This window comes from Crocodylus siamensis, chromosome 6 (genome assembly GCF_052110815.1).
Source record: "Crocodylus siamensis isolate JL-2025a chromosome 6, ASM5211081v1, whole genome shotgun sequence".
NCBI classification, from domain to species: Eukaryota; Metazoa; Chordata; order Crocodylia; family Crocodylidae; genus Crocodylus; species Crocodylus siamensis.
The window spans coordinates 74132589-74276767 of NC_143400.1; the positions used below are offsets into that span (position 1 = coordinate 74132589).

The 144179-nt window shown below is 43.4% G+C and overlaps 2 protein-coding genes across 2 annotated transcripts; one reads left to right on the forward strand and one right to left on the reverse strand.

The window, feature by feature from the left end:
- Positions 1-332: 332 nt before the first annotated feature.
- SLC33A1 (solute carrier family 33 member 1) lies at positions 333-15800 on the reverse strand. The gene is made up of 6 exons (XM_090053231.1): positions 14822-15800; positions 11045-11235; positions 10094-10278; positions 7390-7507; positions 6248-6463; positions 333-5146 (listed from the first exon to the last, which is right to left on the reverse strand). Exons 1-6 carry the CDS (start codon positions 15585-15587, stop codon positions 4979-4981), a joined length of 1644 nt encoding a protein of 547 aa, XP_089909357.1. The 5' UTR covers positions 15588-15800; the 3' UTR covers positions 333-4978.
- Positions 15801-31007: 15207 nt separating this feature from the next.
- On the forward strand, positions 31008-89092 carry GMPS (guanosine monophosphate synthase). The gene is made up of 16 exons (XM_090051999.1): positions 31008-31199; positions 38079-38260; positions 44140-44254; positions 47427-47524; positions 49231-49334; positions 52160-52353; positions 52727-52892; positions 56730-56881; positions 58600-58773; positions 69564-69669; positions 70731-70846; positions 71832-71957; positions 77844-77959; positions 83460-83590; positions 83982-84154; positions 85750-89092. Exons 1-16 carry the CDS (start codon positions 31173-31175, stop codon positions 85849-85851), a joined length of 2082 nt encoding a protein of 693 aa, XP_089908125.1. The 5' UTR covers positions 31008-31172; the 3' UTR covers positions 85852-89092.
- The last annotated feature ends 55087 nt before the right edge of the window (positions 89093-144179 follow it).

Here is a 144179-nt window from a genome sequence, read left to right on the forward strand (position 1 = left end):
TGCTCTAAGTATGTTGCTGAAGCATAGGTAGTAGGCTCTCCCTTTACTGAGGCACAAGAAAAAAACCCCCTTAAACCATAAGCTGTTTTTGGTTATACTATAAAAAAAAAGAAAATAATTGATTTCAGAATTCATACTGATCAGGAGTACTCAAATAAACAGCAACGTCCTTTAAAGTCTTCACTTATCCAAAATAATTAAGAAGAGAAAATAAGTATGAACTCAAAACTTCCACAGGAATCATTGGAAACCCTGGGAGACTGACGCACAGGATTTCTGCTGTCTAGAGGCATGGAGTTTCAAGTAAATAAGACACACTACAAGAAACTGTATTTGTTGTATTGGTTGATAGTATATTTACTTTGTACTAGCAAATTCTAAATCGGGCCTTATACAAACATCATTCATTAGTCATTATCTTTTATTTGAAAATGAAAGAACCTGAAGTGCTTTCACCACATAAGATACACAAATCCACAGAATAAAAATAAATAAATTGCATCGCCATGTTAGTCAGACCTCCCAAATGATACCATACACTCAGGATTTTAATAACTGGACAGCTAGTCAATCAGTGAATGCTACACTCTTACAACAGATATTTTAAAATAAAGTCCATGGGACAGGTACAAACACCCTGTAACAAAAAAGTATTTAAAATATTTTTAGAAATGAAAACTTCAAGTTTGATTATTTTAAAAAAAAAAACCCAGCCACTTACAATAGTCTAACTGACCATAAGTTACTGTTCCACCATGTTTTGTTCCCATTTAGCACAAATTAAAACTTTGAAGTAAATTACAGTATTTTAAAATAGCAAGCCGCTTTTTCAGCTCTTAAGCACACTATATAAAATAAATTCCCCAATTAACCTACATCTCCACAATACTTTATATAGCTGATTTTTTTATATTGCATGATTTATTGTCTCCTAAAGTGATTAAAAAGAACTGAAATCCCATAATAAATTAGTGATGCCCTAGAAAACAGCCAACTGCTGAAACCGTTTCATCCCAGGGATGAATTTTAAGTAGTCCATTTATGGGGTACATTCTACTGGCTCTCATTAACAAATGTGTAAACAATGCCAAAGTAACTTTATAACATGCTGATAGTTTAATCCACTTCAGTGTCTCCAGTTGTGACCTCTTAGGAATAAGTAGTACATTAAGGTACCAACAATATAATCATGACTTGACATTTCAGATACAGAACAAGAGTTCAGTCATGAACCTGTAAGCCAAAGCAAAAAGCACTCTTGCATCAAGAACATTTAAAAACGTTAGAAGTTCAAACAAATGATGTGCAATAAATCTCAGCCTTAAGTCAGTAAGATGAACTAGACATAATGGTATATTAATCACAGGATTTTTCAAATGGAAAATGTTCTATTGGAACATTTATTCTATTTCAGTATTAAAGTTTGAATATTTGATACCATTTCAGTTAACTTATACTGAAGATTATGATCAGTAATATACACCTAATTTTCACTGAAAGAATTAAGGTAGTGACTTATGTCAGAATAGTATTTAGAGTTTAGCACCCTCTTTCCCACAATTCGGGATGCAAAAGTGATAGCTTAGTTCACTAAACAAGGGTTTCCATCCTGCAAGATGCTGTATAATCTCAGCTCCCACAAGCTTGATGTGAATAGACTGTGAAACTACAGTGGAACTCAATAATACTTAGTTTTTCATAAGCTTGCAAAAATCAAAGGTGACTAGCTTGATCTGCTTGAGTGCTAATTAAAAAAATATTTTGAAGCAACAAGATACAAAAAGGTGCAACTTAACCTAAAAATGAAAAAAGTGCACGATGGGTCAAAACAAAACAAAACCTATAACAAATACTAAAATGTTCTCACGCTGCCCAGCTAGTAAGCCCATGTACCCTTTCGACTTCCTTCTAGAAAGGATGCACCAAAACAAATACATTTAGTTTATGTGGCCTTTTAAATGTTGAATTCTTGGCTAAAACTGCTACAAGTGCCAATTTTGTAAATGAAACAGCAGTACTTACCTACTAGTAGTCTCATTTGCTCTACAACTCATTTTGAAGATCATGGAGAAATATATTATGGATGGCAAAAGATAACAACTTCTGGTCTCTACCAGCTAAAATTAGATCCAGACTACAGACACAGATCTATCTACTGAAATATTCTGTTCCCTGGATATTATGGGAAGAAGCCTACCTATCTATCTGGTGCCATAAAAATATCTGCAACAATTGAGACACATAATAGTACCCAAATAAAATATGCTTCACTTCCCATATTTCCCATTTTCTATCATGCAACTTGAAATCTGGGCAGAACTGTAATCATAGTTTTTAGTGCTTTTGAGAATGTTAAATAGTCTTAATAGGACACTTTTTTCTATCTGCCACTTAATTGACATACTTGGAACATTTCCAACTTAAATATGTGACAACACAACAGCACTGGTAGATAACAACTAAAAGAACAAAACCTCCACTGAAGGAGGACAAGTTATTATTCTTTCTTACATAAGAAAAAATAAATACATTACATTTTTTTGCTATTGATTTTTGTTTTAATTTTTATTTTGAAAAATATTTAAAAAGCTGATCTGATGTACCAACTAATTCAAATGACATTTTTAATTGTCACCTTGGCACATGATAGAAAGTGTAATACAAAATTGCAAAATGAGTGTCAACCATTACATGTCTGTGTATTTAACATATATGAGCTTGTCCATACCCCAGCATTAGCCAAGAATATCTAGACCCAAGTACCGCTTATCTAACCACACCTATAGATGTACTTTAAACCTAGATGTATGCAGGTAGGCTGCTCCCAGCTCATTCTCAGCAGCTGCTTTCAAGCACACCAGAGACTGAGGACATTCACAATTTTTTCTAAAAGCAAGCAGAAAATTGTCTATGTATAGTTAATGCAACTATATTAAGTAAATGGGTCATAATGGTACATTGTTAGAGGTACTCAGAACTCAAATATGAAACACATAGTAATGCCAGTAGAAATCTTCTGTCCATAACTAACAACTGTATCCACATCTTACAAAAGCCCACAGTGTTCTATTCTCACTTGTTTAGTGGACAGGACTGAATTTAGTCAAATAACTAATTTTGGAAAAATTGGAATACTTTACATGAAACCTGTGCTTTTATATTCAAGTGGATTGGCTTGGTTTTCCTATTCTGATATCTTAAAAAAGCTTAAAAAGATACAGAAAATGTGCTACTACTACATTGGACCAATGCACTTCAGCAAGAAGCAACTGGAATTCAGAACTCTACCTATATCTCAGTTCTGGGTTACTATGTGCTCAGATGACAAATCTAATCCACTCATTGGCATCCAGTGCAACCTTTTTTTTTTTTTGAGGTGGGGGAGAGCTAGAAGAGCAATCTTTGGTACTAATGTGTCCTCTCAAAGTTTCTCTGCCAAACTTGTTCCCCAAATCTTTTTACTCCATAGACTATAAAAAAAAAAAATCTACATGTAATATAATCCAGATTCAATTAGAATCAATAATTTAACGTTAATAATTCAGCAAAAACGCTGTATCCTTTAAAAATATTTAGAGCACAAAACTTAAGGTGGAATATCTTTGATATTTTGTAGGCAAGTGGAATTATAAGGAATTCAATATTAACTTTTCATACCTTTTAAAGGTTTTATTTTTTAACCATCTTCATAAAAGTAGTCATGATGTATAGTATACATCCAACCAAAATATACAAGTGCCTTTTCAGCTAATATACAGCATGCCGTACATCACTAAGGCACTCAAGAGGTGAATTCATCTCATGATAAATACAGCAAGCACGTTTCAATGATAAAGAACCAGTTTATGAGTTTCTGTAGCAACTGTTGTAGTGAAATAACTAACTGTAGCAAACAAGGTACAACACAGTATATTAACATGCTCAGAACCAACACGAAATGTTGTCATCACCATCCACCCCTTCTTTCAAAGGCACTGAACATCTTTTAATCTCTTTGGAATACATAAACGTTTGCAACTTCTCGCTCATTTTAATCAATACGATCAAATGTATGTAACAAAAGAACTATATTACTAATTATTCCACTCCCTCCCAGATGCAAACTGAATACATAAAGGATTATGCACACTTTTTTGAAGCCCTGCTATCAATTCAACAACTGCTACACTACTCTATCTGATCCTTCAGCATTCAAGGCTTAGATTATTGTACAACTCAAAGATCCCACCTCATATCAAGTTTTCTGCAAAAAATTGTTTCAAGTAATAAAACAAAATACTTGAAATAAAGACAGAAATTAAAAAAAAAAAACCTCATCAATTATTTAAAACAACCCCCCCCCCAATATTTTATAAACCCTTAAAGCTTATAAAAAGCCAGGAAATGCATTTAAAAGAATCTTAAAATATTATACCCTTTGATGTGCTGTTATGGTCAGGAAAGCAAATGATAAACATTATAAAGATGTTCCATGTATCTCTTCCCTCAAATGAATTTCCATATTGTTAGGTTTTAGTTTTAAATACTTACTCAAATTTTAGATCAAATCGAGACTCCTTTAAATGACAATACTACCAAGTCAACCTGTTGATCATGCCAGATGGTGTCTGCTTAAAAACAACAAGAGAAGTCAGACCTGAGCTGACAATGCTGCTTTCAATATGGATGTGGCACAATTTGCTCTTCCATAGCTACTGCACTGTAGTTTAAGTGTTGCTTCTACCAGCAGCCAAGACTCTGAAGCTAGAGCACATATAGGTGAAGTATAAAGCTGCCTTTTTACAAACTACCTTTTTAGAACTTAACTAGATTTTCATAAAGAGAAGGCAAGTGATATCATCATCACTTTCTTAGCGGTCTTAGTTTCTCAGCCATTTGGCATGTTTAAATATATTTATAGTCCTGTTGATTATAGTATGTCTTTGAAGTAAAATTGAGCTATAACAACTTTACTAGTCCATCCAATAGTTGAATTACATCAATTATTCCTTTTGCATTTCCATGAAGATGGTCCTTCATCCTGCAGCTTTTTGAGCTTTGGTCCAAGCAGGAACCACCAGCCAAATCCTAGAACAACGCAGATAACGGATTCTACGTAGTAACCATCTAGAGTAGTCACGCAAGAGCCACCTTCTTTTACACAAAGCTGCAAAAAAATAAAATACAAATAAAATTTTAAAAAGACATATTTACCCATTAATTAATACCTGTATGCCTAAAGTGCTTTGTATATTGGTACTCCTTCCACATCCCAATACATAAAAGCATTCTAGGGACATGTTTGCGCCATAAGGATCAGGAAACAATGGGTCTGTCTTAAGAAAACAGCTGTAAATATCCCAGTCATGACAAGGAGTCAAATCTGAAGCCCTGCAGTCCTTCAGTTGTGCCTGTGCCATATTGTTTTATTATGTGTGTAGTTGTACAATTTGTTCTTTTCCAGAAATGCTATGAGCACATGAGACACTGGGAGGGTAGCCAGGTTCACTGATCTACTTTAAAAGCAGCAATAGCTCAGACAGAAAAGGTGCAGAGGGGGGTGGGAGGTCAAAAAGAGCAAGAAAGAAGAAAAAAAAAAATCATAAAAGAAGGAAAGTGAAAATAGGAAATCCTCAGAGTAGAAAAAAGGAAAAGCCTGCCAATAAAAGAGCACTTAAAATTACAAACTAAATCTGCAAGATTCTCCTCCTGTCAAGTTTGAGAGAGGTAACCACAGCCTTTATTCCTGCTAACATAGTGCCTTTCATGAGTAATGTGGTCACTTAAAATCATTCCCTTTTCCCCATCCCCAAATACAGAGAGGAAAAAATATCCTGCAGATGTAGTTTTATAGAAGAGGCTTATATGTGGCATTTAATAATGAAATCAGACAGATCTGTGTGGGACAGGGGTGGGGGCAGACTGCACACTGCAGGCTCCAGCTCCCACCCTGCTACCCTCCCCCGGGACTTCCGCAGACCACAGTATGCAACCTGGCGCTGCAGGGAACAGCAGAGCCCTGCAGGGATCTCCTTGGTGCTGTGAGCTCCAGTCTGCATTTTACTGTGGTAAGGGGGGAAAATCCATGTTTGGCTCCCTTTTTCCATGGGAAATGGAAAACCCAGATCGCTGCTCATCGGGGAAGTTTAATACATATTGGGTCTCAGTTTTTAATCAATAACTTGGAATGTGGAAGACTAAGAAAAATCAGCTATTACTGCATTTCAGTGAGCAATAGACTGGAGATTATCATAACTCTCAAACTTACTTCAGCACCAATTGCGGTTCTACAGTTCTGTTCCTGGGCTCCTACACACTCTTTCATTGTAAGTGGGTCCACAAGCCAAAGAGCTACTGTAGCAGGCCAGTTTCCTCCTAGATTCGATACAGTATTGAGGAGTGTCATATATGTTCCTCCAATCAGTGGATCACTAACTTTGGCATTGAAAGCCATAATAGCAACATACATGCTGTACAATGTAATCTAAGGGAAACAAACAGTAAGATATTTTTAATTACTTTTAAATCCGTTTTCACCCTCACCATCAAGTAAAACAAGTAACTTGAAATCTAGCAACATTTATCTTGAGTTGTTCTTCTAGAGTCTTGTGCTCCTAAATGCTAAAATAGTTCACTCTAGCAACAATGTTTCTCTACATTGGGGTGGGCAATTATTTCATATGGCGGGGCAGAGGCCACTTAACAAGTTTCAGTTAGCTGTCAAGCTGCACACAAAATCTTTTAGAAGATATCATTTTAACAAGTTACAGATAAAAAACAAATAATCTATTTTTAGTATAACAGCTAATGTAACACATTTTAATTTTATTTAAAAAAATATTTTTGTCCTGATTTTTCTTTTTTTGGAGTAGCATATATAGAAGCCATTACATAATAGCTCAAAATAAGTTTTTACTGCAGTATATTGTGGGGTGGGGTGTGGAGGGCGGGCATGGGTTGTGTGTGAGGAAGAGTAGGTTGTGTGGCCACTTCAAATGTCACCTGCAGGGCTGCCCATGGGTCAGGAAATTTGGTGGCAGAGGAACGGTAGTCCTTAATACTGTCACCTTCTTCACTGCCCAAACCCTCAAGCCTTGCATAGTGGCCACATCCCCTCGTCCCTCTCTACAGCCAGACCAAAGTCAGGCCATGCTTCCGCCTTCCCCTCCACATGGCTGGATCAGGGCTGGGCCACACACCCTCTTTCCCCCTCCATGTGGCCAGATCGGGGCTGCCACGCCCACTCCAGACTGGGACCACCAGCCAAATCTGGTGTGGAAAAGGACTTTTTTGGTCCATGGGACAAAAAAGCTGACCACCACTGTCTTAGATCAACAAAAGGAAGAGCTATAAAAATGGAAGTTTTTTTATGGGGATAGAAACAGACTATTTTGACAGCATGCTTGATACCTGATGTAAAGCATAGCTCAGCAATACCACAATGTAGTAGTAAGTTGGAAATCCCCCTTCGTTTTTCACTTTAGGAGTCCACCAAACTAAAAAAGCAAATTCCAAGCCAAGCAATAACCTGCAAAAAAGAGGAGACAGGATTTCTTAATTCAAAACACACAGACATGAATCTGCATATCCTGATGAACATTTGTATAAGCCTTACATTCAACAGACACCTTTTAAAACATTCAACAACATATGTATATTTTATTTTGCCTATTCAAGTTTAAGCTCCCTTAATATCTAAAAAGCAGTCAAATGGATATCAACTGTTTTAACTCACTTAAATACTTCCGTACAAGTAGCTAAAATTTTAAACGTTTCATACCAAAGCCAACTTTGTTTGGCAGCAAACAATAAAAAGGTAAGAGGAACAAGTCTCTGATAATAAGCTTCTTCATTTTCACATATCCATGACTTTCAGAACATTTTTAGGCTAAGAAAGAGAACACAGAATACAGCTAATTTTAGAAGAATTGTAGAAAAATATGATTTATTCAAATTGTCTTCACAAATGGAAAATCTATACAAATTTACTACACAGATAGTGCACAGAAACATCAAAACAATACTTAAGTGTGCAGCTGAAAACTACAATTACACTATTTATGGAATTAGTGAATAGTATAATGAGACAATATTGAGATTAGTCTTATAGGTAGGGACCTGCAAGTCACAATTTTGCAGAAACTGCAAATTTGGTAGGTCCCCTGTGAAAAATCCTGGTCCCTACAGAAAAGCAGGAAGGCAACAGCAAGGCAGCAGGGGGGGAAAAAAGGCAGCTGCAAACAGAAAAGGGCAGGAAGCCTTGGAGTCCTGGAGCATGGGGGTGGGCAGAAAGAGGGGAGAAGATTGGCTGAAAGGCCCTGGAAGTCCCACCCCTCCCCAGAGATTAGGAGGAGTGGGACTTCTGGAGCCCTTCAGCAAAATCACAGGTGTGGGGGGCCCTACCACCCGTCCCTGGAGACTGACACATGCTTATCTCACAGAGATTGACAAATAGCCACCTGTCAGTCTAGGGAGGGATGGGACATCTGTAAACCCTCAGTAAGAGGTGTGTGGGGAGGCCTGCCATGCTCTGTTGCGATAATTGTGCTTGATACTGCGTTGGGATCACAAACACGGAGGCAGCCTCCAGGAATTAGGTACGTCCCTACTTACACAGACTGTTTAGTACTGTATCCCTACAGCATTCCATAGTCGAAAGCCCCGATGAAACATATTGAATATTAGCCTGAGTAGGTTGAGCCACCTTTGCACTGAGAACTGCATTGCTGTGCACTTACAGTGATTGACTTCAGCAAGACTAACTGCAGAGTAAAAGGCTTCTCAAATTGAGTAAAAAATATTAATGGAAGAACACTGTCCCATTCTAATATTATAAAAACTTAAGTCTGTCTGTCCATCCGTAACACTTTATTTGCACTCTGATTGGCTGACAAACAGCCAATCAGAGTACAAACAAGTGTTCCAACAGGAGCTGGTGGCCGGTTAATGACAGTGGGGACACAGGACGGAAGTGGGGAGTGCCCCCCCAACCCTGCTCCCTGGAGGCAGGGGCAATGGAGTGGATGAAACAGGGGGGCAAGGCCAGCAACACTGGCCTCGCCCCCCTGCCCCCTGCAGGTGGCAAAGATGGAGCAGAGGCTGGGGCAAGGCCACCAGAGCTGCCCCCAACCCCTTACTTCTCGCAGGTGACGGCGGGAAGAGGCCACCAGCCTTGGCCTGCCCTCCCCCCTTCCGTTGTTGTCACCTGTAGGACCCGACAGGGCAGCGTTGAGGGGAGAAGCGGGCACGCCACAGCAGTGATGGCGGTGGTCAGGGGAGGGGAGGAATGGGCCCTAACCCAACGCATGGGAGGAGGAAGACTGAGCTCAAGCCAAGGGAGAAGCTGCCCGGCCATGGCAGGGGGAGCACCAGGCCTGGGCTGACTCAGCGTCAGTGGGGGAACAGGAGGAGCAGGCTCAGAGTCAATGGGGGGAGGAGGAAGAGGCTCACCCCTCCACTCCCCCAGCCGCTGCCAAAATCGGGCCAGGCGCACTTTTTCTTTCCACTGCCATGGCAGGCTGCCTTCTCCCCTGGCTCAGACCTCTTCCCGCCCTAGGGCCCAGGCCCACTCCTCCCCCAGAAATTGGCTCAGAGGATGCTCCTCCCATTCACCTGCGGGGGTCAGCCCAGGCCCACTGCTCCCCCTGCCGCAGCAAGCTGGCTTCTCCCCACCCTTGGGACTGGTCCTTCCCCTCCTTCCCTCTCCCTGCTGCTCTGGGAGAGGAGCGGCACAGGCCCAGACACCAAGCAGTGGGAAGTAAAGGGGGAGCAGGCCTGGATGGGGGGAGCACACAGGGCTCCGTCCTCACACACTCCTCTCCCACCATTCCTGATGGGCAATTGGCTAGTATACATTATAAAACACTAAAAGGCAAACAGCACAAATCTGCTCTCAGATATGCAGATCCAACATAAACTATTTTCTCTAGATATACTAGAGCCAAATTAGGCCCTGTAAATTAAATGAGGCAACTAAAATCTATTTTGAGCATCTTAATTTGTCCACTACCTTGTACCTTAGATTTAAATACTAAGATTAATATTGTATTTACACTAAACATAAAAATCAAACACAATTTATATAATGCAAAATAAAAAAGATTGCATCTTTTACCTGAAAGGCATAGCTTTGTAAAATGTGTTCAGTGGCTTCGGACCTGCTGTGTACCTGCTGATAATCAGAGGCAGTATTATCTGTAAAGGTACCATTGGAACTGCCAATAAAGCTAAGTGTTCTTTAGGTACTCCCTCTTCCACCAATTTTAGGCCTGTTACTGCATCTGCTGCTGAAAACCCCACCTGCAATAAATTACAAAGATAAAATTACAAACATAAAACCTGAACATCAATAACAGAAATTTAGCTAGAAAACAGATATCTGGATATGCTTAATGTTTATTAGCAAACTACCCCAGTAAGACTAACTACAATTTGCTTCCACTTCATTTTTTTAGTTCTAAATATATGCCAAGTCCTGCTCTGCATTTCATGGGACAGCTCCTGTGCTATACAATACATGTTTGCAGTACTTAGACCATAATGAAAGCGCCGGAAGTAATGGCAATTTTTGTTATTTTTAGGCCCAGATTTTCAGCAGTGTTTGCTGTCATCTCAGCAATCAGTATAAAACTATGGCAACCTGCTTAGCAAAATTCTGTCCACCACAGAAAGCAAACTTGGTTTGACAGAATTCCAAAGCCCCTGCTAATCCCTTAATGGTTTTCAAACTGCAAATCAGGTTGTAGAATTTGAGGAGACAAATATACAGGTGCACTGCTTCTACTAAAAACTTTTTAAAATGAAGGATTAAAACCCAAATTTCTTCCAAAATTTGCATGAATATTTAAGCATATCTAGTTCATTGCAAAACATGAATAGGTTAAAGATGCAAGTGATTTGTTGTACAACCTGCTTAAAAACAACACTATGTGCAATTAGGCAGATTTGCATCTTAGATTATACACTGCAAGTTTGCTGACAACCAGGAAAAAACAATCCCCCTGTTGCCATATAAAGGAATAGTTAATAAACATGGCCTACATATTGCCAGGTACTATATACTCACTTTTGCTGTCAGAATCAGGACGCAGAAAGTGAAAACTGCTGGCATTCTGACTATTGAAAAAAGCAGTTTATATGTATCAGTGATGCCTTCTGTTTCTTCTTTTGATGGCATTACTTCCTTGTTTTCCTTTTTCAAAAGGGCAACTAACGTAGTAGTTATTAAGAAGATGGCACCCCAGAAAAACAGGAAATCTGAAATTAAGAAGTAACTCATCGTAATCCAAAGCAATCACAATTTCTATTGTCAAGAGTCACTATATTAAGAACATAATAAAAACATAAGGATTGCCATTTACTGTGGCAGAGGGGGATGCGGAAAGGAAGAGTGAACTGGGTATGACCTGGGCTTTCTTCTGCCCCCACTGTTCCTCTCTCACTTGCAGCCTCCAAAATTTAAGATACAGGAAGTTCTGATTCACAAGCTGTATCCTTAAATCCCATACTCCAGGATCTATACTTTAATTAGAAAAACAAATTATATTGGTACATTCTAGGCTTGAAGGGAAGAAAAGAAAAAAGTCTGACAAAATAATTCAGGGGAACAATAGTATTCCTGCATTACATTACCACACATTAATTCACCTAGGTTAATGTTCTATACTGTGCCTCTATAAAGGCATAGGACAGAACTCAAAACCAGGAAGAGAGCAAAATTAATGTGGCTTTGTATCTTCCTGACCTTTAACAAGACAAGAGGCCAGAGAAGAGTCTGGTATGACTAGACAACACATAGCGTGAAGAGATTGGAACAGGAGCAGTGATCTCACCCATGTTTTGGTTCATTACCTTTCTGATACTCATTGGCATGTGACAAGAAAGTAAGCACACATCTCTGCACTGGACAATAAGTGAACACACACACATTATATACACTATTTACTGCTTCTATACCTCCTCCTTTCCTTAAAGATATTTAAGGGGGGGAAAAAAAAAATCACTAAGGCATATGTTACCTCTTTAATACTGCTCTCTCCAGAAAGGAACACTGGTAACTTGGATTTACTTTTTAGTACCAATTTCTTGTGTACTCCATGTAAAGGCTTACCAACTTACTACACAATTCATGTAACAGAGTGCCACTCTCACTTGGTTGCCTACTGCTAACATGGTAACACCAATTACATACACTTTGGCTAAGTGCATGCCATCTTTCAGCTCCATTGTCCAATTAAATGATTCCCAACCAGGGTGCTGTGAAACTGGCACCACCATCAACAAAGGTACATGGGGCAGTTCCACCTATTTCTGGGAGGTGTGCGTGGAGCCAGACTGGGAAGCAGCTGCAGCAGGAGCAGACTTACCTAATGCAGACAAGAGTGCCTGGCTCCTGCTGCAGCTGCTTCCCAGTCTAGCTCCATGCACCCCTCCAGAAAAAAAGAAGAGGTATGCAAGCTAGTGCCACTTGGCAACAGCAGCACAGCACCCTGGAGATAAAGTAGGTAAGCTGAGACTTTAGAAGAGTGGTTCTTAACTTTACTGAATATGGTGGGACCTTGGTTATGGAGGGGGACCTTGAATCTAAGACGGCTGTAAACCACTGGTCAGATCTGTAACTATTTGTACTCCATCCAACTTCCCAAGAAACCAACAGTGAAGGGAAAGAAGCTGTCAAAGGACTGGTATTAGAAGCTTCTGAAATGACATGCGAGTCAGTTTCACAGCTGCTCTCTACCCTCACTCCCAAGTTCTTAATAACTGTCCTGAAACCTCATTTTTAAGAGAAACTTCTAAAATGAGGGGACTTAGTCAGTTTTGCACCTGCCAACTTCAGCACTAACATAACAGCATTATCAGCAGTGTTTACTTAATTATCACTGTTAACATTAAAAAGTCACAAAAGTTAGCATTCCCAGTAAATAGTCTTGCAACTGAGTAAGGTTATGCACTTAAACAGAACTACACATGCACAGTAACCTGAAAGAATTTACCCAAAGCCCCGACCTGTCACCACAGTGCAAACATGTCAAGGCAAAGGTACTAGTGCATTAATAGATCATTTTACTGGGATTGTAGTAACACTGAAAATGATCCTAACAACATATATCATACTCCCTTTTTCTATACACAGGTTTCTAATCAGGTCAACACTGTATCTATACACTGATCAAAATGTGCAAGTGGGGAAAATAGGTGCTAAAATATTTTTTTAAAAATATTCATAAGTCAGAAAGCTTGCATGTGCTCTCACATGCTCATGAATTACAATTAAAGTATATTGGTATGATAAGTGTCTAGCAAAACACTGAACAGCATCATAAATAAGTTATTATAAATTCATTCTACAGGAATTAAATTAATAAAACTTAAATGTTTGCAACAAGCAACCTTAAAAGATAAGGAACACCTGGAAACAACATAATGAACATTATTCCTAAACCTGAATTATGACAAAGGATTTGTTTTGATAAGTGGTTTTATTTTTTTATGTTATTGTCTTAGCTGGAGCAGCTAAGTAAACTAAGAGTAACTTGCCTTGCCCTCCATCAGCCAGCTTTACGTTCAAGGACAAGTTTAGCAAGTTTTTTTTATTATTGTTATTACTGTTCTCAGTGAATGCCTATATAAGTCACAAATCACTTTTGCAAATACCAGTCATATGAATGGAAGTAACCTGAACACTGAGGTACGTGGAACAGAACTGATACTATCTCGGCAAAGCTGGAGTTGAATTTAAGGGAGCCAATTTCTAAACCATGGCAGAAGGATCTAAGAAAGTACAGATACTGGGGAATGAAGAAAGGAAGATGACAAACTACCAAACCAGAGCACTCTAGCACAAGGGTGTGAAACTCATCCCAAGCCCAGAGCCAAATCCAGACCACAAGGGCAACTCTCAGGCTGGATCGCCAGGGCCAGCAATCCCAGTGGGGCCATGCTTCGGTGACAGTACGAGTCACCTAAGGTCAGTGGCAGGTAGGCAGCAGCACAGAGCCACCTCTGGAGGCAGCACAGCACCCTAAATGGGTGAGAGTGTGAATCCATATTGAGTCAGTGGCAAAAGGCCACATTTGGGCAGCAGCACCAAGCTCTGGGTGACAAGCAGCACAGAGCTGGGGTGCACGGCAACATGAAGCCACACTGGGGCCAAATTCAGTGGCTTCCAACTTCCAACAGCCTGCCAAGCTATTGGTGGACCTTATGAAACAGTTCTGCAGGCCAGATTTGGCCCTTGAGCTGTATATTTGACACCCGCCACCCCTGCTCTAGTTGTCTGTTGCCATGTATGTAACACTGAGAACTACAGTGTCATTAAGAGAGTCAGGCAAAGATAATTTTTCCCACCTATAGTTTTTTAGTTCTCAAATGTTAATTTATGTAAATTTTAGTGACTGGGTAAAGGACCGGCTAAATACTCTGGGTAACTGAAGGCTTCCTTTTTTCTGCCAGATAGGCAAAGCTCTGGCTAAGGTAGAACAAGTCACCGTTACCTCTAATCACAGGCTGATTTAAAGGAAGAATCAGGCTTCTCAGTGTTTTTTACGAGACTGCTGCAAGTGGCAGAAATGCTGACCCTAAAGCCTAAATTCCTCTTGTATATTTGTGGCACAGCAAGGACAATGACAGTGCAGATTTCCTCCCTTCACTTTCGTTACCATTCTTTAACTGAGAGAGAAAACGCCTCTACATTTGCAAAGCAAGGTTCACTGCTCCTGAGCCTCTCTTCAGCATGACCCCGACTGCGTTCCAAGCCACAGAAGAGAGATGGAAAACCAAAGTCCACAACCACCATTAGCACATGAACACCAGCTAACACCATTAGCACGTGAACAAACAGTACCTGAAAGGGTCACAATTCCCCTGGGCTGAGGTTCAAAGCGCAAATATTTGTTACAGAAGGAGGGCGATTCAAGAGCCAGAAACAAGACGTTCCCCAGGAAGTAGCCCGCCGTCTGGCCCACAGAGTTGCACGTGGACGCGTAGCCCACGTTCTCCCGCGACAGCATTGTCAGGGCCCAGCCGTCCACAGCAATGTCCTGTGTGGCAGCCAGGAACTCAAACAAGAAGAAGGTGGCAGTGAGGGCCAGCACGTCAGGGCCACGGCCCTCCCCGTCCCCCAGAAGCGAGTCCACTTGTGTGGACAAGCCCAGCATGAAAAGCCCCAGGAAGTACTGTGTGGGCACGAGCCAGGACTTGCGGCGCCCGAACCGCCTGAAGTAGACGGCATCCACCAGCGGAGCCCACAGCAGCTTGAGGCTGAAGGGCCAGAAGACGAAGCTGAAGAAGGCCTGGTCCGTGTAGCTGACGCTCTTGCTCTGCAGGATGAGCGGGACGCTGCCCGCCAGGCCCAGCGGGATGCCCTGCAGCACGTACAGGAACAGCAGCAGCAGCACGTTGCCCAGCTCCCCCCGGCAGCCCCGAGGGGGGCCAAGCGGCGGCGGCAGCGGCGGGCCCAGCAGCAGCGCCTCCGTGTCTCCATGCCCGAGCCGGACCGCGGCGTCGTCCCCGTCCAGCGCCGGCGGCGCGGCGCCCAGCTCCAGCGCGCCGTGATAGCCGCCGGGCCGGCGCTGCCGGCTGTTGTCCTTGTGGGACACAGTGGGAGACATGGCGTGCGCGGCCTCAGCCGTCCATGCCGCGCCGGCTGCCACCTCGCACCGGTCTGCTCACAGTTCCCGTCCCGCTCGCCCAGCCAATCAGCGGGCTCCGCGCAGCGCTGTCCCGCCGGCTAGGTCCGCTAGTCTTAGCTGCCCCCCGGAAACACGCGCCGGCACAAAGCCCCCGCCCCCAGCCAGGAAAACCGAACTCCCCACTCACTGGCGCTGGGCAGGCGTGGTCCCGTCCCATTGGCGCGAAGGTGGGTGACGTCAGAAGGAAGCTGTCCTATCACAGCAGAGCGGGGAAGAGGAGGGTAGAAAAAGGAAATGGGTGGGTGGAGTGCAACAGAGTGGTCCCGGTGGGTCGCGGCTGCGCGGCAGCGCCTCGTGAGGCCGGCCCGGGCAATGCTACGCCTGCCCAGTCGCCTGCCCCGCTGCGGTAGCAGCGCAGCCTCCATCCCCCGCGCCCTGCGCTTCTCTCGTGCGCCTGCGCGACGCGGGGTGGAGCCGTCCCTGCTGGGAGCCCGAGGGGCCGGGCCCGCACGCTGATGGGCAGGGATGGGGCAGGCGGGGTGTGGCTCCCTGGCTGCCCTGCAGCCCAGGTACTTCGCGGCCTGTCACGCAGGTGGGGGTGTGCGACCTGCATGGGCAGTGACCCTGGGAAGTCCTCTAGCCTGCTTCTGAGCCTGTGTGGATACAAGGTGTAGGGACAGCCGTTACACATAAACTGGTTTAAGTGATCAGAAACTGGTTTAAACCTGTAGCAGAAGAGATGCTCAGTGCATATAAACCAGTCTGAGAATGGCTGAAACCGGTTTGAGATAAACTTGGTTGAAGGTAGTATCAGACTTACCTGATTTGGCTCAGACTAGTTTAGTTGTCCCAGTCTGAGGTGCCCCTGCTGGGTTAAGGGCAGCCCTCCTGAGACTCACCTGGTGCTTAGTTTTCATTCTTGTTGACTACAGGAAGATACCAGAGGGATTCTGCTGTGGGGGTGAGGCCAGGCCTTTGGATGTGTCATTGCAGAGCTCCAGGCAAAGCGCATAAACTGTAAGACCCCCTTGATGAGAGGAGCCTCTACGGACATGTCACTGAGCACTCAGAACAAATACAAGACAGAACAGGGATGGGAGTGAATGTCATTGGTTCATAATACACTGATGGGGGACACCAAACAGAGCACACCAGATCATGCTGGCTGGCTCTCAAATGAGTCCAGGGAGCCAGTGGATGCTGCCCAGTTAAACTGCCTGGAAACTTGGAAGGCCAGGGACAAAAGTTACACATAAACCAGTTTAAGTGATCAAAAACTGGCTTGAACCTGTAGAAACAGAAGTTCAGTGCGTAGAAACCAGTTTCCAAATGGCAGAAACTGGTTTAAAATAAACCTGGTTAAATGTAGCATCAGACTTAACTGATTTAGGTCAAACTGGTTTATGAAACTTCTGCCCAAGATCCCTTCCTGGTTCAAGTTAAATAACAGTCCCCCAGCATCCCAGCACGCTTTGCAGGGCTGGGCTGGGCTGGGCTGTCTGCTCTAGCAGACAAGGGTTGGGGAGGGGAGAGACAGGGACTGCCCCCACCCCAAGCAAAACCCATCGGGGGGGTGTTAAACTTTTTCCCCAGGACAGAGCTGCTCTGTCCTGCTAAACTTATTCCTGGCTGTGACTGAACTACAAATTCCAGAAGTCCCTGGAAGCAGGAAGAGGAAGTGATGAGCAACCCTGTGGAGTTCTGCTGTTGTGATTCTGGACCTTGGGGGCAGCAGGAAGAGAAAGCAAACACACTGCCCATGCTGGCTATGTGCCAGAGAGCCATGCTGCAGCACCTCCCAGCTTCTGGCCTGAGTCAGTACAGGTGTGTGGTTGCAAAAAGTAAAACTCTGTCCAGTTGTTTGTCAGTTTAATCTCTGCAGTTTAAACTACCCTGCAAAGACTGAATTGATTCAGCCTTGGGCTTTTTGACTGTCTATACTTATCTGAACAGACCAGGGACTCAGGAAGCTCCCCAGCAGGTCAGCATGTTATTAACACTGTAGGTTCCTATTTGACATCTCTGGTTTTATCTTGGGAGTCATGGTTATACACCTTACAGTGCTAATGTTGTGCAGCAGCCTTCAAAGGATCTCACCACACCCCAGAGTGCCATGGCTCCCTGGTTAAGAATCACCGACCTACAGAATCCTAAAGAGATTGTAGGTGGTACTGTGAGGGCCTTGCGTTTGCTTGGTGCCCAACCTAGAGGATTCTGAGGGAAGTGAGAGTCACAGATCCTGGCAGCCACTTATTGGAGGTGACCCCATCTGAGCACAATATGGGCCCAATCATTCTGACTGGTCCCATGCCACTTCCTTTTTCCCTTGGAACCATAACATCACAAAGAAAGAAAGGAGCCATTCAGAGCTAGGAGCCAACATAATTGCAATGTAAGTGGAGACAAACACAGTATTGGTGTAAAGAGAGTAGTGAGAGGAAGCTTGCAAGAGAAGAAGAAAAAGAGGTTGTATTTGTATATACACTATATATATATAGATAGATAGATAGATAGTCTATATATAGATATATATCACACACATGCTAACAGACCATTCATATGATATATTCCCTATGTCTCATTAATTGAATCAGGGAGTAAGGACTTTCTTTGGGCAATTATTGATCTGCCTATCGAACTAAATATATCTGATACTTGTCATTTCAATGATTCTACAAATATTACTAAAGCCTATATAAAGAGTATTGAAAATTGCTCACAGACTATGTATATATAGTGGGAGCATCTACACATTCATTAATGTGCAGTAGTTACTATGCATTTAGTTTAGTACTTGCTTATAGTTTCATAGTCTCTAGGGTCGGAAGGGACCTGCACAGATCATGTAGTCCGACCTCCTGCCATGGCAGGAAAGAGTACTGGGGTCAAACAACCCCAGCAAAGTGTTCATCTAACCTCCTCTTAAAAACCCCCAGGGTAGGAGCCTACACCACTTCTCTTGGAAGTTGGTTCCAGAACCTAGCCGCCCTGACCATGAAGTAGCGCCTCCTGATATCTAGCCTAAACTTGCCCTCTGCCAGCTTGTGACCATCACTCCTGGTCACTCCTGGCAGTGCTCGGGGGAACAGGGACTCCCCCAGTGCCTGCTGATCCCCCCTGACTAGTTTATAACAGGCCACAAGATCCCCCCTCAGCCTTCTCTTTTGGAGGCTGAACAGGTTCAGGTCCCATAGCCTCTCCTTATAGGGCGTGCCCTGCTGTCCCCTGATCATGCGAGTGGCCCTCCTCTGGACCCTCTCGATGCTGTCCACATCCCTCCTGAAGTGTGGCGCCCAGAACTGGATGCAATACTCCAGCTGTGGCCTGACCAGTGCCACATAGAGGGGGAGGCTCACCTTTTTGGACCTGCTCGAGATGTATCTGTGGATGCATGATAAGGTACGGTTGGCCTTCCTGACTGCCTCCCCACACTGCCAGCCCATGTTCATCTTGGAGTCAATGATGACCCCCAGATCCCTTTCCGCCTCCGTGCTGATAAGAGGGGAGTTCCCCAACCTGTAGGTATGGTGCCGGTTGTTCCTCCCCAGGTGCATCATTTTGCACTTGTCTGTGTTGAATCCCATCCTATTCTCATCCGCCCACCCTTGTAACCTGTCTAGGTCTGATTGTAGCCTGTTGCTTCCTTCTAGTGTGCCCACGTCCCCCACATCTTAGTGTCATCAGCAAATTTGAACAGGGTGCTTTTTACCCGTTCGTCCAAATCACTGATGAAGATGTTGAACAGTGCGGGCCCGAGGACCGAGCCCTGCAGAACCCCACTGCCCACATCCTTCCAGGTTGAGAAGGACCCATCCACTACCACCCTCTGGGTGCGGCCCTCCAGCCAGTTGGCAACCCATTTGACTGTATGGGTGTCTACACCACAGCCCCCCAGTTTCTTAATGAGAACAGGGTGAGAGACAGTGTCAAAAGCCTTCCAGAAGTCCAGGAAGACTATGTCCACTTCTACCCCTGCATCTAATGATCTGGTGATCTGATCGTAAAAGGCTACCAGGTTGGTCTGACAGGACCTGCCACTGATGAACCCATGTTGGTTGCCCCTAAGCATGCAGTCCCCTGCTAGCCCCTCCTGGATGTGTGCCAGAATAATGAAGTATTTAATGAAGTACTAACTAAATGTGCAGTAACTACAATTACTGTGCAGTAGTACCAGCGCAGTTTTTTAGTGATGCTTACTGCACAGTAGCCTAATACCATTGCACAGTAGCATATTAGCATGGTTTTTGGCTGGCACACTACTGTTATTAGGCAGTAGCGCATTACACATCTCATGTAGATGCATCCACTAATATCTGCAATTGATACAGGTCTGAGAAAAAAATTTAATTATAAAACTAGTTTTGAGCATCTTTTTTGATAAGGAAAAGACTAGGAGGACAGTATCAGTACACAGCAGGATATGCTGTATGCATGGAGTATCTACATATGATAAATTGCTAGAATTAAGTAAGGAAAAATACGTTAGATAATGTGGTAAAATTATGTATTATTAAACACCCGTAAAAAGTTTGATAATAAAACACTGAGCTAGCAATTAAGGAAACCTGGGAACTAAAAAGGCAATTCATTTAGAGGTAGTGTCAAGGGAAATCATAGCTGAAACCAGGAAAATTATTCGCTTTATTCTGTGAAGCACTTTGCATCTCAGTCATTGAAGAAGATTGAAATCCTATTATCCTAAATACACTATTCCCAGTCTTTTGAAAGATAACATTTGTGAAGTCAGATGAATTAAGGGGTTAAAAAGAAGTAGCTTCCATGAGAGTATGTATTGCTGGGTTTTAATCAGTACAATCTTGCTCACCACATTCAGTAAGATAAAAACCTGAGTGGAAGTATATTAAAATGGAACTGGGAGCCAGGCATACCTGAGTTCTGCCTAGCAACTAAGTTGCTCTGGCCTAGCCTTTTAACCTCTCTGTCATGTAATATTTGCCTACCCACGTTAGGGTTTCATGAAGGATGAATTTGTTAATGTTATACAGATCTTTGAAGATGGAGGTCTGAGGGGCAGGGATAGAGGCAGCAGGGTAATGTGGCAGCAGTTGTGGCTCCTGCCTCAACTCTGGGTTGGAGCCAGAGCAGCTACCTGCCCACCCCACTCCCCCCAGTAACTTGCTTACAAGATGAGGGACTTCCTCACCCCACACACCATTAAATGGGGGATGGGGACAGGAGGGGGGAGACAGCTCATCTTAGAATCTAGTAACTATGCCAGATCTGAAGAGCTGGGTTACATTGAAGTGATAATAGAAGTTTTAGAACAATCAATACATTAAACATTATTAAATCACTAGGACCAGATGGTATTCACCCCAGTTCTGAAGGAAATGCAATATTGCTGGCAAAGGTCTGTAATTGATCGCTACAAACTGCCTCTGTGCTAGCTGACAGCAGGTTGCCAACATAACATAACACCCCTTTTCAAAAAGGGCTCCCAAGCTTATTAACTCCTGTTGCAGGATACAGTAATGTAATTAAAGACAACAACAATGCATTTGCACAGAGGGCCAAATCAAGTTTCTAGAGGCAACCTTCTTTGTGGCATTTGCTTAACCTTTGAGTGCTTGACTTTGCAACCTTGCTACAGTATTCCTTTAATGCAATCTTTCTTTAATCTGTGCAGGAACCTCCCACTGTTGGACATTTCAGCAAGTTAAAGAGGATGGTATGTATAATTTAGGTTCAAGAATCTTAACCTCTTTACAATGACTAACTCTGTTAGAATCACTCCCTTATGCAACTAGGAGAGCTGCTTTTTAAAACAACTCTGATTTTGATACTATCAATTTTGGAAGCAAAGGCTAAGAAAATATTGGTCTTTCATAGAAGATGAACTCCTTAATTTATATTAAGCAGTTATCATATCCAAATTCATTTCTTCCGCTCTTGTGTATCACATGGTAGGATCTTTTAACTACATACTTTGTGGCTTCATGTGAGGGGTTGGAGGGGATGTTCTTGTGAATCCTTTGGACATGTAGGAAACATGTTTTTTTTAAATGTAGGAAACAGGATTTGATGGCTCAAGAAGAGCCTTCCAGTCCTATATGCCTCTAGTAATTAGGGTGGCTATCATAGAGGACAGTCTGGTTGTTGTCTGTCCTCTATTTATATGAAACCGAACACATTTTGTCTTCTATTTTTCTCTTGAAGAGAGAAATAGAGGACATAAAGGCATCAGGTTTCATATCAATAGATGACAGAGTTGTAGAAAACTCTATGATGGCCACCCTACTGGTAATAAGTGTCCTGCTTTTGCCATTTGTAACAGGGCCTCTATCCCATTACTAAGGAGGGGAAGCCTGGAGAAAAAGACATGGCACCTTTAAAAGGACCCTGAGATGCATATTGTGGGGCTCTAGGGTTCTGTGGGAACTACTGTTAGGTTACAGAGCCCTGGAAGAGCCACTGCTTGGCTCCAAGAGCAGCTGCTAAGTGTCTAGACACTACAGGAGCTGCTGGAAACCCAGAGATTCTGGAGAAAGCTGCTGCCCCTTCCTCAAGTACTGGAAGCACAGCCTGCTTGCAGAGCCAAGAAGCTGCAAGATTCCAGACACTAATTAACCAGCCCTAACAGGAGAGTGGTCACAGCTGACCTGAAGACTCCAGGAATGAGAGCCAGGAGAAAAAGCTAGCAGCTTATTAGGAGAGAGGCAGATCAGGTGGCCAGAAAAAGAGGGGGCAAGGCCTTAATAATCCCTAGACCCACAACTAGGGCCTTTGATTGGACCTTGTAAGGCTCATAAGAGGAGTTCTGCAGGGACTGGAGTGATGGTAGTCCTGTAAGAGAGCTTGTATTGAAGCTAAGTGATTTATGTTGTATACTTTGTTTATATTGTTATTTTAAAAGCTGTGAGGTATGGGAGTGAACAGATACCAGGGAGCAACAGGTTTACCTAAGCCACCTGTGGCTTGCTAGACCATAGTTTGATAACAACCACAACAATAGCCTATGAGGATTGAAAGAGGGAAAAAAAAACAAAAAAAAAAAAAAAAGAAAGAAAAAACCCTTTTACTAGATCCTTTTAGAAATATAGTTATTTCATAAACAAAGCATTTCTTGATATCCTTTGCAGTTGGATAACTATCATGTAGTACAAGACTAACTTTAAACAGCAAATTAGTAACTTCTGGTTAAGTAATCAGGAACTTTGTAATGGGGAGGGGACACAAAATTGTTTACTAAACTACATTCCTGTTTCTTAAGAAGGTAACCTGGAGCTTCTGTGCTGAATATGTTTTCAGGCACTAATAAAAAAAGGTGTACTCCTGTGAGATGTGTAGAACTGAAGAATGACAACTCTTACTTTTTTTTTTCTTTTGAAGAGCTCATTGCTACCACAGCTGAAAGAGTGAATATAGCATTTAGTCTTGATCTGGGTTTGATTTAAAGACTGGCTTGGAAGACAAAAATGCCCATGTACTATGTTAATTGCTTGTGATATGGCTCCTATAAACAAGGGAAGTGTTACTATTTTGGCACTGAAAATCTGAAAATAAGTTTCTAATCCCCATCCCACCAAAATAATAATAATAATAATAATAAAAAAGACAAAGAACCCCCCCTACAACTGACTTTTGTAGATGTAATAATAATGGGTATATAAGGGTTAGGTAACAGATTCAGGATGCAGCTAGCAAGACTATTCTTTAGGAAATATAACCAAATATACCTGTTTCACTTAACATCTTATGCCCCTTCCTCCTGTGGACAGGCAGCCCAGCCACTGGTTACCCACAAGTCTGAAAGTATCTTTTATCACTTTATATTTTCAAGGCTATTAGTGCCTTCAGTCAAGTCCTGTATAAAGATAGTCTTCTACATTTTTCAACCTTCTGAGGCAGAACTGGAATTTGGGTTTCATGAAGTCCACAGACTCAACATCCCTTTATTCAAATCCCTCTGGCTGGAGTGAGTGTAAACATAAAGGAACTTATTGGACTAAAAACAAATAAAATGAAAACAGTGGAACATACCTCCTGAAACTCCAGCATGAAAAGCAGTAGTAAAAGAAAAAAGTTGTCTGAAGGGATAAACCTTTGTAAGATTATCTATAACTACAATTGTGTGTTTCATGGCTTTCATATGTATAATGGTGAAAATAGGTATATCTATAGTTTTACTCCCTAAAATTATAGATAAGAAAAAAGGAACTATCCACCTCCTAGTGAGTAAAAGGTGGAATTACATGTCTTGTGTGCACAACATTAAGAAGGCCTTGTTTGCTCTGTTCTAGTGTTTGCTCAAGTGATCTTCACCCTGATCCTTAAAGGTGCTGAGAAATTGCATCTCAAGAATCGGGACTGTAATTGGCACTCAGGAATAAAATTCTAGCTCCATTGAAGTCGATGGGAAATCTGACTTCAGCGGGACCTGAATTTCTCACTAGCTCTCCAAAGTTCAAAGTGATTGTGCTCTCACCATGCATAGTGTTATACTACTTCCTGTTTGTAAAGAAACTTACTAAATTTTCTTAAAGGTAAGAAGTAGCTTCAGCTCCTGCTGTCTAGCTTCTTTTCTCTTAACTATTGATGTTACAATGATGGCAAGAATACCAAGTGCTACAAAGTTCAACAGTAAACTTCAGCAGGTGCGAGCCTATCTTTCTCCTAAAATATTCATATTTATATCTTTGCATTTTAATAAGACACTATCAGAAATACATAGGGAGTAAAAAGAAGGTCCCGGGTAATGTGGGGCCCTTGCAGGACGCGTTGGGAAATTTGGTCGTCACACCAGACGACAAAGCTAACATGTTTAATGATTTCTTTCCCTCCATCTTCCTAAGTAGGGACCAGAACAGCCACCTCCCTGCTGGGCCCCCCCTCGGGCCCCAGGGGAGGCACACCTGGGCCACGGGTTAGTGAGGATTTAGTTAGGGAGCTTCTGGAGGGGCTGGATGTATTCAAGTCAGCTGGTCCAGATGATCTCCACCCTAGAGTTCTAAAGGAATTGGCCGAGGTCATTGCAAGACCCCTGGCATGGCTTTATGAGCACTCATGGTGCTCTGCAGTGGTGCCGGAGGACTGGAAGAGGGCCAACGTGGTTCCCATCTTCAAAAAAGGGAGGAAGGAGGACCTGGGAAACTATAGGCCAGTTAGTCTTACCTCAATCCTAGGCAAGCTGTTTGAGAAAATTATTCCGGCACACATCCAGGAGGGGCCAGCAGGGGACTACATGTTTAGGGGCAACCAACACGGGTTCATCAGTGGCGGGTCCTGTCAGACCAACCTGGTGGCCTTTTACGATCAGATCACCAGATCATTAGATGCGGGGGTAGTGTTACCTGTCAGCTCCATGTTCTTGGGGAACCCTGACACAGGACACAGACTGTCTGTCTGATTCACAAAGAATCGTCCCCCCCCACCTAAACAGAAACTGATTAAGATGCAGTGAGAGACGCACCTAAAACCCTCCAGATAAGGGTGACAAAAGTGAAACAACTGCCCTAGGTCTCATTTGCATCTGAGATGGGAATAAATGACCATTCATTTACATGAGAGATGGAGAACAGAAAGTCTGAAGCAGAGACTGCAGTGAATTCTGGATCAGTGAAGCAGGGGAGCACTGCATGATGGGGAAGCTGTACTCCAAATGCTCATCAACCCTCACACCCAGCTCATTTATCAGACCAGTTCTAATCTGGATTTACAAAGGACACCCCCCCCCCCCACACACACACACCTCTAAGCAAAAGTAAGTTTATTGGGCATTTCGGGCTGTACATTCCCCGGTCCCACTATGGGAGGCCTATGTAAACTTAATTGGCTACAACTTGGTTGCCGGGTTAGGGAATGCTGAGGCAACAGACCAAGTCAGAGGGGGTACGGGCAACATTTGAACAATGGTACAGGGTTCATCACAGCATCCAGCCCGTTGGAGCCCTGACCACAAGTGTTGTCATACTTTTCCCGAGACGACTGGTGGGAGTCCTCTCCACAACAGGTTATGAACACTCCAAGAATTGCCTTAAATCTGTTAAAAGATCTGGAAAAGTCATGCTAAGCTGAGGCTTGTTCACAGCAAGTAAAAATCCAAAAACCCTGATGCTGCAATCCATTGTTTCTGAAGACACCAGGAGATATCCCATCAAGCATATCTGTTATCCATAGGAATGTCAAGCTGGCTTCCCAAGTAGGTATTTCCTGAGTATCAATCAAGTTCCTAAGATGTTCCAATCAGATAACCCCTTGTCAATAGAAAATAATTTGATTTACAATATTGAGAATGCTTGAAAGAAACTGAACTGGGGGTATAAAAATCTGTAAAAGAAGCAGCAGTGGGGGGTGCTGACACCACTCACTTTCTTCTGGAGAGGCTGCAGGAGGAAGATCATCTCCCTTCAAGGATCGTGCTGAGAACTTTGACCTGTCAGCTCTGCAACCCGAGTGCCTTGGACTGGTGAGATCCCAGCTCTCTCTCTCTTTTTCTCTTCTCTCTCTCTCTCTCTAAGCATAGATTTCTGAACTTGAACTGTACTAGTTAAGCTTGAGCTAAGTTTCTCCAAATACTTAGTAAAACCAGGGTATACTGTGACTGTTTGTGTTTGTTTTTCCTTTGCATGTCTATCACTACTAGTGTCAATATATATTTCATCTACTTAGCAATAAATAACTCTTATAGTCAAACTGGTGGTAATTGGGTGTATTTTGCCTTCTTTACTTCTCTTTTCCCCACTTGCTCTGTAGCAACGCCCCTCTTACCTAAGCTAAAGATCCCTGTGAAGCCCAGAAATACTGTGGGGTCTGCTCATCAAGAGGCTAAAAGATTGGGACGTGCTGAGTTTGAAACACATAAGGGGATCAGCTTGTACAGGCTGATTGACCCAGTTTGGCTCAGACGTGCCTTAATGATCTGAATGGTGGCCCATGAGGGTGTCATCTGGACACCCAGCCAGATTCAGAGGTATTCTGTTTAACTGTGTGCTTGTGTCTGACTGTAGTTATTGTTGCTCTGATGAACTGATTCTTGGCATATGAGGGTATCAGCCTGTCCATGCTGATCAACCCGGCCAGGTCAGGCGTGTCACGTTAATCTGTGTGTCTTTGTGTGTATGACTGATTTGGGGACTGGAGGAACCCAGCCCCACTGAACTGAGTCCTGCAAGATAGCTCCACTGGGGGTGAGGGCTTGCAGAAGGATACAGCTCCATATAGAAACACAAGCAACACATTAATAGAATTACCAAGACCCTAGCCCTAATAAATGAGCACACCCCAAAGTAGCAGGCAAATCTGGTAACAGTAGCAGTGGACATAGTCTTCCTGGATTTCCGGAAGGCTTTTGACACTGTCTCTCACCCCATTCTCATTAAGAAACTGGGGGGTTGTTGTGTAGACACCCACACAGTCAAATGGGTTGCCAACTGGCTGGAGGGCCGCACTCAGAGGGTGGTAGTGGGTGGGTCCTTCTCAACCTGGAAGGACGTGGGCAGTGGGGTTCTGCAGGGCTCGGTCTTCGGGCCCACACTTTTCAACATCTTCATCGGTGACTTGGACGAGGGGGTAAAAAGCACCCTGCTCAAATTTGCTGATTACACTAAGATGTGGGGGGACGTGGGCACACTAGAAGGAAGCAACAGGCTACAATCAGACCTAGACAGGTTACAAGGGTGGGCAGATGAGAATAGGATGGGATTCAACACAGACAAGTGCAAGGTGATGCACCTGGGGAGGAACAACCAGCACCATACCTACAGGTTAGGGAACTCCCCTCTTGTCAGCACGGAGGTGGAAAAGGATCTGGGGGTCATCACTGACTCCAAGATGAACATGGGCCGGCAGTGTGGGGAGGCAGTTAGGAAGGCCAACCACACCTTGTCATGCATCTTGAGCAGGTCCAAAGAGGTGATCCTCCCCCTCTATGCGGCACTTGTAAGGCCGCAGCTGGAGTACTGCGTCCTGCGTCCAGTTCTGGGCACCGCACTTCAAGAGGGATGTGGACAGCATGGAGAGGGTCCAGAGGAGGGCCACTCACATGATATGGGGACAGCAGGGCAGGCCCTTTGAGGAGAGGCTACGGGAGCTGAACCTGTTCGGCCTCCAAAAGAGAAGGCTGAGGGGGGATCTTGTGGCCTGTTATAAACTAGTCAGGGGGGATCAGCAGGCATTGGGGGAGTCCCTGTTCCCCCGAGCACTGCCAGGAGTGACCAGGAATAACGGTCACAAGCTGGTAGAGGGCAGATTTAGGCTAGACATCAGGAGGCGCTACTTCACGGTCAGGGCGGCTAGGATCTGCAACCAACTTCCAAGAGAAGTGGTGCAGGCTCCTACCCTGGGGGTGTTTAAGAGGAGGCTGGATGAACACCTTGCTGGGGTTGTTTGACCCCAGTACTCTTTCCTGCCATGGCAGGGGGTTGGACTAGATGATCTACTCAGGTCCCTTCCGACCCTAGAAACTATGAAACTATGAAATACCTGTTTTCTTTTTTCCCCGTTGATTATTTTTGCAACTTTGGAGATCAATTCTTCCATTCTTCAATTCTGTTCATTTCTTTAAAGAAATTTGTTAGCATGATATGATCAAAATCTTTAGAGCAGAAACATTCACGCTTTGATATTACTCTTAGCACAAAAGACCTTTTTTGGAATTCACTTTAGTAGAGAAGAATGTGATATTTGAGACAGGCTAATTCTGCTTCAATTTATTCTTTGACTAGAAGTCTTGTTGTCCCCTCCCCCATTTGTCTTAGACCTTTTTGTGAAACTTCCAAGATATTACTAGTGTTACCTTCCAAAAATCTCTTTGATTTCAGATTATTATTTTCAAAGATGCATAAATTTGAAAGTGATTTTTTTTTTCCAAAATGGATATTTATAAAAAGAAACTTTTATTATTAACAAGTGCCAATTTCCACTTATTTTACCTTCAGAATGGACTCAAATGAACACAGTACTCCCAACTGCAAATATTATTCACAATTTTTTTTGAACGCCTTGGAAATCACAAGATTGGCTTTAAGAACATAATTTGTTCTAAGTAATGAATTCCAGGCTTGAGCCTTTGAGAGTAATGCTTTCAAATTATTTTCCATCATTCTGAAAGCTAAAAAGTTAAATTGAACGCTGAAATTCTGACTCGGTTAAATGACACCAGGAAATGGGGTTTTAGAAAATCATGATGACAAAATGATGGAGTTGACAACATTTATATTGTTTCTGACAACGTTTTGACTTGCCAGGCATTCCTACATAGATTAACTGTGCAAGGGGCATAAGCATCTTAAATGAGTGAATGTGCACTGGGATTGAGTTTGATCAGCAGGCCATGTTCCAGATTGTGAGGAACACTTGCCTTGATTTCTGAGGTCTGTGTATGCTGAGCTAGAAGATGCATGTACCGGGCCTAAGAAAGTTAACTCTGGAGTTGCTGGGAGAGCTGAAAGAGAACTGTTGTACCTCCTGTGTCTTCTGGGTCACATTCTGGGAGTATGCATACACCTTTGAAATATGAATTTGACTTGGGGACAACGTGTAATGTGACTTATATCTTAAAAAAAATAATTTTTTTTTTTGGATATACATGCTTAGTAGAAGTAGCCTCCAACTCATGGTAGCCCTGATCATATGAAGATGTGTTTTTTGTTTTTACATGCCATGAATAGTGGCAAACAAACAAAACACTTCCTTTCTCAAGCATCACATCAATAAATAAAAAATATTTAGCAAACATACAAATATACAATCAAATGTAGATGCACAATTCTATAATTAATAGAGTTGCATTGTTCCATATTAGTAGCATTCTGTCACTAGCAGCTTTTATAATTAGTGTTCTGTCATTTAATTTGCTTGTAAATGAATGCATGCTAATGACAAATGCTGGTTGCAACAGAACGGTAGTAATAAGGAACTAGGGAACCAAAATGTGCCCGATAAAGTTGGAATTCCATTGATGTGGTTCCAGTAGCATTGTCAACTTTGACAGCAAAGCTCACATAGTTGCTTACTTGAATCAAAAGCCTGAGATAGAAAAACAATCTTAATTTATGCACAGCTAATTTGTGCACTACTTTTGCAATACAGCATCATATGCCATGTGCTGCTGGTGATTAGTGAATTCCTTGGTTGCATATACTCTATGGAATTTCTGTTTCCAAGACAAGTCAGCCTTGATCCTATAAACACTTACACATGTGCTTAATCTTGTAAACTGTGAATGGTCCCATTAAAGTCAATGGAAGTATTCAAGTATGTGAAGTTATGCAGGTACTTAGGTTTTTTGCAGGATAAGGTTTTTAGCCAGTATTAATGTTGATTTAATAAAGTGCCTTATTGTTAAGTGGGCTTCCATTTAAAATATGAAAGGCAAAAGGGGGAATAAGTGTTGTGACTTTAAAAACAAAACAAACAAACAAAAAAACAGCTTTACTGCAAAAAAACCCAAAAAACCTTGAGGTGACTACATTATACACAAGAGGTCAAGTAAGGATAAATTATACAGGTCATCCCAAAGGAGAAACAATAAATCCCTCAATACACATTCTTTAGATCTGCTACAGAAAAAATGTATTTATCCAGTGTCTAGCAGCAGGCCCTTAGTTTAATGAGGCCTTGACCTGAGAAGGCTTGCACATCTGCTTTAAATCAAGCGCATTACTGAACATTGAGGAATCATGGCCTTTGGTTGTAGCTTTTAAAGCATTTATTTATTTATTAACTGGACTCAATTCCTTAACTTCTACTACCGGGTTTCCCACTGGGTGACACTAATGCACAAGTATGTGCGGGCTTCAGGATAGAACCAGTCTAAAAACAGCCCAGTACATCCACTGGAAAATTGGGGATAGGAGGGGAAAAACGAAGATAACCTATGCTCACAATAACAATACAGTAGTTTTCAACTTGTATGTTCAAAAAAAAAGTTATTTTGTTTTGTTTTTCCCACTGAAACATTTGTGAACACATTCAAATCTCTCAGGATTTTTTTTGTTTTGTTTTGTTTAAATCAGCAGCTGTATGTGTGGGTTTTTTTGGGGGGGGGTTGTTGTGATTTTTTTTTTTTTTGCCACACTTAAACCCGGCCCAACATTGACATCTTCCTCTGAAGAATTGGAAGAGGGCCCGTGTTCACCCTGGGCTGGCCGCGGAGCCGGCTCCGCCCGCCCAGGACTCGTCTCCTCGCGGGGAAGGCGAAGCGACGCGGGTCCCGCCGGGCGCAGGCGGCTGCCGGGGTCTCTGCTGGGGGAGGAAGGAGCAGCTGGCCCCGCAGGCGCCGGGCGCGAACGGAGATGCCAACGGCTCCCGCCCGGGACCGTTGCTGCCGGCTGGGGGCTCCTCCACACCGCGGCCCCCGGGAGCTGAGGGGGTTGCGGCACCGCTCTGCTCCGCCCCGCCCCTTCCGCCGCCTCCGGCTCTGGCCTGTTCCCGCCCCCGGGGAGAAGAGGCGGGCGCGGCGGCCGGCTCCGCCCAGCGGCGGCGGTGGGAGCGGGGCGCACACGGGCAGGATTAGCTCATCTCGGCGGCCGCTCCGCAGCAGCCTCCCCTCGCCCTGGGCGCCGCCGCCCGACCCGGAGCGCCGCCTGCCCGCCCGCCGGCTCCATGGCCCTGTGCAATGGAGACGCCAAGGTCAGTGCGGCGCCGGCCGCCCCGGGACCCCCCTCCCCCCGCCCGCTTTGTGCGGGAGGCACCCCCCCTCCCCCCGCCACGGGCCGGGCCGGGCCGGGCCGCACATGGGGCGGGGGTGGGGGGCGCTTCGGGCCATGTGCTCCCCCACGTGCCGCCGCCCGCGCAGGTGTCCCCAGCCGCAGCGCGGGCCCAGCTTCCCTCTCTGTGCCCTGCCGCCGCCAGGGCCTGCCCGGCGGGGGTGCCGCTCCCGGAGCCTGGTGGCACCCCGCCTGGCCGCCTGGGGCGGGGACGAGCCGCCCGGGCCCAGCGCTGCCCGCCGCGGGGCCGTGCCCGCCTGGCAGGGAGCGCCCCCGCCCCGCCGGGCTCCGGCCCGCGCGGCACCGACGAGGAAGTAAAGCAGAAAGTTGAGCGTTGGCTGCGGGGCTCCGGCGGGGCGGGGAGAAGCTCGTGTTGGGCCGGGGTCGCCCCCGAGGGCCTGGGTCGGCTCTCGCGGCCAGCAGGAGCTCCCTGGGCCAGAGGCTGCGCTTGCCGGCCCGCCCTCCTCGCCAGCCGTCAAGGGTGCGTGGGGCAGGGTTGGCCCCGAGGCCGATGGCTCTGGCCCGGTTCAGAGGTTCTTTGCCGCTTCTTAATTTTGTACTTCTCGCCATCTTATTTCTGACAGAGGCTTTGTTACGTGCTAGTTCTCCCCTGGCATTTTGAGCACTTCAGGGCTGGCTAGGTTTCTGTTTATTTCTGGTTTTCTTTCTAGTCTAATTTGCTTAAAGCCCAGGAAGTCCTGCTCTGCAAGAATAAATGCTACAAATAGTGCCTTCCTTACTAAGGAAGCCCCTAGAGCTTGAAATCCCTAGCTGGAGTCAGATCCCTATGAGACATGCCTGCACTGTGTCCCACTGCCTGGCTGCTTTGCAGTGTGGTCTTTTCATTTGCAGCATTATTGAGATGCAGCCTCCTTGGGGTGTGAGTGTGAGCCCTGCTGAACAGCATGCCTTTTTGAATGATTCAGTGCTGTATTTTGGCAGTAAACTATGTTCAGCTTAGCATAGTCTGGACCTTAACTCCTCAACTCAAGCAACAAGCGTGGATGGGGGACAGTCATGGAGATGGACAGTCATGGGTGTCAGTTGGCTGTGGTTACCTGGTTTTCTAATGCAATGTTGTATTTTTCATAGCATACCAAAGGGGTTCTCCTTCACGCCTGCAGGACTTGGAGCTTGCTTCTTCTTCTCCAGGCTTGTATCAGCCAGGGTTGATTTAGCTTTTAGAGTGTGATGCAAGATCAGCCTCTTGCACATTGCCACAACTCAGACCGAACAAGGCATATTTCTAGGAGATGAGTTTGGTGTTGGTTAATTTATGTTATATTAATGTTGGGTTATTTGGTTTTGTTTCTGATGACTGATGCTTCGTTTTATTTGTGCATCTTTTAAAGAACTTTTGCTGGTGCCCTAAACATCTGATAAGTGCTGCTTGTTAAACTTTGTTAAAATCCAAGTGAACACACTTTTATAGCTGTCTTAATTCCAGTACCAGAGGAAACAACCCATCATAGAAAACCAGTACAAATCTGAAAAAGCAGACCCAGCGCTCCTTATTTTGGTTTGTGTAAGCCTTTGATTAACTGGAACTGTGGGTTCTGGTATCTCTGAAAGTCGGGTACCTAAATATGAATTGGACTGGCTAATATTATAGTAAGGCTAGAGTAGTGTTGTAGCTGTGATGGTCCAGGAAACATGTAAGAAACAATAGGCTTTTTGGTGATACTTTTTAATAGACCCCCTGTGTAGATGTGTAAGGGATGTTGGACAACTTCTTGGGCTTCTTGCCTAATGTTAGACATTCCAGACTGAGACGTTTTGTTAGAATTCCTCAGAAATTGTATTTGCTACTTAATCCACATATAAGTTTTGCAAGACTCCCTCCATTTAAGACCATGTCCATTAAACAAAAATAAATAACAGATCTCTAATGCCAAAAAATGTGTTGACAGACTTCCATTGCTGTCAGAGAGTTAATGTAAGGCAGCTCAGATAAGAGGGTTGGGGAAGTGGGATTCAAAATCCTGTCCTTCATAGGACTGTAATGGGTGATAGCATAATTTCAGTATGTTAAGTTTAGTCTTCATTTTCAGCTTCAGGTCTCAGGATTCAGAATTTAGATTTGTCTGAAACTCTAGGCAAACCAAAGTCACGAGACGATATTATTTTGCAGTAGTGTAATTGGTTTATTTGGTTCACCAATCACAGACAACAGTGGAAATCTTTCACATACAATGTGGTTTTTAATGTGTATCCTTGTGATTTTAAATTAGTTATCCTAAGCTGAAAAAATCCACTGTATTTTTATCTGAGCTTTTTCATAATGCCCCCCCCCCCCCCAATTCTTTTCTGGCCTGTGAAGGGTGTTCCAGTATGTGAGCTAAGCTGACATGTTAAAGGCTTCCCTGTATTGTCATTTTTAAAAACATCTTCATTTTTTTCAAAGTTATATTCAAAGCAAAGCCTTAAGTTAGGGAGACGTGATTTTCTGTGTGTGTGTGTGTGTGTGTGTGTGTGTGTGTGTGTGTGTATTCACTAGTTCCTATTACTGTCATCGGGCCATATTTGGCGATCAATGCACCAGTTAAGATTAGTATCCTTTATGTTTGTACTTTACAGTTATTAGCCGCATATGCCTGTGCTGCACAGGCTGTGCAGTACCGTGAACGCAGGTTTTTACTAAGTTTTAGTTCAATTCTCCATGCCATTGACAAGGAAATACCTAAGAACCATGTGTAAAGATGATATAAGCACAAGATGACTTACTTGGCTAAGAGTTTGCATTAGAACTGTGCAGTAATTTGGGTACTGACTTTGGTAGTAACCTGATCAAAATAACCAAAACACTAGGCCTCAAGCATCCTTCATTGAACAGGCAAACTTTCCCAGCATTGACGCGATTGGCTGGAAAATAATTTTTTAATGTTTCAGCACAAAAAATCAGGGAGTGTACCCTTATGCACACTGAGAAGTGTAGAGTAAGTGAGGACTCAGAAATGTACCTTGGCTGTACAGAGACTTGCAGTTGTGCTAAGTTAATTTGGTTGCTGGTCACTCAGATAAACTGTTTGCTTGTAGATGGAAACAGTTTTTGTTTTGTTTTTTTTTTTACTGCGGCAAGGGAATGTAAGGTACTGTAAGGTTCCTGGTGGAGATCCCAGAGAACAGGGTTAAAACAGGGGTGCTGACCTATTTAACTTCCCGTCATGCAAATTCAGCACTAGCAGGCTGGTGAGGATTTTGTCCTACTTAGTCCCTATTCTGAAGAATATCTGTCTTGTGTGTTGGATGCCTAGTTCATTGAGACCTTAATTCCATTTGAGACACTGATGTTTTGCCCATATGTGTCCCTATCTTTATTATTTTAATGATGCGTCTTTGATTCTGTCTCATCTCAGGGGCTGTTAATCAGGGATGCGTGGGAAGACCCTAGGGGGTACACACAGACAGACGGGGATGGCACGCTTCCTCCCAGTACCCTGCACCACTGCCTTCCAGGAGCAGGGCTGGGATGAAAGCAGCGGCACCCCTCTGCCGACCGCACAGGAGCTGCTCAGCTGGTTTGATTTGGGGGGGGGGGGAGTGGCGTTTGCATGTGGCAGCAGGTGCCGCCACCATCCACCACCCTGTGCCACAGCTCTATGTTCAGCCTCAAGCTCCCCTCCCCATCATGCCATGTCTGCCCACCAGGGGTATGCTTAAATAAAAAAGTTCAAAAACCCCTGTGCTGTCTTAAACCAAGAAAAGTAAAGACTTATAAACTGTTCAGGTAAACCAATGGAATGCCTGCATATTGTGAATGTCAGTTTCAGTGTAGGAAAGAAACTTTAGAAACCTTTGCAGATGAGCATTAAACACTGAAATATTGGACTGTCTTAAGGTGGAATGTGTTTCATAAACATGAGTATCTGCTCCTAAATTCATATAGACTGACTATCCAAATTACTTGTCCCTTCCATATAAGAGTTCCATCGATGTTATCTACTGTGGAGGGAAGTGGTAAATCCTTATCGATGCTTTTAGGGAGATTGTAGTGTAGCAAAAGAATAATGAATATAATGGGGGGCTGGGGTTAGGAGTGTCTTTTTCTTTCCACCCTCTTGCCTTCCCTGCCAAAAGCTGGAAGAGTAATGTTCTCATTCATTAAGAATAACCTGTCAAAAGCCTAAAACCACTCTTTTGCATATGTTTAAATAGAAATATTAAGCACATGTAATCAAAACTGGCATTTTAATCATAGATCTTGAGAAAATACAGATTAGCTTTCATTCTAAACCAGTGCATTCTGATATGGCTTTCTAAAGGCATAACGTTTTACTTAGCCTGGCATTGGATATTAAATGGGCTTCCTAACTCAAAAGTAGGAAGGATGACCTTGAGGTTAAACACTATAGTGCTGTGTTCAGGCATGAATTTGAAAATTGACTTAAATCTCTACATCTCAGTTTCCTATTTTTAAGATGAGGAACACTTCACTGATTAGTAAGTAGCCATGGAAGAAGGACTAATATTCCACTGATAACATAGATGTCAGGTTTGTACTTCTTTGAATAAATATTCTGATCCAGAGGCTTTGCCATGGCCTTCCAAAACCTGTACAACTTGGTTTGCGAGAGATCTATCTAATTGTTCTTCTTTTTAGGTGTATATTCCACTGAAGTTTCTCCTAAACATAAGTTAAATAGGGCTGGTGATGTTGAGAAATTGAGGAGATAATTCTCATAGTTGGCATATTTTACCCTTAATCAGCGTTTGGCAGTTTGTTGTTAAAGTGTGAATTAAATATAGTGCCATCATAATTTTTATTTTGCCTTTTATATGATTTTGGGACTAAAGATTGATGCTCTGAATCTTCTAAAAGACTACAGTAATAGTTTAATATGATCACTGTTTTAAAAAAAAAAAAGTAATTCTTTCATAACTTCTAGATAATTAATCAGCTAACACAAGGTGGGATGGTGGGGGAAATATTTTCAAAAAACATAATAAGTTACATATTTCTTTAAAAAAAATAACGAAACTTCATGATATTAAATTGTATAAATAGTAAGTGTTTTGTGTGCAAATATGTGAGTACATGCAATGTAGCTTTATGCGAAAGAGTGGTGGTTTTATCTTGGACCAAACCTAGAAATCATCTTGCTAAAACCTTCAGAGTTTTGATTACCACTCCAATGGAGGAACTAGGTAGCCACCAGCAAAGTTCTACAGTTCTAGATGTTTTAATTCAGTGCGTCTTCCACCCTTAATGAACATGAGCTTAGTTTAGGGGTCAGCAGCTCACAGCCCTTGGATCCAGCCTGCAGAGGTGGGCCTTCAGTGGCATTCAGCATCCCACACTCTCCTTGTGCCATTGGAGGGATGAGCCCCAATACTGAGCAGGTCCTGGTGCCTGCCTTTCTCCTGACCTGGGTTGGTTCATTTTGGCCCAGAGCTAGAAAAGGTTGTCTTCTCCAGCTTGGTTTATTCTACAGGTAAAATTACTTCATCTCAGAGGCAACTGAGAAAAGCACTTTCTTTTGCTTCTTGACTCTTGCTTTGTGAAGCAAAATATAAAATGTATTTTTACTTGGGAAGAAGTCCACACTGAAGGAGAGGATCCAGAGTAGTAGCACTCTTCATAGAACTGAAGGGCAGTCTCTCTTACCTTCCATGAAATCTTCTATGTTGAGTCCTTTCTGTATTTTTGTCTGAGGTTTCTGCAGACCACAATTAGAGGGTAGTTCAGTGTATTTGCTGCTGACAACCATCCTGTCCTGCTGCTGAACTACTGTTAAACTCTATCAAAAATAAATGTGTAGTATTAGAAAATATATATTCTGCCTGAATTGCTTTAGAGTTACTATTTATGTAACTGGTTGTTGGTGTTACACAGGAGCAAAGGACTTGCCACTTGGGTAAAATATGAAATGTTGGGAAAGGTTGCTCTCTGACCAAGATTTTGGGGCAATATTTGCACTGCTTAATGTATTCAGAAAAGGTGCAGAAGTCTTTTCTTCTAAATCTATTCCTTCGTGATTTTAAAGTTATGTAACACTCCCCTCCCATCTCCCCAGAATGATGATAAACTGCTTGGAATGTTGCATTCAAAATGGCTAGTGTGGGATTTTGACAATCTTAGATAAATCAAAGACTGAATCAGTATGGAGACCAAAGTAGCCTTTTCATCCTCTACAGAAGATTATTCCTAGTCAGAATCTAGAATACATTGTGGTGTGGTAAAGAAAGACAAGTTTCACCACTGACCTTGAACTATTTGAGTAGTGCAGTTAAGTCCAGTACTACTTTGCTAGGGATAAATTCACTTTTAAACCACTATGTTGCATGTTAGACTTCTTATAAAAAGCTATTTTTGTGTTCCCTGGGATGTCATAGTTCCAGAGGCTAAAGTGGCAGTATTGGGCTAGATCATATGCACCACTTCTTCAGTGGAAGGAGAGGCCTTAAGTAATCCTTGTTCCCTTTGGGCTTGGCCTAGTGAGTGAGCAGATGGTGTGGCAGCTCAGGAGGGGGTATTCTGTAGTTCTGTGCTACATAAATCAATAGTAAATTTTATACCCATGTAAATAGCACACAGGGTTTTCCATGTGGTATACTGGTTAGCTAAATCTGGCTATTGTGTTATTGCTGTACATAAGTCCTGATGTTTTTCATTAAAATGCTTTTGCTGTCAGTAGCTCTTTAATAAAGAATTCTGTTAAGGAAACTTTCCAGTGACTCTATTTGAGCCTTTTTAATAATTAGTTTTCCAGTCAGTGTTACTTAAAAAGCCTTGCTTTGATTCTGATTCTATACAAATAGTCTAACCATTATGATAAACTACATATGTAAATATTGTTCACAGTCGGAGAATGCTGGAGGAGATCTCAAGGATGGCCAGCATCACTATGAAGGAGCTATTGTAATTCTTGATGCAGGAGCTCAATATGGAAAAGTCATAGACCGTCGAGTACGGGAACTGTTTGTCCAGTCTGAGATCTTCCCTTTGGAAACACCAGCCTTTGCAATCAAGGAACAGGGATTTCGGTAGGTCATTTTCTCTGTGTGTTTCTTTTACATGCGAGGACATCTGTAGTTCTCACTGACAAAATCAGGTGCTTGTAATATACATTGCATCTCTTACTGTAATATGTTGCTTTACGTTTGTACCTCAACTTGTTAACAGAATATCTGAGTTTTAATAGGGAAAGAATCTAGCACAAGGATTTACGTATACTTTTTCATGCTATAGTTTGCTGCTCAACTTAATTTGGGAAACAGAAGAAGTAGGAGTGTATGTATGTACATGTTAAGGCCAGTTCCTCTGGTGATGCAGCCTTTGAAGGAGTTGATTTTTATGTATACATAAGACTTATTAGTTCTTCCAGTTAACGTATGTGTTTCATAGATTTCATAGACATCAGGGCTGGAAGGGACCTCGAGAGATCGAGTCCAGCCCCCTGCCCAAAGGGCAGGAAGTCAGCTGGGGTCACAGGATCCCAGCAAGATAAGCATCCAATTTACTCTTGAAGGTGTTCAATGTAGGTGCTTGAACCACCTCCAATGGCAGGCTGTTCTAGACCTTGGGGGCTCGGACAGTAAAGAAATTCTTCCTTATGTCCAGCCTGAAACGGTCTTGCAGGAGTTTGTGACCGTTCGACCTCGTCATCCCTTGGGGCGCTCTGGTGAACAAACGTTCCCCCAGATCCTGGTTGTCACCCTTGATAAATTTATAGGTGGCCATCAGATCACCCCTGAGCCTACACTTTTCCAGGCTAAAGAGCCCCATGGCTGTTAACTGTGACTTCAACAAATTTTAAGTAATGTTGACTATGTTTTTCTTTTACAATGTTCCTGTATAATTTTCTTTAACAGAAGTTTACATAACATTTAAATATTTAAATTTACATCTGTGAATTGCATATTAAACCAAAGATGGCATACTTTGCCATGTGAAACTGTTTCTGGTAAGCAAGTAAACAAAAAAAAAAATTAAGTGAAATTCCCCAGTAGTGTTTTCTAGGGGAAAAGGTGATAAACTGATTTTGGAAGGGATAGGCAAAAATGCAACAAGGTAAAAAGAGACTGAGCAAGATAGTAGGAGGTGGAAGGCTGTTATAGGCCCCTGAGGCCAGAGAGAGGTGGGGGAGGAAAAAGTTATCCTAGTTTTAGTACCATATATTTGTCTTCTCCTATGTATGCCTCTTTCCGATAAGTAAAAGTTGCTGTAAAAGTCCTAGTAGTACTGAAGTGATATTGCCATGATGGTCCCGGAATTCTTGTGGGTGATATTTTTTATTGGATGAACTGCATGGTTGGAGTAGAAATGTATAAGTCTTAAAAATGTATACAAATCACTTGAGTTCCCATTATCATGGCCCTTTAATACCAGTTTAAAAATCCAAAAACATGGTGCGTGCATCTTACTATTGTGCTGGATAAACCATACAAGACCGATTTTTACTTCATTGAATTCGTGTTTTTCTAGCTAATAGTTGCTACTGAACTTGTAGATTGGCAGCATAATGGTGCCAGTCTGCACAAATATGAATTCACTATGCTCATTTAGAAATAGGATTTCAAGCCATTTATTTTATTAGGTTTGCAATTCTTTCCCTTTAACAAATGAAGCTGAAAAATACTTATTGCTACTAGGTCTTGCTTTTAAGATACCACAATCAAATCTTTTTTTTAAAAGTGGGCATCATGTATAACCTACCTTTTTTAAAAAGAAATTCTTGATATGCCTAATAAGATATCACATAGGTGTAAATTGACTTAAATTGTTTCCAAATTACACGGCCGCCCAGTTAGTGGCTTGGTAGTCTGTGTGCATGCCTGTGCTTGGGGGAAGGAGGGGGGTGTTCATTTCTTTTTAAAAAGAGAAGCTCTGTGCAACACTCTAACTAATGTTCTTTAAAACCACTATATTAAGAGAGTAGTTCTGCTATCACCTACCAGGTTTGTTGCTCTCCAGATTACCTTTTTAAAACTTGACAAAATATCTTCTTTCAAATGGTCACTGTTCCAAGGCTGACAAAAATCTACAATGCAAAACAACCAATAGACTTCATACTCTGGGTTTCCACCTCTGCAATCATTTGCTTAAATCTGGGTCGGGTCAACGGAGATTGAAGGTAGCTATTTGATGGTGTTTATTGATCTTTGTGATAAAAGTTGGTGCTTACTGCAATTCTTAAATGAAGGTTTCAAATACAGTGCATAGTGTCTAGCTTCCAAACTAATGATTAAATAGGGTACAAAGAGTCTGACATTTGTCATTCAAACTAATGTTTAAATAGGAATAGAAGCTGCATTATGCTCTGATCTAAATAAAGTTGGTCCTCTGTGGCAAGCAAGATGCAGATCTGTGAGTCAGTGTGGCTAAGGAAAGCTCTCAGTTTTGCTTCCATCAACTGAATCCATTGTGTAGCTATATAATTTAAACACTCTACTTAAAAAACCAAAAAAACCCCCACCAAAAACATACACCTTGGGTGACCAGTCTCATTTTTTTTTTTTTTTCCTGAGGGTGACTTGGGTATCTAAGTCACTTAACATATAGCCATACAAGCAAGTTACCATTAGGTCAGCTTGGGTGCAAAATTACAGCACCTCGGCTGTGCTTCAGTAACCACCAGTATGCTGTTACTCAGCTTTTCTTGGGAGGTAGGCGCTCTCATATATGACACAGAAGGAAAGTACAAACAGGTGCTTAATATGGCACAGTTAATATACTGTAAGTTCACATTCTCATTGACCTTACAGTAACTTTTATACCCCATCTTCATGTGCGTTTCCAAATCTTACCATGTGTGCATAAAAGAGAAGGCCTGATTTGTAAGTTGTTCCATCTTCAGAACAGTAAAAACAGGGGTGTTTGTACAAGGTATTGGGTGGGATTTTCTTAAGTGTGTTCAGTGCCAGGCAAACTGCTATTAGCAATTACCACAAGATGCCTGATCTTAAGCAATAGGAAATTTTTAGTTATGGGAACACTGAGAAAAATATAAGCCTGCTTTACTCTTCCTTTTGCATTTCCAAATAGGCAAATCATAGAGAGAATAGGACAAAAAAAAGTCGTAAGTAGTCACTAGCATGTTAATACATGCATGCTGTCTAAGAAGTAGATAAGCAGTCATGCAGGAATATCATTATAACTACCTATGTGGATGCTCTTATTCTGATACAAGCCCTTTTCTGATTTCTATACTTTTAGAAGCAGTTTAGGCTAAACTGGGAAAAAGGCACGCTCCTAGAAAATAAGTTTGTACCTGCTGATTTTGATAGTATACCAACAGTTCTTGAAATTTGCATATTTATCCCAGTTTATCTCTACCTACAGAAACACTTTTTAAAGTTAGAGTACACTCTCAATTTATAATTTATTACTGATTTATTTTTTCTAACGAGCAATTGGATCACTGGTTGCATACCAATGGTGTATACCAACACAATTATACTTTAGTAGACTTTTGGTCATGGATGGTTAAGAAGCCTATTTTGATGCCCTGTTCATAGGATATCTAACTTTTTTTTTCCCCCCCCCCCGTAGTCGGCCAGAAATTTTAGAAGGCATGGCTCCTTTTCCTCCCTCTAACATTAAATGCCACATGGATAGAACATTTTATGAGAAAGTTAGTTAGGTACAAGGGATCTAGAAGCAATAACTCTGAGTGATTATATGTTCAGGCTCTTTCTAGTGGTTTTAGACTTTAGCAGACTCAGCATGTGACTAGTGATTTTTAATGAGTTAAGTAGACATTTGCTTTTATGCTCATGATGTTGGGGGGGGGCTTTATAGTATATAGAGCACTTGTTCCAATTCTGCCTTAGTAAAACAAAGTTTATGCCAATTTAAAGAGGCATAACAAAATATGCTGTTTTACTTTAAACTGTAAAATACCAATTGTGTTCCTTGGGTTGGTTAGGGTTTTTTTGCTTAATTAAATTTAGTTGGTGGGGGGGGGGGGTTGTTTGTTTGTTCCCATTCCATACATGTCTGGATGGAATTACATGGTTGACTTTTGCTAGCACTTATAGATACTGCCAAATAGAGGTACACCAGTACATTAGTTCATATTGTATCGGCACCGATAGAAGCAAAATTGACATTATTCGTGATTGGCTTTTGTTGCCTGATGTGGCCAATTAACATCACTGATAAATGTCATAATGTATGCACGCAGCTGCACTAAGGGTGAAGGGTGGTGGCTCTTGTCACTGCATGAGTGCCCCAGGATCTGTTTGTGGCGTGAGAGTGGGTGGCGGCTGCTGCTGCTGCATGCATGGGGCTAGAGGCTGTTCTGGGCTCTTCACTGGGCTACAGCAAATTTTGGGGTGGCCATAACACCCCTCCCAGCATCACCGCTGCCTGGCCTGAGAGCAGCTGCTGGGAAGAGGCTAGCGTAGACCCCAGCCCTAAGTGTGCAGCGGCAGCCTGTCCTTTCCCTGCACACAGATACCAAGGGGCACATGCCCCTCGTGCCTCCCCAGGGGTGCATGCAGTGACGGGAGCTGCATCTGACTCTGTCCCGCCCTGGCTGTGCAGTGCCTGCCCCAGCCCCTCCATTCCCTCTGTCACTGCAGGGGCCTCGATCTGGTTCCATCCCCACCCCCCCATAAGCTTACCAGCCAGATGCTGCTCTTTGAGTTGCTGAGCTGCATGTCAGCAATCGGATTGTATTGGCTGATACGGCTAGTCAATAATTAGCTATTGGTATCAGCCTCAAAAATCTTTATTGGTGCACCCCTACTGCCAATGTATATTCTGTTGTCCATCTGCACCAGTAAAGAAGCTGAGTTTGCTTTTGAAATCCTTGGCTGCCAGGTATCTATACAGCAGGGGGTTTCAACTGGGAGTACATGTACCCCTTGGGGTATTTGGGATGGCCTCGGGGAGGTAGTAGGCAGCAGGTGTCACTGTTGTGCCACCAACACTTCCATCACCACACTGGCATGCTTACCAGTCGGCCATAGGGGACACCGTGTGTACATGTGTCCCATCAACTGGCCACTGGGAGTACACTGAACCGAAAAGGTTGAAACCCCCTGATATACAGTGTTTGAGAAATGTTTTTTTTTTTCTTAATATGTTTAACCCTAATTCTTTCTCCTGTGCCCCAGTAATGTCTCAAACTTTGTTCTATATGGAATAAATAGTACACCAATCCAAGGTTTGATGTTAGTTTAAGCTCAGTCCTAGAGCAATACCAAAAAAAGCCCATCACTAGACTAACTGAAAATTTATGAAGATCAATATCCTATATACCAGTGTGGAAAGGAAGTCTCTTCTAACTACGTTTTGAGAAGATGGAATGCTGTTTCCTGCTAGCATTAAGAATTAATTTCAAGCCCTAGATGTTGACGTGATGTCAGACCTTATCACATCATTCGAATTTGCTTACTCTGTCGGTTTTAGTGTCTATTCCCCCCCTCACATTATTATCATCCTAATTTGATGGCTGTTATCTGAGCAACTGTAAAAGCAAGTAACCCATGTTTATACCAGTTGAAGAAGCTAGAATTTGCACTTCTAAACAGTATGAAGTATGAACTACTACTGCTAAAGCATTCATGATCTATACTCCCCCCCCCTTACAATTCGACACCTGGCTATGAAATGGGAATGTGCTTATTACAGTCCTGTTTTAGGATAGCTTCATGGGTTTTTTTGTTTGGGGTTTGTATGTTTTTGTTCTGTTTTGTCTTGTTTTTTTGGTTCAGTTAAATCAATATGCTCTCTGTCCTGGAAAGTGCTCTCTTGTGCACCACAGTGTGTCAGAGTTTGTGCACCTTATTTTATGGTTGAAGTATACAAATCTCTGAAAGTCTTGTAAGACTTTGAGTTGATATTTAATGCAAATAAATGCTTTTTAGCTAAACTGTTAAATATGATCTTTTTTTCACGTCTGTCTTGTTTGCAGGGCTATCATCATATCTGGAGGACCAAATTCTGTGTATGCAGAGGATGCACCATGGTTTGACCCAGCAATTTTTACAATAGGCAAACCTGTTCTTGGAATCTGCTATGGCATGCAGGTGCTAGTCGGAAATCTATCTTGTTTTTAATGTTATGTCTTATTTGTGACGAGTAATCTACTGTTCTCAGTGGTGGTAGATGACAGAACAAGAAGCAATGGTCTCAAGTTGCAGCCAGGAAAGTTGAGGTTAGATATTTGGAAAAACTTTCTTACAAGGAGGGTAGTAAAGCATTGGAACAGGTTACCCAGAGAAGTGGTGGAATCTCTATCCTTGAAGGTTTTTATCACTTGGCTAGACAAAGCCTTGGCTGGGAATGAGATACTTAGGGATGATACTGCTTTGGAGCAGGGGATTAGACTGGATGGCTTCCTGAGGTCCCTTCCAACCCTAATTTTCTATGATTGTAGAAAAAAGTTGTGCTTTCTTAGCTGGCTTAAATGTAATTAAACCTGTTAATAAGCCTTGCATACAACAACACAGTTCCCCTAAAATTTATATGGTATCTGTTAGGGGGGTGGGAAATGAGCCATATTTGATTCAGATCACAGTCCCTATTTGATTCAGCTGAATCTGAACCTGAAGATTCGATGCTTGTTTGGAGAACTGGTGATTCGGCCATAGACACTGTTTCAAATTTTTTTTTCTATACACTTTGAGGTACCAGGTGTGGCTTACGAATGCTCTATCTGCCCCACCATCACAGCATTCGCACGGTGTGTCCCTACATGCTTGGCAGTGTACCTGGAAATGGATCAGAAATAATTCCGGGTCTGATGCTGACTGTGCTGGGGGGGGGCCCTCCTGTTTCCCCCAGCTCAGCGATCAGCTGTGGGGAGATGCCAGGTGTCCCTCCAGATCCAGGAGGCAGCAGTCACTGGGCCAGAGGGGCCCCCAGTTCGCTCCCTGGTGGACCAGAAGTGCTTCTGGTCCACTTCTGGATCTGCTGTTGAGTGGGCTGGCAGCCTTGCCCCCCCCCCCCCCCCAAATGTTCCTGTGAATGCTGAGATGATAGGATGGATGGAGCATCCACAAGCTGCTTGGTACCTTAAGGTATGTAGAAAAAACATTTAAAGCTGTGTCTGTATGAATCGTTGAATCTCTCTGAATTGATTTGGAGGGTTCCAATTCAATTTGGAGAGATTTAAAGGGTCTCCGGATTTTCAATTTGGGTTCAGAGATTTGGCCACGGAATCGGGCCAGATCAAATCAGTGACTGAAGCTTTGCACAGCCCTAGCGTCTGTAAAGAAAATGTATTAACCCTTTCATTGGCTCTGCCATGCAAACAGTACAAGAAATATTTGCTCTTTCCCTTTTACACCTTTGCTGACTTTGAACACTATTTTACATTTATGATGAGAAGGGGAGGTCCTGTAGGTTCGACACTACTACTGTTTAGCTGCTGTCGGGGAACATGCCTCTTCTAAACACAAATAGACTAGCATCCTTATTTATGTAGTACTCCTGATTTTCAAACTTAGAACTCTTAAATAGTTTTCAGGAGTATATTTGTGTTTGCTCTGGTTTTCTTTTGATTACTTAGTTGCCTTGAAACAGTAAACTGTTAGCATTTTCCATGCAGAGGATTTAAAATGCACAAGGTGTACGTAGCTGGGTGCCCAATGTCTATTGGTGCATTCTTTAGAGTTTTACACTGGCATTTATAGATACCGACCAGTGAAGAAGGTCTCTATAAAAAAGTATTAGTTTACCTAACAAAAAATTGGGTATATTTTTTAAAAAAAAATAAAAAATAAAATGTGTGTTGTGGTAGCAAATCAGTGTCCTACGGTATGACTCGGATCTAAGTGAATGTCTGGTAGAAGGCTGCCTTCAGGGGACTTCTATAAGATGGACTTTACAAAGAAGAAAGCCTTTGTGCATATATAAACAAACTACAGTAAAAGCTCTGTTAACGGGCACCTTACAAGCTAGCATGTTCTATTACCCAGCATGCCAGCTTATAAGGTAAAGTGCCCTGCGTGGCTTTTCCGGTTTCTCCGAGCCCTCACGGCCCGGGGCATAGCAAGGTGTGTAGGGCCCGTGGGAGGGACGGTGATGCCCCGAACGCGGCAGGAGAAGCAGCGGCCCAAACAGGCCTGTTTGGGCTGCTCAGTTAACTGGCATATTTTGTTATCCGGCACCCATAGGGAATGATTCGGGGGGTGCGAGATAAAAGCTTTTACTGTACTTACATTTTTATAATAATAAAATCAGTAAAAACAGTATACATAATGCTAAACTAAAATTACTTCTTAAATCGCAAAACTGTTTATGATGGGATACATACAGTAAAGTTCAAAGTACTAGGAAGGGAAAACCTAAATCACTGGTAAAAATTTTTGTATATGCTTCTGAGAGGGGAAGGCATTGTATTTGGAAGCCTGAAATCCAAGATGAAAATACTTGATCTGTTTGGATTGGAGTTATAAAAATCACTAATTCCACTAATTTTTAGAATCATTAGATGACTTTGTGTAGTGGTCATGAACCACAGTTTTTAAGGAAATTAACGTATCTTCAATCAGTTATCTTATAATGTCAATCAGGAAAGTATTAGATTTCAAATGCTTGTTCATACCCATAAGCAGGCAGGTCCTGGTTTTTCATAAGCCTTTGGCCACTTATATGACCATCTACTTGGTTATCTGATTATCATACTAATTGACTATGTCTAACTTTGTTAATATGTACCCTGATGTTTCCTGTCAAAGCCATGATTTATTTACCAGTTACTCTGTTTTTTGGTGCTTAAAGCATACTTCTTCCTGAAGAAGGGAGCTTAAGGTTTGTCTTGTACGTAGACACTATATAATAAACAAATGAAATAATTTGTAATGAAAATCTATATTGCTAAATACATTGTTAAAAACGTATTTCACAATTTTATACACTTTTTGGGGGCAGGAGGAGAATCTTCTGTTGTAAAATATGGTAAGGATAGGAATGGTTTCCAGCTGTGCCAAGAGGAGGCTGATAGAAAATAAATTATCTTTTTAGTAAGAATAATGGGATAACTGAGTTGGTGGAAGCATTGCATTACTAAAATAACAATGATGAACATTAGCCTGGTCTGAAGGGGATATCAGTGGCCAGAAGTTAGTTGGCATTGCCAATAGATTTAAGTTAGAATGTAGAGTTATAATTTAGGGACAGTGAGGCAAATATAGCATGAAAATGATCTTGCGTATGAGGAACTTATTTGATGTAACAGTGTTTCTGTTTTGACAGATGATGAATAAAGTATTTGGAGGTACAGTGCATAAAAAAAATGTTCGAGAAGATGGAGTTTTCAGCATTACTCTTGATAACACGTGCTCACTGTTCAGGTATGCATGCATTTAAATACCATTTCAAAAAGTGAAAACTGATGATAGTGCCACTTGTAGACAGAAGCTAAATTTTTAAGAGGAGAAACTAGTTCCTCCTACATTCATGAATGATCACTACTCTTCATACAGATATTGCAGTTTGTACACGTAAGTTGGGCAGCTGCATATTTAAACCTGCAATTGCCTAACTTTAGAGTTATACATGTGAGCAAGTCTACAGAACTCTGACCTCTATTTTAAATGGACTCCTATATTTTCTGTCTTTTAAAATAACTTTTTGCTCACACTTCCTATAAAGAATGCAGCCAAAACTTTGGCTTTTCACCTCCTATGTATGTGATTTGGGAGAGCTTTGTACCTGTGGACTCTAAACTATGTCTTTTCTCCTCTTTACTTTAAAAACCAGTCTGGGGATCTTTGCATTAAAAAGGTCTATAATTGTTTCATCATTCTGTTGTGCCAATGGGTTGCTTTTGTGTTGCCTAGCACCCACTGGTGTCCAAGCTCCTGGAAACTAGGGAAAAACTGAAAACATTAATGAAGTCTTCTCTCCTTTTTCTTTTATGCATGCTTTTGAATAGTCTGTAAGACCAATTTTTTTGTTCTGTTTGTTGTCACAATAACTCCATTTGAGTGCCTTGCTATAGTACGGTCAGCTTACCATACCTACAGGGTTCCAGTTCTTCTGATTTTTAGTTTTTATTTTCCAGATACGTGTTAGAATTTTGTACTCTATCCTCAAAAGTTTAAAGACCATTAGGACGAGGTTGTCCTTACGAACTTTCTTATATTTAGGCCTAACGAAGCTCTGTCATTTTTAAGTAGGAAGCCTGGTTCTTTTTATTTCTCCTAGCTTAATAAACTTCAGCAAGCTAGGCTTTGCTGTACTAAGATCAGAGGAACCATTTGCATTTTTCTTAACCAGCAGCTGACTTGAGAAGTCTGGAGAGGTTGTTCATTTTGCATAAGAGACCTGTTGAATGAGAGTTCAGGCCAACTCCAAAAAGCATCTCATAATTAAGCAGGTGACTAGTGCTGGGAAGGAAGCATGTGCTTCAGTGTTTTAGTGGAAGAGATCTTTTGAGATTTGGAGCAGCTGTCAAAGTATTTGTGCTCACCTTTCTGAAGAATAAAATCTATTATTTGCATTATTGGATATACATTTTGGTAGAGCACTACTATAGGTAGGGCTTGGATTAAATCTCAGGCCCAGCTTATGGTGCAGCAGCTCTTTTTAATCTTAGCATTCCTCACGCTGATGATTGGCAGAGGGGTCCTGTTGGCCCTGGCCTCACTGCTTATTCCTGGTGTCTGGGAGGTAGAAAATGTGGTTTTAAATGTGCTGCAGTTTTTGCCCCCATCTAGTCAGCAGCAAGCAGTGGGAGGTAAACACTGGCATATTTAAAACTGCAGTTTTTGCCTCCTGCCCATCAGGAGTAAACTGATGGGGCCCCTCCACCACTCAGTTTAGGGGGTGGGGGTAGGACAGGACTTGACGATTAAAGGAGCCATCGAGCCAAGAGCTGGGCCTGCAATTTAAACCAGGCCCTAACTATAGGTAGCTAAATACTGATTTTTCTTGTACTGATTTAGGAACTACCCATTTTTCAATTCCTATTATATTCTTCACACACTATTCTATGTGGATTATACAAATACTTATCTATGTTTTAGCCTGATTCTGATTTTACCTTTATTTTTAGGGGACTTCAGAAGGAGGAAGTTGTGCTCTTAACACATGGAGATAGTGTAGATAAAGTAGCCGATGGGTTCAAAGTTGTCGCACAGTCTGGGAACATTATAGCAGGTATGTATTTTACACATGTATCCGTTTCCTTCTGAGAGCACTTTTAAAGATAACTCATCAGGAGAAGAGGTACAGACTTGTTTTGTAAGAATTGGCTCTTACCAGTGATTTTCAGGCTGTTACGCAGAACCCTGGAGTTCCATAGTAGGCCATCCGGGGTTCAACAGAGATTGTGGGTAATGGCAGCATGGGATAGCAGGTGGTGTGCTGCCATTGCCAGACTGGGTTGCCTGGCTCTACATCAGCTCAGGTGGCCTGGAGCCAGGGCTAGCAGTTCCGTGGCAGAAGTGATATGAATATGTTCCGTGACCTTGAGAAAGTTTGAAAATTTCTGGCTTCTATGCAACTTAAGAACAGCGAGAATGTTTTTCTTAAATTTATGTTCAATTCTAATGGAAATGTGATTTCTTTAATACGAAGAGAATTTCTTTACAGCTTTCTAATCTAAATATTACCATCATGCTAATGCAGGCAAAAATAAATTTCTGTGAAGTGAGTTGCATCTCTTATTCTGAGTGTTGTAATAAGACTGAAAGTGGACAGTTTGAAAAAAAACATATTTTGCTGTTTCAAAGTCTTCAGTTTACAGTTTGATTTCCCACCCCGCCCTTGGTAAAGGATCCCATTTGTGTTGCATGTCACAACATGGAAAAATTAGAAATTTGCTGTTGGAATGCAGTATATTTGGAATCGGGCTTTACATTTAACATTAATGATCAAATATCATTTAATATGCATTGCCTTTCCAGCAGAATTAATTTATTCTAGCATTTATCACTGTCTGAAGTAATTTTTCATGCATCTTGAGTGGTCACAGCAAAAGTGTGTAGCTTTCCCCTGATATTTGATTTTAAAAAAACATGTACCTAATTTGTTGACCCAGCTTGCAGTTCACCAATTCAGCCAGTGTTTTGTGCAGCTAAAAGAAATTCCAGTGTCTTGATTATTGAGCTGCATAATGTGTTCTTAAACTATTCACATTGCTCTTATTTAAACCTTTGAGCAAAAGTCTGGATAGATGTTGTAGGATTTTTGACAAAGAAACGTTCTGTAGATTAGACTCTGAATCGCAAGTTAGGTGCATGATAAACTTGGATCTTGCTTCTAAATTTTTAAACCTTCTTGCATTATTATGAAGTATCACTTTCCAAGCTATAATTAGTATTAAGCTGAGAATTCTGTTTAGGCTCCATTTTTCAAATACTCTAAAATCCATACATTCCATCTAACCGATGACTGTATTATTTGGTGGCCTTCAAGTTGTAAGTAACACATTCTCCATCATGTTCCCCCTCCAACCTAACTACGTTATAATGTAGTAGAAGCCACAGAAACTGTAAGAACAGTGTCAATTTCTGAAACTTGCCATATTCTCTGGGCTTCCACACTCTTGCTAAGCTGCACTCCTCTTCTGGACCTTGTGCTTCAGGTTGCATCACTGTTCTTGGAAAGGATGGGAGGAGGTTGGTAACCTGGACAGTGAGACTAAGTGAGGGGGCTAAATTTTTGTTATCTTCAAGGGTCTACCTAAACCCGGAGTCGGAGCTCTTCAAACAATTTTTTTTTTTTCCTCCCCCCCCCAACACAAATGCACAAATTCACCCCGCTGACCTTCAGATACCTAAAGAAAAAGGTTTCAGCACTGTAATCTTTCCAAAGGACTCCTAAGAGAGAGTTAAGGTGCAACTATACAGAAAAGTCCTAGTGCTTTTAACTATATAAAGTTCAAAGCAGTACAGTGCCATTACTGCTAATTTAAGTGTGGTAAGGAAAATAACTTATGCTAATGTAAGTTACTTTTGTATAAAAATAATTCTGCGCAAGCTGGGGCTTGTACCCAGGTAACTGTGTCTAGGGTATTTTACCAAAAAGGTAATAGTGATACAGTTTTCGGCCCTGCCATCCAGACCCACCAGGAACATGGCGTAAGGTTGGATCCTACCCAAGGACCCCCTCCTACCTCTCCTCCCCTTTTCCCCCAGTGTACCTGATTTGGTACCTGCTCTAGCTGGCCTGAGACCTCCACAGGGTGGAAAATAGATTCAATAGACATTTATGCTTTATTTTAAGACAAGTGTTTTATGAGGGGGGGAAAAAAACCCCAAACCCCTTTCCGGTTGTCTGTTGAATCTATTTTCCATGTTTTTTTTTCTTGGTTCCAGCTATAGTTCCAGGTATTTGATCCAGATAGATCAAATTTAGACTGTGGTGCCTTGATTAGCTGCTAGAACAGCTTTTCATAAATTGTGAAATGACCCATTCTGGTTTGCTTAGGACTTGTTCCCTAAGATATAGGTCCCTTCAACAGCAGTAATGGATATTGGAAATAAAGTACACATTCTTAACATTTCATAATATACCTTTAGTGTATAGTGTAGTCAGGTTCTCAGATTTCTTACAGCTTTTTCTTTTTGGTCCTTATGCTTGCTAGGGATAATATAACTTCAATGCACAGAAATGCAGATCAGATTTTTATGGAAAGCTACGGAAATCCAAAAAACTGTTGGATTTTTACCTCCTCCCAAAGTGACCTTTCCCAAACATGGATAATGAAGAGTTTTTTCGTTTAGTAATGACTGAAATTACTATTTCTACTTAAAATATCTTTGTCAAATGAAGGGACTGCATCATACTTCTGTGGCACAAAGCATGGTTGGGAAGTTACAGGACAAATTAAATTAAAGTGATTTATTTTTCAAAGAATGAATTTGCCAGCAGAAACTTTAGTACAAAGCAGGATACGGTACACTCTGTAAAACTTGCAGGGTCTTTTCATACTTACAGATTACAAATGTAGTAATACTTTATCTCTTACACTTATGAAGCTATAGCAAATGAATCAAAAAAACTGTATGGAGCACAGTTCCACCCTGAAGTCAGCCTTACAGTGAATGGAAAAGTGATATTGAAGAATTTCCTCTATGACATTGCTGGATGCAGTGGCACTTTCACAGTAGAAAATAGAGAAGTTCAGTGCATTCAAGAGATTAAAGAGAAAGTGGGTGCATCAAAAGTCCTGGTAAGTACTGTGGCAACATCTGACAACTTCTAACCAAAGAACAATGCATTTTTGCAGACTGTTCCGTGCAGTTATGCTGTTTAGTTTTAGGTTTGGTTTGGTTTAGTTTAGTTTAGTTTAACAAAATAAAACTAAACTAAAGAGCCGTCAGGCTTGTCATGCTTCCATTTATAAAATGGCCAGCTGTTTTTAGAAACGACTATTGCCTTCATATAGTTGCCGTGGTACATTGTTTGATTTCTCATTTTTCCTCAAAATCAGTGGGGCTGGCTTGGTAATTTCTGTATTCCCTCTGTCCTTTTAGTTAGTTTTTACTTTCCCACTAGATGTCTGGAAAATTTGGAGGTTTTTTTTCTTTGTTTTCTTAATTTAGGTTTTACTCAGTGGTGGTGTGGACTCAACAGTATGTACTGCTCTTTTGAATCGGGCTTTAAACAAAGATCAAGTTATAGCTGTACACATAGATAATGGATTCATGCGCAAGAGAGAGAGTCAGTCTGTGGAGGAGGCCCTTAAAAAGCTTGGAATTCAAGTCAAAGGTACTGCTTTTTGTTTGTTTCCTATCACTGAAAATAGTAAAAATAAAGATGTCACAGATGTGGCTGCGGGGGACCCTGGAGACGTAAGTTTCTCCCCATTCTTCTTTTGCTTGTCTCGGAGAACAAACCAAGATGCACCCTGGGGCAACCCTTTAATCCCCACAAACCTCAGCTCCATTGCCCATACACTAGACCCCACAACTACTGTAAGGGAACCTTTGCCAGCTCCAGGTAGGGTCCCGTTAGGTTGTAGGGGAATTTTTAGGTCCCCTTTCCATGGAACAGGCTAGCTTGGAATATCACTTGCCCTGAGATTTGCCTGTGGTAAAACAGCGATCAGTAAGGATATAAAACAACATAAGGATTTATTGCACAGGAAAGTCCTGCCAGTATTTTCTGAGCTTTAATCTTTCTGCTGATTTTTTTTTACCAGCCCTGACCACTAGGGCCATAGACTCTCCAAAAGCTTGGGATAATCCAGAGACTGGTACCATCTTGGAGAGAGTTCCTAAATGCCTTCAAGCCAGCCCCACCTTCCCTTCCCTGCCCCCCTCCTGGCCACACACCCTAAAGCAGACAATACATTGGGTGTCCATCTCAACAAGAGCCTCTTCTGCCTGTGTTTGGGAGTGGCTGTTCTTGCCCTAGCAACAAAAGGGCAAAAGATACTTAGCATTTTTGCCTGTTCTCTTTACTTTAAGTATTTACGCCCCAGTTCCTTTGAATAAACCATGTCAAAAATCATAAAGCTATATACAGACAGTATACCATAATCCATGTAGGCACACGACACAAATCACTACAGCAAAGCATTGGCTTTTCAGTGAGACTACACCTGCTATGTCAGTAAAACAATGAAAGAAAATCTGCGTGATACCTTCCAAACACCTCAAATTACAGGCTATAAACCGACTTTATCAAATGAAGTGCATCAACTATGCCAGGATGTGTCCCAGCATGACTGATCTGCTTCATTGATCCCAGGAGTAGTAGGGGGCTAATCCTGCGTGACAGCGTTTGGTGTGTACCTCTGCAAATGGGGAAACCTGGACAGGCACTCCCAGGGTGGCTAAAGAGCATGGGTGGCTCCAGGCCTCCCTTACTCTCGCAACTGAAAACAGACCGACATCTGCCTCAAAATATTGGCACAAATTTAATACTACCTTTTGTTGCAACAGTAAAGGGCACAGAAGTCTATTTGCTTTCATTTTGCACCACCATAAACATTTTTATGGAGTCACAAAGGCAACTTCTTCATTGTCATGAACACTACTGTGGCTGCACTACTTCTTAGTTTCATTGGTTGATGTTGACCTTTACAAAAATTCTCAATTTTAATTATCATTCATAGAGAAAAAGGTTTGGACAAGACCTCAGGAAATCATTTATTCCAACCCTGTACTCCTAAATATTCCTTCTGTAAACCACCACAGATCTACACTTCAGAACTGGGGAAGCTGCCACTGGCAATCTCGGGAATAAACCACTAAGTGTTTGATTACCCTTAAAATAAGAAAGTTCTTCCTAATATCTGATTTGTCTCAATGTTTCACAGCTAGGATGCTGTGGCATGCTGGGGTGCCCTGAGACCCTTTTAGGGGTGTTACGTGTTATCCATACAATGTTAGCACTGTTGGGTTTGAAAACGTGATTCACAAGGTAAGCCCTGAGATTTCAAATAGGAATCCACAGTGTTAAATATATTCTGACCTGTTTTGGTCTTTCAGAGTTCTTTTTTTAACAGAGAAATGCTATATTTTTTTCTGCAGTCAAAAATCAGGTGAAAAAAGCTGATGTTTTTGAGGGGTGCATGGAGTCAAAAGGTTGAGAAGCACTACTCTTTCTAACATCAATCCAAAATTAACAGCTTTGAAGACTTGTAATAGTATAGAGCTGTACTATTAAGCCTTGAACACATACAAGAAGGCACCTTCTGGGTCCCATGCAGTTTAAAAGCTGAATTTAACCAGATATTGATTCTCATGTTGGTGCTCTAAGTGCATGAATGAAGAATGTTTTTGATCTGAGAGATTAAAACACTTCACCGGTGATGGAAATGGGAATGCAGCTACTGAGAGCCTATAACAGCTGATATCTGTCTCAACCATCACTTTTTATTCCAGCTGTAGATTTGTAACTGTTCATCTGAAGCAAATTTTCTTTTTAGAAAGAATGGGTTCTTAGTTCTCTAGCTATGTCTTAAAAGAAAGGAGACTGGGACCTAACAATTAAGTTCTAATAACAGATTTATCTTAATTTTTTTTGTTTTGTTTTATAGCCGGAATCAGCAACTCCTGGCACACATGCCAGAGCATGGCATGTGAGGCCCTTTTACTCTGCATGCCACTGCCAGCCCAGACTCTGGGCAGCTGCTGCCAGCCAAGCAGCCTGGGCTGCTCCCAGTAGGCACCTGGGAGGCTGTAAGCCCTGCTGGGAGTAACCTGGGCTCCATTGCCGGCAGAGCCTGAACTGGCTGCAAATAGCTTTGCCAGGCTCCATATTGCCACTGCAGCCTTGGAGCAGGCGGGAGTGGGGTGGGCAGCAGCAATGACACTGGGAGGGGTGGAGCCTCCAGGTCTGGCCCATCCCACCCACCAGGAGTAGGCTGGCATTACCCTTGCTCTGGAGCCCCAGCATCAGCTCCATATTGCCAGCAGGTGCACATGTGCCTCAGACTGGATGGCAGGGGAGGGTGCAGGGTTGCGCTTCCTTCAGGCTCTCCCCTGCCATCTGCTCCGAGGTGCACGTGCACCTACTGGTGGTTTTTATGGAGCATATATGCACGTATGAGCTGAATGCTTCATCCACCCCTCTCAGTGTTGCTGCTGCCGCCTGCCCTTACTGATAACAGTGCACCTTGTGCAGGCTCAGGTGTGTGGGGGTGGGGAGGGCTAAGGTGAATTTTGGGGTGGATCATTCCTATCTATCCAAGTCATCCTGCACAGCTCCATTCTCTAACCGCTTATCACTTGTGTAGTTTAGCTGTTCTTCCTTGGCCAGTAAGGTCTTGACTTGTTTATCTTTGAGGTTTAAGGGGTCTGGAGACAACAAATCGTACATGTAGTTAACCAGTATAATTTTATTTCCTACAGTTCACATAAATCATGTAGTTTACAAGTAACTTCTGCCTATTGATAATCTGCTAATGAGTACTGCTGTGTCTAATTACTTCTTATGCTTCATTTGTTAAGGCTCTGGAAACGTAGTGCGTTCAGTCGCATTCAGTTAATCAGCCAAAATCAAGCTATGCAAAGATCTGCCTTTGCACCTTTTCAGCATATCAAACAAAAACCTAAAGCTGTATAGTTTAAGTATGTATGTAATGTGGACATATGAGCTGAATGTTTCATTCAAACATGTGGTTTGTGCCATGCTCTGTGAGCCAAACCATGCTCTGACAGGTTCTTAGAGGGGCTAAATTCCACAGCCAACAGAGGCCATTTATGGAAATTGTACTGGCATCACACCTAGATTCAGTGCTAGGGACTGTCAGTACAAGTTCCTTAGGTGATCTCTGTATTGACATTGAAACTGGCTAATTTAGAGTATTTTTCAAGAAATATAGTGTGCTAGAAACATAGAGAAGATTATTTAATTCAAACTAATGAAAAGGAATTGGGTGAAATTAGGACTTCAAAACATATGTATATAAATGAAGGAAAGAAATTTTAATCTCTGGAAAATATTAGGCTTGATAATAGGGTGAAAGTTCTTCAACAGTATGCAATTGTACAACAGAATAGATTAAAAGAGAAGTGGATAAAAAGCACTAGCTTGAAATGTATTTTCCCAGTCCTGTTCAAAAGTCTCTCAACATATTTTTCTCTTTCTTGGCAGTGGTAAATGCAGCTCATTCATTCTACAATGGTACAACAACTCTGCCAATCTCTGATGAAGACCGAACTCCGCGAAAAAGAATTAGTAAGACTTTAAATATGACAACAAGTCCTGAGGAAAAAAGAAAAATTATTGGTGACACCTTTGTGAAGGTAATAGTTTTTAGAATTATTTTAGCTTATCCCTCAAGCTTTTACATATTTTTCTTTGTATTCTACTTCCCATTGTTTAAAATGTCCTCTTCTTAAGAAAATTGCCAGTTTGAGGCTCCCTACACTCACTGACTTTTGTGGTCATGTCATACACTTTGTTGCAGTGTAGATATCTCAGAAGTAGTAAAGTTACAGTTTAGGCTTTGCTCTAAAATCCATCCCCTAATACAGTGCTTGCCAAACTTTTGCTCAGCATTACCTTATTTATGACCCCATCTGCTGATGTTGTGACTCCATTTGGGATCACAACCCACAGTTTGGGAACCACTGCTCTAATACAGCCTGCCAGAATGCTTTGTAATACTGAAGTTTGCAGCTGTTCCACTATGAGCAGTGGCTGAGCTTCAGAAAGTTTAGGCCTGAATTGACTTAAGCAGGTAACCAAGGTCCAGCCTGCAGGTCAGATATGCTGCTCCACAGGTCACATCTGGCCCACAGATCCAAATATTTGGTGGTAGCAAGCGTAACTGAAGCATTGATTTGCAGTGGCTCTCTGAGCTGTGAGCACCCCTGCAGGCTAAGTGAAGTGTATGCTGGGTTGAGTCCATAGACTGACCCTGTGCCACTTGTCTGCTGAGTGAAGAGTTTCTTCTTCTAAGCTTTGCTAAAGCGCTGACAGACAAAAGCAGGGCTGCGTTTTTTTTACTTTTTAAAGCATAAGTGTTCATCATGAACAATCCCGTTGATGTGATGGAAAGGGGGCTGCAGTTTGTTGGTCTTGTAGGTACTGCATTAACCTGCATGGCATGTGCACCTTTTTCTCCCCAGATCAGTAGAGGTACACCAGTACATTGGACAATATCGAATCGGAAACGATAAAATGAAAATTTACATTACTAGCAATTGGCTTTTTTTGGGAGGGAGTGGAGCTGGGGCAGGGGCTGCGCAGGTGGAGCAGGGTACAGGATGGAGCTGCAGGTGGCTCATCCAGAGAAGTGGGGATTGACTCCTGCTGCCATGCAAACCTCTGAGATCGGGGGATCTGTGCATGGGGCAAGGGTGGGCTGTGTGTTCAGAGCTGGGGCTGTTCTGGGGAGGGGGAGCTACAGCAAATTTTGGGGCAGCTGTTGTCTGTCCATCCCCCCCACCCCCCTCAGCACTGCCACCACCACCCACCTTACCCCACCTGGCCCAAACACAGCCCTGGCCCAGCCCTGCTCTTGCTGGAAAGAGGCTAGCACAGCCCTTGGCCCCAAACCTGCCGCGGGCAGCCCATCTTTGCCCCATGCACAAATCCTGGGGGCATATGCCTTCCCTGGGGCATACGTAGCAGTGGGAGCTGTCAACCTCTTTCCCATTCCATCCCCTGGACAGACTGCCCGCAGCTCCCTCCTGTGCTTCACCCCGGTTGGGCAGCACCTGCCCCAGCCTCACTCTACCCCTCACAGCTGTTTTCAAAATAATCCACCCATGGAGATCAGTCTTCAGCAGCAGCTAGGGTTTCAGCTTCTGCTTAATCAGGAAAGGGAGGTTGTGTGAGCCAAATATTTAGGATCTGTCCCTGTAGTATGCAGCCATAACGCTGGAAAAGTTGTTTCTTCTTCATGTTGCCTTCTCAAAAACATTATTTGGGGGTTAATGCGTATTGCAAGTGTTTTATAGTCATGCCTGGGCAATGCAAAATGTTGTTGTTTTTGTTTTTTCTATCCATGTTGTAGATTGCCAATGAAGTAATCGGAGAAATGAATCTGAAACCTGAAGAGGTCTTTCTTGCTCAGGGAACCCTAAGACCTGATCTAATTGAAAGCGCTTCCCTTGTTGCAAGTGGTAAAGCTGAAGTTATTAAAACTCACCACAATGATACAGAACTGATCAGAAAGCTGAGAGAAGAGGTAAATAAAATGAGAACATGACACTTATTTCTGGTTTGACACACATACGAAATTGCAGATTCCAAAGCAATGGTATTACTTATGTTTTAGCAATACAAGTGGTTCCATAATAAGAACAAAAGGCTGATAAGGACCTCCTGGGTAATCCATATCCAGTCTTTTCTGCTGAAATGTTTGAATTCGATCTACTGTGGTGGGAAATACAGGTGCTATTATAATACATATCTGACTGTAACTATTACTTTTCATCTTTCTATTTTTCTGGTTCTCGAAGTAATGTGTTTGCTTGAATACAAGATGAGTTCCCCCCCCCCCCCATTAGTATGGGGAGGAGGCCCCTCCTCTTTATAATTGCATACAAGGAAATTTCACTAAATAGATTCTCTCATTAAACTGCCGCCAAAAGTAGCATGTGCTCAGCAATGGAAACCAGCTAGGAAGTTGATTTAAACACCAGACATGACTATAAAACACATGGCCCAAATTGGGCAAACATGCCTACCACAAGAATAGGTTAATATATAAGGACCTACTTAATTCACAGTTTAGTGGATTTCATGGAAACTGTGAAATCTGCAAAATCAACAACAAAAAATAAAATGCTGGTCCTTGCTTCCAGAAGTAAAAGGTGCTGGCTGTTGCGTGGCATGAAAGGGCAGCAGACAAAATGAAGGCTACCCCCTCTTCCCACCACCGGGATGCTTCTGTCAGTCAGCATCGAGAGGAAGGGCAAGCAGCAGTCAAAATGGCAGCCGCCCCTTAGTCCTTCTTCCCCTGTCAGGGCCTCTCTGCCAACCAGTCCCAAGGGGTAGGGCCACATCAACAAGCAGCCAGCAGTCGAGATGGTGGCTGCTTCCTCATTCCTCCTTCCCCTCAGGCCCCTCTGCCACTCAGTAGTGAGGTGTAGGGTCTCTGTGAAATGCCCATGAAATTGGTCCTGTGACCCATGAATGGACTGCAAGAAAATGCTCACCAATAGGTCCCTATGGTAGTACCTCTTACTGCCAGCTGTTTTCCAAGTCATGGTGAACCACAACACCATGATGTGGGTGCACTAGAAGGGTGCAGTAGGCTACAAGCTGACCTTGACAGGTTGCAACGGTGGGCGGATGAGAATAGGATGGGGTTTAACACTGATAAGTGCAAGGTGTTGCACATGGGGAGGAAGAACCGGCACCACACTTACAGGTTGGGGAACTCCCCTCTTGCCAGCACGGAGACGGAAAAGGATCTTGGAGTCGTCATTGACTCCACGATGAACATGGGCCAGCAGTGTGGGGAGGCAGTCAAGAAGGCCAACCGTACCCTGTCATGCATCCACAGATGCATCTCGAGCAGGTCCAGGGAGGTGATCCTCCCCCTCTATGCGGCACTGGTCAGGCCGCAGCTGGAGTACTGCGTCCAGTTCTGGGCGCCACACTTCAAGAGGGACGTGGACGATATGGAAAGAGTTCAGAGGAGGGCCACTCGTATGATCAGGGGTCAGCAGGGCAGGCCTTATGAGGAGAGGCTACGGGACCTGAACCTGTTTAGCCTCCACAAGAGAAGGTTAAGGGGGGACCTTGTGGCCTGCTACAAACTGGTCAGGGGGGATCAGCAGGTACTGGCGGAATCCCTGTTCCCCTGTGTGCTGCCAGGAGTGACCAGGAATAACGGTCACAAGCTGGCGGAGGGTAAGTTTAGATTAGATATTAGGAGGCGCTACTTCACAGTCAGGGCGGCTAGGGCCTAGAACCGGCTTCCAGGGGAAGTGGTGCAGGCTCCTAGCCTGGGGATTTTTAAAAGGAAGTTAGATGAGCACCTTGCCGGGGTCATCTGACCCCGGTGCTCTTTCCTGCCAAGGCAGGGGGTCAGACTAGATGATCTACCTAGGTCCCTTCCGACTCTAGCTACTATGAAACTATGAAACTGCATACGGTTCACCCAGAATAATCATTTGCTCTAGACAGAGGTAATGTGGCCTTGCCCTCCACGAGAGAAGGCCAGATCAGTTTCTATGCAAATGAAGCACAGGGCAAATTTTTAGAGCATCCCGGGATTTATGACTAGAACACCCAGTTCCAGGTATGAGTGGGGGCTAATTAAAACATGGATCCTTTGTGGAGGCTGCCTGGAGTTAAACACATGGTAAGCCAGAGGTGGACAAAATATGGCCTGCTGGTCAGATTCGCCCTGTCAACAGATTTGCTCTATCCCATGGGTGGATGGCTGCTAATTCATTGGATCTGGCCTGTGGGTACCTTGCAATTGCAGCTGCTGCTTGGTGCTGGGTAGGTAGGACTACTTTTGCTCAGCAGTATCAAGTATCAGCTGTGGGCCTGGGCAGGGCTTCTGACATAACAGGCAGGTTCAGGACCCCCAATGCAGAACCTGCCCATGACGTCCACAGCTGACCCACTGCCCTCGCGCTGCAGTGGAAGCTTCTGCCCAGAGCCCTGGAGGGAAGGAGAGCGAGAGAGACGCAAAGAGAAGAGGGGAGAGAGAAAGATGAGAAAACAGAGAGAGATGTGGCTATGGCCCTTGACAGTTCCCCGAAACTCATTAAAAGGCCCTCCAGCTGAAATAATTGCTCACCACTGTACTAAGAAGTACTGAATTTGTAGGGTCACCGTGGCTTGAAACTTTGCTGACTGGGGCCCAGCCCAATAAACAATGTGCTAAATCATGACTCTTTGGCTTGGGACTAACATCTTGCATAGCTTGTACTCTACATAAGTAGGTTCCAAAGTGCTGTTCAAAGTATGTTTTTGGAGTGACTGTGCTAAAACTTGTGGCAGTTTTTAAAAAAAAAAAAAAAAAAAAGGAAATGCCTCAACTCTGAATGATCTAAGTGTATGAGTGCTATATGCAAATTGCTACAGCCATGTTTAATTTTTTGAAGTTTCTGTTTTAGCATTTTTCTCACTTCCATTCCCTCAGGGAGGGCAGATTCTGATAATGAGAGGGGAAAAGGGGTTGCCAGGGGGAAAAGTTTAGTGGGAAGCCCCCCCCCTTCTATTTTCCCTGTTGTAGCAGTGGGAAGGGGACAAATTCAAGGCAAACCTCCAATAATTAGAGGGCTATCAGGTACTGGGCCACCATGACACTGGAGGCAGAGCATCAAGTTCTGGTTTTACTCCCCCCTCATAATGGACTAACTGTAGAAGTAAATCCACAATAGGCAGGCCATCAGTCTCTCCTTTCTTTTCATATCTGATTAGCTGGTGGCAGACCTCTGCTCTCCAGGGTTCTGGCTTTCTTCCATTTCTTTTTCCTCCCTGAAAATGGCTCCTCCCCCTCAACACTGCCCAGTGCTTCATGCAGCAGCTGCGCAGAGCCCGTGCTGGCTGCCCTGCACTGTCACTGCCGCCTCCAGGCTGCCCTGCAGGGCAGTGGGGGCAGCACAGAGGGAGTCGCAGGGCAGCCCAGCGGGCTCTGCATGGCTGCTGCAGGAAGTGCTGGTCAGCGCTGAAGGGGAGGGGCCATTTTCCCACCCTGCTGTTCCTGCAGCTGTTCAGCACAAGCAGGCAAGTCTGCATTTGGGGGAGGGGAGAGCTGCATGTAGTTCCCTCCCAGTACCACAGGGCTGGAGCCAGGCGCCAGCAGCCACCAATGCTTAGGCAAGGCTGTCAGTCCTCCTGGTATCACTGTTGTGATTCTCCGTGACACCCCCAATTTAGGTTCTCTCATCTTCTGGCGGCATTGACTGTGATCAGACCCAGTTCATTGGGAATCTTCCAAAACTACTTGCACAGCACCTTGTGCATCCTGTGCTTTCTGTTCTTGCAATGCTGTTTCTTTATGTGCTTCCTCCTTTTGTTCTTATAAAGTTTCCACTTGTTTTTCTCACTTTGTCATTTCTACTGAGTCCTTTATGCATTCATTTACCCTTGAGAGAGCTGCCTCTTGCCGCAGTTTTTCCTCATCCTTTTGCATTCTAACTGTTGCTCCTTTTGCTGTACTTCTTGGCTAGGGACAGACATACAAAAACCCAGGGCCTGAATTGATTCAGCCTTTGCTGGTTAGTCTAACCTGCCTAAGTTGAACCAGTCTGTAACAGCACAGACATTCCCTCTGCACTGAGAAATGTGGGCACATGCCTGCAGTTGCTTAGGCCAGGAGCTGGGGGGGGGCATGCTAGGGCATGCCCTCAGGTGCAGGAAAGCTGTGCTGGGGGTGGAGGGAGGGTGGCTAGTCCAGGGTGAACTGGCCAGAGAAGGGCTTAATTCCTCCTTCCCTGTCCCACTGGCAGGGACCTGAGCCAGTTCTGCCGGGTGCTCTCCTTTCAGTGCTGCAGCAGCAGGCCACCATGGTCCCTGAGGCATAGGGGGCATGGAGGGGCGGTTACTCTCCCTTCTACACCTGGGCAACTGCAGCTGCCATCACTGCTCACTCTCTGCTTGGGGCAAGTGGCAGAATAAACCCCCTCTGCTAGGTGCCAGAGGGAGGGGGAATAACCCCTGTCCCTGCCGGTCGGCGTCTGGCTGCTCCGTTACCTAGTCTCTGCTGTGGTGAGGGGGCAGGGCCCTTGATGGGAAGAGCAGCCCCTATTGCCCAGCTCTGACAGGGGTTGCTGCCCCCATCAAGGGCCCTGCCCCCTCGCCACTGCAATGGCCAGGTGGGAGCATGGCCAGATGCTGGCTGGCAGGGCTCCTGGTGGTGGTGGTGGGGTTATTTCTCCCTCCATCCAGCACTGGGGGCTTATTCCGCTGCTTGCCCCAAGCTGGGAGCGGTGGCCCAGTAGTCCTGGGAGCAGTGAGGGTAGAGAGGAGAATAATGTCCCCTCCCTGCCCATTCTGCGTCAGGAGCCGTGGTGGCCTGTAGCTGCAAGGGGGGAACGCCCGGCAGTCCTGGCTCGTGTCTCTGCTTGTGGGACAGGGGAATTAAACTCCTCTCTGGCGCCCTGCCTGTCCCTGCTCCCGCTGGGAAGCAGAGGGGCAGGGCTAGCCCTACTGGGCTGGAGCAGAGGGCCCAGCCCAGAGAACATAACAGGATGCTGGGGGACTCTGGTTTTAAGTTAAACCAGGAAGGGGTTTGGGACAAACATTAGATAAACTGGTTTGAGCCAAATCATTTAATTTCATAGATTTCATATTTCACAGATTTCATAGACATTAGGGCTGAAAGGGACCTCGGGAGATCATCGAATCCAGCCCCCTGCCCAAAGGGCAGGAAGTCAGCTGGGGTCATAGGATCCCAGCAAGATAAGCATCCAATTTACTCTTGAAGGTGTTCAATGTAGGTGCTTGAACCACCTCTGCTGGCAGATTGTTCCAGACCTTGGGGGCTCGGACAGTAAAGAAATTCTTCCTTGTGTCCAGTCTGAAAAGGTCTTGCAGGAGTTTGTGACCGTTCGACCTCGTCATCCCTTGGGGCGCTCTGGTGAACAAAGATCCTGGTGGTCATCCCTGATAAACTTATAGGTGGCCATCAGATCACCCCTGAGCCTGCACTTTTCCAGGCTAAAGAGTCCCATGGCTCTCAGCCTGTCATCGTAAGATCTGTTTTCCTGACCTCTGATCATGCGCATGGGTCTCCTCTGGACTCTCTCAAGCTTCTCCACATCCTTTTTGAATTGTGGAGCCCAAAACTGGACGCAGTACTCCAGCTGCGGCCTCACCAAGGCTGAGTACAAGGGGAGAATGACGTCCCGGGATTTGCTCGAGAAGCATCTATGGATGCACGCCAGCATTTTGGTCGCTTTACTAGCCGCAGCATCGCATTGCAGGCTCATGCTCATCTTGTGGTCAATGATGACCCCCAAGTCTTTTTCTTCTGTAGTGCTAACCAACGTAGCACTGCCGAGCCTATAAGGGTGCTGCAGGTTTTTCCTCCCAAGGTGGAGAACCTTGCATTTTTCGGTGTTAAACACCATGAGGTTCTCGTCTGCCCGTTTGCTGAGCTTGTCCAGGTCAGCCTGGATCACCCGCCTATCTTCTGGCGTGGATGCTTTGCCCCAGAGTTTGGTGTCATCGGCGAACTTGGCCAGTCCACTCCTGACTCCAATGTCCACATCGTTAATGAAGATTTTGAACAGTATGGGTCCCAGGACAGAGCCTTGAGGGACCCCACTGGTCATAGGGCACCATGATGAGTGACTGCCAACAATCACAACCCTGTGGGTCCGACCACGAAGCCAATTTCCCAGCCAGCGGATCGTGGTGGAGCCAAGGCCACAACTGGGCAGTTTTGCCAAGAGGTGATCATGGGATACCAGATCAAAAGCTTTTTTGAAGTCAAGATATATGACATCAATCTCTTCTCCCTCATCCAGGTGATAGGTCACCTGGTCATAGAAGGAAATGAGATTGGTCAAACAAGACCTACCCGCAACAAACCCGTGCTGGCTGTCCCTTAGGATGTTAGCCTGGGCCAGTCCCTCAAGGATGGCCTCCTTAATAAACTTTTCTAAGATCTTTCCCAAGATAGAAGTCAGGCTAATGGGCCTGTAGTTAGCCGGATCCACTCTCCTCCCTTTCTTGAGGATCGGACCCACATTGGCCTTCTTCCAGTCTTCGGGCACTACACCAGAGCGCCAGGAGTTTTCAAAGACCCGTGCCAGGGGCTGGGCTATGACGCTCGCCAGCTCCTTGAGTACCCTGGGGAGCAGGTTGTCAGGGCCAGCTGACTTGAAGGTATCCAGCTTCTCAAGGTGTTCCTTCACGAGGTCAGCATTGATGGAGGGTAGGGGATCCCCCTCACCCAGATTTCCCTGTCCCATAGCAGGCATGGGCATCCCGTGTGACTGATGAAAGACTGACGCAAAGTACCTATTTAATAGGTTGGCTTTTTCCTGGGCGTCAGTTGTCAGTTGCCCCATCTGGTTTAGCAGGGGTCCAATGTTGCCCTTGCTTTTCCTCCGGCTCTCCACATATCTGAAAAAGGACTTTTTATTGTCCTTGATGCCTAAAGCTAGTTGGAGTTCAGTTGCAGCCTTGGCTTTCCTGGTTTGGTCCCTGCAGGACCGGACCAGCGCGGAGTAATCCTCCTTGGAGGTGTATCCCATCCTCCATCCTTTGTAGGCTTTCCTTTTTAGCCACAGTAGGTCCGCTAGGTCTCTGGAGAGCCGGGGTGCTGCTGTGCCTTCTTGCTGCCTTTCTTCCGTGTTGGAATAGATTTAGCTTGTGCACTGAGGATCGCTTCCTTGAGAAGCAACCACTCTTCTTGAACTCCCATCTCCATGGGGTCATGGTCCCTGAGGGCCTGACCGACAAGCCTCTTGAGCTTATCAAAGTCGGCTTTTCTGAAGTCAAGGATTTCTGTGTTGGTGACTGACTAGCCAGCTTTACAGCGGATGGTGAAGGTGATCAGCTCGTGGTCGCTGTCACCCAACTTCCCATCAATCACCAGGTCGCCGATTAGGTCATCCCCCGTAGCCAGTACCAGGTCGAGCAGTGCTTTGCCTCTCATTGGCCCATAGACTTCTTGAGTCAGATAGAGGTCATCCACGCATGAGAGGAAGCTTTGCGCCCGCTCAGATTTAGCTGAGTGATCTTCCCACGAGATGTCCGGGTAATTGAAGTCACCCATGACAACCAAGGTCCTGGAGCAAGTGGCCTCAGTCAGTTCCCGGGCAAACTCCTGGTCAAGCTCGGGACTTTGAGTGGGAGGTCTGTAGTAGACTCCCACCGTTGTGTCCCCTGTGCCGAATTCCCCACGAATTTTTACCCAGAGGGTCTCTAGGTGTCCATGCTGGTCGCCAACATCAGCTTGCAGGGACATGTAGCTTTCCTTCACATAGAGAGCTACACCCCCGCCCCTTTTGTCAACACGATCCCTCCTGTACAGGGTATAGCCCTCTATACCCGTGGTCCAGTCATGGGTGGAGTCCCACCAGGTCTCCGTTATCCCAATGACATCATATTTCTTTGCACTGAGCAGGAGGACGAGCTCGTCCTGCTTGTTGCCCAGGCTCCTGGCATTAGTGTACAGGCAGGCAAGTGTGCCCTTGGGGGCTCTTGCCTTGCCCACAGATTGTGCCAGGGCTGGGGCAGGGGTGGGCTCCCTTAAGTGCCTTGGTCCGCTGGCTTTGCAAGCATTGCTCAGTGGGCCAGCAGGGGCAGTAGTCCTCCCATCCCCCAGCGGGCTTAGTTTAAAGCCCGGTGGAGCAGGTCAGCTGGCCTGGCTGAGAAGAGCCTCCTCCCCAGGGGGGAGAGGTGGAGGCCATCTCTTCCCAGCAGCTCGCTGCCTCGCTCTCCAAAGAGCGGGCTGTGGTCATGGAAGCCAAAGCCTTCCCGATTAACACCAGCGCCGCAGTCTTTGGTTCACCACGTGGATCCTCCTCTCCGTCCTCAGCCCATAGCCCGAGACTGGAAGGATCGACGAAAACACCACCTGAGCTCCCAGACCCCTAAGCCCCACTCCCGACTCCCTGTAGCGCCTCATGACCTGGCTGGGGGTGCTCCGAGCCGTGTCATTGGTGCCCACATGAATGAGGAGCATGGGGTAGTGGTCTGTGGGCCGGAGGAGCTGCGGGATTTAAGTCTGATACTTCACTCAGTCAAGTTTCTCAAACCAGTTTCAACCATTTTGTGCACTTAATGTCTGTTCTGTTACTGGTTTAAACCAGTTTCTGATCACTTAAACTGATTTATGTGTAATGTCTGTCCCTAACCCTTTAGTTAAAGCCCAGACACGAGCCTCTGACACCCTATAGGACAATGCTTTTGCCTTTTTTTTTTTTTTTTTTTTTTTTTTTTAATCTACCCCGGGTTAGCATCTGGAGACTACCCAAGAGGATCTGTGGTTATACAACTGCACAAATGTGTCCAATCCACAGAATATATCCTTATCCCAGAAACTTGAAGTGGTTCAATCACCCAGTTCTCTAATGCTGACAGCTCTTTTCTTACCGAGTCTGCCATTAAGCTCACTAATCCAAAAGCGAATCCCTAGGTTGTCCTGAGCCTAACTCAGTTTGAGCTCCCTACCCCGCAAAACAAGTTGCAACCCTTTTCTACAGTTCCCTTAAAGCTTTGAAACTGGTTTCACACTTGTGCCCACCTGGGGGCACCAATTTGTTATTCTAAATTTTAACTGGGGTTGAAAGTGGTGTGACTGGAGTTGAGTGGTCAGTCTCAAGTCAAAAACTTTATACATAATAGCAAAGACTTTTTTGTATTAATTTAATGCTTATGTAGCTTTGGATTCAAGGGGAAACCAGGTCCACTGGCCAGGCTTCTCTGTTCCCTTGGAGACTTGCTAATTTTGGTTTCCCCCTTTTTTTGGGTGAACTTTGGAGAAGTCCAGAGTAGAAAAGTTTAACCATGCTTTGGGGCTCTGCCAGTCCTTTTCCAATTTCTTATGTTAATGCACCTTATTAATCAGTGTCTACAGTGACTGCTTAACCTTCATCATTGCTACCTAAGTCAAACTTAGGTCAGGTTGTAACATGACACAACCTGTTACCCATAATTCATACTACACAGGCCTATGATGCATGTATGACCTACACTTGTCTACTGGGTTCACTTCTTCCTTACTTGGGCTCAGTTTCAGCCAACTTTTCTAGATTATGATCATCTAGATACTACTAGAAAATGGCTAAATGCCTCCTTCAAAGACAAAAGCCTCTTCTGCATTCAGGTGTTCAATATCCAACCAATGCTGGAGATCCCCAACCTGGGTATGTCTGTCCCTGCCTGCTGTTAAGCCATCTTTTTTTCTTTTTTTTTAATTTGCCCAGAAAGTTTAGCCAAAGGCCGACTACAAGCTCATCTAATTTGGTGTTTAATATCTTGTCCTGACATTTTATTTATATATTTGTTCAAGGCCTTCGACCTAAAACTGCTGTAGTAATTTGATCTGAAATCAGTTGACAGAGCCAAACATTCATTCTCATGCTTCTAACCCTTTTCTATAGTATTAATCATGGACTCCATGTTGTCTTGCTTGAGAGTGCTGGAACAACATGCTAAAATGATTTTAATCCTTTCTGGAGGGACTTGCCCAATGAGTAGTAATGGGAAACTGCTCTGCCACTATAAACCCATTCTCCTGTAAAATTCTACAAGGATTAATTCTCTAATAGTCTATTTTGGCACCTGTGTGAAGCTACTAAGTGAACTGGTCAAATGACCTGGACTTAAATGCCGCTAATTTGCAGATGATACAGCTTTAACCCATTTTCATCATATAGAACCATGCTGCTATTAAAAAAAAAAAGCCCAATACCTGAATTTGTTTAATTAAAGCAGCTGACTGAACCTAAACAAGACTGAAGTTAGGATGGTGGTAAGAAGAAATCATAATGAGTTTACAACCACAGTGTAGTCACTTTGGTTGAAACCAGTTAAAATTGATCAGTTCTTTCCATTGCCTCCTGGGTTCCTTACTAGAATAAAGTCTTCATATAGACGTTACCTGCAAGTAAAGCTTTCTACCGTTAGCAGTTGGCTGGGAGATTGGATCTTCCTGGTGAATGAGAACTTGGTCTTGGGTATTTGTTACATCTTGGTTGGACTGTAGGAATGCAGTATGCCTGGTCTTGAGGTCTTCCACCCCGTCTGCTAGCAAATTCAAGATTTTGGTCCAGATCTACAGGGTAATTAACCAACTTGGGCCTAGGATAGCTAGCACGTTTTTTCTTTCCTTTTTAAAATATAGTTTTCTTTATTACACACCTTTCTTAAAACTTCGTTCTGATGTACTTCCCCTTCCATTATTCATTCCAGTACTGACAGCTGTCCATTTTTCACCACGTAAATTTGACTAAAATACATTTTGTCAAAAAATATTTGAAGTTAGTTTCCACTCTCTCTAAATTACTGAAACATATAAATATAAATTTTATTTTCATGTTTTTTGTGTAGGGTAAAGTGATAGAACCACTGAAAGACTTCCACAAGGATGAAGTGAGAGTGCTAGGGAGAGAACTTGGTCTTCCTGAAGAGCTGGTCTCAAGACATCCGTTCCCAGGTATGGGAGCTAGTTAAAGGTACCTGTTGAAAGTCAAGAATGATAAGCAGCATTATTATTCTCATGCCAAAGGTATTTAATTCTCAGAATAAATTTTATTATTGGCATTTTGGATTCTTTTCTACAATATAGAAACAGAGTGGTTGCTTCTACCATGGCTTTATACCCAAGCAGCAGCTTTTCTGGATATGAAGAATTTCCCAGAAGAGACCAAGTTTTACTATTTATAGTGAGAAAAAAATAGCTTTTCCTGTATATAGTAATTATTTTTCTTTCAACTTGGTAAGTCAAAAACTCCAAGCTAGATACACCGGTGTATGTCGTCTTTTTTTTCTTTCCCAGGGGCAGTGGTTCTTTTTGTAGAAATAAATTACTGTAAAAGATAGCAACAGTTAATGTCCAGTTATTAAAAGCAAGTTTATATAGTATAAAAAGTAAAAGAGCCTTTAAAAGTAATTCCATTATTTTAAAAATACGTAAAGAAACAGGTAGTGTTACTGTTACTTTTGCATTAGTAGTTAGTAACTATCAGTGCATAAGACTAGTCTGGATTGTGAATTTAGTTTAGGAGTACTGCTGTTCTTGAACTACAAGAGGGGTTTTTAAGACATCAAGCCAAGTCGGTCAGTTTTGTGCTAAATAGCAATAAGGTCATACAACTTTGCATTCAGTAGTTTGAAAAAAGTAGTTGCACCATTTCTCAAATTTCAGCTGCTTCATATAGGAAAGATGACATGAGGTAGCGGCTGTCTGTATCACTTTTTCTGCTTGGTGACTACTTCAGCATTACTAACTCTATTTGCCTGAGTCAACCAGCCAATTTCAGACATATGTAAATGATATATGAATATAACAAAAGTTAGATTACTCTTGCTTCAGAACAAACTTGGTGTATATTTTGATTAAAAATGTTGCCAAGCCAACTAACTTGAACATACAGTAGTAAAGTGAATACATTATATTTACTGATAAAACAGTCTCTTCAGATTTTTTTTCTGGAATAATTTTTAATGACATTTTCTTTGTGCATTACAGTTTACTATGTTTGCTTTCCTTTGCAGGTCCTGGCCTAGCCATCAGAGTAATATGTGCTGAAGAACCTTATATTTGCAAAGACTTTCCTGAAACTAACAATATTTTGAAAATAGTAGCAGACTTTTCTGCCAGTGTTAAAAAGGTAATACAATATGGTACCCAATAAGAATGTAAAAACAACATGCAAACTAATGCCTTAGAAAATGAGTGGTGTTTAACTACTAAAGGTAGTACTTGTTTACTTTGATAAATATTCTTTGCCTAATTTGTATGTATTTGAATAGTTTTTGCATAGTTAGAATTCTTAGTGCCCTAACAATCATTTACACAATAAATAGCTTTTTGGGGAAGATAGAGTTGATGGAGTACTACATTACAGACAGCAGTGTTATTTTAGATTAGGTTTGTAGACTAAACAAGCCTAATCTACAAATTGTTTGCTGACAACATATTTGAAGATGTTTCTGGCCATGTAATTATTACTTTAAAAAAAAAAAAAAAAAGCTGTTGTTGGTCCTTAAGGTTGTAGTCTTCTACGTTTTCTTGACAGCAGTCAGCAAACACCTAGGTCACCGTGTGAGAAATAAAGGTCTGATGCATTTGTCAGCTATTGTCAGCAAGAACTTGGCATGCTAGGCTAAATAAGCAATATATCATTTCCTTCTGTTTGCAGCCATGACAATAATGACCTCAGCTGCACCTTCTTTGTCGCTGAAAAAGCTTAGATTGGCTGCTGGGGGTTGCTGTTTCTTCTACGATGGAATGAATCAGTTTAACTTTGCTACCAAGCCTGTGACTGATTGCTGGAATGTTCTGCATCTGGGAAGAAATAGCATAAATGTTGTGTAGTGAGGAAAAGTTTTAAAGAGCAAACAAACAGAAAGGAAAAGCACTTAATCTAGCACTTTGGAAGACTGCAATTAAACCTACTGCTTGACTATCTGCAGTCAAATTACCAATACAGAGGCTAATAGAGTATACTGTAGATACCATTCCAGTACATAAAAGCTGCCATAACTGTTAAATAAACTTAAATATTTTGGCCTCATAAAAGGTTTTACATAAACTGTATTTGAATGAATCATTTTACAAATCTTACATATTTATTTTTCTGCTTCACTGCATAGCCACATACTCTGTTACAAAGGGTCAAAGCATGCACAACTGAAGAGGACCAGGAAAAGCTGATGCAGATTACAAGCCTACATTCACTAAATGCCTTTTTGCTGCCAATCAAAACTGTGGGAGTGCAGGTTAGTGGAGTGGTTCTATAGTGTTTTGAGAAGTGCTTATTTGTAGGACTGAAAGCTGCAGCATGGCACAATAAATAAATGGTGTTAAAGTAAAAAATGAAGAAAACGGCATGTCTGCATATCCTAAAACAGAAGGGTTAGTGGAATTCCTTGGCAATATCAGTTTTATTTTTAAATTCTACTAGTGTGCAAACATTCAGACATCTGGATAGTCAATCAAGTAAGATTTGGGCATCCTGTTTGAAGATCCAGGATTTTCTAAAGTCCTTAAATTAAATAACTGCCCTCTGGGGAATTATGTAATGATGTGTCCATGCAATTTTGTGCATAAAAGACGTGATTGCACATAATTGCATAATTTTGTGTAATTTAACCCCAGTGGGCTCTGTGCCTCCACCTCTGCAGGGCTCCCTTCACTCTAACTGGGAGCCCCATGTGGAGGCACCAAGTGCGGTGGCACAAGACTGAGCAGCTGGTAAGTGGGGAAGGGAGCTCCTTCCTGCAAGCGAGAGTGGAGGGTGTGGGTCATGTGCCATCGGGCAGTGTCGGCCGGAGCTGTGCCTCCACATGGGGCTTCTAGCACTCCAGCAGGAACAGGCACATGGAGGCATGGAATCATGTGCTATCAGGCCACATGGGCTCCATGCCTCCATATGCAGCTTCCTGCCGGAGTGCTAGAAGCCCCACGTGGAGGCACAGAGCCAGTCCAGCATGATGGTCTGTGGCCCCTGCCTGCAGTGACGAAAGCCCCACGTGCTGGCATAGAGCCAGCCTGGTCTGGTTCAAAGGCATGCACCAGAGGGCCGGGCCAACTCTGTGCTGCAACGTGCAGCCTAAGGCAGAACCTCATGCCACCGGGTACTATGTCTGCTGCGGCCATGAGGGGCGGCCACCTTCTGCTCTTGAGCTGCTGGTGGCAGGGACTGTGCATCTTGGGGGTGAGGGGAGAAGCATGTGGAAGGGGGGACCCCACCCACCCACAACCCCCATGCCCTCACATCCACCCACAGCCCCATACACTCTCCTAAACCAATCCTCCAACCATACAAGGTACCTAAAGAAATATTTTTGAAGAAGGTTCAAATAGTCCTATATTTAGTTTAATTAGTAAAAGTAATTACTTATGCAAAACATTTAATAATTTTGAATTTTTCTAATTCCCGGGGGTGTGAATAACAGGAGTCATAATTTGTGCCACAAGATTCAGATTTGCTATTTGAAAGGGATCATTTGATCTAACAGTTGAATCAGACCATTTATTAACTCATTTTTGGTTAAAAACAAAGAACAAAACTAAGCATATTCAAAGAACTTAAGCTTAAAACTTAGATGTATTGCTTTTAAACAGTGTAAAATTGAAAACTCCAAAATATAATTATCACTGACAGGAAATAGCATGAACCGTTGTGACTGGTAAACTACCAGTATCTGATTTGTATCCATTCTTAATAGTTTTGAGATGAGGTGTAGTTTCTTGTTTAACATAAATAAGTGTCATTTTAAATTTGCATTAATATAGCAGTTTCAGATATCATCTTAAATGGCATTCAAAAGCCAATAAGGGGGGGGTGTTGTTACTTTTTGTGATTTAGTTATGCTGCATTCTCTCTGCCACTTGAAGTTGTTAACAACAAAATCTAAAAATCTTAGAAAATTAGGGTTGGAAGGGACCTCTGGAAGTCCTCTAATCCAACCCTCTGCTCAAGGCAGGACCATCCCCAACTAGATCATCCCAGCCAAAGTTTTTTGTCTAGCTGGGTCTTAAAAACCTCCAAGGATGGAGATTGCACCACCTATCTGGGTACCCTGTTCCGGTGTTTTCATAGATTCATAGACATTAGGGCTGGAAGAGACCTCAAGATTGAGTCCAGCCCCCCGCCCAAAGGGCAGGAAGTCAGCTGGGGTCATAGGATCCCAGCAAGATAAGCAACCAATTTGCTCTTGAAGGTGTTCAATGTTAGTGCTTGAACCACCTCCGATGGCAGGCTGTTCCAGACCTTGGGGGCTCAGACAGTAAAGAAATTCTTCCATATGTCCAGCCGGAAATGATTTTCAACCTCATCATCCCTTGAGGCGCTCTGGTGAACAAACATTGCCTCAGCATCCAATTTTGCTGGTGGTCACCTATGATAAGCTTATAGGTGGCCATCAGATCACCCCTGAGCCTGTGCTTTTCCAGGCTAAAGAGCCCCATGACTCTCAGCCTGTGGTCGTAAGGTCTGTTTTCCTGACCCCTGACCATGCACGTGGCTCTTCTCTGGACTCTCTCAAGCTTCTCCACATCCTTTTTGAATTGTGGAGCCCAAAACTGGACGCAGTACTCCAACTGCAGCCTCACCAAGGCTGAGTACAAAGGGAGAATGACGTCCCGGGATTTGCTTGAGAAGGATCTATGGATGCAAGCCAGCGTTTTGGTTGCTTTAGTAGACGCAGCATCACATTGCAGGCTCCTGTTCATCTTGTGGTCAATGATGACCCCCAAGTGTCTTTGTTCCATAGTGCTCGCCGGAGTAGCACTGCCAAGCTTATAAGGATGCTGCAGGTTTTTCTTCCCAAGGTGGGGGACCTTGCATTTTTCAGTGTTAAACACCATCAGGTTCTCATCCGCCCATTTGCTGAGCCTGTCCAGGTTTTACTACCCTTCTAGTGAGAAAAATCTTCCTAATATCTAACCTAACTTCTCTTGCTGCAACTTCAGACCATTGCTCCCTGTTTCCTGTGGTGGGAGGTGACAGAACAGTTTAGTTCCATCTTCTTTTTGAACCCCCCTTCAGGTAGTTGAAAGCTGCTAATAAATCCCCCCTCAGTCTTCTGCAGGCTAAATAAACCCAGTTCCTTGAGCCTTTCCTTTATAAGCAAGGATTCTGGTTTTCCCTGATTTAAAAAAAAAAAATTGCATATGCTGTTTAAACTCAAATTCTCTAATAACCTCGAATACGTGGTTAAAATTAATGGCCCCCCACAGCCTCCTGAACTTGCTCATGCCTCTTGCTCTGCAGCCCTGTTGAAAGGGGCCCCTGGGTCCACATCCCCCTGCCCCTGCTCCCCTCTGCTCCTTGCTGTGGCCCCAAAGCAGCAGCACTTGCAGGGGACATGTTGCCAGGGGGAAGGGGGGGGCTCACAGTGGCGAGGAGATCCCTGCACGCCCGGCTGTCCCGTGCTGCGCCAGGTCGTGCCCACCAGGCTGCAGAGGCCCCCAGGGAGGGAAGGAGGGTGGGAGCCGGAGCCCACAGCCTGCACCTGCTCCATGCACAGATCTGGGAGGGCACAGGTCTTCCCTGTGTCCTAGGAAGCCCTCTCCCTTCTCTGAAAGAGCCACCCACAGCCCTGTCCTGCTCCCTGCTGGGGCCCTGCAGCTGTGTGTTGTGGCCCCAGTCCCCAAACACCACCTGGCTAGGCAGCAGCACCAACCCTGACTAGCTTCCTCCCTATAGGGTCCTCAATCCCCCCTCCACTTATCTGCTGGAGCTGCTCTGCAGGCTGCCTGGGACCATGTGCATATCCATGCACGTGGTGTCCCCTGTCTCACTGCCCTCCTCTTGCTCCCTCCCTCCCAGCTCCCTGCAGGTTGGAACTCAGCCAGCCTGCAGGGAGCTCACTGCAAAACTGCAAAATCTGTGGGTGTCTCTGGTAAAACAAGAAATCTGTTTGCCTTTGGTAAAAAAGCAAAATCCATGGTTTACTCTATTTTTCCATTGGAAATGGAAAACCTGGATCCCTGCTCAAAAGTCATGTGCCCCAGCCATTTTCATTGCCCTCTGCTGGATTCTCTATTCAATTTGTCCACATCTTTTCTAAAGTGGGGGGCCCAAAATTGAACACGGGTACTCCAGCGTCACCAGTGCTGAGTAGAGAGGGATAACCACTTCCCTCGATCTGCTGGCAACACTCATAGTTTCGTAGTTGGTAGGGTTGGAAGGGACCTGAGCACATCATCAAGTCCAACCCCCTGCCATGGCAGAAAAAAGTACTGGGGTCAAACAACCCCGGCAAGGTGTTTGTCTGACTTCCTCTTAAAGATCCCCAGGGTAGGAGCCAGCACCACTTCTCTTGGTAGTTGGTTCCAGATCCTAGCCTCCCTGACCATGAAGTAGCGTCTTCTGATGTCTAGTCTGAATCTACCCTCTGCCAGCTTGTGATCAGTATTTCTAGTCACTCCTGGTAGTGCTTGGGGGAACAGGGACTCCCCCAGTGCCTGCTGGTCCCCTCTGACTAGTTTGTAACAGGCCACTAGATCTTGTGGAGGCTGAAAAGGTTCAGGTCCTGTAGCCTCTCCTCATAGGGCCTGCCCTGCTGCCCCCTGATCATGTGGGTGGCCCTCCTCTGGACCCTCTCCATATTGTCCACCTCCCTCCTGAAGTGCAGCACCCAGAACTGGACGCAGTACTCCAGCTGCAGCCTGACCAGTGCTGCATAGAGGGGGAGGATCACCTCCTTGGACCTGCTTGAGATGCATCTGTGGATGCATGGCAAGGTACAGTTGGCCTTCCTGAATGCATCCCCACACTGTCAGCCCATGTTCATATTGGCATCAATAATGACTCCAAGATCCTTTTCTGCCTCTGCAGTGACAAGAAGGGAGCTCCCCAGCCAGTAGATCTGCTGCTGGTTCTTCCTCCCCAGGTGCATCACCTTGCACTTGTTGGTGTTGAATCCCATCCTGTTCTCATCTGCCCACCCCTATAACCTGTCTAGGTCCAATTGCAGCCTATTTCTCCCTTCTAGTGTGCCCGCATCCCCCCACATCTTAGTGTCATCTGCAAATTTGAACAGGGTGCTATTTACCCCCTCGTCCAAGTCACTGATGAAGATGTTGAACAGTGCGGGCCCGAGCACCGAGCCCTGCGGAACCCACTGCCCACATCCCTCCAAGTAAAAAATGACCCATCCACCACCACTCTCTGGGTGCAGCCCTCCAGCCAGTTGGCGACCCATTTGACTGTGTAGGTATTGACGTCACAGTCCCCTAGTCTTTTAATGAGAATGGGCTGAGAGACAGTGTTGAAGGCCTTCCGAAAGTCCAGAAAGACTACGTCCACTGCTACCCCTGCGTCTAAGGATTTTGTGACCTGGTCATGTAAGACCAACCTGCTGGCCTTCTAGGACCTGCCTCTGAGCCCATAACCTCCCCTGCTTGGACCCTCATGGACATGTGCCAGGATAATTTGCTCAAAAAGCTTACCCAGGATTGAGATAAGACTAACTGGCCTATAGGTTCCTGGGTCGTCCTTCTTCCCTTTTTTGAAAACAGAAACCACATTGGCCCTTTTCCAGTCCTCTACTCCTATGAATGCAGCCCAGAATACTATTAGCCTTCTTTGCAACAAGGATACCCTTTTGGTTCATAAATGCCTCTATTCTTTGATTGTTTTTACTGTTACATCATTGTTTAGAAAGATTTTAATGAATGTTAATGATGGGAGAAGGTGTGCACAGCCTGATGTTCTGTAGTTTAACTGTTTATAATCAGCAAACTTGACCAGTTACTAAATTAATGACTTTGGAATATTCGCAGTGGTTACATTTTTAAGATGTTTGGTTTTTTAGTATCAACAAATTATTTTGAAAAATGAAAATGTTATGTATCCAACTTTTAAATGGACAACAACCTTAAAAGATGAGGCTGAAATGCCCTTCATATTCTCTTTGGAGTAAGAGAGTTTGAATCTGATTATTTAAAATGGCTCTTCTATAGCCCTTTTGATATCCAGGTTATTAAAAATAGCACTTTGTAGATCCAGGATCATGTTCTGTCTTAAGCAACATGCATGTTGTCATGTTGACTTCAGCAGTATCCATCTGTCAATTGGACATTGACTGAAATTTAGGCCTCTGTTTTGCAAGCTTTTATTAAACTTTCAGTTGTTCAATTTTATTACCTTCTAGGGTGACTGTCGCTCATACAGTTATGTATGTGGGATCTCCAGTAAGGATGCTCCACACTGGGAATCTCTGATGTTCCTTGCCAGGCTCATACCGCGCATGTGCCACAACATAAACAGGTATATATTCCTAGTTCAGTCTCATTGCTGTTTTTTGCAATCTGTTTACTAATTTTTTAGGTAAAAAAAAAGGTAAAAAATTAGACTAAACTTTTAGCAGCTGAGAACTGAAAATACGAAGCATAATTTTCTTTTAAATGTAATTGCAGTGTATTTTTAATATATACATAACTTTATGCATCTTTGAATAGCTAAATTCATCAGTAAACCCATCTGTCCTTCCTCCTTCTCTCCCCTCATTGCTCCTATCTGTTATGAAAGCTTGTATAATTTAATGTGTCCAAGATCTCATCCTTCTGGATGGTCTCTTGTCTTGCACAGTATCCCAAAAGATCCATAGATACACTGGTTTGGGATTTAGAAAGGCCATGTCGGCTTAATAAGAACATTGTGGGAAAACTGATAGAACTCATTTATTTCAGTGGGAACAGTGAGGGGCCAGTCCTACATACTAATCTCACCTATTGGAAAATGTCTGTTTAAGCATAGAAATGTTGCTAGCCTTCTGGTTGTTTGAAGCCATTTCACCTGTACCTTGTGAAACTATTGAATTCCCTCTACGTATTAGTTTAGCAGAAAGTTCTAGGGGCATATTATTTATGAAAATCTGTAGAAGGGAGCATAGCAGTTCTTGCTATTCAGGCTAATTGTTGACAGTTTGACTTGAAACAAATGTTTTTGGGTTCCCTAGGCTATGCAATATAGTAATCGGTGTTAACATTTTCTAAGTAAATCCCTCCTGGCAGATGAGTCTTGGTTGCCTGACACTTCATTTTTAAGACTGCTTTCACTTTGTGGTAAAAACTTCATTCGGTTCCCTTGTGAAATATGAAATCTATTGATTTGGTTACGCACTATTTTGTTGTGGATACTTTTTTGCTGTTAAGGAAAAGAATCGGAGTTTTCAGTAGTAGAACTGAACTGAGTTCAAGAACCAGTAATAGAGTTTATCTAGAGCAGTGGTTCTCAAACTGTGGGCTGCATGCAGCCCTATCAGCACGTTGCTGCAGCCCATATAATCTCCTGTTTTAAAAAAAAAAAAAAAATGCCACCTGCAGTTCATTAGTCAGGAAGAAAAATGTGGGAAATGTGGCAGCCACTTACCCTTCAGGTAAGTTTAGGTGTGAGGAGGGCAGGGATTGAGGCCCCCACAGTGAGGGAATAGAGTAGGGCTAGAGGTGCTGCCCAGCTGGGATGGTGCATGAGGGCCAGGGCAGGAATGTGCAGCCATAGGGCAGGTCGGGAAGTGGGAGCCACAGGAGGCTCATCTGGCGGGAGATGGGAAGGAGCAGTTTCCTGCTGCTGCATGCACTCCTAGGAAGGGAGGCTTGGGGGACACATGCCCCCCAGATTTGTGCATGGGGTCAGGGCGGATGCAGGCTGCCCGTTGCAGGTTCAGGGCTCTCTTTGCCCTGGTGCGCTGTTCCCGGGGGCCTCCACAACAAAGCAGGGCAGGGAGGATTGGTGCCCTCTGCCCAGATGGCAGTAGTGGGGGGCCCAACTGCACTACTACTGCTGCTGGGTGGGCAGGGGGTGCCTTGCCATGGCAGTGTGGCCAGCATGGGGCTCCTGGCAGAGACACCAGGCCTCCCCACCCACCAGCATCTAACTTTTTATTCCTGCCCACTGGGCTGCAGAAGCCCCCGGGGGAAATCAGCAGAGTGGGGAGCCCTGAGCCTACTGCAGGCAGCCTGCATTTGCCCCCACTCCATGGACTTTGCTTTGGCCATGCCGCCCATGGTAGGGTGGAGCTGAGCTTTCTGCTCTGCTCCAGCTGCAGCAACCGCTACCTTTTGTGGGCAGCAGCTGGAGGGGGCAGGTAGGGGGCTGCAAGCCTTGGCCCTGGTCCTGTGGCAGCTGGGGGCCCCCTCAGCTGTGGGATGTGGCCCACATAACACATTGAGACCTGAAAGTGTAGCCCACTATGGCAAACAGGTTGATAACCATTGGTCTAGAGAAACACGGTCTTATTTGCTGTGTAAGTGGAAGGGTATGTAGGGTGACTGAAAGAAAATAAACACTGGTGTCACGGTTAAGGCAGTTAGGTCTTACCTTGGAGAACTGGATTCTGTTCCTGCCTGGCTGAAGAGTTCATGTGAGATGTCTGGCAGGCAGGTCACTTTAAACCAAACTTCTGAGCGTTTACTAATTGTTCCTGGCTTTCCGAGTGCTGCAGTGCTTGAGATGCTATAGCGAGACTTGAAATTCTGGATACTCCCATCTTTAACTGAGGTGTGTTTGGAACATCCAAAGTGATTTGAAAAATCTGGATCTAAGGATCTCAAATTGAGCAACAAAATTAGTGGGGAAAATTTTTATTCTAATCTGTTTCTGTATCCCCATCTGGAAAATGGGCATACTGCCACACCTTCACCTCACAGGGATATTGCAGTATTTTAGTAATGAGAGCTGTAATGAGGCTTATTGGGCATTTATACACAAACTTCTTTTTCCTGTGATGCGCCAGAGATCTGCTGCTTCAGAGCAGACTCAAGTCGCATCTGCTTCACATGCGAAATGTGCCAAACTGCATATAATTGTATAAGCAGCAAAATAAGCATCAGCATGCAGAAAATGGTGGTGGTGCACTTTTGAACTAAAGCACCTCTGAGGGGATTTAGTTCAAAAGCACTCCACCAAAATTTTCTCAGCGCTGACTTGCATTTCAACACTTATACAACTGTAGGCATTGCGGCGCCAGGCACTTTTCAAAGCACCCAGCACTGCAGTGCCTGCATGTTTAAAAATGCCCATAAGTTTTTGTTGGTTTTTTTGTTTTTGTTTTTTTTTGTCTCGACTAGTGTGCAGTGAAGTGCCACATACAGAGTAATGGGGAGGAGAAAAAATAATAACACATGAGGCAGGGCACTGAGAGGCAGTGGATACTATGAAAAATTGTGAAACACTATTATGTGGTCTCATTACATGCAAGTGGGGGAAGAAAAAAGGCACATCAGAAGGACCTATGTAAACTTGTTTCTAACACTTCCTAAAATTGTAAGTGTTTTACTTGCACCTTTTAGGGCACTTCTACACATGTTCCAGTGCTTTAATTAGAGCAGCTCTGAGACCCACTCTAAAGCTCTGCCATGTCTCACATATTGTTGTCTGTGAGAGAGTGCTTGTGCTAAGCAAGGCCTAGCATTAAGAACAATGCACTAAAACTCCCAGAATGCTTCAAGGAGTCTGAGGCGTTAGCGATTGACATTCTGGTAATCACCTTCTGACCCTTAAATAAAAATGGTGACAATGATAAAAATTGCAAGCAAGCAGCTTATATTGTTAAAACAGGAAACCGCATGGCTAAACCGCAATGACGAATAATAACCGCATATTATGTAAGCATTGACCTTTTAATCCTGCTAAAGACAGCAAAACATATAGATGAATAATGTATTTAGATTATTAAGAATTAACATAAGAAACATAAAGGTCATTAAGAATTAACATAAGCAGCGTAAAAATTATAATACAGAGCGTATCACCTGATATTATAATATAGATAAGTTAACTAATAACCAATAGAAGTAAGAATTAGAAATACATATGTATATGTGTTATCATATATCAGTAATAGTAAAGTTATGTTAGATGCCTCACTGTCAGAGTGGGGACAGTTTTGTATCTTTTGTCTAAAAAAAAAAAAAAAAAAAGATAAGGGACTCCTTTTGAATGAGCTGTTGACCAGTTCTGAGACTACTGAATCAGGCAGCCGTACCTAGCCTCCAGGTTAGAAAGCAAGGGCTTGATTTGAGAACCTTGTGAACCAACAGACCTCCTTAGTTTATGACTTTGTGAAACAATAAAAGTTTTAAATTGAACATCCAGGTCTGAGCCTGTGCTTAATTCAGTCCTTATACAATTCAGCACGAACTCACACAGTGTCCCCATGCTTAAAAATGGTGGCAGGGGTGCTTGAACTAAAACCTATATGATCAGTGTGAATTCAGTTGCCAAACTCCAGCAGACTTGATTTATCGAGTCTGCTGGGACACGCTGGAATTCCAGTGCACTGGAGAAGCCTCTGTGCTCAGGTACGGGTGCCCTTAATGTTGTTTTAGCTTGGATTTCAGGGTGTAATATCCTTCTTATAGAGTGCATTGTCGAATATTGTATCTTTTTCGATGTTGTGTGGTACCCAGAACAAGGTTCTAATCTTTTTCCTTTTATGTTTATTGGGGCTTTAAAGGGAGATAAGGCAGCTGACATTTCAAGTAGTACGCTGAAATACAGTATTTAGCTTCCTGACCTTTTTAAGTTTTACAGATTTTTGTGTTCTGTAACCAAACAGATAGAACTGTACAAATGCATTTTTGCCCATGTTTTGAGCTTTAGACCCATTTTAGTTTTGCCTGTTGTATATGTATCCAAAAGAGAGAGAGAAATCTTTCGGCTGTCTAGGTCAGATAGGTGGCACAGAGCCTGTCTGTAGGCTGCATCATGCTGTCTGCAGGCCTGGTGCCATCCCTGCTTGCCCCCCCAACATGCTGGGATTGGGTCCTGGGGGGGGGGCTAGTGTGCGCCAGGATTGGCAGGATCAGGAGCTAGATCCAGTGCCCAGGGCTCCCCATGGATTGGTTTGGGAACCTGGCAGTTAGGAGAGCAATAGTACTGCTCCCCGACTCTAAATTTCCGGACCCATGGGGAGCCCCACAGGCCAGATAACACTATGAAAAGGCCTGATCTGGCCTGATGCTTAAAACTATGCATGTCTAAACAACATACACTAAAAATGGAGAACAACACCCAAACTGAAATTTGTCACCTGTTCTAAGGAGGAGTTTTTCTCTTACCTTTTCTTCCTGGAGACTTTAGTTATTACAGGCTATCCATAAAATATTCTGTAGTACACAAGTTTCTCTTATATTTTATGAAGTTCATCCAATACATGTATTACTTTTTTTAATATGGTACCTACATGGAAGTCAGTGTTAATAACCAGTTTGAATTATTTAATGTAATATAATCCTCTCAAGATTTTAAATAGTGATGTAGTCATGCTTTTGTAGTAGGGCATTATTTTCTCAAACTGTGAGATTTCAAAAGACTCTGTAAGGAGGTAGTCTTCTGAAGCAGTGAAAATAAGTTTTAGAACGCTTATTAAATAGCATTATTGGAATGGCAGTAACTTTCACTGATATTGGCTAAAAAGGATAAAATACTTCAAATAACCTCAGTGAATGGGTAATATTGTACATCAGTAACTGGCTATTTTTATTTATTTGAAAGGAGTAAGAAAGCAAGCCAAAAAGTTACCATTCTCTAAGAGATGTAAAATGCATAAAACTGTATTTAAAATAATACAAATGCATATATTGGGTATATGGAAATTTGAATAGTTTTAGTTGACTTCTGCGTAGCGGATACACTCCTAAAGTAAATGTCCCTAGTTTGTTTCTTCATCATATGATATTCCTTACAACACAGTCTGCAAGGTCCCTATTTCATTCCTTAGGTGTGCAGTATAGTATATTTTCCTACAATTTCTTTGTCTTCCCAGAGTTGTCTATGTGTTTGGTCCGCCAGTCAAAGAACCTCCTACAGATGTAACACCTACTTTCCTGACCACAGGAGTTCTCAGTACTTTACGCCAAGCTGATTTTGAGGCTCATAATATTCTCAGGGAGTCTGGTAAGCATTCAGCCTTAATCCAGTCCGGTATACTAGTTGCAGGAATTAGTGCTGTTTCTCTTCAAAACAACATTACTTAGTAAGATGGCATACTTTTCTTTTAAACACTGAGAAATGCATGGCATAAATTGCTAGATAGAATCCTAATGGAATGAATTAAACAGAATCTCCACTTTTTCACTGTACAGAAAACACTGCTGAAAGCAATTTAATGTCATTGTATGATAACACCTTAATGTGATTTCAGGTTTTGGTAACCATTTCCTTCTCTTGCACCTTCCAAGATTTACTTTGTAACCAAATATTCAATGTTTAAGAGGTGCTATAAAACACTATACTGGTAACTAATAAATATGTTTAACTAAACCTCTTTATCACCACTTTCCTTAAGGTTATGCCGGAAAAATCAGCCAAATGCCAATAATTCTGACGCCATTGCATTTTGACCGAGACCCCCTTCAGAAGCAGCCTTCCTGTCAGAGATCTGTGGTTATTCGAACCTTTATTACTAGTGACTTCATGACTGGTATTGCAGCAACTCCTGGTAATGAGATTCCAGAAGAGGTAATATTTCTTTTGTTTTTAGTTTTGTTTTTCTGGTGTGGCTTGGGAATGTGGAAAAGGCCTTCAGTTGTCTTTCTCCCTCTCCTCTCCTCCTGGCCTCAGGTGATTTTGTATCTTTTAAGTTTTTGGTAAGTTCTCTTCGGTATTTGACAGCTGCTTATTTTGTCTGATTTTTATGCTCTGTTTTAGAGGAAACCGGTAATATTTTTGAGGTTGAGTGCATAAAGCTAGGTGATTAAGTCACTAATTATCAGTAGCCTACCTTTTTTCAAAACTGAGTGTCCCTGGTACCAGCTGATCTGACTTGAAAGCTGCAGATACTCAGTTCTTTCAAAATGTTGGCTTCTATTTAAGTGCCTAATCAGGATTTAGGAGCCCAAATTACAAGCTTTTCCAAATTTTGGTCATTCCCATAATGTGTTTGAACTTTTGTTTAAAAAATGTACTACATGTGAGTAGTGTTGTCGCCCTTACTTTGAGGTTTCACTTTCTTAAGGATCTGTTATTATTTCATTGATAATTCACACTTAAAACATTGTTTATAAACTCTTTCTGTCTAATCAGTACAACATAACTCTGAGTGTAAACTATTTAATGTTCAGAAAGGCCTTTTAAATGGGCTTTCAAGAAGAGATGTTTCAGAGGTTTCCACTTTTTTAACTGTTGGAATGTACAAAATTGAAGTTTGTCTTCGTTGGGAGTATAATTCTCTAATATACTCTTGAAAACTGCATTTTATGTATAGCTTCGTTGTCACAATATTGTGTAGTATCACTAATAAAATAGCATTAACTGTGGATGAAATGTATACATATAGGAAAAAAATAATTATGGTTGCTTAAAGTCTCATGGGCTCTAAGCAAGCTGTGCTGAGTAGTTGCATCATTCTGTATCTTTAATTTGCCACATGCAGTAAGAAAATACTGAGATTTAAAATATGACTTTACGGTCTCTGCTTCAAATTATAGAAATTATATGGAGACTTCTCATTCTGCGAAGACAATAAGACTTTCCTATAGAATTAACAAATTGCTGTTTTAATACCCAGTATGGAACACTCCTGTTAATAACTAGATATGAACTCCAGAGGGCAGGTGGCTCCCAATGGAGAAAATTTTTTTCTTCTTGAAACTACCCTGTTCCAACTGTTGTTATTTATTAATATACAGAGTTCACCACCTTACTAAGCCTTCTGTTTTTATGGGATAGTGGGCTTTACTGGAGGTAATGCGTAAAGAATACATTCTATATTTTGTAGTTTGCTCAAGGTTAATTCTGTAGTGTATTACAGGTACCTAAACTGCTACTGTTTAACATTTTAAAAATTACTTTTCTAGTAAGAAAAGATGCATCCATTTTTTTTATTGCTGTTACAAAGTGGAAGCCTTAATTGTAGGATGGCCGCAAATTAAGTGCTGGGATAATTTATTTGGTTCTTACTAATAACTTAATAGTTTGTAGGTTTCTCTGTTTTGCCTGCAACCTGCCTTAGGAAAGAAAATTTTTAAACATTTTAAATGTTTCCATTTTTCTTGGGTACCATTTTTTCCAAAGTCTGTTGCATCAAGTATTGTCTTTTTTTCTCTTAATCACAGGTTGTGTTGAAAATGGTGACAGAAATTAAAAAGATTCCTGGTATTTCTCGGGTGATGTATGATTTGACATCAAAACCGCCAGGAACTACTGAGTGGGAGTAATTAACTTTTTTTTCTATTAAAGTACTGTATGCAGTTTAAATTATATCAGAAACCATTCCCAGTGTTGACATGCAGTACTGTGAAAAGTGACTGGAGCTGCTACATCACATCCGATTCCTCTCCTGGAGCATAAATCTGCAATTAAGAGCTGTTGGGCATAACTATGTGGGGCTGAGGATTTGTACGGGTAAATAATCATGGCAGCATTGCCTGTGTGCAGATGAATTCATATTGCTTTTGCCTTTTTGTCTTACTGATTCTCCCTGTTTTCATGTGTTTTATTGTTACTGTCATTTCAATGTCTCTTTGTTTTTGTACACTGTGTAAGGGACAGTTTTACTTTTAACAAACTCATTGTTACGGCCTAAAAATGTATTATGGATACTTAATGTGACCAACTGCTTTTGAACAGATTTATTATAAATAAATATTTTGCCAAATGGAATAGTGGGTACTGTTGAGTTGTGGAATTAATGTGTATCTGTTTGTTGTGTACTGTTAAGCCTGTTATGTACTGTTTGAAGTATTAGCCCATGGCAATAATATTGAATTCCAAAAGAGTGATGCTAAAGTAATATGAAATGACCTTCCATCTTTCTGTGCTCACTCTTTCCATTGCTCTTTGTAAGATTAAACATGTATATAGGTGACAAACACGTCTCATCAAACTTTGATATACACTTAACTTGTATATACATATATAAAATTGCAGACGATATTTAAGTCTGCAGTGTCCAGAAAAAATGGTAATAATGGGAGTAAAATTTTAAATGGCTTGTCAGAAACCCCAGATCTTTAAATCATAGCTTAAGTTTTCAATTTCAGACCCCTACACAATGATCAACCCCCTGTTCCATGGCTTGGCCAAGTGCTTTTGTTTATATTTTGAAGTTTGTTTCCTAGAAATTTTGTTTTTTATGGGGAAATATTTGTATATGTTGTATCTAGTTTCTTTGGTTTTTTTGGGTTGTTTTTAAAGATTAGCATCTCATTTAGTGTAGAGTTACTTCAGTGGAGGTGATTTAGCCAGTCAGAATACAGATTAATGCAGTCCTTTATGTACTGCGGTTTATTTAGTAAAGTCAGCAATAACTTGTATAAAGGGTGTGATTAACATCAAACCCTACCCGTGCTTCTCTAATACGTCTTGGCTAAAAGTCAAGTTTTTTGATTACTCGGGTCTAGTTGCAGTCCTCTTTTTGTAAGTGTTTATTTTTATAGCTATGGAAGGTCCTGACCTGAGCAGCTTTACTAGGTACGTGCAGGGCTAGAACCTTAATTACGTAGTCAGGTTCATTTTCTTGAATGACTTTTTTTTTTTTTTTTTTTTTTTTTTAAACGGTTGTATTTCATTCAGCTGTGAAATAACCAAACCCCATAAAAATAAGGTTATATTTGTTGAATATATTCTATAAGGCATGAGAATTCATAAGACATTTTTCCTTATATAGATTCTTGAACTGGAATAATAGTGGATAAATGTTTAACATGATATTCTGATTGCACAATTTCTCCATTTTTAGTATTGGTGCACAAACATACTGTAAAAAATCAGTTTTTCATCTTTATTTTTTAGAACAAGTCAGCTGTACCTAATGTGCTCTTGCCTAAGCCAGCTGAGTGTTGTGCATCATACAGGGTGGTATATCATTGCAGCTCTTCCAGCTTTTTGAAAATTCTTGTGGCTACTTGACTTAGATACAACCAGAAGGAAGGCAACAGGCTTTAGAGGCCAGAGCATATGATTTGATGTCCTGTCCCAACTCTGCTACCAGCCTCTTCAAAAACCACAGGGAAGTTGTGTAAACTTAACTTCCAACATGCTTCAGTTGAGTTGTCTCACTTGGATATAATAGAACACCCATTCTTCCAGAAAAGTTGAGCTCTTTAAATGGAAACTGCTGTGTAGGTGAGGTATTATATAATTACTAACTTTATTTTGTATATATGTAATGTAACATTATCAGAATCTGATCTGTAAAAACTCAAATCAGAGTAATTTGAATGACTAAAAATTAACAGATATTCAGTGTGACAAAATATTTTAAACCTTTTATGGTTCTATTCAAAACAACCAGTCCAAACTCTCTGGTAGTTGAATTTTAAAAAAAATGATGACATTGTCCTTGTACTATATTTTTAACTTTTGAGGATGGTTATTTTCATGATTGGTACTGTCTCATGCATAATGTGTTACAAGCACAAGTAGGACATTCACAATTTGGTGTGCAAAAGAGGGTATGTCTTTAATTACATATCCTTCATTGCTTATTGTGAGTAAACTTGCTAGTATTGCAGCTGCCACCAGCTCTGTGAATGCCCTGCTAAATTAGACTTTGCCAGCAAACAAGGGAAAATGAAGAAGGATTACTATCAGAATTAGAGAATATCTCTTAATTTAAGAGTAAGGCTTTTTCTCACTTGCGTGTGTGTATAATATATATTATGAGACTATATATGTATATGTAGCCTCATAAGGCAGTTCAGAGACCTATATAATACACAGTTCTATGTCCGTAGCACTTTCATCTGACTTCACCCTTAAGTGTTTGACAGAATATTTGAACAGATTATTTCTAATGTTTGCTGCATGTCAGATATTGGGAAGTCAAACTGTCATAAAAGTTTAATCTCAACAACAGGTGTAGTATATATCCCTGTATGCAGTGCGTGTATTAAAGCTGGTACACTTTGATTGTGGTAGGTTGCTTTTCAGGTCTTCATTAATAAAGTGGAGCTAGACAACAATCCCCATGCTTTTCAGGAATATTTCTTCCCCCTTTTAAAACTGAAAAATAAATACTCAAGTTCTTTAGGTCAAAATACTGCAGTATAAACCAAATGTCTTATCAAAATAAAATTCTTGAGGCTTAAAATATTCCTGCATTTTTGTGCTGTACATTTCTGAAGCATTGGGTTATTCTTAGTGTGGTTGACATGGGTCCTCCCAACAGTTCTTGAATATATTTTATGGAATCCACGTATATACACGGCCTAATGGCGGAGAGGAACATAACACTTTATCACAAAGTTGAAAATAAATTTATGGAATAGCTTACCAAAACCATAAGTGTAGCTGCCTCGTTCACTTCAGATCTTCAGAGAGACATGTCAACATTTAAAGAGGAATTTGTATTTGGGTACTTTCCATCATTCTCAATTTTTAAGATTTTCTGCTTGTGAAATTATAAAGTACTGTGAGCCTTAATTTTTATCCACAAATAAAACTATTATGTTTAAATATTTGTGTGATTTATTTTTTAGGTCTATGAAGTAAGAATTTTATTGTGAGTTGGACCATTTATTTTGAGTGGGGGGGGGGGAAACAGCTATGAAACTACATTTTTACAGAAGACTTGGCACGGGGTACATCTCTTTTAAGGCCAACGCCTTTCGTAAGATGCATCAGATTTCCTTCAGTTATTTGTGGCTAATTGCTAATAGTCGCATTCTGAGTGAGGACTTGGGTTAAAAGCATCATATAAATTAGTCCTGAATTTTCCAGTAGCATTAGATATGAATCGAATCTTACCTGTTAGTAAGATTGGTAACATTTTCATATTGCTTTGTAGATTCTCAAGGGTGAAATTCTAGTTACAGTTGTTTGTAGTAAAAATTAGTTGATGGTGCCACCCCCGATCTTGCTCAATTATGAATATCTAGTGAACAGTCTATGAATTTAATAATTTACAGGATGAGTTCTTCATGTAGATAGTCCCCTGGGGTATAGGAAGGAGGGACTTTGAAGATGACTGAAATTATTCTGCACACAACATGCATCTCCTCATGCAATTTTAAGCGCTTGCTGTGACCAGCATTAAATAGCACAGATGAACATAAAGCATTTGATCATTTCTTTCTCTCCCTCTCTCTCTCTCTTTTTAGAATGAATTATTTTAAGGCATGCATGCTGTGAATCTATTTATGTAGCTAGCATACAAGTATTGATCATTCATTTTCCAATGGCATAGTATCTCCTAAAATGTATCTTGGAGGCAGGAGGTGTGAAGAATCCTGCATAGATTTCAATCTGTAGTTCCAGTGGCACCATAAATGTTTCAAACTTTTTTTTCTTTTTTTAAATATGCAGTGCACTCTGATTTATATGATAGACCTGTATCCTGAGGAGGTTACAATGTAACCAGTGCTTAGACCACTGAGTCATTCCTTCCAAGATTCCTTACAAAAACTTATCTGCATTACTATCCTTGTATGCCCTCAATTATAAATTGTTACTTTTATTGGTACCGGTGCTAAAAGGAAAAACTACTGTTGCTCTGCTAACTAACCTTTTACCAAGGTATTCCTAGACAGAGGAAGGACTGTGTGGTCTAAAGAATAACAAAATGGTGTTAACACAATTGTAGAAATAACTTGTAACCATACAATTCTTCATATCATTTTGTTTTCTAAGGAAATCTACTAAATTATATGTGAATTGTTTAAGAGTTGAAGATTTGTTTCTAAAAATATGTAAAAACCAATCCTAATGCCTTAAACTTGTATCATATTTTTATGGGATCAGTTGGTAACTATACAGGCAGGATCCTCATCTATAAACTGGCTATAATAGGCAAATGAAAAGTTAAATTCTGTCACAAAACCACTGAGGAGGAATACGAAATAAAGATATGTTTGTGGTTCCTTGGTTTACATAGAGATAAGTAATTTAGAAAGTGTTGAGAGAGGTTTTATAACGGAGATTTAAGTAAGATGATAGTAATGGTTTGCAAACTTGGTAAAAATCATGCAGTAGGGCTTTCTTGTATATAATATATTCCTTGGTTTATAAAATGTGCTGCTTGTTAAATTATCCCCTTTCCTTATGAACAGTACTGTGAGAACAGTGATTTGAGTATGTAAATCTTCATTTCATTCAGCACTTGCCTGTGCTCAGTAGCTTGTTAGGTATAAGCCTGTCTTCAGCTACTGTATGCAGGTTAAAATTTAGTGTTAGGGCTTCTGTTTACTTGAGATGCAGACCAATACATTCTTTCTACTTGTCTACACTGTTATGGGTTTTTTCTTTATTGAAAAGTTTGCAACTTAGGCCTGTGATGTGGGTCAGAATATCAATATTCTGATGATCCAGAGGGCTTTGCCCTGAGGAGCCCTGTTTTTAAGCAAATCTTTGGAAAGAACTAAAACCAGCTAGTAGCTGAAGCATGTAACACCCGGAATGTTTTGCGTCGGCTTGATTCTTGGTTCTGTGAATTAGGCTGTTGTTGCCTGCGGCTACCCACTTTCTCCACCCTTCCTTAAGGAAATGCTGAGTAAGAGGAGAGAAATTCCCCACTGGTGCCTGCCCTGAAGAACAGTTTTTAGTGACTCTATGAAGCTGTTGTCTTTGGGTTGACTGTCATATTTTGGAGATGAAAAATCACAAGAGCTGTTACTGTCTGCTTGTGATGTAGACCAACCTGGGCTGACAAATACCTTTTACATTTTTTTTTCTTTGTTACTTCAGCAGTTGTCTTGTTGTGAAGAGGGTTTTTTTTCTCGTACTGCAACTTATAGTTCTATACGATGCAAAAATTCCTATTGGAAGTCTGTACTTCTAACATCTCCTACATACTTTCTCTACCTGTCCATATCAATCTGTTGCCTATGGTCCTTGTAGATTGTAAATTCTTTGACATAGGGATGGGGTTTTTTTGTTTTAATGTTGTATAGGGCACTCTACTCTAGGGATTCTTATATTACCAATAAAAATTCAATAGATAAATATTTACTGCCAATTTATTTTTCTGGCTCCAGCATAAGGTTGTAAAAATTGATTTCCTTCTCTTGCCCGTCCCTAAGCAGTATTCCCCTACTAGCAGCTTTTAATGATTTCTGACATACTTTTGGGAGTTGTGCTGTGGGGGGAAACAGTGGGAATATGTAACTGGGTGTACACACATGCATACACCCAGTATTAGAATACATTGTTCTTGGCATCTCTGGCACCTCTACACACTACACTGATGCTGCCATTAATGTGCCAAATCCCAGCATAAATGGAAAGGGATACAAATGCACCTCATTTAAGGTACCGTAACATGGGAAACAAACCATACAAATGTCCCACATGTGGAACATTTTTATGGCTGGCTTGTTTTGGCACCTTAAATTTTAGTGTGAGGCCAGGGTCAACCATCAACTAATTGTGAGTCCTGAGGCCTAGACTGCACTGGGCCTGCAACAGCCCCAGGACCTATAATCAGTTGATTGTCAGTCTGGGACAAAGCGAAGGGGAGTTGAAGGGCCTCTGCCACCAGGATCTTTAAACCCTGTGCCTGGCAGCTCTGATGTGGCTGGCACAAGCTTCATATTGAAATTCTTTGAAGAACTTTTGACCCCAGTAGTCTTTCCTGCCATGGCAGGGGGTTGGACTAGATGACCTACTCAGGTCCCTTCCGACCCTAAAAACTATGAAACTTCCCCCACTAGCCTGCTCTTTGGAGTCCCCAGTGGGGAAAGTCCATAGGCTTCCCACGCTGGAAGCCTCCAACCCCCTGTACCTGGCAGCCTAACCAGAGCTGCTGGATATTGGATTTGACAAATGGTTTATCTTCAGCCCTGTACAGCTATGAGTCTCAAACGGGACCTGGGACTCAGCTAATTGTTGGCCCTACAGTGGAGCACTTGGCTTTCAAACTGCCAGAGCAGGGAGAGCCTGGGATTACTGTCTCAGGTTCCCCCTTCACTGGCAAGTAGCAATTACATAATTTGGATCTGACTCTTGATCCCAAAATTGTACCTCTTCCCATACACATGTGGCATGGCATAGGAGGAGAAGTTGTTCACATCAGGAATCTGATCCCATGGCATAATGAATGTGTGCTAGGGGGCATGGCTGGTAAACTGTTACAAGTGAAGGCCTTGTTGCACAGTAATTTTGGGCGACTCTCGGAGCACTTAACCCCTGGACAGTCCTCATGTTAACACCTTAAAGTGGCTGAAAGCACTTATTATGCAGCTCAGAGTTAGGCCACTCCAGGGCCGGACTACCTCTGCACAATCTTGCTCCTATTCCATTAAGGCATAGCCGTTCCCCACAGGTGCATCACTCGGCCTGAAGGTGTGACTGCTCCAAACTAGCACTAGGTTGGTTAACATTTGTGAGACTCACAATGTAAGGTGAAACTTCATGGATAACACTGAGTTTTGGGGGAGCGTGGTCATGCTTGAAGATTAGGCTGAAGATACAGGCGGGCCTAGGCGGGCTGGCAAGTTGGGCAGATCGGAATCAGATGAAGTTCAACATTGAAGTGTAAACTGCTCCATCTGGGGATGAACAATCCCCAACATACAGGTTTGGTGGCACCAACTTGACTAGCACCACAACTCAAAGGGTCCTCGGGGTAAAAATAGACCATAGTATGAACATGAGTCAGCAGTGCAATGCTGTAGCCAATACTCTGGCATGCACGAACAAATGCATCTCAAGCAAAGCCAAGCAAGTGATTTTTCCATTTGACTCTGCATTGGTGAGACTGCAGCTGTAGTACCACGTCCAGTTCTGCAGTCTTGGGCACCACACTTCAGCAAGAAGATGGAAAAGCTTGAGAGTCCAGGGAAGAGCCAGCTGTATGATCAAAGACTTGCAAGACAAGCCATACAAGGAAAGACTGAGGGACTTGGGCCTCTTCAGCCTAAAAAAGAGAGGGCTGAAAAGGGACTTCTAGCAGTTTACCACTATATCAAGGGCTTGGTGAGCAACCGTTCACCAGGGCACCCTCGGGGAAAATGAGGAGTAATGGCCGCAAACTCCTGGAAGACAGTTCTAGGCTTAACACTAGGAAAAACTTCTTAACAGTCAGGGTGTCCAGACTGAAATAAGCAGAAGTGGTGCAATCACCTACCCTGGAAATCTTCAAGAGGAGACTGGACAGTCACCTCACTGGGGTCACCGGGCCTTAGCTGTCTTTCCTGCCCAGTGCAGGGGGCCTGGACCCGATGATCTTGCAGGCTCCCTTCCAGCCCCTTACAATCTATGAACCTATGAACAAAGGACCTGAATTTGTTGATTTGTTTTACTGCCTAGTTTCCTTAAGTGAGTTTTTTGTCGTACTGTCTTGAAAAGGGTTTTTATTTTATCATTTTTGTTATAGAATGATGAGTACTCATGTTGATTTAAAAATGTTTTTAGCTGATATAATTTGAAGTAAATCTTTAGAATATGATCCTAAATCTCCATTTCCTAAAGAATCAGAAAAGACCCTGAATAGCTCCCCATTCTTAGCTCTTATTTGTTATAGATCAAAACTAGGTAAACTAATAACCTTCAATTGTGTGTAATATAACAATGTTTATCTGTTTATATGAGTTCTGCTCCAAAAAGAACTTCTTTTTATAATTTCAAACTTCATAATTACAATGGAAATATGCTGCAGAGCATGTGCATTGAAACATGAAAATAAAAAAAAAATACAAAAAGATAAGTGGCTGGTAGCATTGCTGCTGTATGCTACCTGAGGTTTTGGCCCAAATTATAAGCTTTGGAGTTCTTGTCCATTTAGGCTTATTGCTGCTGCTTTTGAAGGTTTGTGTTGGCTAAAACAGTTGCATGCTACCATTTTTATTTTTTGAGGAGATGCAAATCAGAAATTTTAAGATTTCCATTTTTACTTAGAAGCTGATTGCTAGGAGACATTTGTGAACAAATCTCATAATTGCACAACCACATGATTTTATTGAGTTTGGCAAAGGAAGGATAATAGCCTGAAAGCATAAATAAGGGGGGGGGGAACATATGTAAAAGGAGCAAAGTAGGATTATGAATTACAGCCTCAATTCTAAACTATTTTCATTGCTTTTAATCTAAAGACTGGTTCAAGTGTCTCCTAGGACTTTCTAACTGGAAAGTACTCTTCCATTTAATTTAATTTCCCCTTGAATCACATGCGTCTCATCATAGAAAAGAACATGAGGCAAAAAGTGTTCTTGTTGTCAGGAGGATAACCAATTCCATATAAGTCTATTATGTGTTGTGCATTTCTTTAAGGTAAATTAAATCTAATCCATGGAGAGAGGATTTCCATATTATTCCTGATTCTGTAATTGTCTTAACATGCAATAGCAGAAAATAGAATTAGTGCTAATTGAAATGCCTCTATAAAATTGAATATCCTTCTACCTTGAAAATTTGGTTGTCTGGCATAAATTGTTTCTAAACTTTCCTTTCCCTGCTTTTCAAAGCTTTTCTTAGACCCACAAGGTAGCACTTCCCAAATTATCATGTTCAGAGTTTCTGAAATTCAGTCAGATTCAAAATAACAATTTAAGTCAGATGATTCAAAATTTAAGGCTGGATCTCCATTACAAAATTAGTGTTGAGTTCTGCAAACATATCAACACTAGCCAATAGCCCGTCAAGAATGACCGGGGGCGGAAGGGAGCTCGGATGGAGTGCTGTCACCTAATGCCCCATGCTGCTGCTGTTCTTCCTCTTGTAGGGAGCGGGGTGGGGGAGCTGAGGCCAATCCCCCACCCTCTGTCCAGTCTTTGGCGTGGCTTGGGAATCATGGCGGTGCCCCCCACACTTGGAGCACTCGGATTGGCTGTTTCCATCAGCCAGTCAAAGTGCAAATAAAGTGTTACAGACAGGCCGACAGGCTTTTATAATACTAGAATGTTAGAATATTATAGATATTACAGTAGTATCAAAAAGCCCTAGTGAGGCTTGGGTTGAAGTACTTCTGGTCCACTTCTGGGTTTGCCGCCAATCATGCGGGGCCCCAGCATTGCAGCGATCACAAGCCATGCCTTGGTACCTCAAGGTATGTTGAAAAAACCAGGTATATTGATTCCTGCTGGCCTTGCAATGTCCCTCCCCTCCAAATACGGAAATCCAGAATGTTTTCTTTGGCCAGGCAGCAGCATAAGGCTTACTTTTGAGTAGTTGTTGTTGTTGTTGTTTCAGCTTTACCTAAAATCCCCTACATGCTAGAAAAAATAAAAGAAAACCCTTGTCAAAACATGGTAGATGATTTAAGAGAGGAAAGTAGGCTTTTAGTTGCAGTCAACCCTAGGTGGTAGTGCTTTTGTGCTGTGGAAATTGGTGGATTGTTTGTGAGGGGTGTCACTACTCATGTAGGCAAGATAGTAGCCGTATAAGCTATTTACTTGTGGAACTTCAGCTGCTTGGGAAAGTAGTTTAGCTTGGTCATTGGAAGTCTGGATTCCTTCAAGTTTGGTTGTGCTATCAGAGTAACTTTTGCCAGTATATTTTTTAAAAGTAGATCAACTTTATGAGCCTCTGAAAAAAGCCACAGCTTGTTTGAATACAGCTAGTAGCAGCCCTCTCTGCATCCTTCTACTATGAGCAAGCCAATTGCTGGCTTCTTACCTGCTGCAGTGTGTATTGGTGGGAGGTGAAAGACACTAAATGTTGCTCAATATAGCTTTCAAACAGGAATGTGCCTGCCAAGGAGAGGCTTCACTTCAGGCAGATGGCAACTAACCAAGTTCTTCACGATAAGCAGGCTTGGGACCTTCTAAATCCTAAGGTTGGAGGTGCCGTGCAAAAGGGCTGATACTCTTCAAACTGCAATTTTATTATAAGAATAAATGGCTGAGTAGCAAACCCTAGAAAATCAAAGAGATTAACTGAAGATTTTGTGATCTAGAAAACTGGTTATGATATAACCTTTGATGAGTTAACTTTCAAGAAAGAAAGAGAGAGGACTTTCACAGCCTGAGACTGAAGAACTATGATATCTTGAGAGTACAGGGTAAGCTTTGAAAAGAGAAAGGAATTGGGATCAGACTTAACTGTGTTTTAATTATTACTGTTATTTATTTTATTGTTCCTATTTATTTCCAGTGAACAATAAGTACTTTGGAGAGATGTCTGTTCAAAGTTCAATAGCTCCTATTGCTTCCATTATGGTATGAGAACTAAGAACAAATGGAATCTCCAACCACCAAAATCAAGGAAGGGACCCCAGACTTGATGTTCCTAAAATCCAAAATAAACAAAGAAAAAAAAAAATAAGGCGCAAAACCAGCCTTTTCCTCCATCATCACTCAGAGCTCCTCTAAGTTTCTATAAAGAATCACAACAGGTATGTTACTCAGTTGTAGAAATCTTTCCAGGTCACCTTTAAACAAAAATAGTTGCATCTTCAATTTTAAAGTCTTTGAGATAAGGAACCATATATGTTGCTGTGCTAATGGGAAAGTGCTTGATGCATTCTTGGTAGTACCAAAATTAACACAGAAAATATAGCAAATTTTAAAATGATAAAAGTGTTATGATACAATGTGATGGGAGAGCTGGTGAATATACACAATTACATATGTAGAATTTAGCAAAGTTACTTGTTTGAGTAATTCACGTACAGAACACAGAATATGTAATTATATTTCTGAAGTGACCATAGCATTAGATTCATTCAAAAAAATTCCTTCTAAAAAGGTGCTTCCACCCCTGACTACTGCACCGTACCAAGTAAAATACTGACATAAAAAGAAATGTTCTTTTTGTTCCTTCAAGGGAGATGGACAAATCAGATGGAGATTTCACCCACAAAACATTTTCAGATTAGTAAACAAAAGGTATTTTTATTGCTATGACATTAAGAGCATCTCAGCCGTCTAGTATCCTACTCATCTATAAAACACTTGAGCAAACTGGCTGTGCTTATGTTTTTAGAACCATGGAGGATATTCAGGGCTACTGGATGAAACTGAAGATTGCCATAAGATAAAATGCTTAAAGAAACCCAGAAAATACAAAGAATCAGTAATATGTTTCTTGTACACAATAAAAAGTCTATCCATGGTAAAGTAGGACTAATGCCCTCTGACACGTCCTGGCATATATTCTAATATATAAAAGCCTAAGCCTGTCTGTGTGTCTGTAATACTTTATTTACACTCTGATTGGCTGACGGAAAGAGCCAATTGGAGTGCTCCAAGCATAGGGGAGTGCTGCCATGATTCTGAAACCACGCTGAGGACTGGACAGAAGGCAGGGGGTTGGCCTCGACTCCCCCACCCTGGTCCCTGCAAGAGGCAGAACAGCAGCAGCATGGGGCATTAGCAGTATCGCAGCCCCCTCCCCTCCCACCCCCCATCATTCTTGATGGGCAATTGGCTAGTAGTATAATATTGGCTGAGATGTTATGTTCATAACTTTGAGATCACTCTTCTAATTATGAATCATAGAAAAAGTGGGGCTGGAAGGGACTCCAAAGGTCATCTGATTCAACCTGCTGCCTCAGAGACTCATTCAAACCTTCCCATAAAAATCCTTGTCTTACTATTACTAAAACTACACAATCAACCCACAAGGCACAGCACCCTAACCTGCCACGGGTAAAACAGGGAGCCAATGGCATCCAGTGTTCTGCTGCTGCAGGGGCTGTTAAGATATGCTTGAGAGGGCCATACCCCCTGTTGTAAAGGAAAGCAAAAATTCTCATAATCCTTGCCAATCTGATCATTGGGTAAAATTCTTTCCTGACCCTTAATATGGTGGTCTGTCTGATACTGAGTGGAGGGACAAGACCCTCCTAACGAGGAACATTTGGGATGTAGTCTCAGCAGGAGCACAGGCTCTCTCTAGTCAAAATCTCCAGCCTTGGCTGCAGCCAACACCCCATGCCACCCAAAGCAGAAACCCCCTCCCTTGATGTGTAGCACTAGCAGGGGCAAAATTCTTTCCTGGCCCCATGTGGCAATCAGCAAAGCCCAGAAGTATGGGAAATACCCATAGTAAAACATAGGCACGGTTACTCCTAGATCATCCCTGTCCAACCTCTTCTTTGCACCCAAAACTGCACATACTAATCTAGAGAAAGCCAAGTAAAGAAGCATAGTCCCCTTCTGTATCTTGCATCTAATGCTCCTATTGCTATAACCCAAGATTGTATTCACATTTTATGCAGCTTGCTTACACTGCAGTCATATTAAGTTTGTAATCCACACCCATTTTGTATGTTTGTTTTTTATTATTCTTTCCAGGGTGTACGTAGCACCTTACATTTGTCAGTGTTGAACTTCATCCTGTTGACCCAACTTCAGCTTTCCAATCTGTCAAGATCCTTCTCATTTGTGCTCCTGTCCTCCAGCGTATTTGTACTCCTTACCAGTTTTGTCATCTGCAGATTTGCTCAGAAAGCTCCCTATTCCAGCATTCAAATCATTAATAAATATGTTGAACAGCACTGTGCCCAGGACAGACCCCTGTGGGCCTCTACTCAAAGCTTCTTGCCATTCCAACATGGATCCATTTATAAATGCCCCTTTCTTGTAGTTATTGAGCCAGTTGTATATCCACCTTGCAGTAATTTTGTCTAGCCTGCATTTCTCCAACTTGTCTATGAAGTTATATAAGACTTCGTCAGAAGCTTTGCTTAAGTCCGGATGCACCGTGTCCACTGCATTCTCTTCATCCACCCAACTAGTTATCTTGTCAAAAGAGATCAAGTTTGTTCAGCACAGTTTATTCATAGTATCATTCATAGTATCATATTTACCTGAATCCAAGACTACTTTGAATTTAAGATAACCCCCCAATACTTAGATTATATCAATGGAAAATTTATAAAAGTTTATAACTTTCCATATTAAATCAGGAAAAAAAACCTTGTCTCGGATTCAAGTAAATAAGGTAAATCTATGCTGGCTGCTTTTAACTTGGAGTTTCATTCCTTAGATCAGGGGTAGGCAACATTTTTTTGGCCAGAGTGCTGAAAAAACCATGATGTCTACCTTGGAAGATGCTGGAGTACCAACATGCCTGAGCCCGAAGCAGCTGTTTGCAGTCTCCCAGCTGCAACCAGCCCATGGAGCCTGGTCTGAGCCTTCCAGCTGCCTGCTGGAAGCAGCTGCTTGCAGCCTTGGCTGGCCGTGGTGTGCCGAGCAAAATGGCCTTGCGTGCCATGCTTGGCACACATGCCAGGGGTTGCTGACCCCGCCCTAGATGCTTGCGTATAAACTTCTTTATGATATACCCAAGAAGTTTCTGGAGCATAAGGTGAGGCTAACTGTTCTATGGTTCCCCAAATCCTCCTTTTTGCCATTTTTGAAGAGAAACATTATGCTGGCCCTTTTTCAGTCCTCTGTACCTAACCCATCTCCCACAATTTCATAAATATTATTGCCAAGGGCTCCAAGATCTCTTCTGCTACTGCCCTCAGTATCCTGGGACAAAGTTCTTCAGGCCCTACTTACTTGAATTCATTCAGACCCGTTAAAAGCTCTCTGACTCTCTTGTTGTTTCATCCCCCAGCTTGTCCCCTTCTTTATCCAAATAATTTTACTAGGCGTCTGGTTACAGCCTAACTGTTTGTGAAGACTGAGGCAAAGTAGTGGTTGAGCAGCTTTGCCTTCTTTGCATCTTCTGTTAAGAATTTTCTCTGGCTATTTAACAGTGGACCCACAGCTTCCTTGGTCATTTTTCTCTGGCCAAGATATTTTTAAAACTCATGGTGCAAGTCCTTAAGAATTTTGCTTGAGGAAAAGTTGCAGAATTTATTCAAGTCTCATTAGTGAAATCTGAGAGTGAAAAACACTACATGAGAACTAAGTATTATTATAAGTAATATAACAATTATTATTATTAATTGCATATTTCTTTTTCCTTTCCTTGTGAAATGCACCAATGACTGTCAGTCAAAAATGTATTAAAAGGAGACTTTGTGTCGGGTATGAAATCTTGTTTGGAGAAGTACTAGAAAGTTCTAGGACCCAGAGGTCAGTGTGTGCAAGAAAATGTAGTGTCAACTACATAGATTATATAGAGGATGACATGTATTATATGACCTGCCCACACTGCATCTGAGAACTCGTGACCTGCCATAGATGTTGGCTGTTTTCTTTAGGTTATTCGGGTAATGTAGTTCTTTAATCTGTCACTCAAAAGAAGTTATAACTAAGTCTTTATATAGTCCTAATTATCTACCAAATCCTGTAATTAAGAGTTTGTATGGATAGTATCTGGGGCAGGTGATGCTATATATGTTTGATTGTTTCTAAATTTCATAGTATCATAGTGCTTAGGGTTGGAAGGGACCCAAACAGATCATCAGATCCAGCCCCCTTCCCCGGGCAGGAACGGGTACCGGGGTCATATCACCCCAGCCAAATATCTGTCCAGCCTCCTCTTGAAGGTCCCCAAGGTAGGAGAGAGCACCACCTCACTTGGGAGCCCATTTCAGAGCCTGGCAGCCCTAACTATAAAGTAATGTCTCCTGATGTCCAGCCTGTACCTTCTGTCTAACAATTCGTGGCTGTTATTCCTAGTAACCCCGGTGGTGCCCAGGGAAAGAGAGCCTCCTTCAATTCTTGCTGGTCCCCCCTGGTGAGTTTGTAAATGGCTACCAGATCCTCCCTCGGCCTTCTCTTGTGGAGCTGAACAGGTTCAGGCCCTTTAGCCTCTCTTTGTAGGGCCTGCCTTGCTGCCCCTTGACCATGTGAATGGTCCTCCTTTGGACCCTCTCAATGCTAGCCACATCCCTCCTTGAAGTGTGGCAACCCAGAACTGGATGCAGTACTCCAACTGTGGCTTGACCAGCGCCGCATAGAGGGAAGGATCACTTCCCTGGACCTGCTTGTGATGCATCTGTAGATGCACGACAAGATGCAGTTAGCCTTACTGACCACTTCCTCACATTGGCAGCTCATGTCCATCCTGGAGTTAACAATGACTCCAAGATCTCTTTCTGCTACTGTGTTGACAAGAAGGGTGTTCCCCAGTCTATAGGTGCATTGCTGGTTCCTTCTCCCTAGATGCAGCACCTTGCACTTGTCTGCATTGAATTCCATCCTATCCTCATCCGCCCACCTCTGTCATTTGTCCAGATCTAGCTGGGTTCTGTCCTTCCCCTCCAGCATGCCCACCACATCCCTCAACTTGGTGTCGCCAGTGAATTTGGACAGTGTGTTTTCCACACCCACATCCAGATCGCTGATGAAGATGTTGAACAGTACAGACCCCAGGACCAAGCCCTGGGGGACTCCACTGCCCACATCCCTCCAGGTCGAAAACAACCTGTCTACCACCACTTTCTAGGTGCAACCATCTAGCCAGTTTAAAATATAGCCCTACAAAGAGAGGCTAAAGGGCCTGAACCTGTTCAGCCTCCACAAGAGAAGGTTTATGTTTTTATGCCACAGCTGACTTATAAACCCGAGTAGATATGGTTCATCATCTGAATTTGAACAGAAATGTGAGCAGAGCATTATAAATATTCAAAATAAAACTGTTTAAGAAGTGGAGTAAAATGAATACATTCACCTTTCATGAGGTATGGCAACACTCCTATTGGTCTGTGGAAACAGGAGAAGTCTCTAATTTATTTTATTTAATGCAGTATAATGAACTGTAATTTAAACTGCGTTAATACAGTGTACTGTTGTTCCCTTTTGTGAGAATTCACTGAATATGGGTAAGGTTTTGAAATGCTATGGAGGCAATTAAACAATAAATATGGAAATATTTCAAGACGGATGGTCAAATTTTATGGGATAAATATTAAGGTAACTAGTACACTGTGACAGGTTAGCTGGTAAAAACCTCTAGCACCTTGTACCAGTAACAGTGGTGGCTGTGTGGTAGTTTCTGCCTACCATGTGGGAGATTTGAGTTCAAGTCCCAGCTGGGGTGAGTGAAATGACAGCGGAAAACTCTCCTTGCAATGGAAGGAGATCAATGTGTTTTCCCTCCCCCCCCCAGGTACCTAGGCCCTATTTTTCTTGTTATTTGACATTTTGTGCATTTTATATTTCACCAACCAGTATTCCACTGTTCGTGTTTTACATTTTGTTAAACCTGTCTTCTTTCAACTGGATGAAAATGTGTATGGTTGTAAGTGAATCCTGCCCCTTGGGGCGTTGTAGTGTCCCCTATACACCCTGGTTTATACATGTTATGTTCCCACTACTGTTTTCTCATTAAAAGTTATATGGTTAAGTCCCCACTGGTGGTCTGGCTCTGCTCTGTAGGGGAGGATGGTCCCTACACTTCCTACAACGCTTGTGTACCTGCTCTGATCCCTTCAATTGGAGAGGGGGTACCTCTTGGAGTGCCGCCCAGGTTACACCCATAAATACCTGAGGCAGCCAGGCAGCATAAAGCTGCAAAGTTTGGCAAGCAATAAGACATTTTTAAATAAAATACATATCCTGTAGCTGCTATGCCATGTCACAATTCTGTGTAATCTTTGCACTTCAGGTACTTTTGGTCTAATCTATAGCCTTCATGAAATGCTGACTCATGTATTTGAAAGAGAAGATATTTTCAGAGGAAAGATTTTTTCTTCATTAATTTCTTTAATGTATTCTTTCCTTTTTTAAATATATTTTTTCTTGTTCTATTAATTCGTGACAACAGACATATTCCTTAGTGTTAATAGAATATGTGATAAAAACAAATCTCGTGTATTTGAATAGAAGCAATTTCTTCTGAGTATGTAAAAACAAGTCAGTTTTTCATTCTTATCAAACAGCATCTAAGCCACAATCTAATCAGTCTAAATGTTTTTCCTTGTTCTTTTAAGATGTGGTGTTTCAAGTAGTGTGACCAACAGCTAGAGCTGTATGAATATTTTCTTATCATTGTCAAACCTGTGTTTACAGGTTCAAAGAAATGTATTAAATTCAACCTGAATACCTACCATTTCTATGAAGTCTAAGTCTGTTAGTCATTGTTTGACATGGGCATATCTTAATGTCTTCATATTGATATAGAAGTGGAAGCACTTTTTCTTTGTGTGTCCAACATAGTGGGAGCCAGGGATACGTGCAAATATGGGGAGTAGAAACAGACAGAAAGTGAATGCCCTGCTCTACACATTAAAGGTATCGTGCAGTTAACTGGTTAACTGTGCAATTAGCTTGAGACCAGCTACACATGCAAAGTACTTATCATATGATAAAAAGTTCCAACCAGCTATAAAGTAAGACCTCAAAAATAGGTACAAACTTCATAGCTGGTTGCTATAGAGTAGAGGTTCCCAACTACTGGGCTGTGTCCTGGTACTAGGCCACGACTGCTGGGTCATGGCACGGGCCCCCCTGCTCGGACCACCCTCTGTCCGCCCAGGCGAGTGGCTTCTGCAGCTGTCAGTGATATGCGGGGTTAAAGCTGGGGAGCAGGGCAGCCCCAGGAGGGAGGCAGCCAGCTCTGCGAGCCCCACCCTGCTCCCATGCTGGTCCGCAGGAAAAAAAGGTTGGGAACCACTGCTATAGAGTTTTAATTTGCACATGTAGCAGGGTGCCCCTTGCAGCTGGGAATCCCGTCAGCTGTGGGCTACCAGCTGCAGGGCTGCACCTTGCCCAGCCCAGGCTGTGAGTCCTGAAATTGCTGGGCATTCTCAGCCCCTGTAATTGCAAACTCTGGGTCCTGGAAGCACCCAGCCGCTGCTGGGACCCAGAGTCTCATTATACCTACGGAAGGCAGGCTTTGAGGCCTAAGCTCCCAGCCATGGAGATACATGAAAGCCCTGGGGCAGGGAGCTCACTGCTGCATGCACCCCCCAGGTGGAGAGATAGCTGCTGCAGTTGAGGGGGTTCCCAGCCATGAGAGCTCTCCAGTGCAGGGAGAGCTAGTTTGCAGTGGTAATAAGGCACAATGGGATCTGGTGTGTGATCCCATAATTGTGCCTCTTGCCATGCACATGTGGCATAGCAGGGAGGCATGATTGTGTGAATCGTGCATTAGATCCCATTGCACCTTTACTTGCATCTGTACAGGAGGCCTCAGAAGAGCCTGAATAAGAGATGAGATACAAAGTGCAGGCATGAGACACAGGAGACCTGAAAAGAGGCAGATGAAATGAGAGAAGGAAGGGAAATGGAGGGATGAAAGCTAAAAATTAAATACAGATGAAAATATAGCTGAGGCATGAGGAAGATTTTGATTCTTTATGGGATTCTTATTTTCAGGTCAAAGCTAGAAAACCTTTTCCCCCTGCTTTTTCTTCCTGTTACTGTTTTTGTCTTTTTCTCTAGCTACTGGTGCTTTTTCTGTTTCCTATTTCTTGCTTTCTTTCCATTCATGCATATATTTCTTTCTGATGTGCCCTTTGTTTGAAAGTTTTATGGCTCTTTGACCAGACCTTTTCTGTCATGCTTGACCTCATGCAGGACAAGCATTTCAGGAGTCATAAATAAAAGCATTTTCAGAGAGAGAATTTTTTCCACTTTCCTACTTTTTGCTTCAATAGCACTTAAGTGGTTCATTAGCCTTGTGCATAGGAGTGGGTTTCACCTATGTGCACTGACAAGAAGGGATAAATCCTGTTCCTTCTACTTCATTTCAAAGAGGCTATTGAAATGTTTGAAATTAGAAGATTTTAAAGAAAAAAATATGGTAAGATGACTATTTCTGTGAGTTTGCCTCTGCTCTAGAGGTTTTTTCCATGTGAAACAGATTATTCTGATATCCAGTCCCCCTTAACTAAACCTTGCAAAGATCACCTTGACCCACTGCAGTGCAAAAACCTTTCAAGTGGAGTTTAAAATATCCCATTTTTCTCTAGATTTACATGAGTTGAGAGAAATTAAGAGGAGAATTTTGCTTAATAGCAACTGTAGACTCGAGTTTTCTATTGAATTATCTGGCCATGCTCAGATCCATGACCTTCCAGGCTTTCTGTTGCCTGGAAGATCGCAAACATGTCCTACTGGATATGATGCTTAATTGGGGCATATATTTATCCTTCCCATTTTCAAATGTCTGTGTTCGTTTTGTGTGCATTAAGTTAACTATTATAGCATCGTCGTCAGCAATCCCTCAATTCAAGGGATGTTTTCTACCACCGTTCTTTGATGGGTCTTAAAGTGAGTTAGGAGTTGCAGATCCACCCACAGAAATTGCAGGTCTTTCTGCTGGGGAAAGTAGGCTGCAGGCTGTGATTTTTCTCCTTTGCCTTCCTTCTGTGCCACAGTCAGTGCTAAAGAACAATAGTATGTTAATAAATTGTTAAATTAATCTCAAACAAGTTTGCTGATTGCTAGTATAAGTTCATTTTGTATAAAAGTTTGCAAAGGAATAATTTATTACATAGTGAAACATGCATCTGCCACTAAGGCCCCCTCTACACATAACATGTATCGCACAATTACCAAGTAATTGCAAAATTAAGTTAAATCGGCTACACATGCAAATTAACTATTGTGCCTTAAAAAGGTCCAACCAGCTACAAAGTTACTGCTGGAAAATCTGTGGTAATTTTATAGTTGGTTTGTACCCAGCTCCAATTTGCATATGTAGCAGAGTCTGCCTCTGTGGCTGAGAGCCATGTCAGCTGAGTCCCCCTCAGTTGATAGGGCTCCCAGCCGCAGGGGAACACTATGTGCACCTGGGGCTGGGTGTCCCACAGCTGAGGGGACGCTCAGCCCCAGCAGTGCCCCAAAGCTATCCCTCATGGAGGTACCAGCTGTGAACTCTGGGTCCCAGTAGCCATGGGGTGCTGCCAGGGCTGTGAGTCCCATCAGCTATGGGCCTCATAGCTTCAGGAGCTTGTTACTTGCCGGTGCAGGGGAAGCCTGGGATGGCAATCCTGTGCTCCCCCTGTACCGGCAATAAGGCATTATAGGATGTGATGCTTGATGCCACTATCATGCCTCCTGTCATGCATGTGTGGAATGGCACGAGATGCAATTATGAGGATTGTGCATCAGATCTTTACCTGTACATCTAACATAATGACACTAATCATACCTAATTTCTGTCAAATGCATATTTTTCCTAAAACAGTCAATTTTGAAGAAAGAGAGGGCAAAAAACCCCCAAAGGATTGGAAGCAAAACCCAATAAATCATCCTTCCACTTTACTTGGCCTTGGTGAGGCTGCAGCTAGAATACTGCATCCAATTCTGGGCTTGACACTTTAAAAAGGACATGGAAAGCTTGAGAGAGTCCAGGGGAGAGCCACACACATGATCAGAAGTCAAGAGAGCAGGCCTTATGAGGAAAGGCTGAGAGCTATGGGACTCTTCAGCCTGGAGAAGCAAAGGCTCAGGGGTGACTTGGTGGCAGCCTGTAAGTGCATAAGGGGTGTGCATCAAGAACTGGGAGAAGGTCTATTCACTAGGACACCCCAAGGGAAGAGACCGTCAAATGGTCACAAACTGCTGGAAGACCATATTAGACTGGACATAATAAAAAACTTCTTTATCACCCGAGTCTCCAGAGTCTGGAATAGACTCCCCCCAGAAGTGGTGCAAGAACCTATCTGGGCATGTTCAACAAGTGTTTGGATGATTATCTTGCTGGGGTCATCTGACCCCAGCTGACTTCCTGCCTTTTGGGCAGGCGGCTGGACCCAGTGATCTCGCAAAGTCCCTTCCAGCTCTAATGTCTATGAAATCTATTGAAAATAATGTTTTGTTTCTGGGGGTTTTTTCAGGTGTCTTCTATATTTTATACACATTAGGGGCACAATTTTTCAGAGTCAGAGGGCTTGCACGTTGAAACTCCAGGTCTAAATTGTATGTATACATGCTATGCATACAGATGATGTATTTGCATACTCAACAGGCCAAGGGGACAATTCAGTACTGTCTGCATATACAAATACTTAAGCCATATGTGCAGTCACTGAATTCCTAGTTCTGTGTGCAGCCATATATTTCCAAATTAGAAAAATTTTACTCAAGTAGTAGCATATTAGATATGTTGTTAATACTCTTAGAAAGTGCTGTTGGTTGATAATCTGTCTACTGACTTGATATTGCTGTCCCTGTACTCATAGACTCAAAATCTATTGATCATGAGGGTATTTGCAAAAGACCTTTTTATTTAATCAAGGATTTTCTGTCTATGGGAAATGGTAGGATAGAAGAATTTTAGTTTTTGAGGTCTTAAAGGGATTGTGTTAAGCAAAATCATTAGGTTATCTTATTTTTTTTAATGTTTTATTGAATTATTCATTTTAACATGTATTAACATGTGTTATATTTTACAAAATGAATTACTTATTTTTGTTACATTATATCCACCGGTATAAAACATTAGAAAAATTGCCTAGCATACTACATTACAACATCATTAAATAAAGAATGAGTACTCGAATATGGAATTATTCGTTCATTCACCCTGTTATTTACTTGTTCCTAGATATTAAGAAACAGCCACTTTACTATTTTGAGATTTTCCCCCCTAAACAATTGATAGCATGGAAGCAGCTCACTTCATTTTTCTGGAATTCCAGTAATTTCAGACAGGCTCCTCATGGGCACTATAGTCTTCCAGCTTCCTAATTTTAAAGGGTCGAAGCCCAAGGCCATCAGGGTTAATATAATAATCTTCCATGGTATGAGACTGCAATGCTGATGGATAACTTAAATTTCAGCTGCTATAGAAAGAATTGTTTTGTTTTTTAATTCTCCCATCTGAAAAAAGTCCCTATAGCATTTAACAGGGATTGACCTCCTGATCCTTCAAGATGCTGACCACTGCCTGTAATGTGCTGAATACCTACAACTTGCATTTAGCTTAATATGAGTGGTAGATGCTTAGTATACTGCAGGATTCAGGCTTAATGCAATACGTTTACATAGTTTTCAGAGTACAGAATTTTTTCAAGAAACCTATGGAACTGGACAGATAAAGAGCACCTGCTTCCATGTTTTAAAACATGGGTGACCAACCTGCAGCATGAGTGCCGCAAGTGACACAGACAGTCTCTTGTGTACGGCATACAACAGATTAGGAATAGTGCGGCAGCAAACAGGACAGGAAGCAGAAGGCAGGGCAGGAAACTGAGCAGGGAGTACAGGGTAGGGAACAGGAAGCACAGCAGGAGATTGGGCAAAGGAAGAGGATTGCAGTAACACTGCGAGAGTATGCAGGGATAATTTGTGGCTTACCAGCCAAAAAGGTTGACCCCCACTATTTTAAGCCATCCTGAAGTATTCCATATACCAGGGCATGCTTTCTTACATAAAGCTACACAACTTTCAGGTCTTAAAAAGAGCTTGATGAAAAGTTCAAGGCTTTTTTTTTCCTGTCTCAAAAAGTGAAATCTAAAAAAATCTCGCAGAATCTGAAAGAAGTTCAGATCAGTCTAATTTGAATGTTTGGTTTTGATTTAAATTTTTGCAGAAATGAATTAAAATATCAAAACAAAGTTGTATAAAATAAAAGAACCAAACATGTTCATTGAAAAATATTGAAACAGGAATCTTTGACCATTTCAAAAGGTTTTTAATGAAATTCTTTGAATCAGATTTGTGAAAAGCAGCTCTTTCTGAGGAGCAATTTCAGTTTTGAAGAATCAGTATTTTCTAATGACAAAATATTTTGTTCAGAAATTCCCGATTCAAGTCTTACTCTGCTAGCCTAGAATTATGCTGTTTTTACTATGAGGTTATTTGCATCAAGTGACATTTAAATTTAACTCCTACCTAACTGGTTGATGTCTCTTGAAATAAATTCAGAGTCTTGTGAAGCAAGCCTGAGGCTTACAGAAACTCAAAAGCTTATGCTATAGGGTTGTTGGTTGTAGCCATGTTGGTCTAAGGACATAGGTAGACAAAGTTCTTTGGGTAGATGTGATATCTTTTATTAGACCAACTAAATAGTTGAGAAAATTGCTCTGCAAGGTTTTGGGCACCAAACACCCTTCTTCAGGCATACAGAGAATCTGCTGTTGAACTGTGTACTCTCCTGGATAGAACAGAAGCAAAATGCAAATGCATGGCAATGGGGATGCGTTTCTGATTTAGTTATTTTACAAGGCACAACTCTACCCTGACTTCAGACTAACATGGCTAACTACTTCTCTCTTAAACAGTCACAAGGAGCTGTACTTATGTTGGAAGTTTGGGTTTAACTTACATATTTTTTTATTTCAAAGGGACATTTGCCTGAATCAGAACAAAGGACAAACAAGCTTAGGATTTGATCTACTCAGTTTTGTAGCATTTGCAATGAGCATGTTTAGACTGGTTTAAAACAGTCTTCAGTTCTTTTGCTTTTCTTTTTTTTCTATCAGTGCCTACATAGTTTCTTTGCAGAATATACTGGGTGACCCTGAAATATAAGGTCTTATGATAGGATCTTTGTAGCTCAATACATTGTTTTTCCTTCCTTTACAAGACTTTTGTGAATCTTAATGCGGTGCCTGACAGTTATACTTACAAAGCATGTACATAATCATATTGTGAAGATACTCCAGTGAAGATGGTGCTTGCTCCTGCTCTTCCTTTCACCATGTCTTTTGAGTGATCCTCTACTTTCACTGAGTGTAGAGTGCAGTGTTACGTTACACTGATTGCTTTTGAAGTGGAGGTGGTACTAGTTTTCTTTTCATTTTCATTAACATATTTGTATTTCATGTCTTTAAAGTACCCAAAAACCCAATGAAATGGAGATGGTACACATCAGATCAAGCCACCAGAGAGCAATTGTTGCTATAACAACCTTGATTTAGATGGCCTGTATGTAGATTTGCTACTTCCTGCTCTTGCTTTTGTAGTTTTAAAAAAACAAGTAACGTAGGAGCAGTCAGAACAGAGATAATGTTAGAATGTAACAGAAAACTGGAACTGATTTTCTTTGCTATCTAGGGCTTCTGGGGTTTATTCTGTGTTGCCATTGCATTTTTAGCTGGGAAATTACTGTTAATTTACTAGTAAAGTTCTTAATGTTAAACCTCAGAATGGTTTCACTGATCTTCATTACCAGGTAGGTAATTACTGGAGTAAGCATTTGTTAGAAAAGTACCTCTTAAGAGAGAATTTAGACATCATCGCTTCTGCAGCTTGTTAACAACTTATTTACTATTTATTAGCCTATAAACTTCTCTGATTGGGAATTATACAATTAAAGACAGCCCTGACCAAAAATTTCAGATCCAGTCATCCCGATATATCTAGATTAAGATCAGTTTAGAGTCTGAACTTCACAACTACCTTCCAACTCGATAGTAGTCCAAAATAAAACCCCACATCAAAACACCTGAAAGAGTTTGGATTGAATCTGCAATTGGCAGCTTGGATTTATCCTTCTTGTTTTCCAGGAGAGAAGTACTACTTCCTGCAGGAAATACTCTAGCTTAGTGATTCTCAACCAGGGTTCTGTGGCATCCTTTGTTGTTTTGAGATCCTTTCAAGGATGCCACACTAAGTGAGTGTTTTAGGTGTACAAATACGAGTCACAAGATTAAACCTAGAGCTTTCAAATAGGAATTCATATTGCGAAAAACATTCTGACCTGTTGTAGTTCTCTGAGTTATCTGCAACAGAAGGATTGATCTATTATTTTTCTGAAGTAAAAAAAAAAAAGAGTTAAAATAAGAGCTGGCGTTTTCCAAGGGGTACATCTTAAAATCTAAAAAAGTTGAGGTCCACTGCTCCAGCTTGACATGTTAGTTCCTCACCACCACTCTCCTGCAAGCACTGCACCCCCAGCCAATTGGCATAACGATTTTGTGAGGCTGAATATGACAGGCCCAGGGCCAAGTGGGGATCTGGTGCCTTTCTCCTGGTTCCTGTCCCCTTGAGCCTCTCCTCCTACTCACCAGCCATGCCTTTCTGTTACTTTAAAATGAGTCCAGCATTCTCTCTGGGGGGAGAGAGCATGAGAGAGTGAGCTTTGCCAGCAGTTTCCTGTAATTTCATAGATTTTATAGACATCAGGGCTGGAAGGGACCTTGGGAGATCATTGAGTCCAGCCCCCTGCCCAAAAGGCAGGAAGTCAGCTGGGGTCATAGGATCCCAGCAAGATAAGCATCCAATTTACTCTTGAATGTGTTCAATGTAGGTGCTTGAACCACCTCCTATGGCAGGTTGTTCCAGACCTTGGGGGCTTGGACAGTAAATAAATTCTTCCTTATGTCCAGCCTGAAACGCTCTTGCAGTAGTTTATAACTGTTTGACCTCGTCATCCCTTGGGGCGCTCTGATGAACAAATGTTCCACCAGATACTGGTGGTCACCCCTGATAAGTTTATAGGTGGCCATCAGATCATCCCTGAGCCTGCGCTTTTCCAGGCTAAAGAGCCCCATGGCTCTCAGTCTGTCATTGTAAGGTCTGTTTTCCTGACCTCTGATTATGCGCATGGCTCTTCTCTGGACTCTCTCAAGTTTCTCCACATCCTTTTTGAATTGTGGAGCCCAAAACTGGACGCAGTACTCCAGCTGCGGCCTCACCAAGGCCTAGTACAAGGGGAGAATGACATCCTGGGATTTGCTTGAGAAGCATCTATGGATGCAAGCCAGCGTTTTGGTCACTTTACTAGTCGCAGCATCGCATTGCAGGCTCATGTTCATCTTGTGGTCAATGATGACTCCCAAGTCTCTTTCTTCTGTAGTGCTAGCCGGCGTAGCACTGCCGAGCCTATAAGGGTGCTGCAGGTTTTTCCTCCCAAGGTGGAGAACCTTGCATTTTTCAGTGTTAAACACCATCAGGTTCTCATCTGCCCATTTGCTGAGCTTGTCCAGGTCATCCTGGATCACCCGCCTATCTTCTGGCGTGGATGCTTTGCCCCAAAGTTTGGTGTCATCGGCGAACTTGGCCAGTCCGCTCCTGACTCCGATGTCCACATCATTAATGAAGATGTTGAACAGTATGGGTCCCAGGACAGAGCCTTGAGGGACCCCACTGGTCACAGGGCACCATGATGAGTGACTGCCATTAATTACAATCCTCTGGGTCCGACCACGGAGCCAATTTCCCAGGCAGCGGATCGTGGTGGAGCCAAGGCCACAACTGGCCAGTTGGCCAAGAGGTGATCATGGGATACCAGATCAAAAGCTTTTTTGAAGTCAAGATATATGACATCAATCTCTTCTCTCTCATCCAGGTGATAGGTCGCCTGGTCATAGAAGGAAATGAGATTGGCCAAACAAGACCTACCCGCAACAAACCCGTGCTGGCTGTCCCTTAGAATGTTAGCCTGGGCCAGTCCCTCAAGGATGGCCTCCTTAATAAACTTTTCTAAGATCTTCCCCAGGATAGAAGTCAGGCTAATGGGCCTGTAGTTAGCCAGATCCACTCTCCTCCCTTTCTTGAAGATCGGCACCACATTGTAATCTACCTCTGGATTGCTGCCAGGGAGTCATTCACCATGGTGTCTACCTTCCAGTTAATGAATCACCTGTCTCTGCACCCTGCTGTTCATAACTCTTAACTCTGGGTGCTGACAGAGTCACAGGAAGCACCATGAGTTACAGTGATCCCCTGACCCAACAGGTTTGCTCTTGGGTCTAGGCAGTTGGGGGATCGAGCTCCAGTTTAGAGCGGCTGCATGTCTCTAGCCACTCACCCCCTCCCAGCTCCAGTGCTGTCTTCAGGGTGGGAGGAGGGAGAAGGAAGGGAAGGGTGCTTGGTCTGGGGTTTGCCTAGCCTACCCTGGAGGGTGGGATGGGTGGATTGGAGCTCTCCACCTCCCCTCAAGGTGGGGAGCTCCAATCCACTCTCTTCCCCCCACCTTCCAGTGCAGGCTGCACAAACCCCAGACCAAGCTCCCTTTCTTCCCTTCTGCCCTTTCCCACCATCCTGAAAACTGTGCTTGAGGCAGGACTCAGTTGCATCAGCTCAGCCCTGCTCCCAGCAGCGACTGAGAGAAGTTAGTGAAGGTGCTATGCTTTGGAGTGCCTTCATCTGAACCCTCATTAGGTGAGGGTGCAGATTGTCATGTGATCAGGCACTTTTTAAAGTGCTCTTAACCATGCACTTCTGTCAGGGCATGGCTGTAGAGCACTTCAGGGGGCCGATCATGTAACAAAACATAACTTCTGTCAGTACCCTCTTATCTTACCTTATCTTGTTCCCAGCTTCCCTCCCATGGAGAGCAAGGGGGGGGGAAGGAAACTGAAGGCTCTCCATAGTCTTTCTTCTCTGCTCCATAACAGGGCACAAAAAGCCCCTGTTATGCTGAATAATACTGGTTTATAAATTGCTTCCATTATAGTTAGTTTCCTTTGCCTGAGTTAACTAGAAACATCAAGGCTGTTTATAGATGTGCTGGGGGCAGGGTAGAGGTGGGCTTTAATTAGAGTGGCTCCAAGAGCCACTCTAATTAAAGTGCCTGGAGCATCATGTGTATCAGTGTCCCCACACTGAAAAATGGTGGCAGGGACGTTTTAACTAAAGCTGAAGCTCAACAGTCGGGGAAACACTGCTCCACATCCAGCCACCGGGGGGTACAATGATGCAAAAAGATTGAAAACCCCTGCTATAGGATTTAGATTTTGAATTAATGTTTAGTTGTGATGCTATTAGCTTGATGCTTGAACATATTGTCAGTTATTCTCAAACAGTATGATTTCTGAGGGTTTTCTACTGTCAGGTTATACTTTTACAAGTGAAAACATTAATACAGTGCACAAAGTAGGCAGGCACTGTTCATCTGACTACAAAACTGTCCTTAGCTTGTAAGTAGAGATGCACCTTATAGACAAACTGTGTCACATGAAGTCAGCTTGGGCTTATGAACACTTAAGCATCTCAGTTTATTTAGTCTGTAAGGTGTATCTCTCTGCTGCCTTCTGCCTGACTTTGAACTAACACACCTAGAGGTGTAATGTAGCCAAATGCTGGGCAGCGGCTACACATGGAGCAGCTTCTGGTTGTTGCCTTGCTGTGATTGCAATCCCAATCATGCAACTGTGTCAGCAGCTGCTTTTTCCAGACCCTCTCTGTTCCCTTCCCTCCCAACAGGTTGCCCCACCCTCGTTACAACACTGAATACAGCTACCTCCATCGCTGAACTCCTAGGTATTTTGTTCATCTTTTTGGTTTGCTGATACTGAAACAACAGCCCCCTGAATATCCTTGATGTACAAATATGTCAACAACTGAAAAACAAGATTCTCTCTATAATTATTAATATTATTCTGATACTGTATGTTTATGGAGTACTGTGATTATTTTAGTTTCAAAAGAGACAAGTAAAAGCTCTGATCTAAAGTAAACCTACAGTTTATCTAAATAAACTGGGTATCTGTTTGCTTTGCAGAAAGACTGTATACAGCTATATTTTTAGAAAATAGTTTGCTGTTAGTTTGAATACACAGCATTTCAAGGTACATGAAGTGCATGTGATCTTAGCCTAATACTCTGAGAGAACAAGGCATGTGCATCTACTTTATTTACAGATTGTTTAATAAAGCTGGTTAAAAGATGAACTATAATCAGTTTTAGGCACCAAGTCATTAAAATGTTGTTTGTAAAATACTTTTGTAGGCAGGTACATTATATCCATTTATTGGTGGAAAAATAGTATTACTGAAAAGCTACATAAATGATTATAAAGTATAGTTTAAACTATGCTTTTCCAAATCTGCTTAAAAAAATAACGTATCTGAGCATTCTTGTGCAATGTGACTCCGGCATGACTAGCACATGCAGAAAGTCATGCACAGCCACTTGGTTGATAGGAATTTTTAGCATAAAACCAAAAAGAGGATTGTTCTATTGCAGAATATTATAGCTATAAATGTGACATCCTGGAAATATCTTAAGATACTGTCATGCTTCTCAAAAAAAATACTAGAAGACAACAGCTTAAAAGGCTTCTGTTGCTACACTTAGGAAGCTGCTGAGAGTTTTGCCACTGATTTGAGTCTGAGTAGGACTTAAGTTTAAGATGTTAACACCTCCAAAGATTGTTATGAAGTAAAAACAGTCAATTCTAGGACAAAGTTTTTAACCACCGTGAGTAAGATTGCAAAAGTACAATTTAGATGCCCAGTTTCATGAGTTAGGTGTCTAACTACCTAAGCTCTTTGGAACATACCACCCTTTGTAATGCAAATTAAAGATGATATCATAGCAAATCTAATTGTAAGTAGAGATGCACCTTATAGACAAACTGTGTCACATAAAGTCAGCTCGGGCTTATGAACACTTAAGCATCCCTTAGTACAGCAAGCAAAGGAATGTGTCTGCTTCCTGCATACCCACAAGAGATGCATCAGTAAGAAACATGGTATATGATATGTTTTTAAATGAATACATAAATGAATACATCTTCATTAATGAGGTGGACTGGCCCAGTTCGCCGATGACACCAAACTTTGGGGCAAAGCCTCCACACCAGAGGACAGGCAGGTGATCCCAGCTGACCTGGACAGGCTCAGCAAATGGGCAGATGAGAACCTGATGGTGTTTAACACTGACAAATGCAAGGTTCTCCTCCTTGGGAGGAAAAACCTGCAGCATCCTTATAGGCTCGGCAGTGTTACGCTGGCTAGTACTATGGAAGAAAGAGACATGGGGGTCATCATTGACCACAAGATGAACACAAGCCTGCAATGCAATGCTGCGGCTAGTAAAGTGACCAAAACGCTGGCTTGCATCCATAGATGCTTCTCAAGCAAATCCCAGGACGTCATTCTCCCCTTGTACTAGGCCTTGGTGAGGCCGCAGCTGGAGTACTGTGTCCAGTTTTGGGCTCCACAATTCAAAAAGGATGTGGAGAAGCTTAAGAGAGTCCAGAGAAGAGCCACGTGCATGATCAGAGGTCAGGAAAACAGACCTTACGACGACAGGCTGAGAGCCATGAGGGCTCTTTAGCTTGAAAAAGCGCAGGCTCAGGGATGATCTGATGGCCACCTGTAAACTTATCGGGGTGACCACCAGTATCTGGTGGAACATTTGTTCACCAGAGCGCCCCAAGGGATGACAAGGTCAAACAGTTATAAACTACTGCAAGAGCGTTTCAGGCTGGACATAAGGAAGAATTTATTTACTGTCCAAGCCCCCAAGGTCTGGAACAACCTGCCATAGGAGGTGGTTCAAGCACCTACATTGAACACATTCAAGAGTAAATTGGATGCTTATCTTGCTGGGATCCTATGACCCCAGCTGACTTCCTGCCTTTTGGGCAGGGGGCTGGACTCGATGATCTTCTGAGGTCCCTTCCAGCCCTAATGTCTATGAAATCTATGAAATAATAGGACCAACAATGGTCTGTGAGTAATACATTGATAGTAGATCAGAAAGGATACTCAAAGCAGTACGTTATCTCCATGAATGACACTGGTTGGATTGGGTACATACATTCAAATAATCTGGGAGAATTCTCCCAGGTTTGTTCTCATGGTAGAAAACTTGCCCAAAGTCACTTTTTTTTTTTTTTTTTCCAATTTTGAGCCTCTGAAGAGTTGAGCGATGAGGACCTGTGCACTCATCTCAATATACTGTGCAGTTTCCCTTTGTCTGCCCTGCAACAGACAGCGCACAGGCCAGACCTGATTTATTAACTCAGACTGCCCATGGCACTTGTGGTGTCAGCATGTTCAGATATTCTCACTTCCAGGAGGAACTGTACTGGACATGATTTAACTCTGGTTGTTCCCTCTGTTTCCATTGCATTCTCTTGTTTTGTCTTCTATATCTACAAATAAATGGCACTGTCATGGGTTGCATTAAACAATCCATGTCTCAACATAATGTATGGATTTTTATCCCATTACCTGGACTTAGTGGATTAAATGCTTTGTTTAGCCTCTTCGATCTCTTCAACCCACCTTTTTATAGCTCGACAGTGCCACCTCCCCCTATCCCTTCCTTCTCCTTTCCCGCACCTTTGTATTTAAATGTCTTTAATCCTTTCTATTTAGTATGCCTCCTCCCTGCAAGTTAATTCTTAGTACCTGAATTACACAGGAAGGCTTGTGAGTTTCTCAGCAAGTTAGCCAATGACAGGAGCAGACAATTCTTTAGAGTGGAGGATCACCTAATGAGGTTTGGTAAGCTGTTGAGGGCTGTACAGGTAGCCCTACCCCATGACCATTGTTCCGCCCCCTGGTCACCATCTTGGGACCAGAAATCCCACCCCAAATCCCTGACCTTTGCCACCAGAAGTCCCTCCCCTTGCACCCTGGAAATTCTCCTTTTGAGAAGGAGGATTGCTATCTTAGAACCAGAAAAAAAAAAATCATACATTAAAAATCCAAACACCTACTATGACACATTTCAATTTTATTACAAAAAATATTTTTGTCATGATTTGTGTTTGTGTGCTGTATATAGAGGCGATTGTATAATAACTCAAACATAGTCATAGTGTGTGGGTGTGGGTGGAATTTGTGAGGGGGTGTGACTGTGTAGGGGGCATAGGTTATGTTGGGGCACTGTATGACATTTGTGGGGTGTGGGTGTGAGTGTGTGGCTCTGGGACACACTGTCCTCTCCTGCAATCAGATCAGGCATGTGTGCATGTATGTGTGTAGAGACCCTCCGTACACTCCTCCCCATGGAGCAGCAGCAGGCAGGGGTGCTGGTGCCTGGTTCCAGCCACTGCTGCACATCGCAGTGAGGACTGCATCCCCTCCCAGACCGTCCATATTGCCAGTGCTCCCCACACTTTGCGGAGCATGGGAGGGAAGCCCCAGGCACTAGATCAGCTGCCTACCAGGACTGCATGCCATGGGGGAAGTGTGGGAGGGGTCCCCACACACACCTGTTTTCCCTTACACCCCCACCCTGCCCAGCCCAGCCCAGGTCTGCCCCGCTCCTGCCTTCGCCCCCTCGACATGGGCTCCGCACTCCTGCCCAGCTGCAGTCCCACCCCCTGATTCACTGAGCAGCGTGCCAGGGAAGGCTGCAGCAGCAGCTCCATCCAGTGCTGGCTGGGCTGGGCCCGTCCACCTGTGAGGGTGGGAGTGAGGCATAATAGTGTATGTTGGGGGTGGAGGTATGTGCCTTTCTCCCACCCTCACAGGCAGAAGGGCTGGGTGGGGCACAACTGGTTGAGGGGAGGGGCACCTTGGGCCAGATGAAAGTGCCTGGCAGGCCGGATCCACCCTGCAGGCCATATTTTGCCCACCCCTGGCCTTAGTGTTGCTACAGGTACCTTTTTATGGAGCTGGGCCAAAGAGTCTGAGGAAAGTTTGCCAGCGGTTCTAAAAGAGTTCAGCGGCAAAGCTGGGAGCAGAACCTGGAAGGAGTATTTCTTGTCTTTCGAGCAAGCAGCTAGACTAAACTGGGAAACAATAATGGGACAGCTTTTCTTGTAAGTGTGTTCATGCTGCTTTTCAGGTACGTTTGTTTTACTATGATACAAATTAACTCTGTGTGGACTTTAACTATTAGTTTAATATAATTACCAGATACTATATCAAACAGCCCTGCAGTTAGCCACTGTTTCTAAAAAAGGTGATATTTCTGTGGCTGGTGGGGAAAAAGGGAGGAGTTGCAGATTAATTAGTTGTCAAGGGCAAATTAGTACATTGGTGACTGCTCAGTCTACTCACTGCATTTCATATTTTTTCCAAGAGAAGGAAACTGGAGACCTAAAGCTTCAGTAACTTCTATTAGACCCTCTTAGTTATGTTTTATTGCCTTCTTAAAGCTAATGACCACCTATTGATTAATGAAATAATTCCAAGCAAAAGTAGTCCAATGGATCTATAAGTACATGCCCTTATTTTTAATAGACTTAAAAACTTTGTAGCTCAGTGGAATGGATATAATATGTGAAGTACTATGCATGTTAGTACTATCTAACATCCTGTAGAGAGAAAAATATAACCATGCACCAATGCCTAACACCCATAAACTAGATATAACTCAGATAATGAATACATGATAAAGGATATATTTAATACAAATAATAAAAGCCCTAAGTGATATAATCAGTGCTGTAATGACTGAATGCAGTGAAAACACTGCAATTCAGTGACACTATTGAGTCAGATAGAGAAAAGCTAGATCAGATATTCTCTACACCCTGGCAAATCAAAAAGCAGGTCTCTGTGATAGCCCTCTATTGAAACAAACTGTGTCAGCTGCTTCTTTGTATCCCTGTGGGAGCTGGCTATAGGCCATTTACATGGGTTAACAGGCTCTGAAGCACAGTCTGGGATTCATTTCCTCATCCTGTTGTACTTCAGAAGCATCCTTGGAACAAAGCACTTTTTACTCTGTCTTAGTTGCAGTTTTCAGAAATTGGCTCAGTACCAGTGATAAGAAACTGAGGTACTCATAACCCAGATCATATCTTTCTCGGTGTTTGTCAGAGCCAGGTATGCTGCTGGCATTCAATAAATGAACACAGCAGTGAGGTTTCAAGGTTCTGGCATAATACTTAACCAGCCTGCCATTCTATTAGTAGAAGCAGTAGTACATATTGTAACATGTTGCATCACATGCTCAGATAGACCTACTTAGGTGTATTTAGATTCATTGGGCATGTGCAGATGAGTGCGCACATGAGCTTTGTGTCACCTCAAAGGCTTTTAAGGCACCACAAAACGCACATGGCATACATGAACGGGTTCTCCTTACTGCATATTTGTAACACAGAGGTAAAATTAGATACCAGGAACTCCTGGTACCTAAGAAAACGCAGCAAAAAGAAGTGGGGTAGCACACATGGCTGCAACATGCACCACTCAAAACCAGAGCCTGGCCAGCCAGAACCATGCTCCACCTGCCGGCCAGGCTCCATGCGCCCAGATCACCACTGCTGCAGCCCTGGGAAGCCCCCAGAACCACAGGTAAGACTACTGGGGCCAGCCCAAGAGCTGGCCTCAGCCTCCCCTACCCAACCCTGGGCAATTTGCTGCACACTAGAGCAAGTGTTCAGGAGCATTCCCTGGGGACATGTAGCAGTGGCACAACTATGTCCCACTGCTATTTGTCCCCAAGGAAATGCATGTGCATGTTTGTCTAGACATGTCCATTAGGTTTATTTATATTACTCTTCCAGTAGGAGTCCTGTCTTATATCAGCTTTCTAAAACATAGCAGAATCATGTAATGAAGCCATCACACTTTGGATTGAACAATGACTCCAAATGCTTACAAAGTCTAAACTCTTGGCTCATATGGAAGAGATGGTACCATCCAGCTGTTTACCTTTGTGTGTGCTTGTGAGACTTACCAACATTCAAGAGTCCTGTTTAAACTGCAGTACAACTCTCTTTTCAGCTTTCAAAGTCTCTGCTTTGAGTGGGAGGACAAAAGTCATTCACATAATATAATATTGACCCGTTCACATAATATAACAAAGATCCTTTGGATAAGATCAAACTTCCTGAAGGAATGTTTTCCAGATAAAACATAAAATATGAGTAGCAGATTGATAAAAGAGAGGCTCTCACTTCCTGGTATATCTTCAGCATTGCAGGGACATGTGATTGCCTAAGGAACTAAAATGCTTGTGTTACTTAGCAATGCTGTTACTAAGGCTAATTTGAAATCTTCAGTATCCTTCTAAATTACATTCAAAAGCACTGTACAGATGCTCTGAAGAGTTCTTTTGAAGGCAGGTATCAGATTAACACTTAACAATTGAAAGAAATAATAAAGCTGTTGTTCTACCACATTATATGCTATTGAAATATTTTAACATAACATGAGAAAGCCATGGAACTCCTTGCTTCAGTATATTAAGAAAAATTGCTCACCAACATCTGGAAAGGGATTGAACATTTATGCAAATGAGAACATTTACAATGATATTAGAATGAAATGTACGAGGAATTTACACCATCCCACTTCAGGTTTTACGTCTGCAACAACCTGTCTTGAGTTAACAAGATTCATAAGGTCCATAACCATCCATTAATGGCATTTTCAAAACTTTGATGCATCTGGTATGACTCACTATTAGAAACAGAATGCTGAATTAGGGGCTATTTTTCTGGTCCATCACCTATATTAGGAATAGACAGTACCAGTATGAAAACTGGTACCATCTGTTCCTAGACTTGGAGTGCTCCCTCTTCCAAAGTGCTCAGTGCTGTGGCTACTCTTGAACTTCGATCTGTAATAATAAGCTCGGTGATCTTGAAATTAAGATTGTGCATAATGATTCACCAGCTCAAGTAAAAAGTGCCCAGCACCTTGAAGGTTCAAGCCTCACTGTAATATTATTCATCTATCAAGTATCCAAGTAATCTTGAATGAATCAAGACTCATGACATCCTTGTGCAGGAGGTTGTTGCTATCTTTAGGATTGTTGGGTAAAATGGAACCTAGGCTCACACCAACTTTGCTTTTGGTTTTGCAAGGTGAAAAACACTATTTTAAAAAAAACTTCTCTGAACAGATGAGGTGTCAGAAGGGCACAGCTTGTACAAGCCTTCCTGAAACTTGGACTGAAGATCTGATTCCCTGCCAGTTTTGGGCAAGTGTCTTATGGGGATGGAAGATCAGGAGTTTATGTGGTCTGAAACACTAGTACTACCTGCAGTCATTTCATGGCATCTAATGAAATAAGCCGTCTCCTTGTGAAAGCTTTTACTGTGCATCTCTAATTAAGTCTGTAACAGGGGTAGGCACTGGATCCAACCCGAGGAGCTGGTGAGCTTTTCTTGTGCCTTTGCCTGTTCTATGACCAGCCAGCAAGTAGCTGCACTACGGCTGGGCAGCTGGAAGCCACTGTTTCCCCCACCCTCTGCTCCCTGGCTGCTGTGTGGGCACAGCTTCCAGCCAATGTGGAGCTGCGCTGCAGCTGGGAGCGGGGAGGGTGGGAAGGGTATGGGGAGAAGCAGTAGCAGTGGAGACACAGCTTCTGGCCTCCCAGCTCCACTGCAGCTCCCCATTGGCTGCAAGCTCCCAGCTGCTTGTCCCTATGTGGGTACAGGCAAAGACCTCCACTGCCAAAGCCACCCAGCATGGATAAATTGAAGTTGAAGCCAGGTTGTTCTGGTCTATGTCTTGTTAAAAGTTGACAGCTGCTGGCCTATCGGGTGCAAATCTACCCTGCCTTCTGCTTGACTTCAGACTACCACAGCTAACTAGCTCTCTCTGAAACACTAGGCCATTTGTATAGGTTCATAAGTGTGGTGTTGATTTTCAAAAAGTGTTTTAGATGAGACATCAGAAACTCCTCTGAACCTTCTTGAGCATATTCCTTACTGCAGTGCCTTCTCCTTCCCCACCCCCTTTCAATCATGTCCATTAAAAAAAAAAAGGCAACTTAGTAACCTTACCACTGAGTCACCTATACTCACACTCCAAGAAAACACAGTCACACCTGGACAGACTTTCTCAGCTCCTCTTCCTTCTGAGGCATGAACCTGACTGCAATCCAATTTTAGAATGTGAATTGTTTGGATGAGACTTTAAATACTAAGGCTCTTCTTGGCTACTAAAGTTCCCCTGGCAAATAGTATGGCTTTGACTTAGTCTTCTTTGGAAAAAATTCTCTTTTCTCTTTTGTTGTACAATAGTCTGAGAGTTAGTTATGAAACGGTGTCTCACTCCTGCAGTAAGATACATAGGTGAGGTTCCCTTATGCTGTACAGGAAGGCATTGTGTAAATGTATTGTCTTACAGCCCAGCTCTACAACAGTGAAGTGGTACAAACCCAGTTTAAGGATGGAACCAAAAGAACAAATCTAGAAGCTGAAGCAGATCTGTGAGAAACACATAAGCATTCATGAAGGCTGCACCCAGTAGCAAACCTCCCTCTACTAAGTCCTGAGTGAATGGAAACATGGTTGAACTGACACAAGTCATTTGAACTGTTATGTTAGTGGCTTGTAAAAAAGAAAAGACCTCCCATAGGACCAGGTAGACTTTAACCTGGAATTCAGAAGTGCTGAAGACCCATGTCATCCTTCACACAGGTATGAGGATTGAGCCTTCATTACTGAACTTCAGATAGCAATGGCATCTAGGAACACAATGATCACATACCTGGAAGGTAATGTTCAGTAGTGTGCCTACAACCCTGATTCCAGTCACTAGAACAGGCCACCAGTTCCAGAGTCTTTTTGGGCCTGGACTCACCGAGTGGATGTACATGTAATTGATTGTTCTTAGTACTCATTCCAGGGCTCTCCAAAAGGCAGTTACTTCATTGGTTACTCATTCTAGCTTGTTTTTCCTTCCTGATTTTTTTTAAAATCAGTTTCAGTAGAATAAGTTATTTGTTTATTGGGGGCTTAAAACAAACATTTTCTGCAAAGTTAGATATAAGCCAGACCAAAACTCTGTAGTCAAACACTATTGAAATTGTGCTCAGAATCCAAACTTTGGCTTGGCTTAAAATTTTCTAGCTGATCCCATATCTCCAGCTAAACTCTTAGTCCAGATAACGATGAGTTGTGAGAAACTGTAAATCAAGCTCTGAATGCTGCACTTTGGGCCCCTCTAGATGAAGGCAATTACACACTCATGAAAACCACATTCTACTTTTGATAGTGTTCTCTCAAATGCCAAACAAACTAATGCACTACTGCCACCTCGTGTTACAAAAGAAGAACAGCACCAGTTCATTAGCTAGTTACCCTAATAGGAATCTGGAAGTGGCAGTGCATTCAGACTGTCACCTCATTGGTGCAGGAGCCATTTCCATGTTATGTGCTCGAACAGTGCCTGATCTACTGGTATCATTCCTAAGTGCTAGCTCCTAGGTGATGCGTTTAATTAACAACAACCATTTAGCTCCTGGTGAAATGAGAGACCCTCAGACAGGTACAAGATGGGATAAATTAGGGACTCTTCCACAGAGAGAAATAAAATATGGCATCCTTTCAGTAGACAAAATATCCATAGTACTGAGTGTGTGCAGCTGGTAATAATCTGCCATCTCTACTTTTATATCTAGTGTTTATTTTCTATTTTGTGAACCCAATGGAAGCTCAGAATACAATGAAGAATTTGCTCTGTTTTTGTTATTCTTTATGGCTATATGCCTCTTCCATTTGAAGTACAGTATTTACCCAAATGCAAGGCAACTTTGAATTTAGGATGATCCCCAATAATTACATTCTATACATGGAAAATATATAAATGCATTATAACTTCCCCTGTATAGAATCTAAGTATTGGAAGGTCATCTTAAATTTGTCCACTCCACTGCTGCAGCAGGGCAAGTAGCAGCAAGGGGGCAGGTGATGCGGGGGGGACTCAAGTGGCCTAACTCCCACCCCTTGTTCTCTGCTGCCTGCTCCCCCGCCCATCAGTGCCTGCATGACCTGGTACCTGTCCCCTCCTGCAATCCCTGCATCCCCCTGCCACTTGCCCCACTACTTATTCCTCCCTCCCATCTGCCCCCCTCCCATATCTGTGCCCCCTGGTGCCTGTACACCCATCCTCCCATCCCAGTGTCTGCATCCCCCATACCTGCACCCCCATCCTCTCCCACACTCCTAATGCTGTTGACCCATTGTCATGGCTCCTGGTCTAGCTCTGGCCCAAGGCAGCACATGATCACTGCAGCTCCCTTCTGGCCAGGTAGCAGTGACAGCAGGTCCAGTCCTGTCCAGCTCCCACCCCAAGCCCTGATCAGGGCTGGAGTCAGAGCCACAGCAGCTGCCTGCCCCGTCCCTGCCCCCTGCCCCCAACTTGTATTTGAATCCAAAACAAGCCCTATGTCCATATTTAATGAGGGGAAAAACCTTGTCTTCGGTTTGAGTAAATACAGTAAAATTGTTGGTCCAGTAACATTTTAAATTAGTAGCTGTCAAGAAAAACTTTTATCTTCTGAGTGTGAAGTGCACATTATTTGTTATCATTGCTTCACATACTTTGGAGAGAAAATTATCACCATCAGCTCCTTTCTGAAGTCAATGATATGTGCTAAGTAAGTTAAACAAAATTTTATTTGATGTGGAAATGCAAGGTTCTGTATTTAGCCATTAAAAAGTCTTCAAAAATCTGTATATTTATTTTATTTCCAAGACAAAAGCAATGATCCGTGAAATTAAACCACTAGTAACAGTTCAAAAGGAAGTGTCCTTTTAAAATTTACCAGTAAAATATTTCTTCCATGAATGGGCCCATCAAGAGTTCACTTAGTGTCACACCAACCATGACACACCAGAACCTTGTGCAATACTACCAGGAAAATATGTCTGGCAAAGGTTTTCTTTAGTTTGAACTATGCCTTGGTGAAATGGTTACTGTGACAGGGTGGCCTCCTAGTCAGGTCTTTGCCAGCCACCCTGCTCCTGAGGCAATCACCTGCTTCGCTCAGCTGCCACGCCTTCGTGGAAAAATATGAGTTGTTACTAAGGTGGTAGGCAATCCGTTGCTCGCCCTGCTGACAAGGGCCTAATACCCGCTCTGACCTCCCCTCCATGGGTCCCATGCCTCGCAGATGTTAGTCTAGTGTTACTTCTCCGGCCTGTGGCTGCAGCAAACTGGGCACACAGTTTTAGCTCTTTTCTACAGCTCCAGAGGGCCACTCATGTGCTACCCCTCTCACCGGGGTCCCACTCATCCCATGAGCCCTGGCCTCATCCAGCTTCGGGCTTAGCTCTCCTCTCTTCGGTCAGCCCCAGCGCAGTGTGTTGGGTGTCTCCCGCTACCCTCACCTGAGCGTTGACTGAGCAATTCTACAACTGTAGGCATACTTCACTTCTAGGCCCTCGCCAGGCCGCTATGCCCCACTGGGCCTCCTCACTCCCCCCCACTCACAGGGCTTCTCTTTGTCGCCCTTCTCACTCAGGGTCACTCTTGCACCCCCAGGCTTTCTCTTGCCACCTGAGCACGGCCCCAGGTCCCTCCTCCAGCCTGAGCTCTGCCTCAGGGCTCCTTAATGAGCCCTGGGCTGCCCCTGCTTGTTAGAACATCACCAGCAACGTGGGATTGGGGTTATTAAAGTGCCCCAACCCACCCTTCACCAGGGAGGTAACTGGCTTGGCATTTCCTGGGGGCTCCCATGGCACTAGGAGCCCCACCAGGCCATCCATCCCCAGCACGGTAGTTTTACGTCTTACCCAGGACAAGGGGTCACCTCTACCCCATTGCCCCTGCCCTTACCTCCTGATGATGGACAGAGCAGCCTTTCAGCCTGATGTTACCACTTCCCTCCTGCAGCAAACTGCAGGTCCAACATGACTGTCCTCATCAGGCACCTGTCTGCTGCCAGTTTTCTACTCATAATGTGGCAGGCACCAAAGATGCCCTGCCACAGTTACCTTTAACATAAGACTTCTGGTTTTTAGTTGGCTGTTTTAAAATTAAAAAGTCCCTATACTGTTTAGATTAGTTTGGATAAAATGAAAAAATATACAAATCCTTTAGCAAAAGTGAAATGCAACTTCTTTTTTGATTACCCACCAATCCTACAGGAAGGATCAAAATGCCAAGAGCTGTCATGAAAGATGCTAATAAAAATTTTCCAGCCGGCAGTTAAGTTTCAGGACACATCAGCTGGTTTATTGTTATACTGGCTCCAAGAGATTATTCATCCTCCATTAGACACCAGTAGAAACTGGTGGAGACCTATAAAAGGTTATTGAGCCATGGAGTGGCAAGGCAGAAGACTTTTCTGAGAACAGTTGCAGATCTACATGGACAGTTACTGTCTGCGGATCTGCATGCCTGATGAGAGCAGGCTGCTGCTGCCTGCTGGGGCCAGCAGCAGCATCGGGCTCTTTCTGGTACTGGGGGTGGGCAGTGTGGCAGAAAGCCACCTTGTTTCTCCCCAAAATCTCTGCCCTGTGACACTGTGACTAAAATCTCTGAGCAGCAACCATTTGATTAGGGTGGGTCAGCACGGAGGGGACCACACCCTGGCCGGTCTCTTTAGGTAACTTGAACTGGCTGCAGTCCTGAGGGAGGGGGGAAACCTGCTCCCTCTGCCTACCTGACTGGCATCAATTACCTGGGTGGGGGGTTTCTACCTGGGGAGCTGGAATCTGCCCGGTAACAGGTGATGCATTTCAAATTGGTTGGCTGACAGCCAACTGGGGCTGACCTCCACTGGACCAGGTGAATGAGGTCACAGGGGCTAAATAGGTTGGGAGGGGGAGGAGGCTCACTCTTCCCTCTTCGGCCATGAGGTGAAGCAGCAGCAAAGCAGGGGAGACAGGAGCCTTGCCATCGGGACCTAGCTCTCTCTCTCACCCCCAGACTCCAGAGGGGAAACGGAAGAACTCTGGAAGATGCTCGTGAGTAAGCTACTCAATCTGATTAGATATCTAGCTGGCAGTAACACAGGTGCATAATCAAAAGGCTACCTCAGCCACACTGTTTGCTCTTTAGGATTTCTAAGATATTACTCAACCCTGTACCCTAGTTTCCCCTACCCCCTGTAATCAATAAAGTTCTCCTTTTTGACCAGTGTGGGAGACTTATTGAGGGGTGGGTCTAAATTACGCCAGAGAGACCCCTTAGGTCTGCGGACTAAGGGAGACTTTACTTTTTGCCCCTTTGACTTGGGGAAGTGCCCCAAGTGCCTGTACTGGGTCGAGTACCCATCCGACTATTAGGCCTGTGTTTCCCCGAGGACACAGGGCCGAGGCAGTTCCTTCTCGGGGTGGTGGCGGCACGTTACCCCCAGACTAGCGAGTGTGCTCCGGGAGAGGGGTCGGCCAAGCATAAGGCGCCCCTAGGGAGGCATTCGGAGTCTGGAAGGTGGTCGGGCGCAGGGAGGTGGGCGGCTCAATGCAGGAGCACCCCCTACTGGCCCGCCACAGGCAGCAGACTACTCTCGTCCAGCACGCTGATCCAGGGGCACAGACCTGCCAGGAAGAGGCCAGCACAGCCCCGCAGCCCTCCCGGGCTGCATGTAGCAGCAAGAGCCGCACCCCCTGCCCCGCACCCACTTACAGTTCCCTCTGCTTTACTCCCTGCTGCAGCCCCGGGAGTGGCTGATGCCACCTGCCTGCAGTGTCAGATTTTTGAGAATTCCAAAATGTTGAGTGTCCGATTTATGGGATTATATTGTATACCACACGCTGGCTATGGTCTGTTTTGAGGGAGAGGGGAGGAGGGAATCCCTGCTTGAGCAGGGAGTGGTGAGGGGTAGTGGGGTGGGGTGGGAGGAAGCCAGGCAGACACTGCTGTGCCTGCAGTCTCTGTCGGAGCTCCAGCCAGAGAGCAGATGGAGGAGCCAGCCCTGCTGGGTTGAAGCAGAGAGCCCTGCCCAGGGCTGCAAAGCATCTGGAAAGCTGGGGAACTGTAGTTTAAGTTAAACCAGGAAGGTGTCTGGGACAGACATTGCATAAACTAGTTTGACCCAAATTAGTTAAGGCGTTCAACCAGGTTTATTGCAAACCAGTTGCAGCCATTTTCAAACTGGTTTATGTGCAATGAGCATCTATTCTGCTGCAGGTTTAGACCAGTTTCTCATCACTTAAACTGGTTTATGTGTAATGTGTGTCCTTAGCCCAGGTGTGCTTTGGGCCATAGGAAGTTTGCTTCTGGTGATGAAGTTGGTGTGGTTTGCTGCTTGTTTAAAGGCTAAGATGGGTAGTTCTGGAACAATCTCTTTAAGAGTTGTGTCTTCTTCTAGTATTAATTGTAATTGTTTGAGGACTTTCTGTATAGGTTCCAGGGAAGGACGGTATGTCATAACTAATGGTGCGTGATTTGTGGTAACTCTAGTGCCAGCCCTGAGGTTTATATGCGCCAGGGCCCTGCCTCTTCTGGTCAGCTGACCGATAGCAGGTGCGGGCTAATTCCCTTAGGCCTGCTACCACAGTAACCTGCAGCTGTGGGGTTCCTGCCTGACTGCTAGGGCCCTCTTTCTAGGCAGTTTCTGCCCTTAAACGAGCAGCACCTTAGTGCCCTGTGACAGACACTTCCATCTGCTCCAAAGCTCATCAAAGACAAGATAAGTTTTTTCATTGACTTTAGGGAAAAGCATTTGGCCAGGTCTTTATTCTTTAGGAACAGCATGGAGATCACCAAAATCCTGACAGAGACCCCTGAGTAATGTGTCCTTATCTTTGTTGGCAGAATTACATTTACATATAAGTAGCATTTTTTAAAAATGGATATTTAGATGTAATGCTCAAAACCAGCTACTGCTCCCCTTAGAAAAGTAATTATAATAAAAAATGTGAATTCCAAAAGTCATTCTCATTTTGTACCTTATGTGTGTGTCATATTTAACCATTGCTTCTGAACACCACAGCAAAGTACGTGTATTTGGGATACTAAATCCCAAAATGGATGTGACATAGCTGCCTTACAGCAGTGCTGGTCTAAGAGAAACATCTGAGTCTGAGAGTTCATTTGTGTATGGGTATACTCTGCTAGATTTCAGGGATTAGGATATCCCCCAGCATAGTCCAGAGACAGTATGGACATGCTCAGTGTGATCAGACCCAATTCTTGCCTTCTGTGATATTTATTAAAGTGCTTGATCCTGCAAAGCTTTGCTAGCCACCTGTGTAACAACTCAACTCAATGTCTTGCATGATTGCTGTATAATGAAGAGATTATTAAAAAGCCATAATTCATAGTACCTTTCCAAAAGAAATAAGCCTCCTAAGAGCTCAAACTAACTCGTGATGAAAAACTTCAAAGCAAGAATTTTGTCACATTAGCAAGGGAAAATGAGAACACAGGGAATAATATGAACAACAATTTCTAGTAGTTTGATTATTAATAAAACATTTTAGGTACGTCTCAAAATAACAGGGTAGCCCTTACTCCCTGTAGGGTGCTTTGTAAAAGGAATTCAATGTGGCTTTGAGCTTGTCAATTATATAGTAAGGAACAACAAGACTGTCTCTTAGGAACCCACATATTATTTTATAGGCTAATGGATATATATCAATGTCTGTCTGGCTTTCTGACTTATATCTATCTATATCTGGGGCTTATGAAAGCTTGGGTATCTTTTACATAGATCAGTTTTGCAAAATGGCTCAGAATGAAGTGGTAACATGAAGCTGTGTGTGTTTGTAGAGTTGTGTGTATTGTCTCTGTACCTCTAGTTTGTATTGGTGTCAATTAGAAATGCTGTTGCTCGCCCCCTCTCAGGATGAGGCATATCTTGCAAATTATTAGAATATAAAAAGGACTCTGTTTTTTCTTTCATTAACTTCAGTGGATGCCCCTGTCAGGCTGTATAGACCCTGTCCTGTCCTTTATTTCATTTACTAAAATTTCCCTAAAGTCAACAGGAATTTTGCCTAAGAAATTAAGCAATTATGCACTTTGCTCCATAAAAAAAGAATCAAATCAGCATTAGGAGCTTGAAAATGTCACTGACACTTTGTAAGCTTTCAGCATCTCTCTAAGTAATATTTCTTGTTTATACCATTGAAAATTCCTTCATAAGGACTTTCCCCCTTTATTTCTTCCATTGTGATTACTCTGTTGCAAAAATGTTTTTTTGTTATTCTTTGTATGGCGGGGCCTAATCCAGAGGAATGCTGAGAACTAGTAATGCCCCTGCCCAAAATTAAGAATTGCTTATGCTCAGCACCTCTCAGGATTTGTTCCCCAGCTAATTGTACGCTATATTACTTGCATTGATATGCATCTGGCATTTGGGAGTATAAAATAGCAGTAGTCACAGTAGAAATAATATCAATTAGTCATAGAGAAATAATAATTAGGAATATCTTGTAAAATGTTTGGCCACAGAATAAAAAACAGATTAGAAATTATGCATTCTTTTCCATGGAAACAACTGCACAAACTAGAAAAGTAGTAGATCTTTTTATTTCCCTTCAGGGATTTCTATTGCTGTTTTTGAGGAACAGGATATGGAAATCGGATTGTCGTTTGACAATTATAGCTTCCAAGAAGAAAATAAATCCAAATTGTTCTGTTGCAAATAAAGCTGAGTGAATAATTCATAGTGCATAATTCATCTGATGAATTTCACCCTCTTTTTCAAAGTAAATTGTCTGTGGGCAGCTTCCAATCCTCTCAAATGCATGTACTGTATTATCTGAAATTATTAACCATGAAAATGATCTATAGCTTGCATGTAAGCAATTCTTATAATTTAGAATTTTATATTTTAGATTTAGACTGTAATGGTTAGTCTAGATTGGGAACATAGGTCATGTCTTTGTTATGCTTCTATTCCCTTCCTAGATGAGTTTAACAATTCTTCAATCATATTTTTCATGTAAAAAGCTTGCAGGCAGAATACATTCTCTTCCTGTGAATTCTCTATTTGTTTGGAGCTTTGGAAGTATTTTCTTATGTTTCAGTTAACAACATTTCACTGAATGCCACTGGAAATTTCATAGATCTTTATGATTATTCTAAATCAGTATAGTCTGTGTTTGCAGGAAAAAGGAAAAACAACCCAGGTTATGACAGGTTATATGAACCCATAGTGCTAATTATAATGTGGTCAGAGAGGCAAAGTTTCAATGAGCATGACTCTACTGAGATATGCTCTTGCAAAGTCTTGGCAGCCCCTTGTCATCGGAGTGAATTAGGGTTGAAGGTATTCAGCATACAGCAGTACCTTAATGCTCTAGAAAGTTATTATATATTCAGTGCCAACTCAATAAAACCCATGGGCTGTATTCTCTGGTCTGGCATATCTGTGCTTGGCATAAGAGTAGGAATGGGACAAAGGTGACTAAGGTCTTTTTATGGCTCACAGATTTTGAAATTCCTCCGAACTGGCCAGGCTTCTGAATGCAAGTTAGATCACCCTGAGCTCCAATATTTCCAGTTGCCAATGACCTATGTAGCCCGAGTATACATGGGTTTGTACTTCCCTCTCCAATTGAGGGAATTATTGGAAGTGCAGCGTGCTGTGGAGGGACACAACAGCCCAGCAGCCACTTCTATCCCCTATAGAGTCAGGGCCAGTCAATCAATTACTTAACTATATACAGATTTATTATCATAACAAAAACCATTAAAGGGTAAGGACATAGATTATATATATGTGTACAAGTTTACAAAACAATAAACCCTATAATATATATATCTATCTATCTATATATAGATATATACACACACCACACCTAGTTGTCATTTAAAATACAGATGAACAATAAAACAAAACCAGACCAAAGGATATTGATTGAGCAACCTTATAACTCTATTAATATACAAACTATTACTTCAAATTATTCACATAAACTGTAAGGCACAGTTCACAAATATAATCAGCAGTCCTTAGACATACTTGGGTGCCCTCCAGGGCAGGGGCCCCACTCCCAAGGTACCACTACAGGAAAGGAGGTGGGGGGAAAGAAAAAAGGAGAGGAAGACCCCAAAGATTCCTAAGCTGCCCCGCTATCACCCAAGAGTGGCCCACATGGTGCCCCTTTGCAATCCTTGTGGTGTAGGGTGGCCTCCCCTGTGGGGACCCTCTCTCCAGGGTAACTTACTACTACCCCACAGTCCCAGAGGGTTGCCTCTTGTTCTCCAGGTCAAGTTCTGTTGTTGACAGGTTTTCCTGCTGCCTGACTTGGCTGCTGCCATCCTGGCTTAGGGCTACGTGCACCGCTGTGTGTAGTGGGCACTTTGCCTTGTGCTAGGGATTGGAGGCCTGGACAGCCTTGTGCAGCACCTGGGCTCAGTCTGTTCCTGGATCCTCTGGGTTGCGTCGTCTGCACTGAGCTGCTGTCCTGTAGACCTGAGCCACCTCAAGCAGCTCCCAGGGTCTCTCACCCTCCATGCAGCACCTCCTGCACCAAACTCCCAGCCTCATTCCAGGGATTAAGGACCTGAGCCGCCCCAGGGGCTACAAAGGTCCTGCTCCATGCACAGGCCTGTGCACCATGTTTCTGGCCGCACACCAGAAGTTGCAGACCCAAGCCGTCTCATGCAGCTCCCAGGGTCTGGACACTGTGCACCGTGCTGCATAACAAGAACCTAACCTCTGGAGTCGTCCCCTGCTCCCCAATGATAGAAGTCTTCAGGAGCTCTTCCTGGGCTACTGCTTTGCCCTGCTGAGCAGCTCTCCTCAGCAATTCTAAGCCCTGCTCTTCTCTCTTCTCAGTCCCTGACGCATCTGCCCCTCATGTTGGGCACGCAGCTCCTTTTATATGTTCCAGGGCTCTGCCCCTGAAGTCTTCTGGACCTGACAGTTTGCAGTCTTCAATCAAGTCCAGGGGAACTCTTCTGCCCCCCGACCCCCCAAGGAAAGGGGCGTGATGTTATTTCTCTTGCTGCCTCCTGATTGGTGGATGGGCTCCACCAATCAAAATAGCAGGATCTCAAGCCTGGGATTCATCCCAAGCTCTGAAAGGTAAGCCTGCTACACCTACAAGGAGCTACTCTGGTGATATCTACATATGGTCAAATATAAGGGAGCTTCATCCATACTCCTCCCCAAAAACAGCAGATCTGAAAAGGCAAGTAACCCAGAAACTCCATATCTGCTCCATGGCACCTGGCAATCCCTCACTACAGGAGAATCCCGACAGGACCATGATTATGTCTCCATTGTGACCCCAGAAGAAGACTGAGAATCTGGGCTTCTGTTTATCTCTACACAGGCAGTGCATGAAGATTATTGTCCAGCTGGTGTGACTTCTGACTGAAACTCAGGTAAATTATTTCTCCCAGATAATCATAATCCTTGTGAAATATTCTGTGCCATGATCATTATGGTTTATTGCAGAGAAGTCTGGATGAGTTATGCACATATAGTCCATACAGCAGTTCGCTGTCCCCAATCTGCATTCATAAAACCTTCTTCAAGCTGCTTGAATGTAGACCAGGAGCAGTGCATGTAGCTGTATGTCACTCCTGGGAGCTGCACAGGGAAACTGGTGTGGGGGGATGGGTGGGCAGGACTGTGGGGATTTTGCAGGTCCAGGGGGCTTGGCAGGATCAGAGAAGGTTGGCAGGTATGAAGGGGATTGCCTGTTTGGGTGGGGGGTGGTGAGATTGGGAGGCTAAAAGAGGCCCAGTCAGGGTTGGGGAGGTAGGATTAGCACAGTCGCAGGGCTGGAGCAAGTGTTGGTTTTTCCGTATCTTAGCACTATGCTGTGAACATGTGCAGGTGTTCATGATATTGGGCTAACCCTTTCTGAGGTCAGTTGAAATACTCAGCTGAACTAACTTAAATTGGGTGCAGCATTTTGGGGGCTATTTAAGCCCTCTGTATGCATATATGATTTTGCATTTACCAAACCCTGGTTAGGTTGATCCAAATGCAATCAATATGGGTATGTACATACCCATAGTATTCCCAGATTGATTAATTAGTAAAATTGAACTAAGTGGGGGTGATGCCTGGGTCAAGGCAAAAAAGGTGGTAATGTCCTTGTTACTGGTTGTGCTAATGGTTTTCTCCTGAAGTGAAGGTTGTCACTTTTCAAGGCTGTCCATCAGGCATCTCTTCTGAGCTTTACATTCATACACAAGTCCTTTTCTGATCTCCCTCCCAGGAAATTTTAAAGAGTTTGCTTGTTTATTAGACCATTGTTGATCAACATAGGTTTATCAGTAGCACTGCATCAAAGTTTGAGAAAAACATGTAGATCAGTTTTCCTATTGTTAACACTGTACTACTGGATTGTTTTTTCTTATTTTTTCAGTGTATGCTCTGCATACTATGGCTGTATGAAATTTCGCTGGGTGTTTTGTTTCGATGCTGTTTCAAGCTTGAAACAGCAAAATCAAAATGAAATGAGAGGCTTCGAAACAGCCTTGAAACAAAATGAGGGCACTCAAAATGTTTCAGAAGTTTTGAATTTTGAAGCTGAGATTGCTTTCAGGGAAACAGAAACTAAGGAAAGGAGGGAAGAAGAGGTGGGGAGGACTGTTCTGATATTGACATGTGTAGCTGGCCAGTGACTGTGATCCTTCCCTGGGGTCCCTTCCAATCCCAGTGCTCTGGGGGAGGGACAGAAAAACAGCATAAGAAGCAGCATCATTTGAACTGAGCTTTCTCTGTGCCTTGGGGTTAGTTACTGAGCTGTGTCTTCCAGCAGCTCAGCAGTGTCAGAGAAAGGGTATCACTTCCTGCTTGCTAGCCTGTTACTATCATGTGGGATCCAATACCTTTTGCTTTCCTAATACCCTTTTATTATTATATACATTCATTCCTTTCAATTTATTCCTCCCCAAAAATTCTCCTTTTGTTAGTTTATTTTGATTCCTTTCCCATCAGAAGATAAATCTGTGCTTTCTCTCTCAATGTGCATTTCATTCACTGTGAAGGGAAGTGAAGCATATATTGCATATTGTAATATAAAATCTATTCAGGGGCACATACATACATTTATATGTTATATATTATATAAATACATACATACAATTATCTGCATATATTACATAAATACAGATTACATTACAGAAGAACACACAGATTTTCCAGCACACCAAACACTATGAAACACACCACGAGGCATGCTGGGAAGGCAGCTGGCAAGCCTTCAGGGAGGGGCAGAAGAGGGGGTAGAGGGACAGATGTAAATCCCCCCCCCCCCCCCAAACTGAGATGTAGCCTCTTTTATGAGGCTCAGCATGAGGCTTTCAGTTCTACTGGCAGCAAGGAGAGGGGAGCAGTGCCACTGCAATGCCTGAATCTGCATCCCCTCCAAGAGCACCAGCTGTAATGCCCCCCACCACTACCACCATGACAACAAGCAGCACCAGCATAACAGTCTCCTCCAGTCCCATTTTACTTTCCATCCTGAGCCTTCTAGTGCCAGAGGAAGAGCTGGAGCTGGAGCTGGATCTGAGTGCCATAGGAAGGGAAATCTGGGGTAGGATGGGGAATCATCTGAGTTTCTGCTCCACACCCCTCAGTTTTCCCCTAGAGTCAGGTCTACTTCCCCAGAAGGCACTTCAGAGGAGGCTGAGGTAGAGGTTGTGGAGGCAAGTGGCTCAGCTGAGTCTGCTCCTCCTGTTGCTGTGCCTCTGCCTGCTGAGGGGGAAGGCAGCATCTGCACATGCACCCGCACCCCAGAAGCAAGTGGGTAGTGCAGTCTGGGATCATTTTGAGCTGGCAGATGATCCCACACATGCTATCTGCCTGCACTGCTGAACAAAACCAGCTCAGGTGAGAGAACAAAAACACATGAGCACCATGGGGATGCTGATGCATCTCCGCAGGCACCACCCCCTTGCCCTTGCTCCTCCTCAGCCTGGCACCAGTGTGAGTGTGCCCAAAAAGAAGTCTGCCTCTCACTCCAAAGCCCCCATCCCCCTGAAGTATAGGCAGGCCACCCTGGAACAGTGGGGGAAAGGTGGATAGAAAGGGGGGTGCATTCCAAAGGTGAGCATGATCACCCAGAGCATTTAGGAGATGCTTGCTGTGGATGGCCAGCCCTTCTAAGTTGAGCGGCCAGGGTTCAGGCGGCTCATGGCGTTCATAACCCCATCATGCCAAGTGCCCACATGCACCACCATTAGCAGGACAATAGTGCTCTCCCTGTACGAGGCATGCAGGGAGTACTTGAGGAGCAGCTGCACAAGGCAGCTTTGCCAGTGGCCTTACACTTCACCTCGGACATCTGAAGTAGCCGGGGTGGAGGTCATGAATACCTCTCCCTCACAGGACACTGGCATGACCAGTCAGGTTGTCAGTGTGCTCTCCTTCAAGCCAAGGTGACATGGCAACAGAGATCATGGGGCCCATGAACTGCTTGGTGTGGGGGTGGCTCATTGGGCAGGGTTCAGGGGTGGCTTATTGGAACTCACCCATGGGTTCATGGTCACTGACCGTGGGGTCAGTATGGTCAAGGCAGTCTGTGATGCCAACTTTGTTGGCATCCACTGTGGTGCACACAACTTCCACCTCATTGTCAGGGACATCTTGGAGGGGGGCAGAGCTGCTGGTCACAGCACCAGCACCACCAGCAAGCTTGTTTCCAATCACAGGAAGGTGGCAGGCTACTTCCACCAGAGCATCAAGGGGGGCAAGATCCTGTGGGATAAACAGGCAGAGCTGAACATCCCACAGCACAAAATCATGCAGGATGTATAGACTTGGTGGAACTCCACATACCTGATTGTAACAGGGGGTCTCCTTGGGGCTGATTACCCAGTGGCCCACCCACTCGTTTCTGGGTTAACCACCCACCTTCTTTCCCACCATGCCTTGTTAGTAATTAATTAATTGATGTGAATTAAGTGGGAGGCTGCCCATTCCTTGCCCCAATGCCAGGGGGCCCTATCTGTGGCTCTGTTCCTCCCCTACACCGCATCCCAAGCCTCACAGATGGCATCCATAGTTCTCACAATCACTGGCCCCTCACTGGACCCCAGATCCTACTGTTGAACCCCTCTATGGTCCATTCTGGTGCCCTAATCCACCTTCATTCTTGGCAACATGGCTCCCTGAGCTGCTTCCCCCTCATGGGTGTGGTCCCCCCCTGTAACCTTGGGCTACTAACCCTGGCCTACCTCCAGGCCAGTTGGATCCCCAGGCCCTCAGCTCTTGGGCATTCCTCGCGGTGAGCCCCTTGGCCCTTTGACTCTTCTGGTCCTGGCCCCAGCATTGATTGTCAGGGGAAATATCAGACAGGTTTGTGAGTCCATAGCCTCACACTCTTCCTCTGGAGTCCACCTTCCAGACCCTGCAAAAAGGCATAACCCACCCAGTTTTGGGGGCTAGGGGTTAAGGCACCCTGACCCACCTTTCACCAGGGTGATAACTGGCCTGGCATTTCCTGGAGGCTCCTGCACCACTGGAAGCCCCACCAGGCCACCCACCCCCAGCAGGTGCAGTTTTAGGTCATGCCCAGGACCAGGAGCCTCCTGACCATCCCCTACAGCTCCTCCCTTACCTTCAGATGATACCAACAGCCCTGAAGCCAGGCAATGTTGTTGCCTGGCTCCCAGCAGCTAAATGCCCTACTTAATGGGCAGCCCTGAATCTAAAATGGCTGCCCTAATCAGGCACCTGCCAGCTGCTCTCTCAGGCCCTTAAAGTGGCAGGCACAAACACTGCCCTGCCACACTGATGCTCAAAAGGCTGGTGGAGCAACAGAAGGTAATCCATGAGGTGGAGTTGTGTGGCACCCTCCTCACTCCACCCACACTGCCTTCTTTTATTTTACCCTAGGGTTTGACAACCATTTAGTGTCCCACTCTCAGAGATGGAGGGAGCACTCATTGTATCACCAGCCAGCAGAGGAAGAACATGTCCCTACTGAGCTCCCGTGCCAGGACGAACTTCGAGGTATGGGCAGGGGCTGTGGGGAAGGGGGAGACCCCAGGTCCTGGGCATGCCCACTTAAAACTTCACCCTGCCAGGATTGGGAGCCCCAGGAAATGCCAGGACCAAGGATCTCCCTGGTGAAAGGCAGGTAGGAGGCACCATAACCACCAGTCACCACACACATGCAGATCTTTGACAGGCCTGAGGTTTGCTGGTTGCAGTGGAGTTGTGAGGCTCCAGGTTAGTTCAGCTTAGCTGCCTTAGTTGCCAGCTTTTGGGTTGAAAAACCCTTAGTCAGGCTGAGGAAGCACCTGCAGTTGGTGTGTGTCCTGTCCCTGGATGGAAGGAATAGTAAAGAAGCCAGAGGCTGCTATGCAATGCAGGCAAGAAAAACAATTAATGAAAATGGAAATGGAGGTGTCAGGGGGTGAGGGACAGGTTGGGGTTTCTGTGGGTGAGGGGGGTGGGAAATTGGGAAGGGGGATGTAGCAGTACAGGTAAAAATGGAGAGGTACCTGGGGAGTCAGATGTCCAGCAGGCTGTAGTGTGTTGGAATTCCACTGTCCGTATTGAGTCCATGAGTTTCTGTACCTAGGAGGTTGACGAAGTGCAGTTCATTGGCTCGTCTGTGAAAAGTGGTTTGTAAATTCCCTTTGAGGATCAGGCCTGAGAGATTGGAGACAGGTAATTGGGAGGCTCCAGCACCAGTGAGGGAATGCCTTAACACACACACAAAGTCATACATGTCAGGAGTTTTGCTTGTCAGCAGTTTCAGGTGCAGTTTCCCAGAAACCCCTGCACCTATCTCCTTGAAATCTGGTAGGCTTCATGACCTCAGAAGGGGCTACTGTTTTCACCCTGCTGTGCCTTAACATACACACAGTCACACATATCACGAGTTTTGCTTGTCAGCAGCTTGAGGTGCAATTTCCCAGAAACCCCTTGAAACTTGACAGGCTTTGTGGCCTCAGCAGGGGCTACCTTCTCTGCTGTTTTCATTTGAGTCACGCAAGAAATGACAAAGTTATAGGCATTTTTTGTGATTCCCCATTATAGTCTATGGGTGAAATGTTGAAACAGTGAAACAGTTTCGATGAAACAAAATGGACCACTGCTTTCGAAAAAGTTAAATGAAACACTGTCTCTTTGAAATGGCAAAATGGAAGTCAAAACTGAACGGTGCTGTTTTGCACAGCTCTAATGCATATGGCAGGGGCCAGGGTGACCATGCTGTGTACACAGAAGGGGAAAGAACTGGGTTGCTTGTGCACAAAAAAGGAGTCAGGCTTCCTGTACTGGAGGTAGGTGGCAAATGGTAGGCAGCGTATATGGCACGGGGAGAGGGCATTGCAATGGGGAGGAGCTGGACTGCATGTGCTGTGGAAAGTGGTGGGATGTGCTGGGCTATTTGTGTAGTGGGGAAAGAGCTCAGACCGGTGGCTGCCTGAACAGCAAGCAATTCCTGGGTCTGCAGCCATGCCTTGTGCAGTCCCTGGGACTATACCCATGCAATGTGTTTCATCCAGCTGCCTGGTGATTGGAGGGCCATATCCAAAGCCATCCATATAATGGACAAGTGCTCAGTAGGATTGTTTCAGCATGGTACTTAATCTTGTGGCTAGCTTTTAGGCCTGGGAGTAGTCCTGGTGCAGTTAATGCGATGTGCTTTTAAGTACTTTGCTGAACCAGGCGTAGACATTCAGTATGGTTCAACATATTCCCTATAAGTATATAGTGCATTAGGATGTTAGAGGTTGGCATGTGATGTTGGGTTTGCATCCATGTAAGCTCAGCCTTGCTGTGGGAAGTAACAACTAAGGCTGGTTTTCACTGCCCTGCATCTCATATAATCATTTGCACCTGTAATGCCCATTAGAAGCAAAATGCTTCTGTACTGATGGCTCTATGCACAGGGTGGCCATATGTCCTTGTTTCAGCAGGACAGTCCTATTTTAAGTACATGTCCGGAGCATTTCATTGGTTTTGGGGTCTCCTGCCCTGTTCTCTGTTTTACCCCTGCCCCCAACATACACCTGCGCTCTGCTGAGACCACAGCTCCTGAATGTGTCAGAAAGCAGGATGTCTCATTTGAAACTAGGGAAATATGGTCACCCTAATTTCACATCCACTTCATGCAGGAATAAATGACTACACAAAAGTTATAGCAGTGAAGCAATCAGGCCCATAGGGATTATATATACCACTGCTGCTTATAGGATTTACTGTTATTTCTAATGTAGTGAGTAAAAGATGATCAATTTGCCCCCTGGCTGGCTAATCAGCATTGCCAGGATATAAATGCTAATGCTACTGTTGCCAAAGATTTAGTAGCTGTCTGTGCTTTGGAGTAAGATGTTTGGGATTGTATTCCATATGATAGAAGTTTTTGTATCTTCCACTTCTGCTTCCACTTACTCAAAATCCAGCAGTACATGATGACTTTGATGGGTTTGAGATCAGACCCATGACTACTGCTGGCCAGGTGGTATTTTAAAAAATCTATGGCTTTTTCTAGAGGTGTACAAAATGGGCTGTATTTTATTCAGATTCCACATGAATTGGGGACAGTGGTTCGATTCATTGATTTGGATCACTGTCCCCGGTTTGATTCGGCCGAATCCGAATCTGAAGATTCAGTGCTGATTTGGAGAATCGGCGATTTGGCTATAGACACTAGGGCTGTGCGAAATGGGCCCAATTCAATTTCAAATCAGCCTGAATCGGGCAGTGATTTGATCTGTTGATTCGGATCACTGTCTCTGATTCGATTTGGCCAAATCTGAATTTGAAGATTTGATGCTGATTCGCCAAATTAGCAATTCAGACATAGGCACAGCTTTAAAAAAAAAATTTCTACATACCTTGAGGTAGCAGGTGCAGCTCATGAGGTGCTGGGGCAGATGGAGTGCAGGGGGTTCTCCAGTGTGCTTGGCAGCGAACCCGGAAGTGGACCAGAAGTACTTTCAGTCTACTTCCAGGCCTGCCAGGGAGCGCACTGGGGGGCCTCTGACATCCCTCCAGCTTGGCAATCAGCGACAGGATTTGGGGGGTGCCCACCGAGACCCAGGTGGCACTAGTTGCTGAGCCTGGGGGAGTGCAGGGAGGCCCCCTTGTGTGCTCCCCAGTGGACCAGGAAGTGGACCAGAAGTGCAAGGACTGAAATATCTCTGTTCATATTTTGGCATGTTATTTTTTAATTTCTCTCCAGGAAATTAAAAAACCTAGTGTAGGTTCTAACTCACAGAGCTGGTTAACAATATACACTCTGGACTGTGACTTGAAGTATGGACCACCTAGACCTTAATTAGATATTGAAAGAGAGGAAAGAGTTTAATCCTATTCAGAACAACAGGATTTCAATTCACATGAATTCCTAAGAACGTTTCCAGTGAGTTTGGTATTCGCGGTTTCATAACCCCTGAGCTGCTTCTTGAATTTTGGATTAATGTAAACCTGAAAACTCAAGTGGAAACGATGTTTGTTTAATTATATTAGTAAGGAAATATGTTGGGTCATATTAAAATCCCAGAAATTAAACCAAATTTGATCCCACAGCTTTTACTTCTAATGTGCCCTGCGTGTGGTATATTGACCTCACTGCATATGTGTAAGGATATTAGTTCTCTCCAAAAGAGGAATAACACTTTCCTCTACTCCCCTACAGATCAAATCCATTGAAGAAGGTAGATTTTTACCTCCAATCTCAGCACTCGGATATTTTTCTTATGAGCAGCTTGTAGCCAATTGTATGTAAGAATAAAACAGGTAAAATTGTTTCTGATTATGAAGATGTTCTCCCATTTAAAATATTGATAATGTAAGAAAAGTATACCTGATTCTAAAAAGTACTTAAAGGTACCAACAGAAATGATTGCTTATGTTTGTATTGGTGTCCTGACGGACTTACAATATGCAGTAGGAGAAATAATGAAGGGTTTTTTCACCTGGATTTTCCAAAATAATGGCAAAGCAAAGCAGTAGGGCTCTGAGTGAAGCAGGGATTTACACTGAATTCTCAATAAATAAATCATGAGAATTTCGAAGGCTGAAAGTATATCCACAAAGACAAAATTCACAATTTATAAATTTTCATAGCACTCAGCATAGCCAGTGAGGAGGTGTAAACAAAGGCATTTACTTGGGGGAAGTAGCTGTGCAGAATAAAAACAATGTCAACCTTGTTTCACTTGACATGGGACCTTCTGTGTTTCTCTACTTGAGAAAATCATATGTTGGAGTTCTTGGGTGAACTCCACAGCTGTTTTGATGCTAGCTCTTGATGAGGTGGATTTTCCTGTAAGATAATATGGGTGAGAATAAACTACCTGGAAAATGACTTACAATAAAAAATGGGGTTGGAGTGGTGGTGCATTGGTGATGGTTCAGGATTTTTTCTTTTTTTGATACTCAGCACCTCAGTCATTATTGACTTGACATATGTCAGATCAACACTCAGGATCTAAATATCATGCTGTTAGGCAGGAGGGCATGACACAAAATTATACACACACGCACAAACTGCACACAAGACACTCTGGGTTCACACACATATACACATACACAAACACACAAAGATGCACTTTGGTGGTGGCTGTATGTTAACATGGGGGGCGTTAATTGGGGTCACGTGGTGCCTGGGGTTACTTGGAGTCGCTTGGTGCCCCAGGCGGAGGTGAACCTGGGGCAAAAGCCCAGAGGTGAAGGTGGAGAGAAGCCGGGAGGCAGCTGGGAGGTTGCAGGGGGCAGAGCCAGGAGACAGAGAGGGTTGGAGCTGGGAAGCAGAGCCAGAAAATCTGGGAGGCTGCAGGGGACAGAGCGGGGAGACTGAGAAGCTGGAGGCTGCAGGGGGTAGAGAGAGAAGCTGGGAGGCAGTGAGCGTTGAAGCCAGGAGGCAGAGACAGAGAAGCTGGGAGACTGCAGGGGACAGAGCCGGGAGATGGAGAAGCCGGAGGCAAAGCAGCCGGGAGGTTGCATGGGGCAGAGCCAAGAAGCAGGTAGGGGTTGCAGAGAGCTGGGAGGCAGAGGGCAGAATGGCGGGGGGAGGGGGTGGGGAGGCTGGTAGACAGTGGGGGTTAAAAGATCAGAAAGCTGGGGAGAGAGAGAGATGGGAGGAAGATCAGAGAGGCAGAGAGCAGAGATTGGAGCAGGGCCAGGAGATCAGTAAGACAAAATGCAACTTGGGGTTCCAAAATAACAGTTTTATTAAATAGGCAACACACTATACCATGAAGTTACTGGTTCACACACACACACACACACACACACACACACTCTCTCTCTCTCTCTCTCTCGCACAATGGTAGCAGGAGAGGAAAGGCTTAATGGAGGGATAGAAGTCAAAGTGTGCAGAGACAGAGCTCAGGTCCCTTGCTTTGGGGAAGAAGGTGGGTGGTAGCTACCTATCCAGGCTGTGAATTGATCCTCAATGGCCAGTCAAAGTCTTTGCCAGAGGGGGTCGCTGGCAAGGCCTCTGGGTGGATAGGTGGTGTGGTGTAGTGCTGGTCCAGATGGAGAAGGCATCCCAAGGAGGTCACACTTTTGTAGGGGTGGGCTACCTGTGGGAAGGACATGCCCAGGCAAGTCAGATGAGTTCATGCAGTTCCAGGTGCCCTCATTGTCTGGTGGGATACAATGGTGGAGTTGCTGGTTTCTATTCTGCTCTTTGTTTCCATGTTGCTGGTTTCTTGGAGGGTCTT

Coding starts and splice junctions, on each gene's coding strand:
- SLC33A1 (XM_090053231.1), bottom strand. CDS start 15,587: ATGTCTCCCACTGTGTCCCACAAGGACAACAGCCGGCAGCGCCGGCCC. Junction 7,508..10,093: donor TACAAAGCTATGCCTTTCAG/GTAAAAGATGCA, acceptor TCTTTTTTGCAG/GTTATTGCTTGGCTTGGAAT. Junction 5,147..6,247: donor GAACCGCAATTGGTGCTGAA/GTAAGTTTGAGA, acceptor ATTTTTTTGCAG/CTTTGTGTAAAAGAAGGTGG.
- GMPS (XM_090051999.1), top strand. CDS start 31,173: ATGGCCCTGTGCAATGGAGACGCCAAG. Junction 58,774..69,563: donor TCAGAAAGCTGAGAGAAGAG/GTAAATAAAATG, acceptor TTTTTTGTGTAG/GGTAAAGTGATAGAACCACT. Junction 70,847..71,831: donor TTTCTGCCAGTGTTAAAAAG/GTAATACAATAT, acceptor TTCACTGCATAG/CCACATACTCTGTTACAAAG.